This window comes from Rhamphochromis longiceps, linkage group LG7 (assembly GCF_057381845.1).
Source record: "Rhamphochromis longiceps isolate RC_006_pf linkage group LG7, R_longiceps_female_GT1.1, whole genome shotgun sequence".
Taxonomy (NCBI): domain Eukaryota; kingdom Metazoa; phylum Chordata; class Actinopteri; order Cichliformes; family Cichlidae; genus Rhamphochromis; species Rhamphochromis longiceps.
Genome location: NC_140563.1, coordinates 69906813 through 70049965, shown reverse-complemented (window position 1 = coordinate 70049965; position 143153 = coordinate 69906813). Strand labels below are relative to the sequence as shown.

At 45.2% G+C, this 143153-nt stretch overlaps 7 protein-coding genes across 10 annotated transcripts in view; 4 read left to right on the top strand and 3 right to left on the bottom strand.

Moving 5' to 3' along the window:
• Positions 1-2376: 2376 nt before the first annotated feature.
• On the bottom strand, positions 2377-34394 carry LOC146666929 (zinc finger protein 609-like). Of its 3 annotated transcripts, none has more exons than XM_085415059.1 (10): positions 33910-34393; positions 22257-22389; positions 18143-18973; positions 12909-13137; positions 8294-8381; positions 5719-7873; positions 5244-5616; positions 3853-4167; positions 3556-3625; positions 2377-2995 (listed from the first exon to the last, which is right to left on the bottom strand). In XM_085415059.1, the coding sequence occupies exons 3-10, from the start codon at positions 18851-18853 to the stop codon at positions 2986-2988; spliced, it is 3951 nt and encodes a 1316-aa protein (XP_085271185.1). In that variant the 5' UTR covers positions 18854-18973; positions 22257-22389; positions 33910-34393; the 3' UTR covers positions 2377-2985. The 3 variants fall into 3 exon arrangements, with proteins under 3 accessions (XP_085271185.1, XP_085271187.1, XP_085271186.1); XM_085415061.1 differs by having other exon boundaries at positions 3547-3625; positions 33910-34390; XM_085415060.1 differs by lacking the exon at positions 22257-22389 and having other exon boundaries at positions 2856-2995; positions 33910-34394.
• Positions 34395-43084: 8690 nt separating this feature from the next.
• On the top strand, positions 43085-46107 carry LOC146666928 (uncharacterized). The gene is made up of 5 exons (XM_085415058.1): positions 43085-44010; positions 45201-45281; positions 45366-45484; positions 45585-45768; positions 45941-46107. The coding sequence occupies exons 1-5, from the start codon at positions 43696-43698 to the stop codon at positions 46028-46030; spliced, it is 789 nt and encodes a 262-aa protein (XP_085271184.1). The 5' UTR covers positions 43085-43695; the 3' UTR covers positions 46031-46107.
• A 5163-nt stretch (positions 46108-51270) lies between these two features.
• LOC146666927 (integrin alpha-11-like) lies at positions 51271-97940 on the top strand. Of its 2 annotated transcripts, XM_085415056.1 has the most exons (32): positions 51271-51779; positions 52093-55471; positions 55614-55670; positions 64000-64111; positions 70381-70490; positions 70838-70929; positions 71453-71567; positions 71643-71770; positions 72134-72282; positions 72873-73017; positions 73131-73296; positions 73481-73551; positions 76453-76597; positions 77017-77165; positions 77285-77428; positions 78857-79060; positions 79158-79288; positions 79906-80078; positions 83076-83215; positions 83302-83412; positions 86210-86295; positions 86388-86592; positions 86670-86768; positions 87424-87500; positions 94886-94969; positions 95073-95169; positions 95249-95362; positions 95761-95847; positions 95940-96050; positions 96199-96294; positions 97035-97148; positions 97279-97940. In XM_085415056.1, exons 3-32 carry the CDS (start codon positions 55622-55624, stop codon positions 97357-97359), a joined length of 3585 nt encoding a protein of 1194 aa, XP_085271182.1. In that variant the 5' UTR covers positions 51271-51779; positions 52093-55471; positions 55614-55621; the 3' UTR covers positions 97360-97940. The 2 variants fall into 2 exon arrangements, with proteins under 2 accessions (XP_085271182.1, XP_085271183.1); XM_085415057.1 differs by lacking the exons at positions 51271-51779; positions 52093-55471 and having other exon boundaries at positions 55533-55670; positions 95764-95847.
• A 1860-nt stretch (positions 97941-99800) lies between these two features.
• fem1b (fem-1 homolog b) lies at positions 99801-106130 on the bottom strand. The gene is made up of 2 exons (XM_085415053.1): positions 105443-106130; positions 99801-103121 (listed from the first exon to the last, which is right to left on the bottom strand). Exons 1-2 carry the CDS (start codon positions 105688-105690, stop codon positions 101486-101488), a joined length of 1884 nt encoding a protein of 627 aa, XP_085271179.1. The 5' UTR covers positions 105691-106130; the 3' UTR covers positions 99801-101485.
• LOC146666925 (ceroid-lipofuscinosis neuronal protein 6 homolog) lies at positions 106061-113576 on the top strand. Its single transcript, XM_085415054.1, has 9 exons — positions 106061-106192; positions 107178-107343; positions 108435-108555; positions 108804-108902; positions 108991-109179; positions 109753-109808; positions 110027-110149; positions 112654-112782; positions 113145-113576. Exons 2-9 carry the CDS (start codon positions 107264-107266, stop codon positions 113290-113292), a joined length of 945 nt encoding a protein of 314 aa, XP_085271180.1. The 5' UTR covers positions 106061-106192; positions 107178-107263; the 3' UTR covers positions 113293-113576.
• Positions 113577-115024: 1448 nt separating this feature from the next.
• Positions 115025-123435, top strand: LOC146666924 (calmodulin-like protein 4). The gene is made up of 4 exons (XM_085411459.1): positions 115025-115079; positions 117781-117921; positions 118946-119134; positions 123198-123435. Exons 1-4 carry the CDS (start codon positions 115025-115027, stop codon positions 123293-123295), a joined length of 483 nt encoding a protein of 160 aa, XP_085267585.1. The 3' UTR covers positions 123296-123435.
• Positions 123436-140786: 17351 nt separating this feature from the next.
• Positions 140787-143153, bottom strand: part of rxfp3.3b (relaxin family peptide receptor 3.3b) — a 5350-nt gene continuing 2983 nt past the window's right edge. Inside the window, exon 1 of the mRNA XM_085411457.1 lies at positions 140787-143153. This exon is cut by the window's right edge and continues 2983 nt beyond it. The gene's annotated coding sequence lies outside the window, so the exon portion shown is untranslated.

Genomic DNA, 143153 nt, shown 5'->3' with positions numbered 1-143153 from the left:
ATTAATTACTTAGTTACTTAGTTACTTTTTAAAAACCCGATTTACAACCTGAAGAGGTGATAAAGAAATAGATCTTTCAGCCCAATTCTACTTTTTCTGCATAATCCATCATACAAAATGTAATCAGATGGAAACGTCTCTTTTTAAATTTGTTTTATTAGTTTTAATCTTTTAACTTTATGCATCAAGCAAAACATTTAATTATCTGCAACATTCTCTGACTGGAAGAAATTAGTTTAACATTGAAACCTATTTTCTGCACATTCCAGCACATAAAATAAAATATTTTGTGTGTTTACACTCAGTCTTTCAAATAGATGCAAGTAAAACACAGCAGAACATAAATAAAGTCACAGACTCAGCGGTCCTGTTGCTCTATTTTCACCTGTAAAGCAGGAGTTGGGTAGGCGGAGGTTTACCCTGGTGCAGGTGTGCCGCGGTCAGTTGAAGAATCCGCGAGTTTCTCTGTGAGTTTCCCATTACGTCGTAGCTACTCGGTGCTTGTTTGGAAGTTTAGGGGTTTTTTTCGCTGTAAAAAGAAGTTTTCTTCCCACGCACAGCGGACACTAATGTTTTTGTCACTTTTTATGGAATCAAACTCAAAGTAAGGTCAGTACTTCCACGCTTTAAACGCTGCACGCTCATACTCTCTCTGCACTCGATATATGATCCATTGTTGATCTGCACACAGCTGTTGTCACTAACGGCGCACTCGCTTACGTCACTGTCGTGAGACATTCTCGCAAAAAATCACGGTTTTAGTAACGCAGTAACGCAGCGTTCCTACGGGAAAGTAACGGTAATCTAATTACCGTTTTTGCAATAGTAATCCCTTACTTTACTCGTTACTTGAAAAAAAGTAATCAGATTACAGTAACGCGTTACTGCCCATCTCTGGTCAGCAGTGCTGTATCTAACGGCTGTCAGAGGTTTGTTGTTACATATTCCAAAGGTCATTAATATTTGATGATGTTAAAGTTAATCATCTTTTATTATCCTTTAAAATAACACCTGCCTCGTCAATAACCTGTATTTATTCATCAGATCACTCTAAGTTTGAAAATGTTTTTGTATAAACTCGATGAACAGGAAATCAAACTCACGAGTTGCACTAGTGAGCACAAAGTCTTCAGTGAGGAGAAAACCTCCACAGACATGTCGACCCTCGTTATCCTGCACTGACGCCATCGAGCTCTGCGCCGCTTGTTCTCCATGAAAGATTCCTGTTGCAAACTCTGATAAAAGAAGAAGTTAAAGTCAGTGTGGCGTTTACAGCATTAAGATAAATCAGGTATATTTGATGTCTCACTGATGTCTCGCAGACATGGTGGAAGACAAAGAAGAAGCTTGTGCAGACAGCGCATGGTGCCAGCAGGAACCTCAAACCGTCCTTTACTCTGTAGAAAGACTTTTATACAACACGCGTCTTAGTTTGAAGGCTGGACTATCTTCATCATCTCGACTTCCTGTCATGCTAACCGCAGGCTTGTTCTTAGCATTAATAATGTTGGAATCTTGTTGGTTATGATACGCACAGCTGTCACATCTAGTTTTGCGTTTTCCTGTTGGTACATTTGGACGTCGTTGGCTCTCATTCTGCAGTTTACAGACACCTGAAGTCTCCGGCACCGTCACAACCATTAGTGACCTCACGGTGTCTGCTGTGAGGACGGCTCTGGAGACCAGAGACAGCACAACACTTATACTGCAAAATGATTTTTACAAGTTGTTGAATGAAGTTAGTTTGACAGAAAGTTCTGAGTAAAGAAGAGATGTGTCTGAAATTCTCCAAGCCCCTCCCCTTTTCTTACAAGAGTGGTTAGCATCATGGAGAAAACAAAAACACGCTAACAGCAGAGATTTCATCAGCTGAGATTACAGCTGCAACTCTCAGGTGAAACTGTATCAACATCATCATACAGGTAAAATGATCCAACAGAAGACAAACTGAAGCCTTGCTGGGAAACAGCAGTGAAACATCAGACCGTGTCAGCAATGCAGCAAGGCCACGTCAGCGTGAGCAAAATACAGGATGAGATGGGTCGGGGTCATCAATGAACCGCTGCTCAGGGTGAAACTGTGCTGCTGCTGGCAGAAGGAGAAGGGGGGGTGGTGCGTTAGAAGGCATCGATGGATCCACATCCAAAAGCACATTTCTCCATTTGTTTTACGTTTTTAAACCAGGAAATATTTTATTCTACACAATGAAACCAGAGTCTGCAAGCTTTTTGTTTTGAAAGAAGAAGAACCCTTTGATCTGAGCGGATCCCTCCTGCCTCCCATCATCCCAGGACCCGAAGACGTTTCACAACATCAGCTTCTCTGTGGTGTTTTCAGGGAATAAATGAGGACACTGAGCTCGAGCGCTGCTCCACCAGCTACAGGTTTAATATCAGATCAACAACAGTAGAAAAACAGAGGCAGAGACTACCAGACAAAAAGAAGAGTAGGAAATCCAACATCATCCAACAGCTCTTTAAAATAATTCCTCTGTACAGTATTTACACACACACACACACACACACACACAGAGCATGTTTACAGCTACACACTGAGGAGGAGGAGCCTGTCACTCAGTCAGTACAAGGAAGCAGTCTGAATACTGCCCTCTGATTGGCCGGCCCTCCTTCATCCAGTGTTCTCTTTATTTCACGTGAAGCTGAGACGCATCCAGGTAACGGTGTGATGTCACCCGGAGCTGAGCCCGTCCTTCTGAAAGAGGTCAGAGGTCACCCAGTCGTCCCTGCAGGTACGTCACTGTGAGCTCTGCATCCCAGCAGCACCTGCTGGCCAACGGGACCGCCCAGAACCAGCAGAACCCAACGGGACCAGGATCCGGTCCGGCGAGGGTCGGAGCAGTTGGCTGGACGTCCAGGCAGAGATATCAAACACACACAGAACACCACTGAACTGATGTCACGGAAACAGAAACACTTCTTCACGTGATCCAGTCACATGACTCGGAGAGGCGTAGAGGCTGGCCAATCAGGTGTGCCTGTAGAAAGTGAGAGGAGATCACGGGTCAGAAGATTTTACCAGGGAATGGTTTGAAATTAAAACGAAGAAGAAGGTGATGATGATGAGGAGGCTGATGTCCTGTTCAGTAACTGTTTTTTTACACTGAGATTCACTGATCTGACCAGTAGGTGGAGCTGCTGCACCGAGACGCCTGAAGCAGGGCAGGTACAGGTGGAGAGGAGCGGCACAGAAGTCCCAGCATGTTCATGGATGTGATGAGCACCTGCGCAGCACTCACACATAACTGCTGTGTGTGTGTGTGTGTGTGTGTGTGTGTGTGTGTGTCTGTGTGTCTGTGTGTGTGTGTCTGTGTGTGTGTGTGTGTGTCTGTGTGTGTGTGTGTCTGTGTGTGTGTGTGTCTGTGTGTGTGTGTGTGTCTGTGTCTGTGTGTGTGTGTGTGTGTGTGTCTGTGTGTGTGTGTGTGTCTGTGTGTGTGTGTGTGTCTGTGTCTGTGTGTGTGTGTGTCTGTGTGTGTGTGTGTCTGTGTGTGTCTGTGTGTGTGTGTCTGTGTGTGTGTGTGTTTCTTACCGTTCTCACCTCCGTGCGGGCGGGTACATGGACTGGGCGGACGCTTGCTGACTGGCGACGATGGCGGAGGACGAGAGGCCTGAAACAAAGACAGGATGTCAGAACTGAAACAGACTCGCACACGCCTCTCATTAAAAGCAGCTGCAGGCTCAGAGGGGTGAGGTGGGCGGGCTCAGAGGATCCTTTTCCAGCTATGAATCATGGGAGGTCAGCTTCACCATGGCTCTGTGGCTGGTCACTAAACTGAGCAGGTTGTCCTCCAACACCTGAGCTAAAGAGGATCTAAAGGCAGCAGGCGAGGCTCACCTGAGGGGTAAGACAGGTCGTACAGAGGGTATCCCAGGTGGTGATGGGACTGCATGATGCGCTGCGAGGGCGAGGAGCGTGGCCGGTCGCCCTCCCTTTCTCTCTCCCGCTCTCGGTCATGTGGCGTCTTGCTGTCCTGGATGGACGGCGACTTGCTTTTGTACTGGCTGGCGTGCAGCTGCAGCAGGTCCAGAGCTTTGGCCTCGCTGGACGGCTTCACAGACGGACTTGACCTGGAGGGCTTCTCGCCGTCCTCGCCCGCCCCCACCTTCCCGCCGTATGAGGCGGCGTAGTAACTGGCTGGCAGGTACGAGCCTGGAAGGACAAACATGAACAAACAACATGATGTTTATGTTTGAACATAAAGGTTCAAACATAGGTTCGGCATGATGACGTGGCGGCAGCAGCTCTAAAGGTCAGTACGCCATTTTTCAGTGGTGATTAGTGTGTAACTGTGTTCTCCAACAAACTCAGGATGAATCCACTAAAAATACTGGAGCGCCGTGTTACCCCCACCAGCTTTGAACACAATGGCTGAGATGGATCCAAACATCACATTTTATGTATGTGGCTAGAGACCGCCCACAAATGCATGACGCCAAAGGCAGAGGAGAAGAGAAATCGCAGGCGTTTAAATCCATGCCTGCATCTTCAGACTGCAGATATGAAACACGTGTTTTATCCTTCACCAAACACATGACAGGAAGGAACGAGACAACGCCACCTTAACAAAATCTCATCCTATTCCTTCTCACCTCAGTCTAAAGCGCCACAACCGTTTCCACAAGGCCACTTACAGTGTGAGGCAAGCAACAGTAACAGTGACTTTGATGCGTCTTTGTTGACCAGCATGTTTGTCCCACAGTGGCCACCGTAGCCAGGATTACACGTGCAGTGGCGAGATAGCTTAAAGATCTTTAAACCTGTCAGAGTTCGGTCGAGCTCTCAGCATCGACTCCTCTACAGCGCTTTCTTTCGGGGGCCAGTGAAAGTCTGATCATCCGGGGCCGTGCGTCGCATTCGTCTAATTTTATATTAATAACGTGAATGAAAATGAGCAGAAGTAGATTTGAAGCGTCGGCTGGTCTAAAACAGCCTGATCTCATTTGTTTACACAGAAATGTGGAAAAAAGTGAAAATTGGTGGATTTTAGAGGAAGTTGCATGTTGAAGTTCAGCTTCCTGAAGCCGTATCACCGTGAACAGTCGGCAGGTTTACCGGCGAGCCTAAACAGAAACCAAAACCAACAGCTGGCACTCGCTCGTCCCTCGGACGCCACAAAGAAACGTGGCTTTTAATTTAACTCCTCGCTGGTTTTCACTCTCCAGCCCTCGCCGCCCTCGCGCTCTCTTTGTGCTGCGCCTGCTTTATGTCGTGTTTGAGTTTCTCACCTGGGTAATTCTGCATCATGACCGAGGGCATGCCTCTGTACCCGGGGTGGCTCGGCTCGTAGCCCTGGCTGTAGGCGTACGGTCCGTGCATGTAGGGCACGTAGCCCTGATGCTGGGCCAGCGGCGAGGGGAATTGCATGTGAGGCGGGCGCGCCTCCTTCCCGCCCCCGCGGAGCTCCTCGGGGGGCAGCTGCGTCCTACCCTCCGCCACCTCCTTCGCCGCCTCGTCTTTCTGGAGGCTCTCCTTGGGCCGCGGCCTCTCTTCCTTCACCTTCCTGTCCCGCTCCTCCTTCCACCTGTCGTCCTCCTGAAGTTTGGGAGCCTCCGAGTATTTGCTGGGGTAGACGTAGGACCACAGACGTGAGTCGGGCTCCTGCAGAGAGGGAGAAACCTTCATCAGCATCAAACTAACCTCAATCAATCTTAAAACACAAGCGAGGTGGAACGTGCCGTGACAGAGGGAGGACACCTGTACCTGTCTGTACCACATGGCAGCTTCGACGCTCGCTGCTCGGCCCGGCTCTGCCCCTGACTTTGGCTCTTCTTTCCCGTGATGCCCTCCTTCACTCAGCTTGATCTTCAAACCCTCGGGCTGGGCGGCGGGCGCCTTGGAGTCCTCTCCCTTCGCCATGATGACCGACTTGGCCTGTTCCGAAGCCGTGGCGGGCTCTTTGGGCTTCGCTGGGTTCACGCCTCCCCTGGCGCCCAGATCCGTGAGGCTGGGCGCCCTTGACAGAGTGGGCGGTACCGATGCCTTCTGCTTCCACTCTTCTTTCACGGAAGCCTCGCGCTCTTTGCTCTCCGCCTTCTTGTCAGCGTGGCGCTGTCGCTGCTCCTCGAAGTGTTGACGGTAGGCAGGGTTGGAGGCCAAGAGGTGGGCGTGGTAGGCCTGCTCGTGGGAGTAGGAGTAGGGAGGGACGTAGTACTGGTTGTAATAGAGCGGCTGGGCGTACATGTTGGAGCGCTGCTGGATGACTGATGGCTGCGGAGGCCCTGGCTCCACCTTTCTCTCCTCCTGAGGCTCCTCCTTCAGTTTTCCCTCCTCTCCCACCTCAAGCTCCTCCTCTTTCTTCACTTTCACTTGTGCTATCTCACCATGAGGTGGTGCTGCAGGCGCTGGTCCCGGGCTGGGGTTGGCATAGGTGGGGGAGTAGTAGGCGTCGTAGCTGGGGTAGTACGGCGAATCTTTACTGGACGCCTGAGGGGGAAACAGCGCCTTCTTGGCGCTCTCACGAGGTCCCTGGTCAGGCTCTGGCTTGACCTTTACCCCCTCTGCCTTACCCTCGCCGTCCTCCCCAGCATCAGAGATGTCAGAGTAGGCGGGGCTACCGGTCTTGACCGATGCGTTGTCGGCTCCGTTCTGGGTCATGTGAAGCGTGGGCGCCAGGCCGGCCTCCATCCTGCTGGCCACGCCGATGGACGGGCTGGGTGCGTTGTCGGAGAAACTGTACACCTTGTCGGCTTCGGCTTTGATGCTGGCGAGCCGGCTCTGCTGAGCTTCCGAGGAGCCGTTGAGCAAAGCGTCTGACGCCTCAGAGTAGGGGCTCTTGCCCTCCTCTGGCCTCCCCGCCTTACCCATCGCCTTCGGGCTGTCCTCTTCCTTTCCGCCATCCCTCTTCTTTTTGTCTTTCTTTTTCTTGTCCTTGGAATGGGCGGGGCTGGAGGCGGGGTCAGTGAGGGGCGCGGGTTTAGGCTGGACGTTTTTCAGCTGGGGGCTTTTGGGTACGGACTGTACCACTGAGCCCAGAGCGGGGGAGGATGCTTGGAGGGAGTATGGCGAGGGAACTCCGGGCGCGCCGGCGGGGCGAGTCAGCTTCAAGCCTTTCTGTCCCAGTTTCTCAGCTTTCCCCCCGGCCGTCATTTTCTTGACCTTCCTGTCGTCCATGCCGTCATTACTGGCCTCGTCAGTCAAACACGCCCCCTCCTCGCCACCGTCCGTCACCTCAGGCTCAGCCTCGCTCGTCTTCTTTTTAACCTTTGATGTCAGCTTGCCTGGTGAGGGCGAGGGGGCATCGAAGCCCCGACCCTTCGGTGTAGTGGAGCGAGCAGGCGAGATGGCGGCGCCGTTGCAGGAGGCGGGTTCGGGATGGAGGGCGGGGTCGTCCCCGTACTCGCTGTCACCGTCCTGGTCCAGTCGGACGTCCTGGTCGTTGTGGGCGCGGGCCTGGTGGTACTTCAGTCCGTTGATATGCTTGTACTTCTTGTTGCAGTTGGGGTGGGGGCAGTCGATGAGGACGGGGGAGGGGCAGGTCCGGTCCAGCTGTGGCGGCGGCAGTGAATCGGCTTTGCTTCCAGGCAGAGGCGTCCCGGCGCCGGTCGAGTTCGTTCTCATGCGCTTTGACGCTTTGGTGTCCTCTGAGCTGGAGGTGGGGTCCATATCTGAGGCGGGCTTTGTCTTCCTCTTAGCGGAGGACGGGCTGGCTTTGGCGTCTTCGCCGCAGCCAGCCGTCTGACTCCCACGCCGCCCTTTGCTGTTGGCCGTGGCGCCGCGCGTCTTACTGCTGCCGCTGCCTTTATTGTCCGACGAGTTGCTGTTGTCGTTCAACGGCGTGTTGCTGCTGGGACGCATCCTCTTACCTCGACCGCGGCCGCTCCGCATTTCCACGTCACTGGTGGGAGACTCGCAGAACCTAAAAACACAGAGGTGGACATCAGCGAGCCGAAAGACACACCTGACCTCACCTGTACCAAAGGTAACCAAAGGTGTCACGCAGCCGACTCAAACAAACCATCGTACAGCACACAGAGCCGCAGCTGTCCATTATCAGTAATCGAGTATTGATTACTCCATCGAGTAATTGGATGAGACTTACGTTTGTCTTATTAATGAGCAATAATAAGTTGTTTTGTTTACCTGCATGAAACCTACAGCCTTTCCCTGTGTTTACGTCTGCAGGTATCGACCACGTGTCTCACTACAGGCTCATCTGTATGTTTGTCCCTGACACGTGTCTACGTGTTTACATGGTGGTGACTGAGCGTAGCAAGAACGAGCTTGTTTTATACTCGAGATCTCGGCCGAACGGCGTGAGCCTGAGTCGTTTCTGTACCTCGGCGGCGCCCAGTCGTGCCGCGTGCAGTCCAGCAGAGTTCCAACGTACGTCTTGTTCCTCCAGGTGACGTTCACAACCAGCATACCTGCAGAAAAACACACAGGCAAACCATGAACACGAGACATTTTTAGCTACTCGGCACGGAGGTTCTTTCAGCACTGTGTTTCGGCTCAGTTAAACTCAACTTGAGTTTTGAATTTCTTACAGCTTTACAAAATTAAAGAGAGCGCTGGGCCTTATATCAGCTTACATTAAAAGAAGCAAAGCGGAAACACTTTGCAAACATTATTATGGTGAATTATCAGAAACCACATATATTGTTTAAGCCCTCTTTCTGATCTCAGTTTTGAGCCGTCACATGAAATGTGTGAAAATTTCTGCACTTCTTTATAAAGAAGGTAGCCTCGGCTAGGGCGCGGATTACTTTGCCCACATCTGACGCCTCTGATCCTCCAGTTTGCTCGGCTGTCTTTCAACAGAGTCGGTTACTCTTGCTCAGCTACAGGAGGTGGTGGATCATCTAAAGCCTGTAGGCTCGCCCTACGATGCCATCCCTCCCCGTTTTCTGAAAGAAGTTTCTTCTACCACAGGTTCAACTATTTTAACCATTTTAAAAAGCAGCCTTACTTCAGGTGTGGTTCCAAAGAATTTCAAAGATGCAATTGTGCAACCACTTCTTAAGAAACCTGGGCTAGATACAAACGCTGTTGATATCTAATATCTAAGCTGCGCTTGGAAAAAGTAGCATGTAATTGATCCCGTTTTTGAATGCACAAAATGTTCAGATGATTTTCCAGTCTGGTTTTAAAGCAATGCATAGCACTGAATCAGCACTTTTAAGAATTTTAATGACATATTTTATCATGCGATTCTGGTGAAAGTGTCCTTCTTATCTTACTCGATTTAACTGCTGCATTTGACACTGTAGACCATGAAATTTCAATCTCGTGTTTGGAGCAGTGTGTCGGTGTAACAGGTTCTGAAATGGTTCAGGTCTTACTTAACAAACGGAGTCCTCCCGTGCTCCGCTGTCTCATGGAGTACCACAGGGTTCCATTCTGGGCCCTATCCTGCTTTCGCTTTATTTACCTCCCTTGGGCTCAATTTTTAGGAGACACGGACTCTCGTTTCACTGTTCTGCAGATGACTGCCAGATTCATATTCCTCTTAAAAAGAAAGATGGGTCGTCTGTAAATCGCTTACGAACATGTCTGGAGGACGTCAAGTCGTGGTTGGCGCTAAACTTTCTTTGTTTTAATGATTCTAACACTGAAGTAATGGTGTTCAGACCTCCTCCGCTGCTGTTCCGTGTGTTGCTTTGCAAACCCCGAAATCCTGAACTTAAGCTTGAAAGCCAGATCGGGTCGGTTGTAAGGTCTAGTTTCTTTCATCTGAGGCAGCTGGCACTTTGAAACAGTAATCCGTGTCTTTGCAACCGCTCGGCTGGGTTACTGTGATTCTCTTCATTTTGGGGTGAGTCGATCTTCTGTTCTTCGACTGCAGCTAGCTCAGAATGCTGCTGCACGTCTTTTGACTGGCACTCGTAGATGTGAGCACATCACCCAGTTTTATATTCACTTCATTGGCTGCCCGTGCATTTTAGGATCATTTTAAGCTGCTTTTATTTGTTTTTAAATGTCTGTCCAATACTGCCCCTCTGTACCTCTCTGAGCTCTTCATCCACACATACCCTCCCGGCCCCTCAGGTGGGCAGACCAGCTCCTCCTGAGCGAGCCCAGGACTAATCGTGAGCTCAGAGGGGATCGGGCGTTTGCTGTGCAACACTGTGGCAGCACCAAAACTGTGGAATGAGTTGCCTTTACATGTTAGACAGGCACCTTCCTTATCTGTTTTTAAATCACGTCTTAAAACATATTTATTTACCTTGGCTTTCAGCCAAACTTACAGGGGGATTTCCTGCACATTGCTTTCACTTTTTCACTCGGCGCCTGTCGCCGTCTTCTCTCGGCTGCTCTGGACTTTCCGTTTTACCATCCAAGCAGCTGATTGGCTCATTAGAAGCTGGGGCTGCGGACTTACTCTGGAGGCCTCTCTGCGGATGAATGCTGGTGATGTGTAACACCCTCAGGTGCTTTTATGAGCCAGTTCCTCGTCAGCTGATGCAGATTACGTTTTTAGCTAGCACTATCATAAATTTATATCATAAATTTGGATATCGGCCGACACTGATATGAATCTGATACAGTTTTCTTTAATCAATAAAACTGTTTTTTTTTTATATATCTTGCTGCATTTTGTATAAGTTCATACTCAAGTTTAAATAAACAACACTAAAGCTATTCTGTTATACTGTATGTAAAAAATGCACTGCGCCCAAAATATTTCATAGTTCAGCAAAACTGATCAATCTAGTAAACTTAAACCTGCTCCATCCTCCCTATTCTGGTATTTTAAAGAGTACTTAGCAGAAATATTAGGCAACCAAACTAATAAGGTTGCAAACTCCCAGCAAAAAAAAAAAAAAAATAGGGAACCACCCCTCACGCTCCACCTCATGATGCTTAATCGACGTAATCAACCTTAATTTGATGCAGTGCGAAAAAAATGCACAGAAATCAATTATTTTTCAAGAAATATTAAATAGATTCAACATCTTTCTTCAACAAAACTGCAGACTGCACAGATGGTTCCCAAAGGAAAAAGTACTATACCTTACTAGGGTATATTAGACTTAACAGTTACTATATACAGTGATGGACTTCTATACATTTTACATCAGATTAAAACTTTAGGTGTAAGATTCAGATAATTATTTATTAAAAGCTCGACATTTTAAATGAGAATAAGAAAGAAAAGTATGTCTTTGTGCCCCCTTTTCCCAGTTAATGCCCTATCGGCCCCCCTGGCTAAACTTTGCTAGATCCGCCCCTGCACAGTTACCAGCGTCAGCTGTAGAAAAAGATCCTCAAGTAGAAAGTAATATTAAATACATTCTAACAACAGCTGATCAAGCTTAAACGTGCTGCTGCTGTTCAGCCGCTGGTTTCCTCTTTCTGGTGCAAAGTGGGCCAAAAACAAAGAAGAGAGCCGATCAGCTGATCATTGATCAGTTTCATGATTGAAGCAGCAGCAAGAAGAGGCAGTCGCTCCATATATTGGTTGATGAAATGCTGGTTTGGTAGCGAGGCTACAAATACTCAACCAGACCACAGGGCACGCCACAGCCTCTCGATCACGTGACCACACTGTTGCGACGTGCTACGGTTATGAGCCGAGTTACGGCGTGTTGCAAGTTTTGTGAGGTGCTTTTTTGATATTTAATGGATCGGATTACATTTTTTATTTCTCTCCGATCCAGTAATTTACGTCAGTATCGGGCCGATACCGATACGTAATATCGGATCGGTCCATCTCTAGTGCAGTTATTAAAAAAACAAACAAACAAACAAAAAAACAAAACAAAAGACTTCACATTGAAGTACAAACATCATTTTTTGTTGGTTTGAAAAAGCCAAAAGTTTTCTGACCCCACAATTAGGATGAAGGGATAGGAGTTAAGCTCCTCCCCTCTGGGGTCTCCACTTTAACAAATGAGTCCTCAGAGTAACTCCCCACACTTACAGCTCCTTTCTTCGATGTGCTGACGTGACTATATCAAAGCACGGAAGCTGCGAGTGCAGCAGGAAGCAGACGTCTAGATGCGACTTTCCTCCCCGGCTGGGACGCAGATATCGAACGCTTTCATACCAGCGTCACGCTCGGCGGGTTTCTGAGGTCGAACCGCATCAGTGATTGGCTGACAGTGGAGCTAATTAAAGAGTGAGATCGAGTACTTCAGCAGAGCTTTCCACTAACAGGAGCACTTCTAATGAACAGCTTCCTGCCCGAGCCTATCACCTCCACACAGGTTTTCCTCCAGCTACATGCCACTCTGCATTCGGCGTCCACAGGACGTGCAGACACGCTCACAGGACGTCACTGAATAAAAACTGAGATGCACGACTGTTCAGCAGGGCCGTAATCCAGACAATAAACTGGACCTGATCTTTTCACAGAGCTCCACACTGGCTCAGCATCAGCAGCTCTGCACGCACATCACACCTGCTCAGAGGGGTGGAGTCATGAACGTTCAACCCAAGCTGATAAAACTGATGCATGTGTTTGTTACAGTATATCAGAAGGTGGTTTTTTTCTCTGCAACAGCCAAAGGCAAAGAAAAAGTACTGACGGACCAATCATTTCATTTTTGTGGCTGAGTTATTGGTACCACTGCAGCTGCATGAGGCTCAGCAGCAGTGAGAGGTCAGTGAAACATCAGAGCATTAATGAAGCACCTTTTCTCTAATCTAACGGGAGTTTTGTGGAGTGAAGGTGCAGAAAAGCTTTCTTTTTGGAATAATTTGGATTGACAGGAAGACAGCGCGGTGTCCGCTCGCCGTCGCAGCTCGTAAAGGTTTGCTGCAGAAACCGAGAGTCTCTCGCTTCTTGTTTGGTTCGTTGTTCGTGTGCACGGCTCTTCTTCAGCAGAATGGGAAACGATGTTCAGGCCGGGGTAGTGCGAGTGCCTCTGATGAGCGCTCATTTTGTTCTTCAAATAAACACACGTAAAATAAAACTACGCAGCCATCTACTGCGATAACGCTTTTCTCACCGTCCTCCGTCTCCTGCCACACGATGCCCTCCAGGTTCACGCTGGTTCCCGGCTCACAGGGTCCCAGGCACTCCGGCTCGGTCGCCAGCGCCGCGTCAACGGTGTTCACGGCGATCGAGCGTGTGCGGACCATGATCTGCTCGCAGGGAGACGAGATGTCGCCGCTGCTGGGGACGGAGCCGAGGAGGTGGAGAAGGGGAGGAGCTGGGGTGGAGACTGGAGACTCCATCTGGACGGAGGACAGAGAAGACGAGAGAGAAATCAAACACGTGAGTGCAACCACAGGAGAGCTGGAAGGAAATCCAACCTAATGTTTAGTTGGTGCCAAAACAAAGAGAACCACTTATCACGTTAAAGAAATAAAGATCATTTATTCCCCGTGACGGGAACAGCACCTTTGACCTTCTTCAATCCTTGGCTGCCCATCAAGGCGGCACTCAAACATCTACCGTCTCTCTCTGAGGTAAAACTGCAGCTTCTGTGAATGAAGTCTGGTGCAGAACATCTCCACTTCCTGTCTGACAGCAGGTTAAATGTCTATTTAAACTTCACGCCTTACTTCGTCTCTCTGCCAAAACACAGAGCCATCCCCATCTGAGAGGAAGCAGTTTTTAATTATGGTTTTAAAGTCCCACCTTGACCCACCTGGAACATACACGTTGGTTTTCAGGTAAATTTGACAGTGCTGAGAGCCGACGATGAGGGCGGTCCACACCGTCCTCTTCTTTAAGAATGAGAGCTGCTGCCTGGATGCAGGGAAAACCGCTGAGGAGCAGGAAAACCTCAGACTAGCTCTCAAAGACAGAATGACAGGGGGCGGGGTTACACCTCCACTATTGGCCACAGACCATCCTTGCTCCTCCTCATTCAGCCGGAGCAGTATTTATTACAAGCCACATTCCTTTCAAGGCCACAGGCAGATCAGCCTCTCTCTGGATCTCAGACGGAGGCAGAGGGCTGACGAGGGACCCGACAGAACCTCGGGCCACTCCGCTGGCCGGTGGGTTGACAAAGCGCTAGCCTGAGGAGTGAAGACGAGGAGCGTTTGCTCAAAGGTTTCTCTGTTTTATTGTCACCTGACAGCATAAACCGCCTTGAGACGTCTGCTGTTGTGATCTGGAGCCATACAAATAAAACTGAGTTTAACAGGAATCAGGCTTTAGGGTCTGGACTAGTGCTGCGCCATATCATACCGCTCACGGTAACACCGGTGTAACGTTGGGCAACGATAAGAAAATGAAACATGGCGATAGAATATGGGTAAAAACGCGCATGTGCAGTGCTTTTGTTTTCATACGCACATGGCGGAAAAAGCACGGCGGCGACGCAGAACGAGAAGAGTGAAAGTGGATCGTTGAGTGAAACAGATGAACCAGAACTGGTTTGTAAAAATGCTGCAGCTTCACTGGAACTGGTTCAGCTTTCGTCCGTCAGATACACAACAAAGCACTATTTTTGGTAGCGCATGCTAGCGGGCCGTCGTTATTCATTCTACATGGTTGTGCTGAGGATGTCGGCCAGTTTCCACTGGAAATGCCTTTTGGTTAAACTGCCAGCAAGGAATTGCATTTGCACTGTTACATGTTTATATAATTTTAATGCACATAAAAAACAGCTGCTTGTTTAAGTGAAAATACACTGATGGAGTTTTTTTTGGGAGAAGGGAGCTGAAGGTTGACAGACGGATTGGTGCAGCGGCTGCAGTGATGCGGACGCTGCACCGGTCCGTCGTGGTGAAGAGGGAGCTGAGTGTAAAAGCGAAGCTCTCAGTTTATCGGTCGATCTACGTCCCTACCCTCACCTATGGCCACGAGCTGTGGGTAGTGACCGAAAGCTGGAGAGATTACAGGGAGTGCATAATTATTAGGCAACGTCCTTTCCTTTGGCAAAATGGGTCAAAAGAAGGACTTGACAGGCTCAGAAAAGTCAAAAATAGTGAGATATCTTGCAGAGGGATGCAGCAGTCTCAAAATTGCAAAGCTTCTGAAGCGTGATCATCGAACAATCAAGCGTTTCATTCAAAATAGTCAACAGGGTCGCAAGAAGCGTGTGGAAAAACCAAGGCGCAAAATAACTGCCCATGAACTGAGAAAAGTCAAGCGTGCAGCTGCCAAGATGCCACTTGCCACCAGTTTGGCCATATTTCAGAGCTGCAACATCACTGGAGTGCCCAAAAGCACAAGGTGTGCAATACTCAGAGACATGGCCAAGGTAAGAAAGGCTGAAAGACGCCCACCACTGAACAAGACACACAAGCTGAAACGTCAAGACTGGGCCAAGAAATATCTCAAGACTGGTTTTTCTAAGGTTTTATGGACTGATGAAATGAGAGTGAGTCTTGATGGGCCAGATGGATGGGCCCGTGGCTGGATTGGTAAAGGGCAGAGAGCTCCAGTCCGACTCAGACGCCAGCAAGGTGGAGGTGGAGTACTGGTTTGGGCTGGTATCATCAAAGATGAGCTTGTGGGGCCTTTTCGGGTTGAGGATGGAGTCAAGCTCAACTCCCAGTCCTACTGCCAGTTTCTGGAAGACACCTTCTTCAAGCAGTGGTACAGGAAGAAGTCTGCATCCTTCAAGAAAAACATGATTTTCATGCAGGACAATGCTCCATCACACGCGTCCAAGTACTCCACAGCGTGGCTGGCAAGAAAGGGTATAAAAGAAGAAAAACTAATGACATGGCCTCCTTGTTCACCTGATCTGAACCCCATTGAGAGCCTGTGGTCCATCATCAAATGTGAGATTTACAAGGAGGGAAAACAGTACACCTCTCTGAACAGTGTCTGGGAGGCTGTGGTTGCTGCTGCACGCAATGTTGATGGTGAACAGATCAAAACACTGACAGAATCCATGGATGGCAGGCTTTTGAGTGTCCTTGCAAAGAAAGGTGGCTATATTGGTCGCTGATTTGTTTTTGTTTTGTTTTTGAATGTCAGAAATGTATATTTGTGAATGTGGAGATGTTATATTGGTTTCACTGGTAAAAAGAAATAATTGAAATGGGTATATATTTGTTTTTGATAAGTTGCCTAATAATTATGCACAGTAATAGTCACCTGCACACACAGATATCCCCCTAAAATAACTAAAACTAAAAACAAACTAAAAACTACTTCCAAAAACATTCAGCTTTGATATTAATGAGTTTTTTGGGTTCATTGAGAACATGGTTGTTGTTCAATAATAAAATTATTCCTCAAAAATACAACTTGCCTAATAATTCTGCACTCCCTGTATATCTCGCCTTGGTGTTCCTGCGGATAAGCTGGAGGAGGTGGCTGGGGAGAGGGAGGTGTGGGCTTCTCTGCTTAGGCTGCTGCCCCCGCGACCCGGCCCGGATAAAGTGGAAGAAGATGGATGAATGTTTGTGTTTTTTTGCACTAATAAAGTTGTGGAGTTGTAAAGTATTTTGTCTTGTGTCAATTATATCGTCAGTTATATCGTTATCACAAATTTTCAAATGTATATGGTAGAGCTGGGCGATAGAACGATAACGATATGTATCGCGATATAACTTTTACTCGATAGAGAAATTAAGCTATCGCGATAAACCTCGCCGCTCTTGTCCTCAAAAAAAAAAAAAAAAAAAAAAAAAAAGGTCAGCCAATCCAAATTAAGTAGCGCAGAGCCGAACCAATCACAGCCGCAGCGTCACGTCGCGTGACTTGTTACGTGCAGCACAAGTGCCAAGCTGCACGTGTGTTTGTTTGGGAAACAGCCAGCGCGTAATGGAGGAAATGAGTGTGCCGACTAGAAAAATCAACCGAGCGTGACCGAAGAGAAAACAGATGATGGTTCCAACGCCGGAGAGATTGTCGAACGGAAGAGCCATAGAAGTTCCGTAGTGTGAAGGTATTTCGGCTATTTCAAGTCTGACAAAAACAGAGTAGCGTGCACTGTAAATGTGCCGAAAGCAAGTCTGGAAATACAATAAACTGGTGCATGCGTCACACTGTGCGCCACGTTATTGTTTCGGTGAAATGAATTTCTACAATACTGTTAATTCTACTCTCTGCAGTGTTTAAATGCTTACATATACACACAGTTACTGTCCCTCCACACATACGACTCGGTTCTGCTTCTATGCCCCAGCTTTGTTTACTTTTTCCCACCGAGGCTTCTAGACTTCTGATTGGCCAACATTTCTGCACGGTTAGGAATCTAGCGCCACCTGCTGCTTTGGCATGTTCATAGCAGCGTTTTCCTTCATTTCTGCCTTTATGTGTGGACGGGATTATTTTTAAAACGAAAACGGAAAATCTCCGTTTTCAAAAATACCCGTGTACGTGTGGACGTAGCCTCAGTCTCTGACTGGAAGCGCTAATTCGTCATTCGGCTTTTGTCAGACTAAAGTAACTGTTAAAACTGTTTGAAAAGCTCAGCTATACAACAAGGAGAGATTGAGAATTTCCTTTTAGTTCTCAGTTTATTTGATATTGACAAAAGTTAGTCAGTTTTGTCTGTTCTTCTGTAAAACAAACTAAGATTTATTTTTAGAATTAATATTTTGTTTCTAAGTGGAATTGACAATTTAGTCTGTTTCGTTTGTTCTATTTTGAAACTTAAACAATCTAATCTTGAATTAACAGCTCACTCAGGACTTCAATCCACTGCAACTTTAACCTTTAATCGCAGTTTAATCTTGAATTAGCAGGCTCAGTTTACTCCCCACACTAACTCCAATAAATGGATGAATTTAAGGCTTTTTAAGGAACCACACAAACCCCAAAGCTGAAGCTTTCTGAAGTTATTCTTAAAAGAGCGGGTTTAACCTCTGACGAACAGTCCAGCTAGCTGTGAAGGAGAAGTGTGTTTACCTGAAATCAGCCCTGAAAAACACACCTGCCAGTGCAGTGAAATGATCAGCGGTAGAACAGAGGTCCAAAGACTCCTTTGTTAATGACGACACGGGTCTTAGTGCAGAAGCTTTAACAGTGGGATTATCTAAACACAGAAACTGGGTTAGATTAGACCAAGTTTAACTTAGCTCAGGTTCACACGGAGCCACTTTTAGCTTGTCCACGGCCGACCGGGTCGGCAGTGACGAGCGCTTGGTTTGCTTTGGTTCTTTGTTCAGAGCTAAAAGCGAGCACATTTAGATCCTTTGACCACGAGGAGCACGCCGAAAACGACGCTCACATACATCATGTTCAGTGTGCAGCATGCGGGCTCCATCAACAACAAGGAGACACGATTATTTTCATTTGTTCAGGCATCAGCTTTATTCCTCTTACCTTTTCCCCACCCATCGCTTTCTTCAGATTTCGGCAGTCGCCCCCATCCACCTCTTCCTGCTCCGTCGTCACGACCTGGCCTATCCTGGCTGAGTCCAGCGGCGTGTTCCCGAGCTGCTCGGCCGTAGCGAGCTCGGGGGCCTGTTGGCCCTCAAAGGGTCCGCCTCGAGGTGCTCCTAACGGCAGCACCGAGGACTCTTTCTCAGCGTTCGCCGCTCCCGCCTCCATTTTCTCCTTCTTGCTTTTCCCAGACACCCCGTCCTTGTCCTTTTTCACCACAGGGAGGATGCGGGAGGGCTTACTCGACTTGTCCGTCCCCTTGCTCGGGGCAGAGTTGGCGTTCTGGGGCGGCAGGTCCCCGGGGACCCGGCCCTGAACCTCTTTTTTAGCTCCGTCTGAGTGCGGCGTCTTCACGCTCTCCTTAGAGTTTTTACTGCGCTTGGATTTGGATTTGCTCTCTTTGCCCGCCGTGGCGGACGCAGGGCTAACAAACTTTATATTGTCAGGTAAAGCTGCCACGGCGCTGGGAGGGGCCGCCATGCCCCCTCCCTCCTTGCTGCTCGACATCTCTAGCTTGTCCTTCTCTAAGTCGGCGTCCAGGTCAATGATCAGATTGCCAACACCGATATCCCACTCATCACCGCTGTCGTACGTGTCCACCGCGTTGGAGTCCACACCTTTCCCGCCTGCAGGGCCGCTGCTGAGGGACATCTTAGTAGGAGCGTCCCGGAGCGCCACAGGAGGGCTGCAGGAGGGCCACGCTCCTCCCAGCCGCAGGACGCCTCCTCAGGGCCGGACCCCACGCCTCCACCCGGCTCCCCGCATCGCCTCCTGCAGGAAGGACAGGTGAGACAAACCAGAAAAGAGCAGGTTAGATTAGCTTAGCCCCGCCTCCTGAGACAGAGTTCAGAAGTTATTTTTAACTTGATGACTATGATCGAAGGCCAGGAAGAGAACAACTTTACATTTTGAGTTGCTCATCCCAGTTTTACTGTTCACGCGGGGGAACAAAGGCACATGTTAGGAAGAAATTCAGTCGTAAACCAAACCGTCAGATGTCAAGTCTGTCTGCGGTTTCACAGCGATTTACACCAGCACAAAAAGCCTGAACCCGTCTGCACGCTCGCTGGTTGGTGGGAATCACGAGGTTGTGAAACAAAGGCCCTGAGTGACAGCGAGGACAACGCCCCGGCTTAGCAAGATCACACAATAAGGAGGTGCACCCGATTCACAACGAGGGAAAAAAGGTGCAAGAATTAAGCTTAATGGTTTGATCACTTTCAGAATATCCATGGAAGAGATGTAGCTGAAAACATGAACTAAAACGAAATGTTTTATTCAGGATCGGAGTCTCAGGTTCATCTTTGGTCCACAGAGCATCTCAGCACCACTGCAGGCTGCGACTTCCTGCTTGCTGTCAGTTCTGTTACTTCACAAAGACGACTACTCGTCAGGATAACGGTGCGCTGAGGGAGAACATGCACACCTCCTGCTCTAAAGCCTCCTTCAGGCCACTGATCACAGGACAGGAGCTCGTTGACCCCTGACCTTCTGACAATGCAAAGCAGCAGGAGCAGATGTGGGGAGGAGGCGGTGCAATGTTAACATCCTAAAGGCCCACCAACTCCACCCTGAGGCTAATTAAGGCGTATGTCTGATCAGTCCATATGTGGAGAGGAGGCGGGCTGAAGCGCTCACTGAAATGTCTGTGACGTGAACGCCCACGATACCGTACCGCTGCCGCAGCTGATTTATTCAAGTCCCAGCGCCGTTTACGAAAACAGGAAGTCGTTCCCGCAGGAGGAAGGAGGGCGGCACACTGCAGACGACCCAGGAAAATAAGTCCAGCAGAGCGGACTGTTTCCCTGGTACTCCTGAAGCCTGTTGATTAATACTCATCCTGTCCAATTACACCATTGTTCAAGAAACAAACTGTACAAACAGCTTCACAGCTGTGGGTCTGCTCCGCCTTGTTTTTGCACCGCAGCCTGCGCACCGTCGCCCTGCGTGCAGCCTCTAAAGGTTAAAGATCGTTAAACAGCTTCTGCAGTGATCCTACAGGATGCTGCAGGGCGAGCAGTCTTTACAAAGGTTAATCTTATTATACAGTTATTGAGGAAAAATTAACAGCTGCAGGCAAAAAACTGTTAATGGGAACTCTTCTGTTTTTAAATCAGTGTGTTCCAAACTTACAGATCATTTAAATTAATAATTTAAAGAAAACCACATTTGAACATTCAAAACGTGCAGATGATTCTTGAGATGAAGCGTCCAATTATTAAAGCCCCTCCTCACCACCAGCCTCCACACAGACGCAAAGAGGTGAACTCCAGAGTGTTTAAGCAGCTTCTGCTTAAATCGTGCAGCATCATGAAGAGGAACGAGACGAGCTCCACCTTGCTTCTCTCAGGTGAGCTTCACCTGAGGATGCTCTGAGTTTAACTGCATGTCTCACCTGTTGCTCACAGGTGTTTTTACCTGCACACTAAATTGTCCAAATGCAGTTCGTTTCAGAGCCGCATGAGATTCAGTCCTGACTCTGTGACGCGTGTTTCATTATTCTTAATAATTATTTGTAAAAAGGCCCAACAGTAGATTTTCCATGAAGGCATTAAAATGTTATTTATTCTAATAATAATAATAATAATAATAATACCACCACCACATACTATGAACATCACAGTATCTCCTGATAAACACTGTGATAAAACCTTCCTTTTGCAGGCACAGTGACTGCTACCTGCATTCAGGAAATCTCGTCTTATTATCGCCACACCTGCCCCCACCTGCAAGAGCACAACAGAGAAACATCCACCCTTCAAAGCAGTGTTTCCACCCACCAAACACCAAAACAAACACGTCGTTGTGAAATTCATCCAGATTAAGGCCTGACTGGGATTTCCACAAGTTCACAAAGATCTGATTCAAAACTCATCCACGAGGATAAGAACCCAACAAAAACCAGAGTGATGGATGTGTCTGAGGTTTTTGTGGACGGCCGTACAGAACGGAGCTCACGTTTAGTTCAAAATCTAACCGCAGCATTTAGAGAAACTCCTGGGATTCATACTTCTGTGACTCTACTGTACACACTGGTTAACCTTTAACCCGTCTGGCAGCAGTGCTACGAAGCACACTAACCGAGGAGACGAGGAGGCAGATGGACAGACAGGAGCTGTAGACATAATCCTGCTGCTAATGATTCAACTGCTCTGAGAAAACACACCAGCAACACCGAGCCGAACACACCATGACTGAGGCCGGTGCCAAACTCTCCAAAAGCTGAGCCATCAGACGCTCCTCCATCCATGACTCAGTTCAAACCTTTACCAAGTGATTATTTTGCAAATGTCACATATTACTATAAAACAGAAACAGAGTGTCAGTTGGACAAACATTCAGCCATCGATTACCCCGTCACTTAACTGGAAGAGAAATGCTTTTGTCTTATTAATAAACAATAATAAACACCCAAAACCACGTTTTATCTGTCAGAACAACTACTAAACCTTTGGATGTATTTATGCACCATATTAAAAACATTTTCTTAAATGCAAAAATATATAAATAATGTCAAGTAGAGTCAAAGGTCAAATAAAATAAAACAAATATGCAGTCAAAACTACGGCATAAAAACGGACCTGTACCGTCTTCTTGGCAGGCTTTCTGACGTTAGCGAAGTTTTCATGCTGCTGTTACAGCAGCCGGGCACCCCACGCCCCCCTTTAGACTCACCCCTGTTTGCCTCTCTGTAAAATAGCAGCCTGCCGTCAGCCTTCATCAAGCTTAAACTTACAAGCTTTCACGTTTCCACAGTAAAGGTTTTAATGGTGATCACAGCCACCGCGCTGCTGTTTTCTTTCACTCAGCCTCAACGCAGCGTGACAGTACGTGGTGTGTAAACAGTCTCCGCCCCCACGTTAAACTGTGCCAGCGCCATCGTCCCTGCTGCTGTTGTGTTCTCAGTGTTTCATAAAAACGTTTCTACTGCAGGTCTGCTTTTAGCAGATGTGGGAGAAACGCTCGTTTTAATAAAACGGCTTAAACGCAAAGAGAATTTTTTATAATCAAATAATTGGAATTACTCGATGAATCGTTGATGAATCACACTCACTTGGATTGCACAGGTCGCCTGATAGACGGGAACCATCTGCAGACAGACGGTCAGCGTGCGGACACGAGGCTCTGTCACCGAGCACAACTCAAGGCGACTCGGCTCGGCAGCTGGTTGTATCCCGGTTGTATTCCTGGAGAACAGGAAGAGTTAAATGTGACTTCCTGTGCATGTAGACAACAAGAGACATGTGATGTTCACTGATTCAGCAGTTAACTGCTGTAGTATCACAAACGTGGCCTCTTCCAATCGCTGACTGACGACAAAAAACCAAAACCACCGAGATAAACTTCTGTTATGGAATAAAACAGATGCTAACCATGTTTAGCTTTGAGGACGTAACTTGATGTTGGAAAAAAGTGATCAATCTCAACATATGTTAATGCAACATTCACCATTCTAACATTTTACATTATGTTAACAATGTCACATCGTGACTGAAGTACTGCGATAACATCGTGGGGATGTGGGATGACTCCCACCTCGACAAGTGGTTCAGCGAGTTTGTGTAAGGAGAGCAAATGAAAACACACTGCAGCAAACAGAAGCATGGCTCAAAAGCAGAATATAATGAAATATATTTTACACGTGATGACCTGTGGATAAATAAATATCTGACCTCTGGGGTTTGTCCTTGATGCTCACTGGGCTGTCATTCTCAGCTCATTGTTACTTAACTACCCTCTCATTTCTGACGTGTTCTCTCGTTTGTTTGAGTGTAAAACTGATTAATAAAGCTAGGAAAGCCCTGCTTTGGAGGCCTATCGGGGGTCCTGGCTGGGCGTGGGGCTCTCTGGAGGCCTGGGAATGGCGAGGAATCACCCAGGAGTAACTGAAAGACGTTTCTGGAGACAGAAAGGTTCCTGTCAGATCTACAGAGACCCTGAAAAGGCTAAACCATCTGTTCTCCTGCTACGGCTGATAGTTTTTTTTGTTTTCATCAGTAAAAACAATCAAACTACACATTAAAAAGCTGTGACGTTACCCACGCTGCACCTCCAAAGGCAGCAAACACCATTTTTCGCACAGACTCCTAATCTGCCTGTGCAAAAATGACTGAGTGGATTAGCTGCTGGCATTCATACCGCGGGGCTCCTCTCAGATCAGACTTTCTGCTCAACTGCCTCCAATGCCACACTTAATTAAAGGCGGCCAGGTGGCGAGACCTCCAGCAGCTGGAGAGAAAGAGGAGCCTGTTTCTGTGAAAATCCACCCTGAGAAGCTCTGGCTCCGGCACAGAGCTCCGCCAGCCGGGCTTTTCCCCAGCAGCAGGACAGAATCAAACCCGCCGTTCTGACGGAAACTTGGCCCGGGCGTCGCTCTCTACGCTACACGTCCCACACAGGCTGAATCCACGCCGCGGTGATTAACAGGCTGCCGGGCATCCTCTGTGAAGCACTGCGGGAGGAGGAAGACGAGGCTGGGAAAGCTAGCGTTGCCCCCACATCGGCCGGCATACTTTGCATCTATCTGTGATTTAAAGGTAAAACTAGGGCTGGGCGATATGGCCTAAAATCCATATCGTGATATAATTTGAAGCATAAGTGGTAACGATATATATCACGATATATTCTTTTCTTCTGTATAACGTATTTTCCACACTATAAGGCTTAAAATCCTCTAATTTTCTCAAAAATTGAAACTCTAACCGATTTGGGCAGAAATCTGTTAAAATGTTTTAGTACAGCTTTGGTAAGCTGCACTGCTTGATGGATTGTCAGAGCATTACGGCTGCCGTAGTGAGGAGCTTCGCGGAGTAATCTGGGTCCAAAACGCCGTCCTATTCAGGTCCCAAAGTCAAACGAACACTGAGAGTTAAAAACGGTCTAAATTCTTCCATCTTTAATAAAATGATCAGCGTTGCTGCTTTATCAGGTGTAACTATGAAGTTTAACATCCAGGCATCCATGAAAACAGAATTTATTACACTTAACGAGTTAGAAGTTAGCAGGAAGTTAGCAGAAGTTAGGTAACTAGCAAAACTAGCGAGCTAAGCATGATGTAGCATGTTCTGACTGAGAGATTTCTGAAAACATTCAAACGTACAGCTCTGCTATCACTTCCAACATGAATGAAGACAGAAAACTAAACAGCAGATATATCCGACTGCTTTGTTTTGCTTAATGTGTCTTATATTCCCGTGCACCTTATGGTCCAAAAAATACGTATTTGACTTTTTTATTTGGCACACTGCAGTTTAATGTTGCAAAGCACCTCTTTTTAACTTCAGTGGATATTATACATGGTTATGCTCAGGATATGTCAGCCCATTTCTACTGGAAATGTTTTTTGGTTAAACTTTCAGCAAGGAATTTGCATTTGCACTGTTACATTTTTATAAAGCTTTAATGTACATAAAAACAGCTTCTTGTTTAAGTGAAAATAAATGGAAGGTTTTTTCTTTTGCGCTAGTAATGTTGTGGAGTTGTATTTTGTCTCGCATCAATTATATCGTCGGTTATATCGTTATCAAAAATGTTCAAATATATATCGTGACAAATATTTTTGGCCATATCGCCCTGCTCTAGTCTCCACTGAAGACATACTGAACAGAGGTGAGCATGGACATTCACACTCCAGGTGTAGGGATGGGTAGGTTCTGACATAAACGGTAGTAACCAGACCGAAAAGCAGTGCACATTTCGGTGCTTTATTTTGGTGCTTTTTTTCCCCGAGATGTCACACACTTTGGATTCTAGCCAATCATTTTACGTTTCCAAGCGTAGTAGGCGGGCCCAGGTACGTACGTTCTTTTAGAGCAGAGCTACAGATTAAAAATGCCCAAGGCGAAGCGGTCAAAGTCTGGCTGTACTTCACAGCAAAAGATGCAAACTCAGCAGCAACAAGTGCTTTAAGCTGATACTGTGCAAAGGCCGAGAAATGCGCCGTATGATAGCTTGCTGCGAGACCTCACAGCGAGCACATCTACTGCGGGTGTGGTGCCTGTTATCGGACCCGGAGTTAGCAACATCCCCCAAGAACCCGAAGAGGAGAGTCCTGGCCCCTAGCCCTGCCAGTGTAGCAGAAATGATGAGGATGATGATGCAGCAGCAGCCGTTCTTCTCTGCGTGAGTAGCTTCATGTTGTTCATGTGTAATTTACGTTGAGTAGGCTAACCACGTTATTACATTAATGCAGGTAAGGTGAACTAGCAAACACCATCATAGCTACATGCGGCTGTCTTCTTGTTTGATAGAGTGATACCATATATGCCCTATCCGATTGTTCAGTCTGATGTCACTAGCCGTGTCTGGACCTAAACTCCGCTGCAGGTCCATATATCAAACGATCACTATGGCATTACTGAGAGTTGAAAACTGTCTAAAGTCTTTCATCTTTAATAAAATGATCAGCGTTCTGCTCTACCAGGTGTAACAACTGAGTTTAACATCCAGGCATCCATGAAAACGGAATTTATGACATTTAACGGAGTTAGAAGTTAGCAGGGAGTTAGCTCGCTAGCTTCTATCTAAATACAATATAGCATGTCCTGACTGCGGGGTTTTGGAAACAAATTCAAACGTACAGCTCTGTTATCACTTCCAACATAAATGAAGACAGAAAACTAAACAGCAGTGACGTTTGTAGGGTTACTGAAGTTGGGCTAGCTGGTATATAATGATGTGCTACGTGACCGCTAGCGACACAGCTATGTTAGCATAATATAAACAAGCTAACTTTTTTCCACTCGATAAAAGTTAACGTGAGTGTTCTCGGTGGTCAGGAACAAATGTAATCACATGGCAGGATGCTGTAAAAGGACCAAACTTCAGCCAGGAGAACAACTGAGATAATCCATCCACAATACGAGGTTAGTCATTCATATACTGCTGCATGGGCTGGGCTGTAGTTACATCCTAAGGTTTTAAAAACTGAGCTTAAATAAATGATTAGTGGTAATAAAAGCCGAGGGAGGTCAACAGTGATCACTGACTGTTTTAGGAGCTTTTTGAGATTAAATAGAAGAAAATACAAAACATTAAACATGTTAACAACACAAAAGCCATATTAAACGCAGACTACTTTAGACCCGGAAGTAGGATTCGTCGTGTCATCCCTGAACAACCGGATAGCTGCAGAAAAGGCCATCATTGTTATCTTTTTACAAACAGCTAAACATGAGAGGTTTTAGGACAAAGTTTGTGTTTTCCATTGTTTAAGCATCGGTTCCAACCAAAGGAGGTATGTTGTATCAACAGAAAAGGCTAACTAGGTTACCATTTTTGCAGAAAAAAAAAAAAGAGACTGCTAAAAATAAAAACATAAGAGATTTTTGGACACAGTTGGTGTTCTCCATTCTTTAAGCACCGGTTCGAGCACCGTTTAAGCACCGGCACCGTTTCAAAAGTACCGGTTTGGCACCGGTACCGGATAAAACCTAAACGATACCCATCCCTATCCAAGTGTCCTAACAAGACACTTTCACAAGCACACAAAAAGCTGAACAGTGTGCTTTATTGTGTGAACTCATTATTGTGCAAAGTAAAACTGACTTAGTGATCATTCATATGTGTTCAGACTGACGGGGATTCAGCTCATAAATCATGACCCGGTGCTCTGCCAACAGCTGCCTTTATAAGATAGTTACTGGTATCAGTAACTCTGCCTCTGCATTCACATGCTGTCGCATCAATGCTGCACCACACAGCACCAAGTTTGACCGTCCAGTAAGAGAAAACGACAAAATCTGTCACTGACGTAAAACATTTTTTAATTAAGGTTTCATTTATTCAAGCCAAGTTACATTTGGCTTATAAAAATAAAATAAATGCACGTTTTGACCCCAAAAACAAAGACAAGCCAACTCTGATCGGTACTGATATCAGCACCCATGAGGACATCGGTCACAACATATTCAACATTAATCCCGATACTCAGTTTAGTCCAGATATTTTCCACTTTACGAGCTTTAAATGTTCTTATAGAACCCTCCTTGCACAATTATTAATGATTACACGGCCATTAAAGCAGGATTCAGGCGTCATTTATCTACAAGTGCTTCAGCTGTTTATTATCCTCTCCTCTGCATTTAAGAAACAAAAATGTCTGGCAGCAGTGTTGCCAACTCCTCAGTAAGGAAAATCGCTATTGGCGGTCCTAAAAGTCGCCAAATGACGTCATCGCCTAATTTGCATAATTGGTCATGCTAATGTAATTGTAACCTACACTGTTGGAGAGAGAAATAACATCGTGGAAGAGACAAAGTGAGTAAAAAACGTCCTAAATGCATTCAGAGTTTATTTAGAACTACAAATTAAATTTCTTTTAGTAATTATTGTTTTTTTTTAATGTCACAATTCCAACCCTGCTTGTTTACCCGGGCTTGGACCGGCAAAAGTGACCCGAAATTGGCGCTCTGGTGGAGTTACTGTGTGTGTGTGTTTATAAGTAGTTTTAAACCTTGTGATCCACAAAACAGCATAACAGTAAAGGAAGAACTGACTGCGTTACAGTCAGTGCAGGAGCAGCGGCTTCGCTCATGCGCGATTCATTTGCAGTTTGGGCGCACAGGTGTGAACGTCTCCTGCAGCTGGGGGAGGACTGTCCTCCGCCTGTGAGCGCTTTGGCACGGGCGAGGTGCCCACGGCAGCACCGCTGCCTGTTGAGAGTATGAGCGATCCGCGTTTTCACGTCAAAAAGTCGTCATAAATAAGTCTCCAATAACACCAGAAAAAGTCGCCAGATTTGTCGCTAGTCGCTTTTTTAGAAAAAAAGTCGGTAAGGGGGTCTGAAAACTCACTAAATATAGCAACAAAGTCGCTAAGTTGGCAACACTGTCTGGCAGTCTGAAGACGCTATAAACAGAAGAAAAACTCCCATGCAGCTAACAGCCGGTTCATGTGAAGACACGGTGCAAACACCCAACCGTGGCTGCAGTGGAGCAAAGGGATTTACAGCCAGTGAAAACAGGTCAGACACTGAGGTGCTTACAGCAGACACACAGTGCTGAGGACACTGATGATGACGATAACACAAAGTGCTCCTGTGAGGGACAGCTGGCAAAAACAATCCACCTTATACTGACAGATGAAGCCAGACAGAGTTCACTCAAAATCCTGAAATTCAAACTGAGGAACAGAAGCTCTTAAACATCTTTGAGCAGCGTGACGACACCATGTGGTTAAAAACACCTCGAGGCCAAAGGTTCAACCTCAAGCTAAACAAAACATCCCCAACACGAGACCGTGAGGGTGAGCGCACCGGTACAGGTCAGAGGTCAGCCCACGCGGTTCCAGCCCTGTTGCTGTCCACGCCTCATTTCTACCGATTGACATTATGGGTCCTAATACAGCGGCGCCGTGGCGAGCCGCAGCAGCTCCTGCTGTTTTTACATTTTTCTTGTTCTTTCTAATAATTTCACGTGTCGTCGTTTCCATGCTTTACAGCAGTTTGTTCCAACTCTGTCCATTAATCATTTTTCACATTTCCCTTTCTGATGTTAATGAGTCATTTGCTGTGTTTCTCTCATAATTTCCTCTCATTTTGAACAGTTTCCAGTCCTTTTAGATTAGTCATTGATTATTGTTTCTTTCATAATTTTCCTTGTAGTTTCCAACAATTTTCCACCTGCTTTCCAGTTATTTACTCAGTGTCTGTGTTGTTTTCTGTGGACAGTTTGGAAGGCTGACTCTGTTTGGCTGTTTGTTGACATGCTGCACACGGACGACCACGTTTCATGCACCCAAACTGTCTCTAAGATTAGACTCAGGACGGGTTTGTGACTCCTCCTTACTTACTTTGAAGAATCAAACATCTCTGAACCACACGTGCAAACCTTCATCGGTTTAGTCACAGTTCAGGTGATGAGGGTGAAGTGAGCAGCAGCGCCTCCTGGGCCTGATGCGACAACCGCCAGAAAACAAACTAAACACAGAACGGTTCACCTGCAGAGCTCTGTCATGCAACTGTCAGAGCCAGAAGTGGAAACACCCGCATCCTGTTTAACCGTTAACGTGTTCAAACATTACAGCGAAAAGTGGCTTCAGTGAGAAAATACACTTCATACTCGACATGCTTCCTCCCTGAGAGACAGACCTTTACTGCAGGCGCCTCAGCTGCTGCCCGTTTCTGGGTCTTTCTGTCCACGGTGGCGTCTTCTGTTTGGATGCCGAGCCGGCCTGAAGTCCGCTGATCGACTCAGACATTTAACACTACTGCCCTTCTTTCTCTTGGGCTGCTCTTTGGTTGCTTTCTCAGCATGTTTTGGGTCCTTGTTTACTGTGAAGCATCAGCTTATCAGGTCTGAGAGTAGCAACAGAGCAGTAACTGCCCTGCTCGAGATAACCAATGAGGACAGGGGTTACTAGAATAGGTCTGCATGTTAAATACACACTGAAAAAACAATAAAACTCCCACTTTCATGCTGTGGTCTAAGGGTTTTTCTCCCTAGATAACTTTAGCCACACACGGCTTACAAATTTCTACCTGACGGCTTTGACTTACGTCAACGGTGATTTTGTATAAATCAGGACTTTGGCTGTGAACAAACACAGTGGGAAAAGCCACTCGCTGTGGGCCAGCTGTGCATCATCGCACACTGAAATCTCACTTTTAACCAGGAAAAACTTGCAAAACAACCGTTATTGTAGTACATATATACAATTTAATGCTTTAAATAAGATATTATTTAATTTGCCTCGACAATGAATTCAATGGGGGTTTCCAATAGGGCATAGGCATAGACATTTTTGCAGGATATTTATATGCATAGGGTGCTAGGGCTGGGTATCGTCACTCATTTCTAGAATCGATTCGATCCACGATTTGATTCAATTCGATTCGATTTAAATCTGGGAAATTTTTCCTCAGACAGTCAGAAATATTATAATTCAGATCAGTACATTTATATATTTTTGTATCTATAAAAAGGAAGCTGACACTTTCCAGACTTTATCAAAGATGTGAGCGTCACAGTGAGGCCTTTGTGTCAAAGCAGCTGAAGATAAAACACAGAAAAACATGAAGGAGATTTTCCTGTTCTGGGATTTTATAAAAGTATTCTGCAGTACATGAAAAACGAAAGAAAACCATTAATCAACACATGAACATTACCTCTGAAGTTACAGCGGTTTTATTAGAGACACAGCGTTTTGCATTTTGCTTAATTTTAAAAAGTTTACATTTGTTCAGAAGCCTGTTGAACGGCAGAAATTAGGTTTTCTTTTCAGAAGTGAGTAAAAGGGATAAAAACAGCCGCCGACAGCCTGTAAACAACGAGCGAATAATGAAGAAAACAGATTTTTAGACGGGAACTGTTCTTGAAGTACAGAGAGAGAGAGAGAGAGGGCATCTTTTTTAGACTTTGCATCGAGAAAAAGTTGGTTTGATTTTGAACTAATCAAATGTGTGGGACTAGTTTGCTAGTTGTCACTATTATCACTAGTCAGCACTGGCCATGCTAGTCATTTCAAAAAGCAAAACGAGACCTCGGATGCAAGCAGTGGAAATCAGCTTCCTCCAACGTGTTAGCATAGGGTGAGGAGTTTGGTTATTCTCAAGCAGCTGCTACTCCTCCATATTGATGGGAGCCAGTTGAGGCTCTCAACTCCGGGGTAAGGCATTCCAGCTGGGCATGAGGAAGCCCCAGGGTAAACCTAGTAATGGAAGATGCCTGCCTAACCACCTAACACCTAACCACCATGGACTTCCACTGTGTGTGTTTTGTCCAGGTGTGCTTTCGCTGCACTGGCAGTGTGTCTGGGATCATTATCGTGCTGAAAATGAAGCAGCTGCTGATCAGATGTTCCCAGATGTTACTGCGGGGTGGATCAAACTCTGACGGTACTTTTCTACGGTCACAAACGGCACCGGCTGAACAGCAGGCCGAACCACGACAGAGCCTCCACCGTGTTTCACACACGGCTGCAGGCTCACTGTCGGACCTCTCTCCTGACCACCTCCGTACATACGGACCATGATTTGTATCTTTCGCTCCATCAGACCCATTTTCAGTCCAGTTCTTGTGTAACTTTCGTACCTCAGCCTTGCCTCCTGCTTTACTTCTTTAAGAATGGCTTCCTGAGAGCCGTCCTGCTACTGAGACCATTTCTGATGAAGCTTCAGTGAGCAGTAGATGATCAGCTGAAGGTCCAGATGCACCTCTCAGGGCCTGCACCAGGTCTTTGCTGGATCTGCCCCTCTTTCTTAAGAACAAGAGTTTTTAAAAAACGTTTTTTTGCTTCCACTTATCCAGTTTTCTCACATTCATTCACAGCGGTGGCTGTAGCTCAACCTTCTGATCACCTACTGATCGGAAGGTTGGTGGTTCAATCCTCGGCTCCTCCAGTCTGCATGTCAAGTATCCTTGGGCAAGATACTGACCCCAAGTTGTGTCTGATGCATCCATCGGAGTATGAGTGTGTGTGTGTGTGTGTGTGTGTGTGTGTGTGTGTGTGTGTGTGTGTGTGTGTGTGTGTGTGTGTGTAGTTAGACAGCACTAAGTATAGAGAAAGTTCTTGTGAGAATGGGTGTGACTGGGAGAATGTGACATGTTGTATCGAGCGCTTTGAATAACTCCAGGAGAGTAGAAAAGTGCTCTACAAGAATCAGTCTATTTACGATTCCTAAGGAAACACCGCACACCACGCTGAGATGTGCAAAGTTTTCATAAATGCCATTATATGACAAACTGGTATCTTCGTCCTAACAAAGAGCTTTAATTTGTAACTTAAAACATCTGAGTTATCTTTGCTCAGGCGTCTTATTTACACACACACACACACACACACACACACACACACACACACACACACACACACACACACACACACACACACACACACAAAAAAAACACTGATTCACCCTTCCAGCCCTTTTATGCTTGAATGATTCAGAGTAGAAACGCTCAAAAAAACAAAAAAACAATAACACAATAACAACAAAAAAGCACGACTCTGAAAATGGTCAGGTACAAGGACTGGATTTAAAAAGAGTGAAGTGAAAAAGCAGCTAATGTCCAAAGAAGAACTTTGCAAGACCTTCAGAAATCCCAGAGAACAATTTCTCAGTACGGACTGTGTTTTAAATTTTAAACCAAAGTCACCACGAGTTGAATAAATTCCAGATTCACACTTTTGGAAGTTGCTCCTTTCATGGACACGGACAGGAATCAGCACATGTTAAACTCGTGTTAAGGACACAAAAACAAAGGTGGCGAATTCACGCCTGTGAACACACATCAATAGATTAGAAGCCACGACCTCCTAATCTATTGATTTCCCCATCAGATTAACACACCTCCCATTAGTGTCAGTGTACTTACTACAAAGATAACGATGCAATGCCTGCTGTGCCCTTTTGTGTGTCTCCACACATGCAGGTGTTGCTTCAGAGCGAGATTAGAGCACTACAGTGAGTTCAGTCCAGCAGGTTAGCCCACATACAGTACATTTATAGGCCTGCAGTCACCGTCTAATGTTACACAGCCACAATAATGTGACATTTATCGTGCTGCAGCTGGAGGTTTAATTCACTCATGCCAACTACAACTTTTCTAGGAACTGTGCATCACAGTGACAAACAAAGCAGATCCAGGAAATCCATCTGAGGGGGTATTTACATCATGTGGCTAGCTTTCAAACATCGCCTTCGCTAGGACCTCCTGCACATTTGCATGTGTGTGTCTTTGGGGCAGCAAGTCGTACGGTTCTGGGTGTGTGAAGCTGGGTAAAAGAAGGATATGCGTGCTAGAACTAAACCCGGAGCCACCTGAGCTAACTGGTGCTAGCTCATGTTAGCTGGGTTTATCGGGAGCTCAGTTCGCTGCATGCTAGCACAAAGCTAACACCGCCCCACAGCGGCTTTAGAGCCCTGAAACTGTCACCAGCCACACTCTGGGGCATCAGGGCTTCACCTCCAGCACCGATTAACACGCAGGTACCGAGCACAGCTTAACTAGCTAATCCGAGGCCCACCGTGGCCCGCTGCAATGCTAGCGAGATCCATTATCGGACGCAGGCTACTTTCAGCCCAGCCAGGTAGAATTTAGCCTTCTCTGCTGAACTTTAAAACAATCATGACGGTCCGCAGCCCTCACAGCAGCCACTGAAGCTGGACCCAGCCACACCGACAGCACGCAGGACACACTCAGTGCGTGTAACGGGTAACCTGACGTCCTATTGGTCGCCTGGTGGACACAATTACCGATGCGGCGCTTTCAGCCTCCCCGCGATCCATTATCGGACAACCGTTGAACACCACCTCTCGGCGGGTGGTGTTTTCTCATTGACGGGGCAGCTTTTATTAAGCAGCAGGCTACAGTGTCTGACAGGACACCAGAGCTCTGATCTAAATCACTCATCAGGAGATAATGAAATACTGCAGAAGCTCAAAAACATCACAGCGATGCTTCAAAAGCTCTGTGCATCACAGGCAGCTCACTGCGAACAGTTTACCCCGTGACCGCGACGCAAACCGTTAAATATATCCGCAAATATGTCTGGCTTAATACGGAGGTTTTAATTTTTTCTGCTGGGTAAAGGCGAGGGTCAGGCGAGGACGTGTCCGATGATGGACGCATGCTTCCCGGTCTCTCCAGACAAAGACGGCAGTTAGCCTCCTGAGCTAACCCCCAGGATAGCTAGCAGGCTATCCCGCGTTTTAAAGAAGTGGATCCAAAACCCAGACAGGGTGCCCCTCCGAGGCCCCCACTTACCCCGATTGGAATCCCTGTCCGACCAATATTCATGTACACTCCATAGGTTGCGATAAATCCCAGTGAAACGATGAGGACAAGCTCCGAAAGCTGCTGGGCAAACAGGCGGACCAGTCAACGTGCTCCCAGCTCACTGGACCGCAGCCATCACACGGTCACATCCCGGAGAAAAGCGGAGAGCGGCTGCGAACGGCGACGTTTAACGGGCGCTTCTCCGCGCTGGCCGGGGGGACAGCTAGTTCCAGGCATTCCGTGAAGCACTGTGATATTCCCAGAGTTCCCACGTCGGCGATATTCCCACTAACAGAAGCACAGACAGCGGCAGACAGACAAACAGCACCGCGGGGCTAAATGGCTGTTGAGTACAATGCAGCCAAAGCCCGGACAGCTGGATCTGGACCTGGAGTCAGCGCATGCGCACACAACAGCCGTTTTAAGCTTTCATTCTTACACCTCAGGTTACAGTAAGCCATATTTTACTTCTTACACATTAATAATACTGTTATTAATATATTATCACACAGTAATTTTCTGAATCTGGGTTAAGTATCTTTTATAATTAAAACACACCTACACTAGCTCAGAGAGCAACTCCCACTGAAGGGCAGGGGCTACACTGAAACTTCATGAAACTTCATGAAACGTGTTTTATGATGTTCTTAACATGCTGCCATCAGCCTGCTTTGTGGAATTCTGCATGTTTTCATTGGTTATTTGTGCTGATGTCAACACCGGTAATATGTAAATCTGGTGTAGTATATGAATGTTTGTGTTATTGTGAAGCCACATAATGTTCTGAAATAATAATGTTGTAAAGCATTAAAACAAAAAGTTATTTTGTGTTTGGAGTTGATCCAGTGGAAACAAAAGTTTTTTCCCAATTCTTGTGAACCTGACCTTTGACCTATGACCATGACCATGACATAATAAAACAGTGTAGTGTGTTTTATTATCTTTACCTACATGATTGAAGGGAATTGGCTGAAATCTTTGGTAAAAATCTGAGTTCAAGATTTATTCATGCAGTGTGTGATTCTGAAAAACGTTATGGTGTTATTGTGATGACGTGGGGCATCTACCATTACACAAAACTTGAAAATGACCTCTAACTGTGGGTGCTAGAGTGCTAACCCACCCTGCAGTAACATCTGGAAACATCTGATGTGCAGCAGCTTCATTTTCAGTATGACAGTGATCCCAAACACACTGCCAGTGCAGTGAAAGCATACTTAGATAAATACCCAGTGGAACACCATGAGAGCCCAGACCTCAGCATCACTGAAGCAGTGTGGGATCATCCTGACAGAGAACAGAACACAAGGCAGAAGCATCCAAAGAAGAACTTTGAATGTCCTTGAAGAAGCCTGGAGAACTGTTCCTGAAGATCCTCACAGAAAAGGTGTTCATGCCAAATATTGACTTTTAAGCTCGTTAGAATTGTACAAAGATATTGCAGTTTCATGTTTGCACAGGTGTCATTAAACCACTCCACCCATTTCTCATTTTCCTACAAAATAAAAGGAAATGAAGAATGATTCAAGACTTTAAACACCGAAGGACCTTCTCATCCCATGATGCATCACAAATCCCAGTATCCACAGTGAACGACTTCCAACCTTCTTGAGTTGAATTCTTTACAGAGCATATTAAAGGTTTTAGTTATTCAATTCAATTTTATTTATATAGCGCCAAATCACAACAGCAGTCGCCTCAAGGTGCTTTATATTGTACAGTAGATTGTACAACAATAGATTCAGAGAAAACCCAACAATCATATGATCCCCTATATGAGCAGCACTTTGGCGACAGTGGGAAGGAAAAACTCCCTTTTAACAGGAAGAAACCTCCGGCAGAACCAGGCTCAGGGAGGGGCGGGGCCATCTGCTGCGATTGGTTGGGGTGAGAGAAGGAAGACAGGATAAAGACATGCTGTGGAAGAGAGACAGAGGTTAATAACAGATATGATTCAATGCAGAGAGGTCTGTTAACACATAGTGAGTGAGAAAGGTGACTGGAAAGGAAAAACTCAATGCATCATGGGAATCCCCCGGCAGCCTACGTCTATTGCAGCATAACTAAGGGAGGATTCAGGGTCACCTGGTCCAGCCCTAACTATATGCTTTAGCAAAAAGGAAAGTTTGAAGCCTAATCTTGAAAGTAGAGATAGTGTCTGTCTCCTGAATCCAAACTGGAAGCTGGTTCCACAGAAGAGGGGCCTGAAAACTGAAGGCTCTGCCTCCCATTCTACTTTTAAATACTCTAGGAACAACAAGTAGGCCTGCAGAGCGAGAGCGAAGTGCTCTAATAGGGTGATATGGTACTACAAGGTCATTAAGATAAGATGGGGCCTGATTATTTAAGACCTTGTATGTGAGGAGCAGGATTTTGAATTCTGGATTTAACAGGAAGCCAAAACAGGAGAAATCTGCTCTCTTTCTAGTCCCTGTCAAGACTCTTGCTGCAGCATTTTGGATCAGCTGAAGGCTTTTCAGAGAGTTTTTAGGACTTCCTGATAATAATGAATCACAGTCGTCCAGCCTGGAAGTAATAAATGCATGAACTAGTTTTTCAGCGTCACTCTGAGACAGGATATTTCTAACTTTAGAGATGTTGCGCAAATGGAAGTAAGCAGTCTTACATATTTGTTTAAAGACATAAAGACCTGGATGGCCGCTAACTTTCTGCTTCTTAATTCAGATCAAACTGAGGTTATTGTACTCGGCCCTGAAAAGCTTAGAAATATGGTATCTAAGCATATTCTTACTCTGGATGGCATTACCTTGGCCTCCAGTAACGCTGTGAGGAACCTTGGAGTCATTTTTGACCAGGACATGTCCTTCAACGCACATATTAAGACATTCCTGCAGTTTAACTCATTGGTGTGTGTTATCTGGCTTCATGCACAGATAGAGCTGGGTGTCATCAGCATAGCAGTGTAAATGTATGCTATGTCTTCTAATGATGCTGCCTAAGGGAAGCATGTATAATGTAAACAGAATTGGTCCTAGCACTGAACCCTGTGGAACTCCATAATTAACCTCAGTGTGTGAAGAGGACTCTCCATTTACATGCACAAACTGGAGTCTATTAGATAGATATGATACAAACCACTGCAGCACAGTACCTGTAATACCTACAGCATGTTCTAATCGCTCTAATAGGATATTATGGTCGACAGTATCGAACGCTGCACTGAGGTCTAGCAGGACAAGCACAGAGATGAGTCCACTGTCAGAGGCCATAAGAAGATCATTTGTAACCTTCACTAAAGCTGTTTCTGTGCTGTGATGAGCTCTGAAACCTGACTGAAACTCTTCAAATAAACCATTCCTCTGCAGATGTGCAGTTATGAACACTGCTATTCACCAGATCAACAGTAAAGCGGCTGCTTAGGTGGATTCTTCAGTTCAGCTGCACATTCTTTGTTTCATACTTCCAGAAGCTCCCTGTTGATCTGTGCTGGTTGATGGTTCAAACAACTACAGACATGTTTGAAATGACAGTGGACACCTTTTAGGAGAGCTGTTAGAAACCTGGCAGACCTGGAAGTGGCCATAACAAGGGAAAAAAAGGAAAACTGGAAAAACACACAAATACTTCAAACAAATACTTCAGTTGCTCCTGAACCACAAGGTAAACTTATTGGCGCTCAACAGTTATTTAGCATCAATTATTTAGTTGTTTTGATTATTCGTTTGCAGTTTTGTCGTTGATAACAGCGGCAAATTGTTCATATTTGAGTCCACAGATTCACCTCACCTGGCACGCATCAGACTAAATAAAGGGCGAGAAAAAAAAACTGCTTCCGCATCCTTCTGCCCCTCGGCGGGGTGTTTGGAGTGTGTGGGAAGACGTGATTGATGAGTTAATCACGTGCCACCTGAAATTAGACTGTGAATCAATCAGGATTATGTTTGCGTGGTGATTCGGAGTGACAGTCTGCCAGCGTGGCGAATTAGAAGTAGAGTGAACAGATAAAGCCCGTGGAGCTGATACGGAGCTCTGCGGGGGCTTCGTGAGGGAAACTCCAAACCAAATCCATCCATCGTGAAGGCTGAGTGAAAACAGGTGGCCGTAAGCTCCACTGTAAGAGGCACTTTCATAAAGTCGTCGATTTTCTTGTCAGACTTGTTGATAATAAACCTGCTGCTCCTCCTTACAAAGCTTCAGCTCCTTAAAAAGGCCTTTTCCTACACAAGTGACGCTGCAGCAGAGTTAACTGCACCGTTATGTTCTCACAGATTTGAGAAGAGCATCAGCTACGGCGGCTGTGAAATAGATGACTGAGGTTCTGGTTTCATAGCAGCTGCACCAGCCAAGAAACACAATCCTCTTCAGAGGCAGAGCGCTGGCCGGTGCACACTTTCCCCCTTCAGCTTAACTGGAGCTGATGGCTCAATAAAAGGAGAGAGCTGTTTGTCTGCCGTCATTATTTCCGTGCTGTCTCTGGGCTGCAGTCCGCGGAGGGATCCACATTATCTCCTCAGAGTTTAAACTCCAGCTCTGCTCATGCTTTACATCCCGATCTGCTCGCGGCTGTGCAGCAGGTTTCTAAAGCTGACCGCTGAGAGAAACAGGTGAATGGAAGGGAAACTTATTAAAGCCCGGAGCTAAGAGGCTAGGAGGCATTTCTCTGACCAGCAGGGGTCGCTCCAAACACTCAGATGGGCTGCAGAAGTTAAAGGTGAACCAAACCGTGCACTGTGGAGAGTCCCAGGAAGTCTGGATCCAGTGAAGCCACAATTGCGCGCTTCCTGTTGTAAAGCAGCCAAAAGGACCTCCAGTCCTCTGTGTTTGCATCATCAAAGATGCAGAACTACCTGTGACTGAGCCCCTGGCCTGGATGTTCTTTACGGCTCTAAACGTCGGGAACAGTGCCGCTGGATTATCTAACCGGGGTGGTGGTTCCCCTCTTTAAGAAGAAGAACACAGGTCAGCCAGGCTGTCAGAGCTGTGGTCACTTGTGGTCAGCTCAGTATCAGAGAGACTTGAGTCTGTGTGGGAGCCAAAGGCGCTGCTATTCAGGGCTGCTGTTCGTCATCATGTCCTAATTTCTGAGGACAGAATTTCTCGGTGCAGGGTGAAAGGTGTCGGGCTTGGTGATCTCAGGGTCTGCTTTTTACAGATGATCTGGTCTTTCTGGCTTCATCAAGTGATGACCGCAAGCTTGGGTGGGTTGAAGACGTGTGTGCAGGGGTGAGGACAGTAACCACCATTTCTGAGGTCATGCTTGGTTCTGAGAGAGAAGGATGGGCAGCTCGTGTTGGGGATGAGCGGATGCCTGGAGTTTAAGTATCTCAGGTCCTATTCATGACTGAGGGGAAAGACGAGCAGGAGCTTGACAGAGGCATCGATGTGAGTCTGGAGGATGGAAGCAGCATAGACGGGTTTCTTCCAGAGGATTCAGCAGTCGTGGAGTCAGTGAGGACCCCAGTCATTCAGAGCACAGCTGCTGCTCTTTGTTACTGATTGGAGCTGACCAGGATGCCTGCTAGGTGAGGGGCTCTGGGCATGTCCTACCCGGACGACACTCCAGGGTGATTTCAGGACATGATGGAGAGGTTATGTATCTCAGCGCATCCCTGCTGCCCACACGACCCAGATCAGTGACTTAAAATGGACAGATGTTACATGATGTAGTTCCATATCCTCTAACCCAGGGGTCAGAAACCTTTAACACCCAGAGAGCCATTTGGACGCGATTTCCACGCAAAAAAAAAAAACACTGGGAGCCGCAAATACTTTTTTACACCTAAAATGAAGATAACACTGTATATATTGTTTTTTACCTTTGTGCTTTGTGTGAACAACTAAGGTGTGCTGCTTATGAAATCCATGAAGTGCTACAGAGAAAATTACATTTTATTTTTGTAATTAACACATTTTGAACTCTTAAAGAAATATAACCAAAGCAAAGACACCCAGCTGAACTAAAATGATCCAGAAACAAAAACTGTTATATCGCCTTTGGGCTTTTGGAGCCTTGACCTGACTTTTAAAAAAAATAATTGAAAATGAAAAATAGATATTTGCAAAATTCTGCCTAAATATGTATTTTACCTGGTTAATGTGTGTGGCGGGGCGTAACTGAGCGGCACCCGCAACTAGTGATGGTAGATTTGATTCTTTTTACTGAATCGAGTGTTAATGAGTCACTCACCAAAGTGAATCGGTTTTTGAGTCATTTGATTCACTGAGTCAGTTGACCAGAGAGTGCAAAAAATGTACATTTTCACTCAAACTTAATTTGTTTCTCTTTTCATGTAAATCCTACTGCTAAGATGAGTGATTCTAAAAGAAAACAACTATTTTACAGAGCAAAAAAGAGCAAAAACATTTCTAAAATTAAGCAATTTCCTATCAAAATTGCTTAATAAACATTTTGTTTATTTTTATTTTATTAGTATTTTCCTTAAATGTGTCAAATATATATTTTCTCATCTAAATGTCCACTGAGCTGTGAGCCAGGGGGCGGTAATGCGCCTTAACATTGGTTGCCAACCAAGAAGAAGAAGAAGCTGTGAGCCAGGAGGGAGGGGGTGAGTAGCTCAAATGTGCTGTTAGCATGTTAGCAGAGCGATGCTACTGTGAACGAGGAGCTATTGTCTTGATGTGAGCTTCTACTCAGGGTTTTTTCTTCCAGTTCAGAGCAGAAATCTTTTTGTTACGATACTGGATGTTGTGTTTTTCTCCACAATTTTAATTATAAGCTAGATACATTGCTGCTAACAGCAACAGGGATGAGTCAGTGAGTCAGTTGGGCTTGTGAATCATGATTCATGAGTCAGTAAAGTGATTCTCGAGTATTGAACGATTCGTTCATGATTCGCGCATCACTACCCGCAATCACGCCTCGCCGCCTTAACGTCTGTGCTGTTGTGTTGGTGTGTGTCGGGCTGTGAGCTGCAAAGCTACAGCCGGCTGTGTGCGTCAGCAACTGTGTGTGAAAAGCGTGTTCATGCAAACATCGTGGGGTCTGCCGTGATATGTTTACAACGGGACTTCTGCTCCTGAACCTCTGCGCACAGCGTCTGCAGGTCGGGGCTGTACGAAGTCACTTTCATCTTTACAGGACTGTAAGCTGTCGTCTGTGAGGCGTGAGCGTGTTTGTTTTTAACACAGTTCACGGTGGAGCTGCTGACATAATGTGGATCCAAAGATCCATAATTGGCCTACCTGGGGTTGAAAGTCTCGATAAATGCAGGCGTTTCGGCGGCTACACCGGCTTCCACGAGTGTGACCAGGGCCGTGCAGAGAGGTTTAAAGGGGCGGTGCTCAAAGTTAAAAAGGGGCACATTGAACCAGGCTGAATAACAACAACACACATTCACCAAGAGTCTAATATGGGAGGGGCAGGGCTGTGTTGATCTGAGACTGTAAACATTAAAAAGTCCATAGGAGAGATGGTAGCTGTGTCATGAGATAATAACAAAATGCAAAGATTGGTGACAGCGCTTGGAACCATAAGGACACAAAAAACTGTGAGAAATAATTTAGGCTCTGCCTGTGAATCACTCTTTGCTTCTCTTCTTCCTTCCATCATTTCATATATCACTCTCCACTTGCTGTCTATCTGAGAACAAGGCACAACTTGCTATTGCAATAAACTATAATCTAATTATCCACACCTAGCAACTCCTGCACTTAATCTAAAATAAAATGATGACAGAAAAATGTTATAGCCCTGCCTTTAGTAGCCTCACACAGCTCCTGCTGTTTCCTCCTCATGTCCTTACCAGCCATGTCTGCACAATGTTATATCATGAGTAATATATTTTTTTAAATCCATATACATAAAACACACACATGCACACACACACAGTGACATTTTAGACCTTCTTCAGAATACTGTATATACTATGAGCATCATGGTGCTGATCCAGAATCCTTACATTATTATTCATTACTAGAGCTACAATAATAAAGCAAAGAAGAGGGGGAAGTAATAAATATGAAATAATGTATTTATGATGATTCCATTTGTTTCACTATCCTCTCTGTGCAGGGCAAAGCTTATTACATTTTTAAACTGTAGAGATACAATCATTTTACTGCTGTAACATCCAACTTTTGTCTTATTTAAAATATAAATCTAATATAATCTGCTTCTTAATGTATGTTCTTTAAAATACAGCGTGTGTTTTAATATATTATAATTATAATAATTATTATGTGGACATGCATATTAGATCGTTTTTTAGTGAAATATAATCCCTCCAGAAAGGCAGGAAAAGCCCGGAAACTTACTTTAAAACGAAATATGTTCCCTAAAACGGTGACAGAGCTACAGACCCATGACAGCCTTACACAGGTAGCCAGCAGCTACGACCAGCACTACTTGTGCAGTTAATAAAAGGACAGGTAATGTTTGTCGCGCTGTTGCACACACAGCACGCTCGTTTGTTTCAGTTCGTCAGTTGCAACAAGACAGCTTACCAACGTGTACGTAATAAGCTGATACTCCTGTGTGCTACACACTACAGTGTACGCTGTACACCTACTTACTGGTTGTGTCGCATCAGTCTGTGTCTCTGAGTTAACTTGTGTTTCTCCTACAGCTCCGGACCGCAACAAATGCGCGTGCTCTTTGTGAGCTCGTTCCCGGCTCGTAACCAGCGCGTTCTGCCGTCAAGGGCGATCATTGGTTAAATGTGATCATGTGACTGATGCAAGCCAGATCCTTTTATTTAGCAAAACTGTGATTAATAGTTAAATATTATTGTTGATGGGCACAGACAGGACTCCGCACGCACACACACATTAAAAATAATAATAATAATTTTTTTTAAAAAGTTGCCTCAACAAAAGGGCTCTTTGGGCACCCATCAGGAAAGGGGCGGGTGCTCAAGCCCCTCTAGCCCCCCCCCCCCCCCCCTGCACGTGCCGGCGTGTGACGCTTATTTTGAGCGATGAAAAAATAATAAAATATAATTTTATTTTTATATGTCAATATCACAATAATTTTCCAATTTAGAACTACAAGTTAAAAAAGAACTAATATAAATAAAATACACTTCAGCTAAATACTTAAAAAAATAATTTATTTTCCTAAACCACTAAAAGGACTAAAGTACGGAGCCCCGCAGGGGACATGAGAGAAAAAAAAATTAAGACGGACTTTTGCGAGATCTCGCAAAAGTCCGTCTTAATTTTTTTTTTCTCCCTAATTTTTTTTCTCCCATGTCCCCTGCGGGGCTCCGTACTAAAGAGCCGCAGGTTGCCGACCCCTGCTCTAACCTTTTGTGCAGATTTTAGATGAACATGAACAACAATCCATGTTTAGCCATTCAAGCCGACTCCCCTGTAAGATGCCTCACAGTGGTTTGAGCCACTTCTTCTCCCAGCTGCTCTCTTTAGAGGTCGCTACAGGAGATCATCTGCCTCCATCTCCTCCTATCCCAGCAGCCAACCTGCTGCCAGTCCTCCTTCACTACATCTACAAACCTCCTTGAGATCTTCTTCTTTTCCTCTTGCCTGGCAGCCCCATCTTCATCCTCCTTTCTCCTTCCTCTGCATATGAAGCTCTGTCTGCATTAAAAACTCAATGAATTTTAAGGTAGTCCATGACTGACTTTGTTTGGTTCTTATTTATGATAGGCTCATTTTCTTGTGATACCCCATTAACAATCTTACTGCAACCACTTGGAGAAAAAGGAAGGAAACCAGACAAAGTCAGGACCAGAGCCGAGTGAGCAGAAATCACAAAATGAAGCATAAACAAAATGCAAAAGCGTGACGTGTGTTCAGACACAAAGTTAAAAGACAACTCAGCTGGTGTAAGTAAGCATGGTCATCCCAGGTGTGTGTGTGCTCAGCATAGTTTCGAGGATAAGCTCAGCAATAATTAATAGGAAACTTACCTGGCTGCAATGGCACAAAGGGGTACATCTCCATGGTGACAACCTGCAAGGCCTGCACACACACACACACACACACACACACACACACACACCTCCTGCTGAGGTGGATGGATGTGATAGAGCTGCAGGTTATCACCAGTTGAGAAACATGCACAAGTCATACCAGCCTCTGAAACCCGTCACCAACCGTTACCTGCAGCAGCGATGGGACCAGATAAACTACGAAAACCACCGCAGGAAGGTAAGGGTGGAGGATGAACGGTGGTGAGGCTGAAGGGTGGAGGATGAACGGTGGAAGGTGCCACTGGTACACACAGGGCTCTGTGCTGGTTTTCCATCAGAGCTGGATTCAGGTGAGGTGGGACTGAAGGAGCTACAGTTGGAGGTGATAATGAAGGACGGGTGGAAACTGGTTTAGATTAGAGGCCAAACTAGGGCTCGGTATCAGGATATAAACACGGTTATTCCTGCTGTAAAGTTTCAACATGAAAGTCTATGGGGACTGACTCAGTGTGGAGCCCTCGGGATCTCGCAAAAGTTTCTCGTACTCTAAGAACCGGGTCTACGTACCCTTGCCCCTGGAGGGGGGAACTGCACCCAGACCCAGGTGGTGTTACCCTTTTCCCTGCGGTGGGGAGAAGCAGGCCGCCCCGACTCGCAGCAGCAGGGAGGCCCCACACTCCAGCCAAATGCTCGCTCGTTAACAGAGTTGGTTTTGGTGCAAAGTGAACATTGACTGGTTTAATTTTTGTAATTGACATTAAATGTCTGCACATGTTCCTATCATAATATTAGCTCGTATCAACTGACCTTCACATTTTCAACCAAAAACAGCTAAAATGTAGATGGCACATTAATCAGAAACTTGGGTGGAGGAGGTGGGGCCACAGGCCACAGCTTTTATTTTACAGAGCTTCAATCTGAGAGATGATGCAGAAGCTTCTGACAAACGTTAACACTAATGTGTTAGATTATAGAAATGATAGAAGACATCTCTGAACAGAAGCAGACAAAACTCCAGTAACACAGAGAAACAGGACAGCAACAGACACACGCGTGAGGTAACCAGGGAAACACAGCTGGACACAATCAAGACAACGAGACGAGCGGGAAGTAAAACTAAACACAGAGTACAAGATAAAGGTGACAGAGACTTAACGAGTCACAGGAGGCAGGAATTAAATATGAATGACTATGAAGAGAAACCAGGTCGTCAGCAAGAAGAGAGGACTCTGATAACAAGTCTGGACAAGGACGACCAGAACGATGAAGAATTAAAGACTCTAAAGAAAAAAGGAAAAACTCGGGGATGCTAAAACACCTACACCTCCCCCAGGATGATGTGCCAATAAAAACTGGTTTTATTGTCCTTCACAATAAAAACAAAACTATAAACCGGTGAGTCACAGTGACCTGGGTTTACCTTTTCAGGTGAACTCCGCCCTGCCTGCAGTGGACACCAAGGGCAACAGGACACCAGCTCACATCCAGCTCAAGCTGAAAAAACTGCAGGTCTCACACTCACACACACACACACACACACACACACACACACACCTTGTGTTTGAGGGACTGGGATCTGCTTCTGTGCTTCAGCTGCAGGATGAGCGTCTGTCAGTCGTCGACAGAGACAATCACCTCCTGGCCTCCAAACTAGCCGACATCTTCTCCTCCAAAGGCCTCGTGGACCACAGGAACCAGTACCACCTGAGGAGGTAAGGTGTGTTCATGATGAAGCCGTTCACGGGTATCTGGGTTTCCGTACAGCAGCGTGTCTGTGTCATGTTTTCTCTTTTGATTTCTCATCTTTTCCAGTCTGAATGCGAACAAGAGGAAGCACGAGCTTCTGTTGGTCACCCATCAGAATCAGGCCATCTACCAACGAATCACATCTCGCCAGTCAGAGTATCGCCGCCAGCTGTGGTTGGATGACTGGGAGAGGACGGAGCGTCGTCTGGACAACATTTCTCGTTACCCGAGAAAGCCAGCAGACAAACAGGTGAGTTGACGGAGGGAGCTCAGGTGTCCTGATACATCCTGGTGTTCAAAGATGCTGAATGTAAGAACTCTTCACAAAATGCTCTTCAGTGCACACTCAGCACTCCCAGGTTCCCTGGATACTGGAACCCTGTAGATGATGATGATGATCACTGGTGTCTCTGTGTCCACAGAGGCCGAGCAGAAAGGTGAAGTTTGCCGCCGTGGAGAGCAGCGAGCCGTCTGCGAGCTGCAGAGACTCCAACACTGACAGCACCGACTGAGAAACCTCCTGAAACACAAACACAACCGTCTGTCTCCAACCAGACCATCTGTCCTGTCCCATAATAAAAGGGTCCGAGCATGATCACGTTTCTGCCTCTCTTCACAAACTGTGCATGGTCACGTTGTTCCACACAAAGGCTGATTCATTTCAGAGGTTTTACAAAAGTCCATTTCTGTACCTGCACATCCTTCCTACCACTCTACCCCAAAGGGTTAGTGACGGTACCTGCAGGTGGCGCTGTGCACCAAACAGGTTCATCAATGTTCTCTGAGCTTCACTAAAAAGTAAATGTGGAGATGGTACAAAGTATGAAAAACCCTGTTCCTGGTGTTCCTCATATGTGCGAGCGCAACAAGTGGACATCTGGGTCTCACTAGTCTCACTAATTAACATAGCTGCCTTCACGGTTAGCTGATCTGCATTTTGACAAGTTAGGGAACAAAGTCACAATTTGTCTCAAAGTTGTACTAAAGATACTAGTTAACTGTAGGTTAAGTAGTATGTAATCTAAAAGATCAAACTAAAAGAGTAACAAGTTAATCAGCTTAGGGATCTTCACTAATTAACTAGTGGCCTTTCCAGTGAACTACACACTTTGAGCCTTACTTTTCTTGCTACTTTACTGGTAAGTGAAAAAAGAGCTCAACTAGTTCGTTGCTCATCATTTTTACCTTTACTAGTTACCTACTTGGATTTATTTGCTGTAATGAAGTAAAATCTCACCTTTAAAGTCAAAACTCGTAACTAGTGGATACTTTGGTTCTGCCTAATTAATGAGTTAGTTAACCACTTTGAGCCTAACTAGCAGAATTAAAAGGAGCTTCAGTTATTAAGTCAGCTTTTGAGGCTTCACTCACTCATGAGTAGATCATTTAGTATTAAACTAATTTAGCAATGATATTGAACTTAAAGGGGTGAAGGTTAGTTTAGTCAGCCTGCTGACCTTCACTGTTAACTAGCTGCTAGTTTCTGCCCATGATGGACTTGAATGAAATATTTTCATATTTGACTGAAGGAGTCGCTGACTGTAAATGAAAGATGCTGAACTTCGGGTATCCTTCTGTTATTAACCCCGTCACTCTCCTGGAGTGAAGGGGTTCCACTTTTGCACACCTGTGTATGAGCTCATGAACATATGGCGTTATTTTTGTGCCTCTGAGCGCACGTAAAAAAAAAATTGCAGGTGCAAGTGTTGCATTTTGAGGAGAAATTTGAGTGAACAAAAGTCATTGCTGCGTGCAAAAACTGTATTTCAGTGTTTGCTGTTATCCCCGCACACACACACATACACACGCACACACACATGTGCGCACGCACACACACATGCATGCACACGCACACACGCACACACACACACGCACGCACACACACATGCATGCACACGCACACACACACACGCACACACACACACACAACAGCAGCTCCTCTCGCTCAGCTTTTGAATTTGCGCTCGCTCGCAGTGTGTCGCTCGCGCTCTCAACATTTCTGCCCGTGCGCGCTCAACTCTTTCTCTACACCGTTATATTTGTGCCACAAAACACATAGCAAACACTGAAATACGCAGCAATGAATTTTGTTCACTCAGATTCAGCTTTTCTTCGCTCAAAATAAATTTCTCCTCAAAATGCAACACTTGCACCTGCAAACGTTTTTTTACGTGCGCTCAGAGGCACAAAAATAACGCCATATGAACACAGCCCTGGAGTAATTCATTATAAATTAGGGCACATTTCTGCTGAGGTCATGTATGGACCGGACAACGTCTCAGCTTGTCCCCTGATTTCTCCACTAGGAGGCAGCAGACACTCGTCTCTGCTCAGCGATGAGCAGCGATGGAAATTTCAGAAAGCGCGTCTCTGGAAAAGATTACAGACTCACGCTGGAGCCGCACTGAGCTCACACAGTGATATAATGCAAACCAGGGCGCCTAAGCCTCGTATTTGTTGACTTATTATAAAACATTAATTTGCTCTGTATTTGCTGTCAGACACGTCAGCTGGGTAAAATGGTCTTGCACACACGTCTACACTTTACTGTAAAGGAATGCACGATGATGAGCTGGACCTCTGTGCCCTGACAGATTTGTGTTTTCAGGCTTTAAATAGACGTTATCCATGTAGCAGTTTTCAACTAAAAAGACTTCATCTTATCACACACACACACACACACACACACACACACACACACACACACACACACACACACACACACACACACACACACACACACACACACACACACACAGAGAGTGGGAAACCTGGGGTTAATTTATCGAGCTGATAAGCACCTCCATGAGACGTCTCAGCCTCACCGATGATTTTAGGGTGAGCGAAGCCAGATAAGAAACAGATATCCAGGTTAAGCTGAAGCTCTGCGCCGCTGTGAGAGCTTCACCTGTTTGTGGAAAAGCCCTTTAACGCTGTGCGCCTGTCCCGATCCCTGGCTGGACCTGAACCTCTGCGGGCCATCTGGGAACAGTTAACGGCGTCTGTAACCGTAAAGCAGGTCCGGGCAACTCTCCCGGCAACAAAAGCAACATTAAATGATCAGAAATGATTGAGTGACTCTCTCCTTTAAATGTTGAGCTGAAATATTCCTGCCTAAAGATGTGCATGTGCAGGATGATTTCTTGAAAATCCAGCATGGCACTTATTGGAGAGCGGCTGTAGCTTCAGTGTTTTACAGCACTCCACTTTATTAAGATCAGAAGCAGCAGCACTCAGACCTGCTTCATCACATCTCGGGCCTGATGTTCCCCAGAGGAGCAGCAGAGTCGCTGTTCTCACGGTTACACCGAGGCAGTAAAAGGAGCCGCTGGGTAAAGGTCAGAGAGATGTTTGCACGCCCGAGACCACGATTCATATTCCACAATCTGATCTGCGGTTAGGAAATGAAAGCACTTTAAGTAAAGTTATGGAAAGAAGGCGGTTTTGTCTAAATGCTGATAAAGTCCCATTCTTCTGGATTAAATCGGACCACAGTCTTTCCCTGACGTTAACCTCGGCTGACAGTGTAAAACCACGACCATGAAAACGTTAAAAATGGGCCTTTCGCGTGGGAAGCTGCTCTCTGTCCACGTCCTGGCCTTTGCAGGGCCGTTAATAGGATTTTTAGAGTGGTGGGGCGTGCAGGAGGGAACCTAGAACTGGTCGTGGGTGGAGGAAGGGATAAGGGGGTCCGTGTGAAATCAGAAACATCTCTCAGACATGTTTCTGATTCTGTTTCAGCAGTTTTAATTGCAGTGTTATTTTAATTTATAATCTACATAGTAACATAATAATAACAACAACATAATGACAGTTTAATGTCTAACCTGTATCGCTTTTATTTTATTTATCTTTTTAGCTTCAAATAGTTGTACAGCACTTTGTTTGAAAGCGCTTTAAAAATAAAGTTGTTGCTATTATTATTATCATTATTATTATCATTGTTGTTATTATTATTATTATTATTATTATTATTATTATTATTATTGTTAACTGCATTCCTTGAATTCAGCGTCTTTCCTTCTTGAGCTACAAAAAGGGTGAAAATTTCCCAAATTTCCCTACTTTTCACTTTCATCTCTGACAAAAACCAAAAACAGTCAGATCGTCAGCATGCCGGATTCATCCCCTCTGGAAGAGAGGGTAGACTTCAGCCGTCCTGGATTTGGAGAAAATGTTGAGCCGTTTATCAAAATTGGCAGATTGTCGGGAACGCTGCCTTGAATTTTAATGCAGAGCAGCCGGGCCTCCAACCAGCAGCCAGCACTGTTTAAGGAGCCCACAGAAGGAGTATCAGGAGGACCCTGGGTTGCAAAAGTACACGAGACACTGGACCGCTCCTCTTCTGTTACAGCAGTCGACGTGATAATGATGAGATATTACTAACAGGGTCGTTCCATCACAGGTCAACACGGGACGATTTACATGCAGATTTTATGGTACAAAGTTTGAACATATATGATGATTTTTTATATTTATTTATTTTAAAAGAAGAAGGACTGTCCAACTGACTTTCAGGCCACATTAAAATGTCTCAGAAAGATAAAATCCTGATGTTTTCACTGGTCTTTGTTACCATCCAAACGAATCAGTACAGTTTGGGACAGATACATTACAAAATGTCTGAGTCTTGGCTAATTTCTCTGTTATAATTAGTGTGCCATATGGAAACTCCAGATGTCAGTTCTGTTCAGATCAGACTATCTACTGATATTTTAGTTTGTCAGATAAAACGTCATATTTGCTCAATCCAGCATGAAAGCTGAATGAAAACAGCATTTTCTTTATTTTGAGACTAAGAATTTCATGTTATATATAAAATTGTAATTGAATATTGTCACTGGTTGATTTTTGCAGTGAGATTTGTGTTTGTATTAGTGTGTGCTCACATATCGGGCTTTACAGGACTGCATTCATTTTGTTCATATTTTAGTTCAATTCAGTGTTATTCACACAGCGCCAAATCACAACAACAGTCGCCTCAAGGTGCTTTATACTGTAAGGTCGACCCTAAAAATATACATACAGAGAAAACCCAGCAATCATATGACCCCCTATGAGCAACACTGGTGACAGTGAAGGAAAAACTCCCTTTTAACAGGAAGAAACCTCCAGCAGGACCAGGCTCAGGGAGGGGCGGGGCCATCTGCTGTGATTGGTTGGGGTGAGAGAAGGACAATGGGATTTACAATACTATCTATCTGTTAATAGGAAAATTGTACTTAGTAGTCAGTATAATCTTTTAGTGATATAAGTTTGCATATGGTAGAATGCTGCATGTAATCATTTGTGTGTAGAAGTATACAGTTGGTGGCATATTGAAAGAATGTCTCATCCTAGGGGGCCTGTAACACTTCAAGGTGTTTTAGCGTCCACCCCCACATCCTGGGAGCATGGGGAGAGGTCGTACCTTGTTTTATTGTTTTAACGTAGCTATGTCTGTTATAGTCTAAGTGCCTTTTGTTTAGATGAACTGCTGGACTTCTTCACTGTGTTATCTAGGATGAACCATCTAGGGTGAGGGGGAGACTACCCTCTTTATGACCAAGGATGTACCTTTTGTGCTTTCATGTTATACGACCCTTTGATCAGCAGGACCCCACACACACACACACACACACACACACACACACACACACACACACACACACACACACACACACTGAAGTATAAATAAAGACCGGGGCAGTCCTCAGCGCGAGCCTCAGTTTGGAGGCCGCCCTTGCTAGCAAGAAGTTCTATGTGTTTCTCTTCTCTGAGTCTTTACTGAAGAAGTGTTTTAGAGTATATTTCTTAACATTATCTATCTATCTATCTATCTATCTATCTATCTATCTATCTATCTATCTATCTATCTATCTATCTATCTATAAATATACATTCATCCTTTCAATCTTTCTACCATAAAACTTTTATCCAATCAGAGATGTTTGAGGAAAGTGTTCTGGAAATGCCGCCGACTGCTCTGCACCGCCGTGTCCACCTCCATGTTTTGTTGGATCAGCCATCTTCACACATACACGGTGTTTTATTTGTTTATTACAGTTTTCTCACATCACTATTAACATTTGCACAGCAGTTTGTGTATTTCTCAAAACTGGTGCAAACTGGAAAACGGCCTGGGACATCAGTGGTTGCTCTCTGTCAGTGCGATTTCTTCCACGCCTTCTGCCTTTGGCCAGACTGAAACCACCTCAACAATGTATATGAATGTGTGCAGTGGTGCTCTGGCTTCCAGCTCCACACTTTACAGAGAGAAATGTAAGAACGTTTCCTGTGTAACATAATGCATTTTGTATGTTCTGTGAGTATATACACTGAATTGCCATTGTACTGCATGAAACTACACAGAGTAAAGCAGATTACAGCAGAGAATTGTTTGAAAGCAACTGATATACGTCCAAGAGCATTTGCAGTTTGTTCAGAGGAAGGCGACACTATGATGCTCACAAATGACTAAATGTTGTGGAGGTTGCACTAATGGTTTTGAGAGTTTTCATTCTGATCTGAGAACAGCACCAAAGCGACTGAGAAAAACTGTCACTTACATATAAATCATGCGTGGTCTCCATAGAGTGCCGGTTCCACGGAGGCCGAGGTTCCACGGAGGCCGAGGTTCCACGCAGGCCAAGGTTCCACAGAGGCCGAAGTTCCACGGAGGCCGAGGGTCCACGGAGGCCGAGGTTCCACGCAGGCCGAGGTTCCACAGAGGCCGAGGTTCCACGGAAGCCGAGGTTCCACAGAGGCCGAAGTTCCACAGAGGCCGAGGGTCCACGGAGGCCGAGGGTCCACGGAGGCCGAGGTTCCACGGAAGCCGAGGGTCCACGGAGGCCGAGGGTCCACGGAGGCCGAGGTTCCACAGAGGCCGAGGTTCCACGGAGGCCGAGGGTCCACGGAGGCCAAGGTTCCACAGAGGCCGAAGTTCCACAGAGGCCGAGGTTCCACGGAGGCCGAGGGTCCACGGAGGCCGAGGGTCCACGGAGGCCGAGGGTCCACATCAGCATTTCCTCGGTGTTTCCTGTTCCATCCTTCTGTGTCAGCTCCCTCAGGTTAAGTTCATCCATGTGTCTGTTCACCAGTTTAGTTATGGTTCTCACTTCCTGTTTTATTTTGATAGTTACTTGTCACTGTTGTTTTGCATTTATTGTGACTTCCCTTGTGTGATCACCTGTGTCCCCCCTCATTCGTCCTGTGCCGTCTTGCTTCTGTTCTTTGTCTCCATGTGTTTACAATCAGTTCTCTTGCTGGACGTCTGTCTTTTAATTTCCTCCTTGTGGACTTTGTGTGTTCTGGACTTTTCTTTGCCTTTAATGAAGTTAGTTTCCTGTTTTACACCCACCTACATCTACACTAAATCTGAATGTCATGACATTGTGTTAAATGCACCTGAGCAATGAGAGGAGGCGAGTGTGCAGCTGTTACAGCACCATCCACTCCCGAGGACCAAGAGATGGTCTCACCTGTGACCTGAGGAGGGCCCAACACTCCCAGCACCTTCATCACATGTGAGAACAGCTGATTAACAATGGTCATGTCTGCTCCATGGAGTCAGATCAGTGTTAACCTTCTTCCATTCCCCCCCGATGTCAGGTATGACTTATTTTGCTAAAGCTGCAGTCTGACCTGATTGGATGGCTGTCAGTAAATTTCAGTGAGAGGAGCCAATCATGACCAAGTTGGTCTGGAATTAGACTGTTAGAATACAGACTACTTTATTCTACTGGAGCAAAATCTATCATTTTATTCTAATTAATAAACAAAAAACAACATACTTACTGGATGCACTGTTTTCCATTTAATGTAAGATGCTTAAGAGCTTTGAGTGAAGTTGAACTGTGATGGTTAGCATTCAGTAAACTACACTGATCTCCGTTTCAACGTGTTCTCTGTAAGTACACATTCCTGTCTGATTACTGAAGAGAGAAAAACCTGATGATCAAAAACAGGTTGAAGGTGCATCAAACATTCAAGCAGGTGTTTGATTCATGATGCGGGTGCGCTCGAAAGCAGAAAACCACAGACGGGGACGTAAGTGTAACCAGAGAGGTCGAAACAGACCAGAATAACATGAAGCTCTGACACGAGAACCACCAACAGGGTGACAAATACAGACTGAAAACACCACAGCGCTCTGAGATCATTTCATCCACAGAAATAACCACAGAGCAGACTCATAACTCTGCCACCGAGCCTTTAAACCGAGCTCTTTAATTTCCTCACTCCCAGTAACCTCAGCTAAGTACTGGAAAAATACAACTTTGTACAACACGTCCATGACAGAGGACACAAACACAACATGACAACTGTCCAGCAGACTGTTTTACCCAGAAACGAGTCTTTCTGACAGACACGTGACAGGCTGCAGGTCTCTGTCACTGAGACTCAGAACCCTGAAAACAGTATGTTGGTGTCTGATGCAACGACCGTGAGCCCTCTTCCTCACTCTTGGTCTCTGCAGCTTTGATGAGCAGCTCAGGGTGTAACTGCAGCCCACGGGCTCACGGGGGCTCCGACATGAGCCGTCTGAATGCCCCAGGAAAGAATCGCTCTCAGGCCGGCTCGGTTTCAGTGCGGATGTTCAGGTGATTTCAGGAAATGCGTTTGGACCGGGACACGGTTAAAGAGACACTCGGTCCTTTTTGTATCAGACATCCACCTCTACCTGAGCTGAAAGCTTAAAATCTTCCTCTCTGCCGCCTCATGTCACATAAATTATGATGGGTTATAAAATAACACTGACGCAAAAAGAACTGAAAATTCTCCATCTTTCACTTCAGATTTGATTCCTGCTGTGTGATAGAAATAATTGTACGATCCTCAGGGAAATATAAATATAAGCTTTGTTTGCTTTTCCTGCAGCGAGAGCTGAAGCTAACAGAGGCTGAGTGAAAGTGAACCAGGACATAATCGGTGTCACGCAGGGAGCCGCGCTCGCTGACCGACCCTCGGCTGCTCGTCCATCTGTTTCGCTTTAATTCTGCTGCTTTCACTCCCAGTTTCCACTTGTTTTTCCAGACAGAGTGACAGCAGCATGCCGCCGTCCAGCTCGCTGCACGCCAGCATCTTTTTATTGATGGGGAGGGAGCGTCTGTGAGTGTGAGCGTGTATGATTAACAGAGTGGAAAGTGTGCTGACACAGTCACACTGTGGAGTTTCGTCCCATCCAAGGACAATAAGCTCAGCTTCAGGTTCAACATGTGGAAGTAAACTTCCTGTCACGGGCCAGATGAATAATTCCTCAAACTTAAACTTTATTTATACAGCGTCAAATCACAACAACATCACCTCGAGGCGCTTTGTGTTGTACGGTAGACCCTACAATAACACATACAGAGGAAACTCAACAATCACATGGCCCCTGTGAGCAAGTAGGAACAAACACGTTTACATCCTGATACACAAACCTCTTAATTTCTCCCTGAACGAGGGAGGATGTTTGTATTACTCACGTGTTTAATCGTATTAACGTGTAAAGTTTGCAGTATTAGCTGATACCGTATCACTTCTATCCCACTCGTGGTCACTTCTCGCTCCAAACAAATACGTAACGCGGTCACGCTCACAATCCTAAAATTATGTTACGTCCAAAACCAACAGGCGGCGTCATGGTGACTATGTCCATCTTTTATATACAGTTTTTGGAGCCTGGAGTGGGCGTGAGAGGAACTGCAGGCTTTGTGTAGCTTTTTTTGTTAGCAGGTTTGAAACAAAACAATTCAAAATGATCAAGTGCGCTTATGGACACGTGTACTTACAGATGTATTTAAAACTGCACCGCTCTGTGGTTGGATGCACTTCCTGACTGTTTATCCATTATCCCGGTGCTCCCGGGGAGTTTTGGGCAGATGTTCACATCTGGGCTTCAGCACCGTGTGGAATCACAGACTCACATGGAGGCATTTCCTGTTTGTGCAGCGACTGAGACATTAAAGCTCCTGCTGTGAAAAGAAAAGGTGACCTTTAAGAGGCTCTTTAAAAAATCAGACACATGAGGCAGGAGGAGGTGCATTTACTCCTCCTCCTCCTCCCTTCTTCACACATCAGAGCAGCAGAGCCGGGACTCACTCACTCACACTCTGTTTATTTCTCTCTCAGACGCACTCATGGATTATCACCACCTTCTGCTGCTGTGGACCTACAGCTTCCTGCCAGGTGAGCGATGCAACAGGTAACACAGAGCAGGTCAGAGAGGTCACATCAGACAGGTGCTGCTGATGGTCCACCAGCAAGATGAGGACTTTGAGTCCAGGTCCAAAATCTGGATAGAAAGCTTTTGGATGTGGACTGTTTCCTCTCTGAAACTGCAGACAGGCTGCAGCTCCTTCAACATTTGGACTTTTCTTTCTCTTCCCAAAATTCATTTCGCTCTGGTTTGTTAAAAGTTCTTAGATCCTGACATTTATCAGCCTCTGTCAGACTTTCTAACATTTTCGAGAGACGGTGAGCCTTCGTGAGCATGAGTGCACACAGATCCTTTTTGTTTAGTGCAGGTGTTCAGATTAGTTTAACATGAAGCCTTCTGCGGTCCCGAAGAGACCCGCATGCGCAGATGAGGCAAAACAAGGACGTCACATGCAGCTCTCCGACGGCAGGCTTGTGTTTTGCTGCTGAGGCGCAGCAGAGAGTTCCCAGATGAGAAGGAAGATTTTAAATTGGAGTAATGGCTGCTTCAGACACTCAGGTGTGTGGAGAGCAGTGTGCAAAAGTGGATGTAGCCGGCCGACTGCGGTTTCTGGCTCAAGCTCCTTAATGCGAAATTCAAACTTCAATAGAGTTGGTGTGAAGTTTGTGTGTCAGGCTGCAAACATGTTTATTTCTGCTGTAACGTTTTAACCCTCTCCATGCAGACGTTGCAGATTTGCAACAGTTAAAAACTAACAACCTGATCACCCCACATACATATTTTATGAGTTTTTTTACTCAGAAGTACCACTGCAGGACTTGGTTGTGCATTAGCAACAAAAAACTTAATTTGAGCCTGAGAGGGTTAACACAGAAGTCTATGGGGACTGACTCACTGCTGCCTCTGCTGGACGTCAGAGGAACTGCAGAGTCTTTAAAGATCGAGGTCTCAGAGAGGATGTTCAAGAGGTTTATGTTGGTTTTGCATTTAACTTGGTGAAGACAGGGAGCACTGAAGCTTCACCAACAACTTTCAGACTAAACTGGAATATTCCAAAATCCATTAAAAAGGTGCCATGCTTATTTATCATGGTAAAAAATGACCTGATGGTACTACAAGGCAAGAATTCCCAGGTAGAAAGACCCAAATGAAACCCTGGTGTTTCAGTCCAGGCTGGGCAGTCCATCAGGGAAAGCGGGAGTGTGAGGAAACAAACGTACAAAGTAGGAAAAGAAAACTGAGCGAGCAGGAAGCAGCATCCCTGCTGTGCAGAGCGATCAGCTGACCACCTGTGTGGGAAAACAACAAAGGCAGGAAGCTGAGCGCAGTAAGATGTAAACGGAGTAACTTCAAAATAAAACAGGAAATAACAGGAACATCATTTGATTTTGTGACATCTGTTGGAAAGCATGCGAGGCCGTGTTGGCGCTGCTGATGTCTCCATCCTCTGCAGCACTGCGGTGTAGGATTACAGACTGGCCCTCCTCAGTCCCAGCGGACGGTCGCAGGAACCATTTTTCCTGATTTCTTCTGTTTAAACTGTTTCCTCACACTGAAGCCGTCCCTCTCCTCTTTATTGCATCAGTGCAGTTTGGTGTGATGGCTGGAGGATCAGGCTGTTGTCCCCGGAGGTTCGGCGGTCTGCAGGGCGATGAGGTTTTCTGCAGGATGTCAGAGGATAAAACGATTTAACAGCACGCCGTGGCTTTTAGGCAGATCGTTACGCTCTCGCTGTTGTTGCTGCTCCTCAGTTTGTGGTTGGTTGCACCAAACAGGAAGTCATTAGTTACCACACCCTCCTCGACAGGTGCTCTGAGAACTCGTTCCTGTGCTGTTTGAATCTGATTTCACCTCATCTGCAAACCGATTAACCTGCCGCTCAGAGCTGTCTCTACACCAGCGTTCTAATGTTCCACGTGTCTGAGCGAACACACAAACTCCCTGAGCGTCCCGTGGACCACTGTGAGCGCCAGCAGACGTGTGCACTGTGGTCACGCCAGCATCCAAGTTACATGTTTACTAAAGTAATCAAATTACAGCATTTATGTTAGACGACTTTTAATTAACTGCTTCAGCCCACTTACAATGAGAATGTAAACAATCTTGTTCATGTGCAGCATGTTAACACTATTGGAAGCAAAAATAACTTGAACTCCAATAAAGCTCTGACTGTATTGTGAGTCTGTGGTCTGGGAGAGAGTCTGTAACTCTGTCTGCAACATACAGTAAATAATGACCAATGTTGGGTAATTAATTATTTAGTTACTTCTTCAAAAAGTAACTGAGTTTTGCAAACAACAAAGTTTTGCAGCTGTTTACCTAAAAATGCAGCCAAGGTGTTTTTTAAACAAACATTTCAAACTATTTACAGAACAATCAGCTGTTCTGCATCAAATCTGATGCCACAAAAATTATTTGTGTCACAAAAAATAATTCCTGTCCACTATGAGATGAAGGAGAACAACAGCTGATACCTGCAGGCCTGACAGCAGCAGATGTGTCACTGCTGTAACACCTGTAACACTCAGCAGGCGCCTCATTGTTCTGACACACAACAAAACTACTGACTACACTACACACTGACTACACACTAACTACACACTAACTACACACTAACTACACTCTAACTACACACTAACTACACACTAACTACACTCTAACTACACTCTAACTACACACTAACTACACTCTAACTACACACTAACTACACACTAACTACACACTAACTACACTCTAACTACACACTAACTACACACTAACTACACTCTAACTACACTCTAACTACACACTAACTACACACTAACTACACTCTAACTACACTCTAACTACACTCTAACTACACACTAACTACAGACTCACTACACACTAACTACACACTAACTACACTCTAACTACACTCTAACTACACACTAACTACACACTAACTACACTCTAACTACACACTAACTACACTCTAACTACACACTAACTACACACTAACTACACACTGACTACACTCTAACTACACACTAACTACACACTAACTACACTCTAACTACACACTAACTACACACTAACTACACACTGACTAAACACTAACTACACACTAACTACACTCTAACTACACACTAACTACACACTAACTACACTCTAACTACACACTAACTACACACTAACTACACACTAACTACACTCTAACTACACACTAACTACACACTAACTACACACTAACTACACTCTAACTACACACTAACTACACACTAACTACACTCTAACTACACACTAACTACACTCTAACTACACACTAACTACACACTAACTACACACTAACTACACTCTAACTACACACTAACTACACACTAACTACACTCTAACTACACACTAACTACACACTAACTACACTCTAACTACACTCTAACTACACACTAACTACACACTAACTACACACTAACTACACTCTAACTACACACTAACTACACACTAACTACACACTAACTACACACTAACTACACTCTAACTACACACTAACTACACACTAACTACACTCTAACTACACACTAACTACACTCTAACTACACACTAACTACACTCTAACTACACACTAACTACACTCTAACTACACACTGACTACACACTGACTACACACTGACTACACACTAACTACACACTAACTACACTCTAACTACACACTAACTACACACTGACTACACACTGACTACACACTGACTACACACTAACTACACACTAACTACACACTGACTACACACTAACTACACACTAACTACACACTGACTACACACTAACTACACTCTCACTACACACTGACTACACACTAACTACACACTGACTACACACTGACTACACACTAACTACACACTAACTACACACTGACTACACACTAACTACACACTAACTACACACTGACTACACACTAACTACACTCTAACTACACACTGACTACACACTGACTACACACTAACTACACACTAACTACACTCTAACTACACACTAACTACACACTAACTACACTCTAACTACACACTAACTACACACTAACTACACACTAACTACACTCTAACTACACTCTAACTACACACTAACTACACACTAACTACACTCTAACTACACTCTAACTACACACTAACTACACACTCACTACACACTAACTACACACTAACTACACTCTAACTACACTCTAACTACACACTAACTACACACTAACTACACTCTAACTACACACTAACTACACTCTAACTACACACTAACTACACACTAACTACACACTCACTAAACACTAACTAAACACTAACTACACACTAACTACACACTAACTACACACTAACTACACTCTAACTACACACTAACTACACACTCACTAAACACTAACTAAACACTAACTACACACTAACTACACTCTAACTACACACTCACTAAACACTAACTACACACTAACTACACTCTAACTACACACTAACTACACTCTAACTACACACTCACTAAACACTAACTAAACACTAACTACACACTAACTACACACTCACTAAACACTCACTAAACACTAACTACACACTAACTACACACTAACTACACACTAACTACACTCTAACTACACACTAACTACACACTAACTACACTCTAACTACACACTAACTACACACTAACTACACTCTAACTACACACTAACTACACTCTAACTACACACTAACTACACTCTAACTACACTCTAACTACACACTAACTACACACTAACTACACACTAACTACACTCTAACTACACACTAACTACACACTAACTACACTCTAACTACACACTAACTACACTCTAACTACACTCTAACTACACACTAACTACACTCTAACTACACTCACTACACACTAACTACACTCTAACTACACACTCACTACACACTAACTACACACTAACTACACACTAACTACACACTAACTACACTCTAACTACACACTAACTACACACTAACTACACTCTAACTACACACTAACTACACACTAACTACACAAGATTTGTGCTAAACGTCTCAAATCTCTCACATCTCAAACACGCCGTCACTCCTAAAACTTCCTCCTCCCTAAACAACTAAAGGTCATGTTGCCATATCATTTTTTGATTGGTCAACATGGTACATTTTTCCACCAATAGGAAAGGGCAGGGGGAGGGGTTTGGTGTTGTTTTTGCTCACAGGCTTTCGAGCGTTTTCCTTATAAAACGCCGTTTTTACCGTTTCTTCCTGCAGTAAATATAAACAACGACAGTATTCAGGAAGGAAACAAACATTGCAGATATTTTATCATAACTCTGGTTTTACGCGGCCGATCAACACAATTTAAAAACTGGTATAAAGTCCACACTTTGTCCGTCAGTTGTTCCGTCTGTCCTGCTCACATCTCCAATGGTTGTACACGTTGGCATTAACGTGGCTTCACTCCACATCAGCTGCTTTGCTAAAACACCGGTGTCGCACATAAGGACGCTGTCAGAGCCTGTAAACCACGCTGATTGGATACGAATGCGAATCGCATCATTGGCTGGACTGTGGGATAAGGCGGCATCGTTCTGATCCCACACGGGAGCAGCCAGTCACTGACTAACACTGCAGAACAGAATTGTTAAAGTTTAATTTTAATTTCAGTGCAGGTCAGATTTTTTTTGTGCGCATCGCAGATTTTCTGTGCCAGCAGTGGGCAGCTTAGAGGGAGCACTGCTCTACACCCACCTCCAGCCACAGTAACCAAACAAACTGAAAGTTGAAAAGCTTCTCGTGTTTCTGCTGGTTTTGGCGTTTTACAGAAACCACAGACATGCAGCGTGCTGCTGTGATTTTGTCTGCTTCAGGCACAGAACAGCCTGAAACTCTTCTGATACATAGAAAACTTTTATATAACTAAAGAAAGCAGAGATATTAACGGCGCAGCCAGCTCTGGGAGCAGCTCGGCCTGCTCTGGATGATGATCAGCATGATCTTTGATACGTGTCGTCTTATGTAAGCAGAAACTTTGAAGCAAACTGGAAAAAGTGATGTTTTTGAAGATATTTAAAAACAGACAAAGGTCTGATAGAACGTCTCGGACGAAGATAGTGAAGTGTTTGTGGAGCTCGTGGTGCTGTTTGTGTATTTTGGAGATATCTGTAGAGTAAACTCAGTGCACTTTTTAAATGACGATTTCATTCATTAAGTGATCAAATCTACCTGCCCTGTGTGCAAAAGTAACTGCCCCCTACACCTGGTAACTCATTGTTCCAGCCTCAGCAGTGAGAACTGCAGTCCAGTGTTGCGATGCCTTCAGTGGGTCTTTCACGTCACTGTGGAGGATTGTTTGAATTCGGACCAATGGAGGGTTTTCCAGCATGAACGCTCATTTAATACTGGCTGCTCCAAAACGTCATTTTGTTGTTTGAGCCAATCAGAGGTGGACATGCATTTCTGCTCATTGTCCTGCTGCCTTCAGGGCTTTCTGGTAGAGAGCAGAACTCACGGTTTCCTCACTTACAGCGAGTCGTCCTGAAGCTGGAGAGCAGCCCAGACCATCACACCTCCACCGTGTGACGTTCTCTTTATGAAATGCTGTTAGTTTGATGCAGGAAGCGGCACAGACGGGCTTTGGCAGCTCATCGAGCAGTGATCATGAAACGCTCCCGTCTTTGAACTGTTCTAAAAAAAGTGGAGATTTCTGTGGAAACAGGAACAAAACTAATCTCACAGCTGATACTCAATCTGGATTCTAATCTGCCTTCAATTATGAGACGCACATAGAAAAACCTGTCACTGACCACAGGTCGGGAGGATCGTCCACATCAGCGACCGTCAGACCCGGATCGATCCCTGCCCGGATTCCTGGCCCAGCTCAAACAGGGGCAGATTCCTCTGAGCCACGAGCAAACAAACACGACTCTTCTGGCTTCCAGCGTCTTTCACTTTTGTCCTCAGCAGCCAAACTCATCACCACTGCTGGCCAACGATCCCGGCAGCGTGCCCAGTTTTCCAATCGCGCCACAGCTGGGAGAAGCAAACCGGAGTGCTCAGGAAATACTTCAGCAGCATACGGACAAAAAGCAAATGGTCAAAAGGTCACACTGAGATCAAAAGGTTGTGAATGAATGCCATATGCATTTTAAACCTGGTGAATGACATATCAGCCAATCAGATGATCCCGTAACCAGAAACGCTCTCAGTGAGAAAGCTGAGAGCTGATTACGTCATCGGAGCAGGAGGAAAGACACAAAACCAACCAGTGATGACATCAGATCCACCACGGCATGGATGAGTTATGGGATTAGATCAAAATAACAGGACAGGACCAACTGTATGTACACGCTGGGGTCTGAGCAGGCAACAGGGACAATCAGGAAGTAAAAGGCACACAAAGAGATGAGACTACCAAATGGTCTGTATTTGTATAGCTTTATTAGTCCCTAAGGACCCCAAAGCGCTTTGCATATCCAGTCATCCACACATTCACACACAGGTGATGGCAGCTACAGTAGCCACAGCTACTCTGGGGCACCGACAGAGGCGAGGCTGCCGGACACTGGCGCCACCGGGCCCTCTGACCACCACCAGTAGGCAACGGGTGAAGTGTCTCGCCCAAGGACACAACGACCGAGACTGTCCAAGCCGGGGCTCGAACCGGCAACCTTCAGATTACAAGGCGAACTCCCAACTCTTGAGCCACGATCACCCCGGCGGTCGTGGCGACAGAGGGAGACAGAGGGAGACAGAGGGAGACGAAACTAAAATAACGAAAACTAAAATAACAATAAAACGCTCCGTAACACTTTAAGATACGGCCCACGACTAAAGGCAGAATTCCCCTGTGATTAAAAGGAATGTCAGTGTATTATAATTATGATAATATATATATATGTGTAAGTATTATATGTTTACCTGCAAACACTTAAAGGCAGGAACACGCGTCAGGTTTTTACAGGAAAGGAAACACAAATGATAAATTAAGTAAATTTAAGTACAGCACAAGTCATTTTTAGCAGTGTGAAAATAGTATTTCCCATTTTCTGCTGGAGGTTTCTTCCTATTAAGAGGGAGTTTTTCCTTCCCACTGTCTCCAGAGTACTGCTCATAGGGGTCATATGATTGTTGGGTTTTTCCTTGCAACATGAAGCACCTTGAAGTGATTGTTGCTGTGATTTGGTGATACGTGAATAAAGTCTGGACTGCAGAGATACCGTCTACGTCAGCAGCTTGATGATGTTAGGTTGATAGCACAGCTTCTGAGAGCAATAGCAGCCTGCGTTACAGCTGCTTTCACTTTGTTGGGCCGTTCCCAGCTCACGTGGCTGCAGGACTCACTGTGGACTGGTTTTAATGGGTGGTGAATAAAAACAAACCTTTTTCTGTCTTTCAGATCTTCAGCTCTGTTTCAACTTTGACACGAAGAACTTCAAGATCTTCGCTGGGTCTAAAGAAGCTCAGTTCGGGTACACGGTGCAGCAGCACGAGGCGGGAGGACAGCAGTGGTGAGAATCCCGGCGTCGCGTCCCGAACCCGTTCTTATAGATTCCTTGGTTTACTTTAACCCACCTGTTCATGAACTGTTTCAGGGTCCAAGTAGCTCCGAGACTCCACTGAGAGTCCAATGGTTACAGCAAAGTTTAACCCGCTGGCGTTAGCAGGATGGCACACGGCTGACAGGTGCAGTCAGGTGTAGGCTGAAGTGAAAAGATGGCAGCAGCTTACAAAACCAAGCCTTAAACCTGCATTACTGTAACAGCCAGCAGGGGGCGACACCTGTAAAGTCTGACTGAAGGAGGTTTATGTGAAGATGAGCCTGCAGGGCTCAGTGAAGTCTTCCCTCGTGAGTTTCAGGCCTGAATTAAACGTGATGTCCGTTTTGACGCAGGCGAGGACTCAGGGCGGGGCCACATCTCTCGGTTTCTTGCTCGTCGTGTCCGGCCGGCGATGTCGAAGCGCTCCATCTCGAGGCTTCCAACACGTTCAAAACTGGAGAGAGTTCTAGGAAAATGTTCTCGTCTCCTCGGGGAGGCTCAGCTCAAGCTGAACATCTCCTCCAGGTGAGGACAGAATAGATGGTGTCTGCGTGTCTGCGTGTCTGGTTGAGGATGAAAGATAATGGCGGGGTGCTGGGATTTACTGGAGGCCGCGGCCCGTCTGAAGCCAGCAGGTTTGTATGTTCTGGGCCATGGAGCTGAAATACCTTCGACTTGGAACGCCGCTCGTCTGTTTCCGTCCTCCCTCTGCAGCGTGGCCGTGAATTATGTCGAGATGTCAAGATCATGTTAGGATGACACATTTTCCACCAACGAGACTGAAACGTGGAACATTTCTCTGCAGAGCATGTGGACATTATTTATAGTTCTTACTGCTGAAAATCCAGATTTCATAACGCAGGTCGTCACTCTCGCGCTCTCGTGCAAACACTTGTTCCTGTACAGTTTGTCCTTGGCTCCCCGCTCAGTCTGCTCTCCCATCCTTCATCTTTATATTTTCAGCCTTCGTGGACTCTCAGCGGGCCTTCAGAGGAGATGAGGTGTGTTAAAGTGGGATGAAAGAAGACGACTTTAGAAAGAAATATGAAAATACGAAGAAGCTTCAGAATAAAAACGAGATATTAGGAACACTGAGAAACTGATCAAGTCTTGGTGACAAAAACTCTGCACAGAGCTGTGGGAAAGTATCTGATATCAGACAAAGGAAACCACAAAACCAATGATTTCATTCATTAAGGGAACAAAGTGATCAAACCTACCTGCCCTGTGTGCAAAAGTAACTGCCCCTACACCTGGTAACTGGTTGTTCCACCAGCAGAAACAGCAGTGCTGTGTTTGTGATGCCTTCAGTGAGTCTTTCACGTCACTGTGGAGAAACTTTGGTCGACTCATCTTTGGAGGATTGTTTGAATTCAGACATGTTGGAGGTTTTTCCAGGATGAACAGCTGTTTAAGGTCCACTCCGAGACCTTCATTTGGATCATTGTCCTGCTGCCTGAGTGCTCTTGAGCTTCATGGCATGAACTGATGGGAGGACATCCTCCTGGAGCAGCAGAGCAGCCCAGACCACCACCATGTCTGCTGCTGCCGTGATGGCGTCTCATCAGATGTGACGGGGCTCAAACCCTCTCTGGGATCATCCAGATGTTTTCTGGCAGATGTGAGATGAGCCTTGAACTCTCACGGAGGTCATTTTTGCCCCGTGTTTTTCTCATTGTTGAATCATGACCTCTGACCTTAACCGAGCAGAGTCGATGTTGTTCTGCGGCCTCTGGATGAGCCGTTGAAGCCGCTCCTGTGAAGGTTCAGCTCTGCTCCAGTTTTCCTCCACGTGTGGATAACGGCTCTCGCTGTGGTTCGCTGCACTCCCAAAGCCTGTAACCTTTCAGACTGATGACGTCGCTGACTTTGGTTCTTTAGATCTTGGCATGATGCGCTGCTGTTTGAAATCTTTTAAATAACGTTCAGAATCAGTGGAAAGAATGAAACGTTTGGCAGCGTCAGCGAGTGTTTGTTCGTCACCTGGGAATCAGAAGGGCAGAAAATGAAACAGCAGAAACCTGTGAGCACTTAGTTAATTATCAGGAGGTTACGCTGTTGTTTTCCTCTCAGCCTCTGTCTGCGGTTGCAGGTGAGATTGTCCAACAGTTTTTTTGTTATCTGGAAACTCTTTCAGCCGTGACGCATACCTCGCGATCCTCCAGGATTACAGAATCGCTCTTCCTTTTGAAGTCTCAGGTAAACAAGTGGAAAGTATTTGCATTTGTCTTGCGAGCAGTCTCTCCTGCATCTGGAGGCGGAGCGCCGGATCTGGAAACTATGTGTTGTGGTTTGTTATTCCCCAGCCTCCCTCTGTGAAGCCCATCACGCCGCTCGCCACCGTGTGTGCGTGTGTGTGTGTGTGCGTGTTGTAAAGGGGATCTGACACGGTAATTCAGCAGGATTGTTTTTCTGCACGGTGATATCTGCATTTCAGGTGTTTGACTTCTAAGCAGACACTCGGCACAGAGGCATAATCCTCGCCTTCTGTCTTCCCAGTTATCCTCAATATTCCTGAGTTCATGGGAGAATTCTTTGTACCAATAAACCGTCAGGCTCTGCGACTGCCGCCTGCTTCCTGTTTCAGCCGCGATCAGTCGTCTTTCTCATTCCTGCTCTGTACATTGATGAGGTTTAAAGTCCTGTTTGTTCAGGCTAATAAAAAGATTGCGGTACTCCTTTTCATAGAAATGACAATTATTATTTTGGTTTCATGAAGCTCCAGATGTTTTCAGTGGGTGGCTGTCTGCAGCTGGACGCGGTCCACTGAAATAGTGAATGGACGCTTTATACTACATGTCTCATTCACACAAGCACTTCCTCTACACCTGCGTACTTTCTATCTAACACTCACACTCCAATGGACTCATCGGGAGTACCTGAGCTTCACAAACACATTAGCGTGCAGACTGGAGCAGCCAGGGATCGAACCGTCAACCTTCAGGCTAACAGATGATCATCTGGTCTGCTTCCTGATCTACAGGCAGCCCAATATAAAGGAAATGGGAAAGACTTTCTGTCAAACAGATGTTGTATGGATAGATCTCAGGGATGCTGCTCTGACCTGAATGCTGACCATTTCACCTTCTCTGCTGGAGGTCGGTCACACAAGAGCGAGGCTTTGGTCAGAGGTTGTCCTTTGAACGTATTCGTGTAGCAGCATAAACACGTCAGATTATTTTGGGAGAAAAGGCTGTAGGAACCCCGGAGCGTTCCTCTCCTCTGTGGACGGCTCAGCTGGAGCGCTCTCGAAGCTCAGCGTGGGTCGGTCGCAATTGTGTTAGGTCGCATTTTAATGCAGCGGGTACCCACAGGAGTGAACTGTCCACATGCAGGGTTGAGACAATAATGGATTGGATTTATATAGCGCTTTTCAAGGCACCCAAAGCGCTTTACAATGCCACTATTCATTCACTCTCACATTCACACACTGGTGGAGGCAGCTACGGTTGAGCCACAGCTGCCCTGGGGCAGACTGACAGAGGCGAGGCCGCCATATCGCGCCATCGGCCCCTCTGGCCAATGACCATGAAGAGAAGCTGTGGTCTCCTCACTAGCAGCTCCATGTTCCTCAGTGCCTCGCTCACTGCGCAGAGAGCTGCCATGAGAGTGAGGACGAGCCCGCTTTGATCATGAAGCTGTTTTCATCGTTTTAAAGTGGCTTCATTAGTTTGACTCTTCCTTTAAACGTCTCTAAGACGAATGATCCCCGATATCGATTTCGGTGGATTGTGTGAAACCTTTCAAATATGTTGAAGCAGAAACTGTTTGCTGATAAAGGTCAGCTGAGTCTGTAACATTAGAGGAAATGTCCTCATGCATCTCTTATCGACTCTATTTGTCCTGCGTGTCCTGGTTTGGATATTTATCTGGTTTTGTTTAACCGTGTGCAACACGAGTTTCACTTTTTCCTCATCATAGTCCCAAAGCGCATAAATCGCAGTGTAATCAGAGATTGGTCATCCCTGTTTCCCCTTCTTTGTTCTGCATTAATCTGATCTGCAGTCTGTGATTCCCTCGAAGTACGAGTGAGGACTGATTACTCACTCACGATTGGTTCAGGTGCTGCGTCTGCAAAACTGCAACACAATCGAGTGTCGCTCCACTTAGACAGCAGATGTGTTGCTCATCAGGTTGTTGAAAGTAACAGAGAGCAAACATCTGCCTCGGTTACATCTGTGAGAGCGACGGCTCAGAGTCGCCGCCGAAGGACCTGTGGTGACCTCAGTTACATCTGAGGTCAAACCTCCCGCTGTGCGTTTCCTCAGCCAGGATTCAAGCTGCTGTCCGTGTGTGTGTGTGTGTGTGTGTGTGTGTGTGTGTGCACCATCAGGCCGAGCTGCTACCAGAGGCTCTGACTTGCGTTCCTTCAGTAACAGCCAGCTGTAAGACATCTACTCTAATGAAGCTAAATGTGAAAGAGCAACAAAAGGTGCTGCAGGAGACGAGCAGATGCAGGCAAAAATAAAAACAAGTTCATCACAAATCCAAAATAAAATCGCAGGAACTGATTATTATTTAATTTTTTTTGTATTTAAATAATTAATTATTAAGGAAAATGAGCTTAGTATGAATCTCTACCATGCCACGTACACTTTATTTGACCACACTCGATTAAATTCAATGTTTTAAGCAGTGAAAGTTTGTTACTTTTAACAAAATTTACATGTAATTAAATTATCTATGTTGGGCAGGACAGGATGTACACAGGCTGTTACCAAAATAAAACAGGAAGTGACGAATGGAGAACTCGAGGAGAAAGACAACGCTAAGAAACACAAGCGATGGCCTAAAAGTGGCATCACCAAGTAAAGATATTGGAATAAATGAACACTTGTTTTCATATAAACTGATCATAAAAGCTGTGACGTGAGGTCATCGTCATCGGGGAACGAGTGGCATCGAAAGAAGAAGAGATGCTGGAGGCATGGCTGACGCTGTCTTCCACACAGGCTGGTTTGGGCTCTTCGGCGGTGGTCAGCTGGGATGTTTGTGCAGGAACAAGGCTGAGGTCATAAAAGCAATCAAACCTGTGAGAGGAAAGCTTTGGTTGACTTGTAATCGGATTACTCCAGAAAGTCTGCAACACTGTAATTGTCTGATAGAAGATCACCACTTTTAACTCCAGCAGCGTCTACGCCGGTAGATTTATCAGGCTTCACCTTCGAGCTGTTGGTTTCGGGGAAAACATCCCGGAGATCATCAATTAAATGACAAAGAGTCCCGTAAAGCAGCAGCAGAAGAGCCCGTGCAGTTTGAAGTTTCACCGAAAGCTAAACAACATCACCTGCTCAGGAAGTGATCAGCATGGCGGGATGATGTCAGAGGCTCGGAGGCGTGCTTCTGTCTGCAGGATGTGAACCCGGGCCGCCTGCGTTCTGGGATGTGGTTTGTCAGCCCTGCTTTTCCGCCGTTTGATGTGGACAGGAGACACTTTAGCAGATTGAGGGTTAGCGCTCTGCCGCAGCAGCTCCTCTGGTATGTGAGTCAGCCCTCTTCCCAGAACCGCCACTGAGGCCACATGTGGTGGCGTTTACGCCGGTTAACACTAATGACCCGCCTGCTGAGTGTAACTGTGGCAGCAGGATCTGTGTCTAACATGACCGCTGCCACGAGGACTGACCTCTGAGGAGGGGAAGTGAAAAAGTTTCTGTACGTGCAGAAAAATACCAAGAAGGTCTGTGATTTAAACGCAGCTCATACTGGGCCAGAACCCAACCAAGAGCACTCCAATGAAAGGATTAACAGACCACAAAACATAACGTTTTCATATCAGACACACACTGTAGGCTGTTGTAGCTCTGAGTGGAGGCTGTGAGTGATGGTGCAGAAACCTCCTGTTCTGTCTTTCACAGCTCCTGAACGCTCGGGCTAATCCTAGCAAACCCTCCTCTTTGCTTTGAGCCTGGACAAAGACAATGACATAATGCTTCAGGTTACACACACTTAAGTTCAGTTGGTGACATAATACAGCTCGCAACTAAGGGTGTAATAATATATTTTATTTAGAATTATAAGGTCATTATATTTACCCACAAATACTTAAAAGTCATGAGCTTTGTGAGCTGTATTATAAAGTGTACGTGCAGCAGTCCAACAGCTCGGCTTTGGACATCTAACCATATAAAACCAGTCCGATACGGCGTTCGAGCCTCAAAGACGAGTCCCTCTTTTTCTAGAATTCGTGACTTTTGCATTATAAATAAAGTTTGTGATTCAAACTGTGTGCGTGGTTGCAGGTTGCTGGTTGGAGCTCCCTTTGAGTCCACGGGGAAGAAGCAGACTGGCGATGTGTACCGATGCCCGCTGGACAGCAAGAACTCTGCAAACTGCAGCCGACTCAACCTGGGTGAGCAGCAGTGCATGAATATTGATGATCAGGTGCTTTCAGGTGTGTAAACTGTCACAGAGGTCAGAGTAAAACCTGCAGGGGGAAGGTCGTGGACCTCATGGTGAAGACATTTTCACCATGGTGTCATCGCCTTGGCCTCAGGTTTCATGTCGGTTTGTTGCCACCTCAGGCTCACTGCTTTGTCGGCCCTTTAAAGTGGAAATGCTGCTGCATGTAGGAATGCTTCCGTTAGATGTTTCAGACAGCAGGAACTGCTACAGGAAGGAAGATTCAGGACTTTCACAGGAAAACACACTAAAACATTCAACTTAAAATCACAAAGCATCTGCTCTGGCTGTGATCAGGGAGACTCACTCTGAACAACGTGTCTGAGAGGAAGGACAAGATGAGGCTGGGAATGACGCTGACCTCCAACCCCAAAGACAGCAGCTTTGTGGTGAGTCCCACCGAAAGAGTTCATCACGATAAAGTCACCGCCAGAATCAAAGCTAAGGTAGAGGCCTCTAAGAACAGAGCAGAGGGAAGTGAAAACAAACAGTCACCATTGTTTTAACTGCTCAGCACTTATAGATTTTACAACATACTTGTAGTAAAAATGGTCAAAAAATGGTAAACGACTCATATTTACATAGAACTTTGAGTACTTAGTACTCTCTTACTCCAAAGCTTAGTCAACCTTTCCCTAAAGTGCTTTTCACCTAACATTTACAGTCAAGGAAACTTTAACATGCAGGCTAGAGGAGCTGAGGATCGAACCCATAACCTTCTGATTAGTAGACAACCCGCTCTACCTCCTGAGCCACTAAAAAGCACCAACAGCACAAACACCGTGCAGAGCTTCTGCTGTTGTCACTGGTTTTGTTTTATTTCATGTGTTTCTGCACGTCACACCAAGTCATTAAGCTTTGATTTTCTTCCTTCCTCTTGTGTTTGTCCACTCGGTGTGTGTGCTGCCTCAGACCTGCGGTCCGCTCTGGTCTCACGAATGTGGAAGTTCCCTGTACAGCACTGGGATCTGCTCCAGAGTCGGCCGAAACTTCAAGCTGTCCAACACCATCGCACCTGCCCTGCAGAGTAATCAGCACACTTCCATCCACCTATCCGTCCATCTGTCCATCCAGTTTCTAACGTTCCTTTACAATCTTGTAGGGTGTGAGACGTTCATGGACATTGTGATTGTTCTGGATGGTTCCAACTCCATCTACCCCTGGTATGAAGTTCAAGACTTCCTCATAAACATCCTGCACAAGTTCTACATCGGACCAGGTCAGACACAGGTTAGTTTATCTCTTGATCAGAACCAGATAAAGTGAGCATCCTGCCCTATCTGCACACAAAGACTGTAGTGCTTTTAACCCTCTGAGGTCTGAGTCATCATCAGTGCCCGGCTCTAAACCCCACACAGTCAGAATATGCAATTCTTGTTTTAATTATATTGTCATGCCAAGTTTTTCCAGTCCGGGAACAAGGAACACCAAAACTATTCACATTTTCCCCAAAAAGTCAATTTTGACCTTCTCCGAAATGTTGGGTTACCACTGATCTTAGATCTGAGAGTTCATCTGTTCATAGTTTGAAGGTGACAGGTGCTGCATGAGTGGTTTATTGTTCATGTGGACAGAGCTGTATTTTGGCTGCAGGTGGGAGTCATTCAGTACGGCTCTTCGGTTGTCCACGAGTTCACACTGGATGAGTATCAGACGGTGGAGGACGTAGTGGACGCTGCCAGGCGCATCGACCAAAGAGGTGGTGAGGAAACGAGGACGGCATTGGGAATCAACGTGGCCCGGTACGACACCAAATTATGACCCCAAACAAAAATGTGCTGGGCCCACACAAACTTACCCTTAAATAGTTATTGGTCTGATACCATTACCCACCTACTCTGAGCAACCCTGAGAGTTCCAGTCATTTACTCATGTTGGGAAAATGGATTGAACCAAAGTTTCCTAGTGTATAATTTACTAAACCTACCAAAATTAAACCAGTCAGAACATTAATTACTTCCATATGGCAAAGTATAAAAGTTCTCAAACATGAACCCACAGATGAAGCATCTCCAGCATTTTTCAGCCAAAGCAAGTTTTTCTTTCCCCATCAGCTCCTGGAGGCCGTAGCTCCTGTTTCTTTTTCTTGGCCTCGTAGCTAAAGGCCAAGGATTTCCAAAAGATGTTTGAGTCTCTCTGAGACGACTACCAAGAAAAGTCCAAAGCAAGCTCTGGATGAAAACTAACAAAGTGCCTTCACAGAGGACTTAGATAGAGATAATGTTAGCAACCAAGCTACACCAGCAGGTACATGAAGCAGCTAGCTAAGATTAGCCAGAACAAGCGTTCAGAGCTTTGAATCTTCTGAACTTCATCCGATGTTCCTGTGCAGATCCGAGGCGTTCCAGCGCGGCAGCCGGCCGGGAGCTCAGAAGGTGATGATTGTGATTACAGACGGTGAATCACATGACAGTCCTCACCTGGTGCAGGCCGTCACAGACAGCGAGAGAGACAACATCACCATGTATGCCATCGCTGTGAGTCTTAGCCCCAGACCCCCCACCCCCACCCATCGAACTCTGTTTCTATTGGTTGTTTCTGGACTTACGAAGCGCTGACTAACATCCTGTTTCCTCTGCATCTCCTGCAGGTTCTGGGTTATTACAACCGCCGGGGAATCAACCCCGAAGCCTTTCTAAAGGAAATCAAGTTTATTGCCAGTGACCCTGATGAGATGCACTTCTTCAACGTGACAGATGAATCTGCGCTGAAGGACATTGTGGACGCCCTGGGAGAGAGGATTTTCTCTCTGGAAGGTCAGCTAACATTTATCCTGTTAAACTGTAGTATTTACAGAAAAGCGGAATCCATCGTACTAACGAGCATTTCACAATTAACTCTGAAAAGTATTATCTAATGATATTCATTAAAGTGTAACAGGAGGACTGGAGGGTCTGGAGGGAAAAGTTAAGTCGTCTTTGTTGTTTGTCCGGTTTGCAGGAACCAGCAGTCAGGGTCGAGGGTTCGGTCTGCAGATGGCTCAGGCCGGTTTCTCCTCACATTTAGTCAAAGTGAGTGACTCACAGCTGCATTCTTACACAGTGGTAGTGATGTGTGATAAATGAAGCGCTTTCAAAAGCTTCCACAAATCTGTCTATGATAGGAAAATGGTTTTCCTGTTGACCCACTCTGTTACATTCAACACGCAGAGCACTGAGTGCAGAAACAGGTGCAGGTACATATTTGTCACACTGATGTGTTTCAGATCATCAAACAAATGCTAACAGTAGAAATACGAAGTAACACACGACTTAGTGATGGGATATTTGGACGGCACATGGTTTTTATTGACTGAGAAAATCAAAGGACAAGTATTACTTTTTAAGTGATAGAAGTTTAACTTGGATAAAGCGATACAAGAATTTGTGAAGTAAAATGGAAAAGAAGATCTGTGGATTTTCCATTTTAGGATTAGATTTCAAAGATCTGTCCACTCTGGACAGAAAAAATAATAACTTCCATTAAATTACTGCTGAAAAACATCTTCATCTACTTTTTCTGCATAAAAAGGGACTTGGCAAAGTATCAATTATTCAATTTCCTCAAGTTTTCTTCACTAAAGCTGAACCCAGAAAGAAGACAGGAGCAGAGCGGCGGTTTTGCCAACAGAAACTTAAATGCTGGTATCGGTATCGTCCTCGAACATCCATCACCAGCCTGGTTCTGGTCCTGACAAATATCTAAAGCTGCAGGATGAGAAGCTTCGAGAAATATTTCTGTTGTTTCTCATCCAGGGAAAATCGTATCCCAGCGTCAGGGAGTGAAAATGTGAGGTGGAAACTGTGTGTGTGTAACAGAGAACAGATGGTTTTCCTGAACGTAAAGCTGCAGGCACGAACTCATTGGAGAATAGATGCAAATCTGCACACACACACACACACACACACACACACACACACACACACACACACACACACACACACACACACACACACACACACACACTGACTGCACACAGACAAATATGCAAAGTGTTTCTGCTCTTAAGTTTTGGGATTAAAAAGGTAAAATGAGGTAGACTGATGAGGAAAACAGGCATCATAGCATCATCTCTGCCTGCAGGAAAACCATCCTCAGCTCCTTCCTGCAGGTTTACTCATGCAGGGCTCAGCAGCTCAGGTCCTGCAGGCGGGACACTTTGTGGCGCTGGCACCGCCAAAAATTTGGTCACTCACTGCCGTCCTCGACTTTCTGTCCCGGAGAGACGATGACTCAAAGATTTAAAAACGTTCATATCTGGACTTTACGACGGCCTGGCTGCTCACACGTGTGTTGAGACAGTTCAACTGAGTTTAAGGACAATTCAGAAACCATTTCAGTTCCAACATTGCCAGCAGGTTTTTTCATCGTGGGGTCTTCAGGTTTGCAGCTCAGAGCTCAATAAGTTTCCCTGTGTAACATCTTGTCACTTGTGAACTGTTTAGGGCCTACGTCCTCATACACGCCCTTATATGGTCTTTCTATCCAGTTCTTCTCAAGATGGAAATCATATAAAACTGCAAGGTTTCATTTAGAAACCGACATTTCCCAGAGTTTTCTTTTCAAATAACAGTTGTTTAACGTGTCTAAAATACAACCTAACTAACCCAGGCGTTTCACCAGCCACCTGATGATGTTACTGTCCTATCAAAAGTACTCAAGTACAGTACAGGAGTCACGAGCAGTGTTGGTCAAGTTACTTGAAAAAAGTAATCAGTAACTAATTACTGATTACTTCCCCAAAAAGGTAATCCTGTTACTTTACTGATTACTTATTTTCAAAAGTAATTAATTACTTAGTTACTTAGTTACTTTTTAAAAACACGATTTACAACCTGAAGAGGTGATAGAGCGATAGATCTTTCAGCCCAATTCTACTTTTTCTGCATAATCCATCATACAAAATGTAATCAAATGGAAAAGTCTCTTTTTAAATTTGTTTTATTAGTTTTAATCTTTTAACTTTATGCATCAAGCAAAAATTTAATTATCTGCAACATTCTCTGACTGGAAGAAATTAGTTTAACAGTTAAACCTATTTTCTGCACATTCCAGCACATAAAATAAAATATTTTTTGTGTTTACACTCAGTCTTTCAAATAGATGCAAGTAAAACACAGCAGAAAATAAATAAAGTCAAAGACTCAGCGGTCCTGTTGCTCTATTTTCACCTGTAAAGCAGGAGTTGGGTAGGCGGAGGTTTACCCTGGTGCAGGTGTGCCGCGGTCAGTGGAAGAATCCAGTTTCTCTGTGAGTTTCCCATTACGTCGTAGCTACTCGGTGCTTGTTGGAAGTTTAGGGGTTTTTTTTGCTGTAAAAAGAAGTTTTCTTCCCACGCACAGCGGACACTAATGTTTTTGTCACTTTTTATGGAATCAAACTCAAAGTAAGGTCAGTACTTCCACGCTTTAAACGCTGCACGCTCATACTCTCTCTGCACTCGATATATGATCCATTGTTGATCTGCACACAGCTGTTGTCACGAACGTCGCACTCGCTTACGTCACTGTCGTGAGACATTCTCGCAAAAAATCACGGTTTTAGTAACGCAGTAATGCAGCGTTCCTACGGGAAAGTAACGGTAATCTAATTACCGTTTTTGCAATAGTAATCCCTTACTTTACTCGTTACTTGAAAAAAGTAATCGGATTACGCGTTACTGCCCATCTCTGGTCACGAGTGACTAAAGGGCCTTTAATGGGGAAGTGCAGTGCCAAAATCAGTCAGGGCCAACTCAGACCTCCCAGATGGGACTCTGTGCTTTTCCCAAAGGTTTGGTCATTCAATGCTGTCCGATGACTCAGTAACAACTTTAATATCTGGACATACAGTCAGGGTTAGAGTGGGTACCTAGAGTTTCTAGGGTCGCCTCTGGGAGTCCTCAAACATAGTGGGTGGTAGTGCCTTCCCTTTAAATCCATGTTTTCCTTTAGGATGGTGTTCTTCTCGGAGCGGTGGGCGCCTATGACTGGAATGGTGCCGTGCTGAAAGAAAGCAAACACGGGAAAGTTGTTCCACCGAAATCATCCTACCAGGATGAGTTTCCAGAGGAGCTGAAGAACCATGCAGCCTATCTGGGTAATATTGATATAAAGTGTACAACATGATATGTGATATACCAGCCTGTAGTCTGTGGGTCTTCAGAAGGAATGGTGAGCACAGGGGTTGTATAGCTGCGATACATGAGATCACTCTAAGGCTATGCCCTCTATGATGTCATACAGATTCAGTAGTAGAAATAAAACATGATAAACTGACTGTTTAGAGCAGTCTAAAGTGTGTGTTTGGCCCATTCTGGTCACATTACTAGAAACTTTAGTCAGGTTTAATGGGAACATCCCCCTTTGGAACAGGAAACATATGACAGGAAATAAGAAAATGCAGAGTCGGTCTACTTTAAGCTTTCTTACCTTGGAAGAATCCGAGGAAATAGTTCTAACAAAATGGAACGGTCAATGTGTGCAAGTCAAACGAATCAGTTTTTCATCTTCTTTCAGGCTACTCGGTGGGTTCACTCATTTCATCCCGCGGCTCTCAGCTTTATGTAGCTGGAGCTCCAAGATTCAACCACACTGGAAAGGTGATCATATTCACCCTGAAGAACAGTGGAGACCTGACCATCTGGCATGCACTGCTGGGAGAGCAGGTGTGTTTTAATCCACTGTGACCATATTTGAATGAATCAAACCTGGTGGACATTCAGGTATCTCTTCCTTGGTGTAATATCTTGTTTAGTTTCTATGGTTTATTTGTGTTTTTGTCTAGATTGGGTCATACTTTGGCAGTGAGTTGCTATCGATGGACATTGACAGTGACGGACAGACTGATGTCCTCCTGGTGGCAGCACCCATGTACTACAGCCATGGCTGGGAGAGAGGCAAGGTTTACATCTACTCTGTTACACCGCAGGTATAAAAACCACGTACTGCTACAAAGGAGCAACCAATTTCTCTGTAACTGTCATTATAGCAGAAGAAGTTGTCACAAGATGATAACCCCACACAAGAGTCATGGACAAATTATGAGACAAAAGGTCCTGTGCACAGATTGGTAAAAGTACCTCAACCCCCACTGACAGCTTTATCTAGTTTTATCTCTTCAGGCTCTCAAAAAAGAAGGCAGGCAGACTTCTTTAGGCTCAAACCTAAAGGTGTCCAGCTGTCTTCTTTTTCAAGCTCTTAAAACTAGCATGACCTGGATGACTGAGAGCCACAGAGGTTCAACTAGTGGTCAGTTTGCTGGTTTTCGTGATTATTTTGAGTTTCTCTCTCCTGATTGGTTTCTGTGTCGTTTTGAATGTTTTTCACTTGTTTTAAAACGGTGAAAAAGAGTTGCAGAATTATCTGTCGCTTTGTGATTGTTTGTGTGACTGACCTTCCATCACCTAATGTGAACTATGTCTGTGAAGGTTCTCAGTCATCCAGGTCATCGTAGTCAAAGGAGCTTGCAAAGAAAAGCGTCTGGACTTCTTTAAGTTACTTGTAGACGTTTCACCTCTCATCCGAGAAGCTTCTTCAGTTCTAAGGTCAAATGGTGGAGAGTCCCAGATATAAACCTAGTGGGAGTGGGACCTCTACATTGGAGAGACCAAACAGCCACTTCACAAGCGCATGGCACAACACAGAAGAGCCACCTCCACAGGACAAGACTCAGCAGTCCATCTGCATCTTAAGGATAAAGGTCACTCTTTCGAGGATGCCAATGTTCACATGTTGGACAGAGAGGACAGATGGTTTGAAAGAGGAGTGAAAGAAGCATCTATGTCCACTGTGAGCGACCATCTTTGAAAAGAGGCGGGGTTTACGACACCAACTCTCTGCCATCTATAATCCAGTTTTGAGATCCCTTCCCAGACGCCTTAACGCCCACTCACATCCTGGGCCATCTGACCTCAGGAATTCGCATGATAAGGTGGGGCCAGGTTTCATAATGAGCTCACCCGAAACTCTGGCTGATTGGGACCCACACCCAGTTTCACACCTTGGCTCAGGCGATTAGAGGATCATCAGGGGGTCCTTTTGTCCCTCTGTGGGGGGAAACTCCCACTAGGTTTATATCTGGGACTCTCCACCATTTGACCTTAGAACTGAAGAAGCTTCTCGGATGAGAGGTGAAACGTCTTCAAGCAACTTAAAGAAGTCCAGACGCTTTTCTTTGCAAGCTCCTTTGGCCAAATGTGAACTATGACTTCAAACAAAGCCTTGTTCATGCCCCATCTGTGTGCTGTTAGGCCTGTTCAGTAATCTGTCCACGACTGGATTGAAATTACTTTTTTAAATGAAACCTTGATTAAAAAAGAACAAAACCTGAACCAAAGAATGTTTTGTTTCTGTCCAGACGTCGTTTGTCCTGCAGGGGGTGCTGGAAGTGTCTGACCACTCCCAAAACTCCCGTCTGGGCTCAGCGTTGGCTCAGGTACCTGACATGAATGGAGACGGGTTCAAAGAGCTTGTTGTGGGAGCACCACTGGAGGATGACCACCAGGGGGCAGTCTACGTCTTCCATGGCAAAGACAAAACCATCCAGCTTCAGTACAGACAGGTAACCAGTCCAGATGCTAAGGGACCTTAGCTGGAAGAGATAATGCAGCATCAGAGAACCCAGAGAGTTTTAATCTTCTCTCGCTTTGCTTCTCCAGCGTCTGTCTGCGGCTGGTTTTTCTGCAGGTCTTCAGTATTTTGGCCAAAGCCTTCATGGCGTCTTGGACATCAATGCAGACGGACTTGTCGACCTCGCAGTGGGAGCGCTGGGAGCTGCTGTCATTGTCTGGTCAGAGCCTCATTCATAAACTGACAGATGATTTGACCCTGTAAGGCTGGAAAAACGAATCAAATCGGCGTTCTTTCTAAAGGCCAGCAGGGGGCGACTCCTCTGAAGTCTGGCTGTAGCAGTTTATGAGAAAATGAGCCTCCAGCTCACTTAAATACTGACCTAAACACTTGTGATGAGTTTAAGCTTTAATGACTGTGTTCAAAGCATCTTCAACACAACATGATGTCTGTTCAGTAAACAAGGGTCAGAAAGCAGGGGATAATTTAGGGCGTGGCTAACTTGTGTTTGACAAGTCACCTCCCAATAGGTGTTTTTTCCTTCTGAAAAACTCAGGCCCTCAGATTGAGCCTGTATGAGGTTGTTGCAGTTACAGCAACCAGACTCACGATGAGTCACCACCACCTATGAGGGATCAATGTGGTCCATAGGAAACTATAGACAGATAGACTCTTCCTATCAGATTGGAGCGCATTGCACTCACTGAGGAGTCTTTGTGAAACCAAACCCTAGTTTAAGTACATCCAGTAAAACCGAGTTATGCGGGACCTGACTCTCCACAGTTTGGAACTCCAATACACACAAACACTCATAATAAGAATGCTTCATCCCTGCAGGTCACGTGGTGTGGTGCAGATTCAGGCTAAACTAACCTTTGAACCCGAGAAGGTCAACATCTTTAACAAGGACTGCCAGCGAGGAGGGAAGGAGGTCACCTGCATGTCCGTGATCGTCTGTCTGAGTCTGGACTTCAGGACAAAGACCAGGACGAAGACCAGGAAAGATGTTGGTAGGAGTACACAAACATGTCTGCTTATTCACCTGCGTGGGATCTGATCACCACACTGAAAGGTCCTGCCTCAGGTTCAGGCACGTTTTCCTCAGAAATGACATTTAAATCAATCTCAAATGAGCTTTTGAATCAAATCAAAAAACTGGATCCACACATAGAGTTCAAAGATCCAGAAACATTATTATCACTTTGACACCTCTGATTGAAGGAGAGGTCAGAGGTCAAATGTGACATATTTCAAATGCAGTGGTACTTTCTATATGTTGACAACACACAGCACAGTTGTAATGATTATAGTTTCTAAGTTCTGAGGATTTTTGTTAACTTTCCACTGACAAATCATGAAGGCGACCTTGAAGATCTCGGTGGATGGAAGTCAAAGTTTAATGGATTGTTGACATGACCCCGCTCTACACCTCGACACCACTAGTTCCCTCACCGGAGGTAACTATGGTGCATCATCTTATCTCTGGAACCTGGCCCAGAGGAGATGCAGCACCCATCTGAGAGGAAAATGTACATCCTAGGACTTGTGCCTAGAGACCTGAGCCTAGCAGCAAAGCTGGACGAGGTCCAGGGGTGAAGGAGAAGATGACTTTGAACGGGAGGTTGGCGTGATTCTGTCTTTAGTGTTTGTTATGAGTTACAAATCGCTTCCTTCTGTTACATCTGGCAGCATTCACACTTTCCTGGAAATGAGGTCGGCCGCTAACAAAAGCCAAATTTGTGTCCGAAGGAAAAAGGTAGCAGCTAATCTGCTGTTGTGATGTCACAGTATGAGATCATCCTGGAATAGCTCATCCAGTCTCTCTCTGAACCGGCCGAGTTTACGTGTCATTCAAAAGAAGAGAAATATGAATTCTTCTTCTTCTGCTAACAGCTGTGCAGTGTTGCAGCTGAGTGGACGCAGCTGTTTTCTGTCTGTGTGGAGGGAAGCTTGTCGTGGTCGCAGAGGCCCGCGCTGTTGTCGTGTCTCTGTGTAACCAGCTCCAGATGTTTGGGCCGGCTGCATGGAAACCTCCCTAACATGCTAACGCCAGCCAGCTGTTTAACTGTGTCGCTGCTTCTCTCTCCGTCACCTCAGACCTTCTTCACGTCTCCCTCTCCTCGAGCTCCTTATTGCCCACCCGCCTCCCTAAGCGTCCAGCCTGGATTGGACGTTTACAGAAACACGAACACGAGCGTGGCTCAACAGATCGAAGATCTGAGCCACAGGCTGAACCTCTGTTTGATTGGACCAAATATCGACCCGTTTTTGTCAGTGTGGACGTGGCGTTTCTGACACCAGCTGAGCAGCAGCTTACCTCGGCTCTCCGTGCTCTCATAAATCAAACTCAGTTGTTAAACAGATGAACACGAGCTCTGCAGTTACACTGTAGGCTGCTGCATCCAGCAACTAATAAGGACGCAGGAAATGCGTCACTTCATTACTGTAGATCAAGCACTAAGAAGTAGTTGCTGTATTTTACGCGTGCGTTGCTATTATGAAAGTTTCTAAAGGCTCTCAGACTGAAGAACAGTTTGGCTGCATGCCGTTTCAGACATTAGCTGCACACGGAGATGAAGAACACACACCGGCAACGTGTTTGTGAAAGCTCACGAAGGTCCAGATAACGGACTGACACCAGCTGCATTGTCAACATATTTATTTATTAGGATCTGCTTTAGTTTAGCCTGAAAGCACGACGAGTCCCGGACATAAAAACAAACATCAGCACAGCACTGAAACTTCAGTAATACAACCACATCCGAGTTCAACCTTCACAGGTATTGTTTTGATGACTTAATGAAGAACCTGAATCAGACCCAGGATCAGGGAGAGGCAGCTACCTGCTAGTTTGCAGGATCCAGATTCTTACTCTGGATGGCATTACCTTGGCCTCCAGTAACACTGTGAGGAACCTTGGAGTCATTTTTGACCAGGACATGTCCTTCAACGCACATATTAAACAAATATGTAAGACTGCGTTCTTCCATTTGTGCAACATCTCTAAAGTTGGAAATATCCTGTCTCAGAGTGACGCTGAAAAACTAGTTCATGCATTTATTACTTCCAGGCTGGACGACTGTAATTCATTATTATCAGGAAGTCCAAAAAACTCGCTGAAAAGCCTTCAGCTAATCCAAAATGCTGCAGCAAGAGTCCTGACAGGGACTAGAAAGAGAGCAGATTTCTCCTGTTTTGGCTTCCTGTTAAATCCAGGATTCAAAATCCTGCTCCTCACATACAAGGTCTTAAATAATCAGGCCCCATCTTATCTTAATGACCTTGTAGTACCATATCACCCTATCAGAGCACTTCGCTCTCGCTCTGCAGGCCTACTTGTTGTTCCTAGAGTATTTAAAAGTAGAATGGGAGGCAGAGCCTTCAGTTTTCAGGCCCCTCTTCTGTGGAACCAGCTTCCAGTTTGGATTCAGGAGACAGACACTATCTCTACTTTCAAGATTAGGCTTCAAACTTTCCTTTTTGCTAAAGCATATAGTTAGGGCTGGACCAGGTGACCCCCTCTTGTCCCTCCCAATGTGTTTATATTACACAATTTCTTTTATTTTTCATGGTCACTATGTGTTCTCTTCTGCCCCTCCCTAATCTTGAGTTCTCCCTCCCCAGTGTTGCTAAGTGGTGACCATTGATAAGCATCTGACTGTTGTGGTTTTCTCCCTAACACTGTAGGTTCTTTACTTTCATATAAAGTACCTTTGAGGCGACTGCTGAATGAATATTACAGTGTACAGTTCCCTCTTTACAGGAAGCTGTAAAGCTGGTACTTGATTATGTTGTGAAACAATAGTCGGTGGACTTGTTTCTAATTTATTCCAAAACATTTTTGGAAGCATAAGTGGAGCAGTTCGGACTAACGACTACAAAAGATGACATCACTTCCTTTCATATCCTCTGAAGGACCTGTAAAAGTCTGCTTGTATTTACAGTCTCATTGTGCCACATTAAGCCTCTGTTTCAGCTCACATTTTCCTTCTCCTCCTCCTCTTCAGCGGTCTGGTACAGTCTGCTGTTGGATGAGAGGCGTTTCCCTCCCCGGGCAGTGCTGGACGAATCGGATCGACAGCAGCCCCGAAGTTTGTTTCTCCAGACAGGAAGTCAGATATGCAAACGCCTTGGCTTCTCCGTCCAGGTCAGAAACAGCCCGGGCACAATCACGGTCAAATGATTCCCATTATGTGTGAGTCCTTAAACACGAAAATGTAATACGACAAACAGGAGACGACAGATTACGGGCGTCCCATAGTTGTCGTCCTGGAGACAGGATTGCAGAACCCAGATGAGGGGCCGGTGTTGGACCCGGACTGGCAGAGCACCCAAAGAACCGAGGTGAGAGCTTCGAACACGGGTTTGAACTGCCTGATTAGCTTCAGAGCAGAGAAATTTTTTTTGCACAGGACACTTTTTATAAAGTGAAAAAAGGTAAGAAAGAAGTTGTTGTTCAGAGCAGACCAGAGTCAGCTTCTCTGAGATGTATTTTCTGATGGGAAGATGATAATCTGAAAGCTTTGGATTTACTGGTCAATCTTAAACCCGCCCTTGTGGTCACGATCTGGGTAACAGCCTGAAGTATGAGGTCAGCTCCTCTGAGTTTCCTCTGAAAGGTGAAGAGTTCAGACATCCTGACGGAGCTCGAAGTTGGCTCCAACTTTATGTCAAGAGGAGCCAGTTCAGGGACGTTGGGCAACTAATCAGGCTCTTCCCTGGAGGGCGGGGTACACTTAGAATTGCTATATATATATATATTAGGGGTGCAACGATACACAAAATTCACGGTTCGGTTCGGTTTGATACTTTGGTGTCACGGTTCGATATTTTTCCGATACAAAAAAAATGTTCATGCCTTTTTAATTTGTCATTTATTAAAATTATAAATATATATTTTAACTCAAAAGTACAGTTTTTAAATTTAACCCTAACCCTTGTGCGTGTTTTTTTTATTTTGACAGCGAATGCGCACCTGCGGACCACTTATGTGCAGCCCTGGTTATTTAGCTCGTCATATTGCAGCCACAGAAATTCTTTTGTCCATGAAACCATAAAGCTGCACTTTCTTTTTGCCTTATAGTCTGATTTGTCATAACTTCTCCGTTTTGTGGTAAGCTTTTCTTTGGCTGTCACTTCTTCACCCTGACCTGTCTTATTTGGCTCAGCAGAACTAAAATATATATCCTGCTGCTTTTACACTCACTCACATAAGCTCAGCGATTCTCTGCGCGATCAACCTCTCACATGTTTAAGCTGCGGGAGATTTCACTTGTCATGTTTGCATAGTAAGCTAACGATTAATAAGACGATGTCAGAGGAATTGGTGCACAAATTATCATCACTCACAGATCAGTGCTGTCGCTCTCTATACACAGTTCGCACGATTGCAAAGTGAAAGCAAAAAAACAAGCGCAAATTCAAACGCGATTTCAATATGTCACATATTGACAGTGGCTCATCGATGCCAATGACATAATTACCCAGCTACATTTCTGAAAGAATGCAAAAGCATTGACATATATTTTTCCTACAATAGCCCGACGGGCAGGGAAGAGATAGATTTTGGTAGCCCGACTGAAAAAATCGCTAGCTCCAGGACGTCGGGCTAGCGATTTTGCGAGCCCTGTATCTGATTGAGGAATCACTCATCTTTGGAAAAGAGAGTTTATTACAGAGAAATGTCTCTTTCCAAAATAAAAGCTATACTATCCGCTTCTTCTGGGCTATATTCTCAGCAGCATAAGGAGAATCCTGTGCTAACAGCTGTCTAAATGACTCGGCTAAAGTTAGTAGCATGCTTGTTGTTTTTGTCTTTGCACTAGGATGATGTCGGCGTAAATGTGCAGTCATATTCGTTGTGTTCCCACTAGTGCTTTCAGGTTAATCTCGTTGAAATGACCTTAACGCCACAACACGGCAAATCTCCGTTAACGAGCTACCGCCGATCGCCCCGTGCATGGGGCTAGACAGCCAACACGTTAACGAGCTAACTGCGCTAACACACTAGTTCCCACCCATGTAATTGAGCATTGCATGGCACATCCAACATACTGTTTTACTTTAGTCCATGACTCGCTTACCTTCAGGGTCATACGTCACATGAAAACCAAAATAATTCCAAACGCCAGATCTGAATGAGAGTGGGGGAGGTCCATGTTGCAAGGAGAGCTTAACTTCTGTCTTGCTAGCTTGCCCTGCGCTCTTCCTTCTGACGATGCTGTCTGTGTTGAGCACTCAGTGGATCTGCGCTCGACAGTGCAGCCTAGGCGGAGTAGTCGAACGCAGATCCACTGAGCGCTCAACACAGACAGCATCGTCAGAAGGAAAGTTGATAAAATAAATTAAAAATGTTGTATTGTTCGATACATATGCGTACCGAACCGAAAGCACTGTATCGAACGGTTCAATATCGATACGAATATCGTTGCACCCCTAATATATATATATATATATATATATATATATATATATATATATATATATATATATATATATATATATATATATATATATATATATATATATATATACACACACACACACATACATACGGTAGCTTGCAAAAGTATTCAGCCTTGCAAAAGTATGCGTAATTATTCAATAACTTTATCCCTGACCTGTCTGGTGTCTAAATCCAATCCAGAATCTGTGGCAAGATCTGAAAACTGCTGTTCACAAACGCTGTCCGTCTAATCTGACTGAGCTGGAGCTGTTTTGCAAAGAAGAATGGGCAAAGATTTCAGTCTGTAGATGTGCAAAGCTGGTAGAGACAGACCCTAAAAGACTGGCAGCTGGAACTGCAGCAAAAGCTGGTTCTACAAAGTATTGACTCAGGGGGCTGAATAATTACGCACACCCCACTTTGCAGTTATTTATTTGTAAAAAATGTTTGCAATCATGTATGATTTTCGTTCCACTTCTCACGTGTGCACCACTTTGTGTTGGTCTTTCACCTGGAATTCCAATAAAACTGATTCATGTTTGTGGCTGTAATGTGACAAAATGTGGGAAAGTTCAAGGGGGCCGAATACTTTTGTAAGCCTGTCGTCTGTACTGGAAGTATCTCAGAATTCTCCCTTCAGTGTTTATGTCCTGCAACAAATGGATAAATGCGTTAATCATCTTTTTTCCCCTGTAGATTCACTTCTGGAACGGATGTGAGCAGGAAGACACCTGCGTTCCTGACCTCATCCTCCATAGTCACACGGACCTGATGAGTGCTCAGTGAGTAACCCGGTCTCCACTAAACTAATCCCTCACGTCTATCCGTGTAAATTATTAAGAGACTGGTAATTATTTCTTTGCTTCACCTGTAGGCAGTTCTGCAGGTCAAACCGACGGGCTGCCAGCTCCATCTGCAGCCACCAGGGGGCGCCTGAGAGGCAGCCGTTTGTCGTGGAGTCCGAGCGAAGGAGGATGGTGGTGTTCGCCCGACTGGAGAACCAGGGAGAGAACGCATACGGAGCTGCCATCCACATCTCCACCTCCTCCAACCTGATCTTCTCCAGCCTCTTAGTGAAGGTACTCAAACTTTCTTTTCTCATCCTAAAAAGGTCAAAGTGCATGCTGGATTCATGTTATGCCGCCTCTTCCCTCAGGACCAATCAGATATCCAGATTGAGTGCTCCTCTGAGGACAGACTGGCAACCCAGAGGATCTGCAACATCAGCGCGCCATTCATGAAGTCGCTGTCTCAGGTAGGGCAGAGCTATTTTCATTCAAATTATGATTTTGGGATGAAAAAAGGATCGACCACCTGCAGTTTCCTCATTGGTTATTATTGTTGCCCTGATACAACAGCCCTTTGTTTAGGGTGATGGAGCTTCTTCTTCCTCCTAAATATGTGGACAGGTTTGAACATCACAGATAAACAGGTTATTAGCTCATCATACCGCTGTTATACAGCCAGACTAATAACAGTGATTAAACTGGGCAGAAATATGCTGCCAATGATAGCTGCTGACTAAAATCCTTCATTACCTTAACGAGTGTCCCTGTAAACATGACCGTGATCCCCACCCCTCACTGTGAGGCCCCTCAGGGCTGCTGTGTGAATAAGACTGTGCTGGAGATTATTTCCAGCTTCCTGTTAAAAAGGCTCCGGCTGCTGGTTGGGGGGAGAACACAGCCGGAGGGAAAACGGGTTCAGCCGCAGACGACGACAGGCTGCAGTGGAAAATAAAATAAATAAAAAACAGAAAACAAAGAAGCTTCACACGATGATGTGATGGAGCAGATATTTAACGTTCTGACTAAAATGTTCTAATTAAGGATGTTAGGCCAGGAGAAGGAGACGATTAAATGCTTTTGATCCTGAGAGGATGAATTTGCACCTGCTCCTTTCCTGTCCAGGTAACTTTCAATGTGGAGTTTGAGTTCAGCCGCTACATCTTCCTGGATTACGTACATGTGGTCATGGTAACTACCAGGTAAGACAACTGAACATGTGTAACGTGATGTCACAGAAGTAAATCACGATTATTATTTTCTGTCCTCTGACGAGATTTTATACAACAATATTAAGGAGAACAAAAACTCCATCCTGTGATTCACAGGGTAGGATTGGGGCGATCGGGGTAGGATCGGGGTGATCGGGGCGATCGGGGTAGGATCGGGGCGATCGGGGTGCGATCGGGGTAGGATCGGGGCGATCGGGGTAGGATTGGGGCGATCGGGGTGATCGGGGTAGGATTGGGGCGATCGGGGTAGGGTCAGGGCGATCGGGGTAGGATCGGGGCGATCGGGGTAGGATCAGGGTAGGATCAGGGTGATCGGGGTAGGATCAGGGCGATTGGGGCGATCGGGGCGATTGGGGCGATTGGGGTAGGATCGGGGCGATCGGGGTAGGATCGGGGCGATCGGGGTAGGATCAGGACGATCGGGGTAGGATCGGAGTAGGATCGGGGCGATCGGGGTAGGATCAGGGCGATCGGGGTAGGATCGGAGTAGGATCGGGGCGATCGGGGTAGGATCGGGGCGATCGGGGTAGGATCAGGGCGATCGGGGTAGGATCGGGGTAGGATCAGGACGATCGGGGTAGGATCGGGGTAGGATCAGGACGATCGGGGTAGGATCGGGGTAGGATCAGGACGATCGGGGTAGGATCAGGGTTATCGGGGTAGGATCAGGGCGATCGGGGCGACCGGGGTAGGATCGGGGCGACCGGGGTAGGATCGGGGCGATCGGGGTAGGATCGGGGTAGGATCGGGGCGATCGGGGTAGGATCTGAGTAGGATCGGGGCGATCGGGGTAGGATCAGGGCGATCGGGGTAGGATCAGGGCGATCGGGGTAGGATCGGGGTAGGATCAGGGCGATCGGGGTAGGATCAGGGCAATCAGGGTGATCGGGGCGACTGGGGTAGGATCGGGGTAGGATTGGGGCGATCGGGGTAGGGCCAGGGCGATCGGGGTAGGATCAGGGTTATCGGGGTAGGATCAGGGCGATCGGGGTGATTGGGGCGATCGGGGTAGGATGAGCTGTTTGACCTCAGAGAGGTAAACTTAGTGGTACCGCTGTGTTCTGGGACCTCCTTGTGTCATGAGTCGCTGTGCGGCAGGAAGGAGTTGGACCCAAAATGCAGGCACTCAGGCACGAGGTTTAAACACGAAGAACTCGGCTTTATTTGCTGGCAGGAAAAAGTCATACAAAAGTAAACTAAACCCACAGAGAGACACAGGGAGATCCACACAGCATGAGGGACGACGCGACACTGACTCAGAGAAACACAGGGTTTAAATACACTGGGAAGTAACGAGGGGAATGAGACACAGAAGGAGGGCACAGCTGGGAGAAATCAGGACTGACGAGACAAGCAAAGCAGGACACATTCACATAAGACACGGACCTTCAAAGTAAAACAGGAAGTATGACACAGAGACGCGAACTTGACACGGTGGAGACAGCAACTAAGAAACACAGAGACATAAACCATAATGCAGAGGACTCTAAGAACCGAAAGCCACAGAGGGAAACTCAAACATGCAGACAGAACAGAGGGGACACAGAGACACATGAAGGGCAGGGGATCGAAACTAGAAACCATAGAATAACTCACACAAGTACGATAATACAAACATCACAAAGAACTAAACATGCTGGGTCAGGAGACCCAGGACCCTGACACCTTGACGTCCGTTGGGGAGAACATCATGAAGAATAGATATGAAATGAGACAGCTGGAGTGGAGGTGGGTTGCAGAGAGGCTGACAGCAGCAGCAGGTGAAAGCAGCCTAAAATATGATTATCAGGGTCCTGAGTAGGAATGTGCGAACCACCACGAGGGACCCGCTTCCGGGTCCCTCGTGGTGGCCGCCTCGTGCTCTCGCTTCAGTATGCCACCCAAGAAAGGCCCAACACCAGAGGAGGTTGAGGACATTAAAACCTCCCTCGGAGCGCTGTGCGGAGACGTGGCCGCAGTCAGGGCACAGCAGGAGCTGCTTCTGGGGCTTCTGGAGGAGGTAAAACAGCTACGCCTCCAAAATGCCGAGAAGGACAGACGGATCATGGATCTCGAGCGGCGGGTGGATGAGCTGGAGCAGTACACCCGTACGAACGACGTGGTCATCAGCGGTATTAAAATCAAGCCGCGCTCGTACGCGCGCGCGGTGGCCGGGAACGTCGGGGAGCCCAGCGACGAGGAGACCCGCTCGGTAGAGCAACAGGTGGCGTCCTTCCTCCAAAGCAAGGGGATAGAGATGGACCTGGAGCACATAGAAGCATGTCACTCACTGCCCAGGAGGAGTGACAGACTGCCGGCCATCATTATGAGATTTGTCAATCGGAAGAACAAGGTCGCACTGCTGAAACAAGGACGCAAACTGAAAGGCACGGACGTTTTCATTAATGAGCATCTGACACGAAAAAACGCAGACATCGCGAGGAAGGCAAGGCAACTGAAGAAGAACGGTAAAATACAACATACATGGGTAACAAACTGTAAGATTTTCATTAAGCTAAACGGGACACCAGAAGAGGCAAAAGTACTGATAGTGAGGAACATGGAGGATCTGGACAAGTATAACTGACACCAATGTATCAATTACACCAGGAAATGACATGGACACGTTGAAATTAGTTCTTCAACAGAAAGTAATTGATCTAGATTGTGAATATAAGGAGCATAATATAATAGATCCAGAAATAGATTCTGAAAGTAACTTTCTCTCTTCTTTTGTTAAAAATTGTAATTATTTCACTCAGGAACAATATGAAAAAGAAATTAACCTAGACGGGAAGCTCTCATTAATTCACTTTAACAGCAGAAGTATGTACTCTAATTTTGATTTCATTAAGGACTATTTGCAACAATTTTCTCGCCCCTTTAGTGTTATAGCCATCACTGAAACTTGGTTCAATGTCGATAAAGGAATAGATTTTTGTTTGAATGGATATGATTTAAAATACATGAATAGATTAAATAAGGCGGGCGGCGGGGTTGCTATATATGTTCATAACTCTATAAAATATAATGTTGTAACAACTATGTCTATGGCTATTGATGGAATTTTGGAATGTTTGACTATTGAGATTATGAATGAAAAAAAGAGAAATGTTATAATAAGTTGTATATATCGGACACCCAGTTCAAGTATTGACACTTTTAATGAATGGATAGAAAAAATGTTGCTTCGGTGAACCAAAAATTACTATTTATCTGTGGTGATTTTAACATTGATTTGCTAAATCCAACAAGGTTAAAAGCCATTGATGACTTTACTGACACAATGTACAGCTTATCACTATATCCAACAATAACAAAGCCAAGCAGAATAACATCACATAGCGCCACTATTATTGACAACATTTTTACTAATGTCATGGATTTCCAAATTAATAGTGGTCTGCTTGTCTGTGATATAACTGACCACTTACCAGTTTTTACTTTGTGTGACTGTGATTTAAAAAAAATAGATACCAAGATCATGATAGCAAAGCGAACAATAAATGAAGAAGCAATTCATGCCTTCAATTTCGATTTAGCACAACAAGATTGGAGTTCGGTGTATGAAGAGTCAGATGTGGACAAGGCTTATGATAATTTTCTAGATATTTTTACTATGTGGTACAATAAACATTGTCCTGTAAACGAACACATGACAAAGAAAAAAAAGATAAAAAGTCCTTGGCTCACAAAAGGAATTATTAATGCTTGCAAAAAGAAAAACAATCTGTATAAACAGTTTATCAAAGTAAAAACAAAAGAAGTGGAACAAAGATATAAAGCATATAGAAATAAATTGACTGATATTATAAGAACGAGCAAACAACTTTATTATAGAAGAAGATTATATGAAAATAAAAACAATATAAAAGGAACTTGGGATGTGTTAAACAACTTAATTAAACAAGGATCTTCTGGAACATCATATCCTGAATATTTTACTGATGCAAATGGTGAAAATCACAACATGAGTAATATTGTCGATGGGTTCAATAAATTCTTCATAAATGTTGGCCCCGAACTAGCAGCAGACATCCCGTGTCATAAAAATGAAAATATCAGTAATATAAAATCAAATCCCTTTTCACGGTTCCTCTCAGCTACAAATGAGCAAGAAGTAATAAATATCACATTAAAATGTAAAAGTAAGTCTTCAATGGATTATCATGACATAAATATGTCTGTAGTTAAACAGGTTATTCTGAATATTGCTAGTCCCTTAACATATATCTGTAATTTATCATTTCAGTCCGGTTGTTTTCCAAAAAAAATGAAAATTGCGAAAGTAATACCACTATATAAAAGTAATGACAAACACAGTTTTACCAATTATAGGCCTATTTCTCTACTGCCTCAATTCTCAAAAATTCTAGAAAAACTTTTTAATTCAAGATTAGAAAAATTCCTTGAAAAACATCAAATAATAAATGTTGGTCAGTATGGTTTCAGAACACAAAGAACCACCTCAATGGCGATAATTGAGGCAGTAGAAGAAATTACTGATACACTGGATAAAAATAAATATGCAGTTGGTATTTTTGTTGACCTCAAAAAGGCCTTCGACACAATCAATCACTCAATTTTACTGGATAAATTGGAAAGATATGGTATTCGAGGGAAAGCTGGTAACTGGATAAAAAGTTACCTAACAGGTCGGGAACAATATGTTAGCATAGGGCATTACCATTCAGAGAAACTTGGTATTACATGTGGTGTTCCCCAAGGGTCAGTGTTGGGACCAAAACTTTTCAATGTATACATAAATGATATTTTTGATGTTTCTCAAGTACTTAAACTCATACTGTTCGCAGATGACACCAACATATTTTTCAGTAGCGATGATTATACTGATCTTGTAATGACCGTAAACAGGGAGCTACAATTAATAAAAAAATGGATGGACATAAATAAATTATCATTAAATATAAATAAAACTAAAGCAATGTTTTTTGGTAATTTAAAATATAATATAGAATTACCAATTATCATTGAAGGTGTACCAATTGATAATGTGAGTGAAAACAAATTTTTGGGAGTTATAATTGATAACAAAATTTCATGGAAACCCCACGTCAGACACATAAAAACCAAAATTTCCAGAAGCCTCGCAGTTTTGAACAAAGTGAAACAATTCCTTGATAAAGATGCACTTCGTACTCTGTACTGTACCCTGGTTCTTCCATATCTTACATATTGTGTGGAAGTGTGGGGAAATACATATAAAAATACAACTAATCCATTAGTCACAGTGCAGAAACGAGCACTGCGTATTATTCACAAGGCTGGTTATCTAGATCATACTCACAAACTCTTTCTTCAGGCAAAGTTACTTAAATTCCAGGATCTGGTTAATTACAATACATCCATAATTTTGTATAAAGCTTTTACTAAACTTTTACCGGCAAATTTACAAACTAGATTTGAAATTCGAGAAAAGGTTTATAATGTGAGAGGCTTTGGAGAATTCAAATTACCCAGAACTCGAACAACCCGTAAAGGCTTTTGTGTGTCTGTATGTGGTGTGAAAATCTGGAACAGTCTGAGTTTACAATTGAAACAATGCAAAAATATTCATAGATTTAAATTTCTCTACAAACAGTTGGTCTGGTCACAGTATACTCAATGATGCTTTTAGTGTGCTCTGTAATGTCTGTCCTCTTACCATTGCTGGTATGGATTCCAAAATAAAAAATAAAAAATAAAGTGTGCGTATGTATGTACATATATGTACTTGTGTGTGTAGATATATATGTATGTATATGTATGTGTGTCTGTTACTTGTAGTTATTACTGCCTGTTACCTGTGGTAATGCAATTTATAATTTATATATTCTGTATTCAGTTATGAAGGCTCTAATTGTTGGTTGCGAGCTGCCGCTTAGATGCTTGTATCTGCCCGGGGCTGTTGATGGGTCTGTATGCAATGATGGGCGTAGCTGCGGGAAGTTTATTGGTTTTTTTTGTTGATGAGTGAGTATAGGGGTGGGATTTAATAAGTTTTCTTCGTCCCACTCCTTTTTCAGGCAAGTTTTGTTTTTTGTTTTGTGTATTTTATGTTCAATATAGGTATTTGTTGTGCCTGAAAATGAATTAAAAAAAAAAAAAAAAAAAAAAAAAAAAAAAAAAAAGAGAAGCATGTGGAACACTGGGAATCACTGGAAAGCTGCAGGGAAGCAGTTGCTGACGGAATCAGCTCATCGGGAACAGGTGAGATGAAGAGTGTACATCTGAACCTGACGAGGACGGGCAGACACAGAAAACTGACAACCTAAATATAGCAGGAGAAATGTTTGAGCAGTATATTTTTAACTGACTTGTTATTGTAATGAGTCTTTATCGTATTTATTGTAACATTTATTATATGATATTTTATATAATATTTTATTATATTAATACTATTCTGATTAGGTCGTATTTTAACCGTAGCACAGAGATGTAAGTAACTAGCTAGTTCTTCGTGGTCAATGACAAATAATTATTTAATCCCTGATCCAGTTTCATAAAACATCAGCTGGGAATCTGTGCCGTGTTTATTAAAGAGGAAAGAATGAGGTTATGTGAGTTTTCTGTCCTGACTGCTGCAGGATTAGATTAAAAGTTATGGATGGATTTGCATGAAAGTGTTCCCAGAGGTAGCGAAGTGATTAACTTTTGGAGTCGATTAACATCTGGATCTGGATCCAGGAATTTCCAGAAGGATCATTTATGGCTGCGAGACAGGAGAACATTAGAAACTTCGACAGGAGACCAGGTGAATTCCTACCTGAGCGTGTGTGATGGTGTTTTGGTGATTACTCACAGATGAATCCAGATCCAGGGACTCAGGTATCGCTGTTCAGCTTCATGAAGCAGAAGAAACAACCAGAAAACAGATGATATGATTTAAAGACGGAAACAGTAAAAAAGACGATAAAAACTTGATTTTAAGAAACCCAGTCCATACAGGTTTGGTTTCTAAATGTTTTGTTTAAAGGAGGAAAGAGGAAGTTTGCTCCAAATAAAAGAATCGCTTCCTGTGGGAGGTTTGACTGTGATGGCGAAGGCTCGATGATTGGTGCGACCAAAGAAACACCTGGATGCATCTGATTGGTCAGATGGAGCCAGATGTATGTCATAATTTATGGACACGTGGTGGGACGAGCACGATTCTCTCCTGCTCATCTTGGACAAAGTTTAAACCTTTCATTTATTTTGGTGGTAACACAGCCTGGAGTGTTTGGTTGAGTATTTGTAAGTAAATATAAATAAAATACTTTGAATTATTTGTAATCACAGATTAATTATGCCCTTCGCCGTGGGCTGTATTGTAAAGTGTTACCGTTGAACTTTCAAGCTTTCGTCCTTTTAAGCGTGCTTATCTGTGTGTTACTCAGTGAGGGGGACGAGGGTTACCCGGACGACAACACCAATGACATCTTTCTCCCCCTGAAATACCAAACCGAGCTCCTCTTCACCAGGTGGCTGAAGCTTTTGAGCTTTTTGTGATTTGAAAGTTTAAAAAGTTGCATCTGCGCATTCAGAAGAGTTCACGTGTGTCTGCTTTCTTCCTTCTCTGGACAGAGACCCTCCTCGTTTTGTAATCAGAGCTGACTCCTCCTCCTCTTCGTCCTGGGACCAATCAGACAGCAGCTCTCACACCTTCAACCTCTCCTATTACGTGAGTGAAACAAACTGTGTGCATGTTTGCAGATGTTTGCTCATAAAGACGTTCTGATGCGGTTCTCCCGTGTGTGCAGATCCAGAACCTGGGCCTGTTCTCGGTGCAGGGCGTCCTGTTCGGGGCTGATGTCTGGGCTGTGACCATGAGAGGAAACCAGCTGCTGAACATTACGGACGTCAGCATCGAACAGGTGACGCTGGAAATCTTTGTGCTGTGGTTATCTCTGTTCACCGACGCTGCAGGAACAGATGGCTCGCTTGAATGAGCCTTCCCTGTACTTTCAGGTTTTACCCTTAATGAAGGATTAAATCGATTTAAAATGAAACTCCCGCCTTTGTTGCTGCAAAGCCCTCAGCTTTCACTGTACAGGCATCACTTATTCACTAAACTGTGAGGAGCGTGAGTGACAGCAGCGCCACCTGCCTGTCACATATCTACTGCAAACGGAGGGTTTCTCTTTTTCTGTCCTGTCGCCGTGTTTCTGACTTACTGTGCTCAGCTGCTTTTTTAATGTTTTGGCCCAGATTGGCGAAGCAGCAATTAAAGTTAGAGGTTACCATTATAACGGAGTCCTCCTCTTCCTCCCAGCAGGCAGCGGGATCCCGCTGCACGCTGCCTCACGTTAGAATGAGCAGTCCTGTCACACCTGAGGATCTGACTCACCTGTCACAGCTGGTAAGGCTGAAGGAGCCTGTTAGAGTCAGGATAACAGTGGAGTTAAACAACAGTGTTTCCCAGAATGTGTGTGTGTGTGTGTGTGTGCGCAGAACCACAGTAACAGCGCGAACATGGAGGTCCGGTGCCAACTGAACCTCCCGCCCTCCCGAGAGGTGAAGGTGACGCTCACAGGAAGCCTTCAGCTCGCTGCTCTGCTCGCCGTGAGTTCCTCCCATCTGTCGTTTTCATAAAGCGAGACAAAGCTCAGGAAACAGGAAGTCCATCAAATTCCCGACTAACCAGAAACAGGCTCAGTTTAGCCGCAGGAGAAAGCACAGGTGGCGCTCACTACCTGTTTAACTCTTTCAGGTGAAGTTCAGGTCTCTGGAGCTGCTGACCGCCGCCTCCATCCAGCTGGAAGCGTCTAGTCCCATTTTCCTCCAGGAGGACCGACCTGTCAGACAGGTGAGCCCATCAGCATCGCTCTCCCATTGGAGGACAGAGGTCACTCTGGGATAAACAGGTTTAACCTCCCAACTCTTTGTGACTGAACCCAGTGGCCTTCTATCAGCTGACCACAACGTTCACGCCAACGTTTTAAATCACCTGATCATCAGCGCTTCACACACACAGAGCGGTGCTGCCACCTGCTGTCAGGAACTATTACACCCTTTTGCTTTACATTAAAAACACATTGAACCACATGGAGTACGGAGGACCAAAGGTGCCAAAATGCAACGAATAAAATATAAAAAGAAACTAGTCCTTAATTATGTCGGAATCTAAATGAAGATAAAACCTTATTTCTGATATTATTTCCTTTTAATTGGTTCCTCTATTTACATCCTGTGTAATTTCTCCAATAATGTACGTCTCTTTAATTTTCTATTTCTGCATATTTTTTCAAATGTATTTTCTTTATTGTATCTTGTTTCATTTTTGCATTTCTTCAAACATTTCTTTGTTACACATGAAGCAACGATCGTGTCTCTGAGTTTACATTTTAAAATGGTGGAAAAGGGAAGAAAACCTCAGAAACACCTGAACTCATCATTTTCAGTCAACATTATTTAAGTTTGACTCCATATTTCTATGTTAAATTATACTCCGTGTTTGAGGACTTCATTAGACCGCCTGACATAAAAACAGAAATCTGTCAAACACTGGTTTCACACACACTCAGGTGGTTTGTGCTGTAACTGCAGATCATTCTGGACCTGAGGAAGGAGGAGGATCACTCCATCCCCATCTGGATCATAGTGGGAAGCTCACTGGGAGGTTTGCTGCTGCTGGCCTTACTGGTCCTCGCTCTGTGGAAGGTAAAAACACACACGGAGCCTCGAACATCATCAGAGTAGTCCTCTGTTCTGAGCTCTGCTCTACAGTGGACGTCTGGATCAAACGGCTCTACTGTCCGTCACAAACCGTAAATCCTTGTTTTCTCTTCAGCTCGGCTTCTTTAACAGACGGAGAAGAAAGGAGGAAGAGGAGCAGCCTGTGGCCAATGGGAAGACGGCACAGGAGCTATAACGTGGCTGACATCACCGCCGCATCATTCCTCGCCGGCCTGCAAAGTCTTAAATTAATGTTCCCGATGAAATTTAACCTTAAAGACACTGAGAAAATCTGACGACCTCACATGGGTCACCTGAACGCATCACGTGCCTCCACCCGTCACTCAGGGACTGCGACCCTCACCTTAAACCCGCCTCTTCGTCCACGCGATGTGCGATTGAAGCTACCCACAGACTGTATATAAAAGACGGAGTCAGCATTAGAAACATCGAAGGGTTAGGATTCTTCAGCGTCGCCGACGTCTGCCTTTCATGTGAGAACTTCACAGGTGTGACGGAGGCCTCGTGACAACGGAGAGCGATGGAGTAAATATTTAAACGGAGGCTGACGGGGCAGAAAGAAAACTACCTAACATTCGTCTGATTTCATCTTCTTAAATTGTAAATATATCCTATTAATTCTTATATATTGTAGCTGATGCACTTTTGTTTAAAAGTCAAACTTGAACTTGTGTAAATATTCACATGTATGACGAATGAGGGCCGAGGCGTCACCGTCGAAGCGGTTTCCGCTCTGCCTGTTAATGTCAGAATAAAGACGAGAAATATAAAAGTCGTGTCCGTCTGTTCGCTCACGTTTACCTTCTTTGTCTGAAATTTGGACTCTTTAATAACCTGAAATGTTGAGATAACCCAAAGATCTGAGATCATTCAAAATTTTCTTTAAATTTTCTGGATAAATCTCAAAAGTTTGAGTAAATATTTTAAAAGTTTGAATCAGAGATCCTGAAATTTCAAGTTCCTCCCGAGTCTGTTTGTTGTACCCATCCATCCGTGTTCTTGTCACTTTGAGATAAATTGAAATTCTAAATTCAGAATCTCAAATTTCGACTTATTTAGACGAAAATTGAAATTTTGAGACGCCCAACTCAAACTTTGAAAAGTAACAGCCTTTACAGGGACGTGTAACTTGACCAGACACATTTATGGCAGTTATTATTATTATTTTTTAATCAAGCTCAGTTTTTCAGATCTGACCAATCAGATCACTGCATTTTCTTACTCGTAGCTCAAACGCACACCGCTACTGAATATAAAACTAGTAAAACAGTCACGTGTGACGCCCGACACACCGCTGGCTGCCGCTCCAGGTCGGTCTGCATCCTCAGGTGTGGTCCCGCCTCTCAGTGCTCGACTGAGTCCTGAAACACGGACCAAAGCTTCGACTCCAGGATCAGTTTTTTATATGTTTTCACAAAACACACCCACACATCTGGAGGTTCTGATCCTTGAAATTTGGGATTGTGTCACGTTCTCCCGCACGTCGATGTGCAATGAAGTTCCGACTTAAACATTTGGAAATCTTATAAAGAAGCAGCTTGAAAGTTTGAAACACCCGACGTTTGAATGATTGCAGAATCGTTTCCAATAACTTTTTTCAGAAATTTACCTTACTCGTGGTTTGCATTTTCCCGCCCAGTGGCAGAAATAAGGCGGCCATCGCAGACACAAGGCTCCTCCTCAGACAGGCTGAAGAGCTCGGCGTTCAGCCGCTCTTCCTCCTCACGTTGAGGTGGTTGCTGGGAACCCCGCAGTCCTGAACCTGGACACTTTACTCATCTGAATTTTGGCAGTTTCAATTTCAAAGACGGAAAAGAAATCAACAACAGGACACAGCAGCTGAGCTCAGACAGAAGACTTTAATTTAACAGCATTCACCCCGCAGGAAGTACCCATCAGCTGACATCTCTTACGTTTTCCTGGCACACTGAGCATCTTTGGCTTCATCTCAGCCACAGAAACCTGCTTTTAATGAAAAAAAGGTCCCACCAGGACACAAACACTCCTGCAATGATAGTTGTAAGAAATTAAAAATGAATTAAACAGAACGAGCTCTGTGGATGGCACAGACTAATGCCCTGTGAGCACATGGGTAATAAAAGCTGGAGTTTTATTAGGAGAGCAAACGCTCTCCAACACCTGATTACAGGACGCCAAACGGTGGCCCAAGAAGAGCCTCGAGAAAGTTTCCACCATGATCGGCTTGTTAAACCTGATGTTTAACGGTCAATTGAGGTGCGAGCGCTCCCAAACAGAGTAAAACAACCCGAACGCTTGGCCGTCCTCCCAAGTGTTATAATAAAGTCTGATGTTAAACACAGGAGGAAACATCAGCAGGAAACTTTTCTAAATCTCACACCATTCCCACCTCAGGTCTACATTTGAACATCATATTATTGCAATAAACATGAGAGCAGGTGAGATTTGGCACCTGTGTGGAAAATAAGAGCGGGCCTCTGCTGGAGCATCCACAGCTTTGCTCTCAAACGTCTCATCCTCACTTTGGACCAAACAGGCCGGGCCTTAGCGAGCATCTAAAGCTCAACGACCTGAGCACAAATGTTCACGAACGTGACGTTTGGGTTAAAGGTGTTTATAAAGTGACAGGCAGCTTCAGTAGGGGAGGGATGTGAGAAGAGTCGGACCTGCTCCCAGATAAATAAAACGCCGCAGCGTCGATATTCAACATCCGGCAGGAATGCAAAAAACGCCCGCAGAGCATCGATCAAAACCTTCATCCTCTAACGTCCCTCCTGGAGGATCCTGCTCCAGATCTGGAAAATTAATCCACCGACTCCAGTCTCACACCGCTAAACGCTAGCACCGAGTAAGATTACCATTTATTTCTCAACCACTCACTTTAACGACGCTGATATTAAAACTTAAAGCCAGAAACGGCCCATCAGACTGGATGCGAGTCGGGATTATCCGGACGTTTTACTTAAAGGCACTGCTGATCCCGGTGAGGTGACGCCTACGATGCAGAAATCTGAAACCTGCACTCAAAACTGATTTCTTTTCCTTGTTTGGTTTCAGATCCAGTTTTAAAATCTTTGATTCTTGCAGCGGGGCGTTCACCAACACGAGAGGCTTTCAACAAACGCCAAAACATTACAGTAAATTCCACGGGCGGTTCTGCAGATCCCCAACGCCTCGGTCAATTTTCAAGTCTGCGAGTGCGCAAGGGTGACGCAGATATGGTCATTAACGCCCAGGCGACGCCGCACCAGCTCCCCACGTGTCAGTCGGAAGGCCGCCGGCAGTCGAGTCCCCCGCCCCCGAAACGCTCGCAGCTTCCCAAGAGTCAGCGTGGAGAAACATCCATCACGGCGAGCTTGAGATGTGCTCGTTATCTAAACCGTAAGAGACCGACTGACGAGCCTTTTGTTGGCTCACTTTTCACATCCTGGTGTCAAAAGTTAGAATAAAATAAAACTTTGTCACGTTATGGCATCAAAGTGTAACTCCTGCTGATTTCTACAACAGCAGGAGAGACGTCGGTTTGAACACTTCAACTGAATCTGGGCTTCAAGACTCAGTTCGACCCTCGGCGGAGGCTTTTTGGCACGTACTTATCCATTAACTAAAAAAAAAACTAACTTTATCGGGACATAAAATCTGCATTCAGACAAATCTGATGAAACTCCGTGTAAAGGTCGTCTGTTTTCTTTCTAACACTAAACTTTGACATTTTTTATGCTGTTTCTTTTTAGAATTTCTCAGACAGTGAGAGAAAGTCAAAGCAGCTCATTTGCAGTTATTTTATCAGAAATCTCATTAAAAAAACAACAAAAACAAAACCCGACACAGCTGATGAGAAAAAGGCTGAACGCTGCCCAAATAAATACCCACAACTATAAATAAAAGGGCGTGGAAGGATTCAGAGCAGGAGTGTCCGCACAGTTTCTTTAGAGCCAGAAGAAAAAGTTGAACTCAAACGTGATGAAGCAGACGTCTGAATTCAGCCTCGACCCGCCACAGTCAGGAACAACCCCAATAAAAACTTCTCTCCAATTAAAAAATAATCCTCTGCGCGACGGCTGATTGGTGGTTGAGCTCGGTCGTCCGGCGGCGTCTCTTCAGGCACTCGTTCCTTCGGTCCGATCATTTCTTCTTACACAATCGCGGCGACGTGGCGGCAGCTTCCTGGCAGAGAGGTAAGGCAAAACAGGAAGCTGCCTGGTGCTGCCGAAAAGAAAAAAAAGATTTTTTTTATATAAAAATGCTCAAAAAACGATCTGAGCTGCCAACCTCAGCACCGTGTGAACTGTTAGAAAAACGTTTTTAAAAATCGTCCGGCGTCAGTGGAACTCCACGAACTCTTCGAGCGTTTTGGGGATCTGGTTGCGATACGTGATCTGGTGCTGCCGGACGGCGCGCGCCGCCAGGCACTTGAGGCTCATCTTCATCTGCGTCTTCAGCAGGATCTCGGACACGCCCGTCGTGCTCTTGTCCAGCGGCGTCTTGTTCTGCTTGTTGGTCATATCCGTGTGCGCGCCGGCCTCCACTAGGTTGATGATGATGGCGTGCAGCGTGAGGAAGTCGCTGATGGGCCGGTTGTACTGGACGATGACGTGCAGCGGCGTGTTGCCCTCGTTGTCGATGGCATTGACCTGCGCGCCGCAGTCGATCAGCAGCTTGGTGACCTGCGCGTTGGGGAAGCTGCACACATCGTTGGTGTGGAAGTCATCCACCGGCGTGGTGGAGCTGATGGCGAGGTGGAGCAGCGAGGCGCCCTCGCGTGACCGCGGATCTAGCTGGATCAGGTCGTAGATGTGCTTGTTGATGGCGGCGCGCTGCGCGTCGCTGCAGGTGGTTTTAGTGGAGATGCACGCCAGGTACAGGAAGGTGAAGACGTTGGACTCGTAACTCTCCATGGCCTGTGGCAGCTCGGATTCAGCGGCGGCCTCCACGCGAACCATGCTGCGCTGAATCTCCAGAACGCTGCAACTCAGCACCTGCTCGACAGCGGCGGCTGACACGTGCTCCTTCAGGTGGACCATCTGCGAGAACACCTGGGCAAAGCGCAGCAGGTCCTTGTGCGTGTTGCGGTTTCCTTTCTGCCGCAGGCGGAGGGCGTGCAGCCACAGCTTGATGCACTGTTCAAACTCCATGTTGTCAGCGTAGACGGCGCCACGGTAGATTATCGGATGCGACACGTCGATATTGTCCGAGCCCAGGATCCGCTCTCGGATCATCAGTCCCTCCATGTGCAGGGCGTCGCGGTCCACCCTGATGGCCTCCAGGTCCTGCAGCGTTTGACACTCGCGGCGCCCTCCGTAAGCCTCGACGGCTGGGAACAGTTCCTTGGTGATGTTGTTGTCTGGATCGCGGTAGCGCTCCATCATGGCCGCGTGGAGGTAGTGGTACGTCCTCTGTATGTCGTAGTTCTCCCTGTCGTTGGCGAACGAGGCGCCCAGCAGCTCCAGGGCCTCGATGCGGCTGTGAGGGTCGCAGTCGGCGTGCGCCAGCAGCAGCTCCACCACGTCAGCCTTGCAGCTCTCCGCCGCCACTTTCAGCGGCGTCATGCCGTGCCCGTTCACCACCATGGATGCCTGGCATTGCATCAGCTCTTTGACAATGTCCAGATGTCCTGCCTCAGCTGCAAAGTGCAGCGCGGTGGCCCCGCAGTGGGCCTTGGCGTTGGGGTCCGCCCCCTTCTCCAACAGGAACCTCACCACCTCCGTGTGGCCTTTGTAGGCGGCAATCATCAGACAGGTGTTGTTGAACTTGTTGGTGATGCTGATGTCGGCGTTGTGCTCCACCAGGTAGCGAACGATGTCCAGACGCCCGTCGAAGCAGGCGGCTCGCAGGGGGGTGGAGTTTGTGATGGTGGTGTGGTTGACGTTGGCGTGGTGACTCACCAGAAGACGCACCACCTCGAAGTGTCCTGCGCCGGCTGCACACCACAGCGCCGTGGCACCGTCGATGACGTAGCTGCAGGCCAGAGACAACAAACGTTAACGTGTCATCATCCTCCGGTTAAATGGTCACGATTCAAACAACAACGACAGTAACGACTACAAGAACAATAAAAACAGATTCAACTGTTGGTTGAATTGTAATTTTCAGGAGTTCTGTCCTTCACCCATTCAGTATTTTCTAAATGAAAGCCGTTTACGTAGAGCAGGTGTCAGTGTCAGTTTACCAAAACTCATGAAAACAGAACAATCTCAGTAAAATTCAAGCTCTCTTTTGTCTGGTTATGAATCAAGCGCGCCCTCTTCCTTTACTGCAGAGAGCACACAGTGGGACTGACTGTGACGTTGATGACTGAGGACCAGAGGACACAGACATGCTTTGAATACATCTGTCGACCTCCACGAGATGTTTGAACCATCAGAGATAAAACGCCGCGGTCTTTGTGCCGTTCCACGGAGACTCTGAACCGTCACGTTTGGATAGCGGCAGCAGACCTGCAGCATGTCGACCCCTCAGGCTGCTCATCTGTTTCCTGACAAACTGCTCATTAAACGAGGAATAATTTAAAAAGCAAACACCTTCTGCTGAGGTAAAGAGCCGCTGAATGAAGCTTTTGGTTTCAATGCTTTTAAAATGAAACAGAAACCTGGTCTTTCCCCGTGATCCGGATTCTCTTATCACTTCAAAGGTGCTCTGATTATCTAACCGAGCCTTCAGCCTCATCACGTAAAGCACTGAAGAACATTTAACAGCACGTTTACAGGCAGACCTCGCTGCAGTGAAACAGATCGCTTATATAACGGTAAACATACAGTACCTCATTTTTTTAGAGTATTTGATAGAAACCAGATTATAGTATTCATATATATCCTCTTGATGTGTTCGCATCACCCCTCCCTGACCTGCACTCAATCTACAGCAGGCGGTGCTGGACCAAGGCCAGGAAGATGGTGAAGGACCTCAGCCATCCCAACAACAGACTGTTCTCTCTGCTGAGGTCAGGAAAGCGATTCCGCTCCCTGAAGACCAACACAGAGAGACTGAGGAGGAGCTTCTTCCCGCAGGCGATACGGTCTCTCAATCACACCACCACACAGTACTGACCCACACATATGGTTCTTACACACACACTGGACTTTCTGGACTTTGGTTTCACTTCATCACTTAAATCACTTTAAGCATATTTGCACTGCACAAGACATAATGTGGATTGCACAACACTGGTCACTATATTCTTCATTTCCAGTTAATACTTGTACAGCTGCTGTTATTGTGTATATATTTATTTATATTTCTTCATACATTCTTATATAGTTCTATTGTGTATTTTGTTGTACAGTTATTTTATTTTCAACTTTAATTTATATATTTTATCTTATTCTTCCCAGTTAAATTTACCCTTCATTCTAATTTGTGTTGTACAGTTATTTCATTTTTAACATTAATTTATATTTTATTCCTTCCTAGTTAAATTTACCCTTTTTAATTTTTCATATTTATTTCCTATCTTATTCATAGCCTTTTCCTTTTTTGTTCTCTTTAGGTCACGAGCAGTTGTCCAAGCATTTCACTACATATCGTACTGTGTATGACTGTGTACGTGACAAATAAAATTTGAATTTGAATCAACTTAGAATTAATCCATTAAAATATACAGTATATATGGTTCGCAGCGTGTGGAAGTGGAATACAGTGGCCGAGATGGAAATCGTCTTTTCACCTGGTCACATTTTATGTATGTGATCAGAGACGCCCGCACAGAGTACGACTTATCCCCAAACACCACAAACCGCTGTCAGACCATACTATGACTTTCACACATGTACGCCTTCATCATCCCGCTCTCCTCCTCCTCCAACAACGACAGATCCATTTCAAACAGTTTCACTAATGCAGACTAACAGCAGCTAACAGCTGTAAAATGTAATAATTGTCCTTTTTAAACATCCTCTAAAACTGTTTCCAACAAAAATGTCTTATTAGTTCTCCATCATCATGTCAGACTTTTTCCATTTTTAACCTCTGACCCTTTTTTCACAAATGCACCAGTTTTGTTTCTGTTAACTTCTGTTAAGTTTATTCATTTCCCAAGATTAGTTTGATTGACACTTATTTAGGGCACTATATGAAAGCTGCTGTGGACATAAGCTGGTGCAGCAGGTTAGCAGGTGAGGACCAGTCAAACTACATCAGACGAATTTCTGTAAACTCGGTTTTTCTTTTAACAAACACTTTGAGTTTTGCGTGACCTCTGTCCTGCCTGACTTCATGAAACTGGTGATATCTGAGTAATAAACCTGGCTGTGGAGCGCAGGTAGCCTCGGGTGAGCTCGTACCCGTCAAACCGAACCGTGCCGGTCTGCTCGGTGTCCACCTTGTAGTGGTCCAGGAGGAGCCGGACCACCTTGTCGTGGCCGTTCCGCGCCGCGATGATCAGCGGGGTGGACCTCTGGCCGCTCAGGTGGGTCACGTAGCTCAGCAGGAACTGCGTCTCCGCCTCGGAGTGGTTCAGCAGCAGCGCGGCCAGGGTCAGGACTCGGCCCTCGCTGGCAGCCTTGTACACATACCCGGCCAGAGACTCCATGAGAGCCCGAGAGGAAGCCAGGAGCTCCGCGTTCTTCCAAACTGACAGCGTCCACTCCCCCGGAGCGATCCGCCTCCCATTAAAGAGTCCACACCGGCCCCGGGGGTGACATGAAACGGCTCTGTCCTACTTACAGCCCCGGAGGAAACGTTCAGAGGTCCCGGCTGGTTTGACTATAAGCACTGGACTCTGGGTGTGCGTCTCCGGGCAGCAGCAGAGCGAGTGGACCGGTTAGCTCCGACGGCTAACTGCTAACGTCAGCGAGCGGCTTCCAAAGCGTGTCTGAGGTCAAAGGTCAGATAAATGACACCTCCTGTTGTTGCTGAAAATAAAAACGACGTCCCGCAGCGTCAAACACTCAGAAACAAACAGCTGATTTCAGCGTTCACGGAAGTTTCCGCTTTAAAACACCTCCGACAGGAACGTTCTCCAGCAACTTCTGTTCCCGCCTCTTCTTCTGCTGCTCACCGCGAGAGGGCCCGCACTGCAGCGCCACCCTCTGGTCCGGGTCAATTACTGCATCTGCTCATCAAAACAAAAACCGTCAGGATAATCACGAGATATCCATTTGAATTGGTTTAGTATAAAATAATGACTTTAACTTGAATTTTAAATTAAGATAAAAAAAAATTATATAGATATTTTTTGCCATTAATTTCCCAAGCTTCAGATTATTTTGAAATTTGTCTAAATATTTCATATATTTCGTAGTTTGTTTTTTTAAATTGCCTATAATTTATTATTATTATTATTGTTATTATTATTATTATTATTATTTTTCACATTTTTAAAAAGGAAATCTTCCAGTTTTTCTTTTGCTTATTTTAAATTTTTGTGTCAAGTTGTGGTAAATTTGCAATTTTTATATTATTAATTTTTGATATGTGTCATTAATCAATTTCTTTCTTATTAATTGCCATACAGTTTTTTTCTCTAACACTTATTAAAGTGTGAGTGTGGTGTTTTTCTTGAGAGGCCATTAATCCGTTATGTTCTGTACATTCCCTGATTTTATGCTGCATTTCAGGCAGATTCATTTTGAGACTGTTTGACTGCTTAAAAAATGTAGTTGTGATTATGTGGCTTCAAAGTTTGGGTTTTTTACTTTCACTCGGCAGGTGAAAAGATGAGCTATAGCTGTACTGTCCCAGTCAGCCTGATGTCACCTGAAAGCAGTTCAAACTACAAAGTGCTGACTTTCAGCAGAGCAAGCTCAGTCTGAGCTCTGCTCAGTCAGATGCTGCAGGTTCATTTTTTCCTTTTCAGTAAAATGAAAACATGTTTTTGAGGTTTTTATCTCTTTACACTGAACTCCAGGACCATAAGCTCTGAGATCAGCTCATCTAAACCAGATTAATCTAATAAAAACTGGGAGGGGGGTTTGTGCAGATTAATGCTAATCTGCTGACAGATTAACCTGATGGATGGACTTCCTGTAGAAGCTCTGTGTTTGTGCTGGTGAAATCATTTGCTTTGATTTATTTCAGATGAAGAGAAACCGTTTCTGGAGCACCGGTGCTCGCTGTGGGACTGACACCTCGGTGGGAATGAAAAGGACAATAACGCAGAGAATATGACTTTACGGACAGACACGAAGACGTCCACGAGGAAGAGAGAGAACCCAGCTCTGCGTGCAGCAGCTTTCATGTGCAGGTTTGTGCAGTTCAATTTCTCATAATTCCCACCCATAATCAGTTATTCACCTTTAATTAATGTCACAGCTTTGGACCAATGATTAAAAGACATCTGCAGACGCCTCTACAGAAACATCTAATTTATTTATTTACTAATTAATTCATGAGATTAGATGAAAATTTTAACCTCTAAACTGTGCCATCCATCCTTGCATCCATCTATTCGTCCATGTCCTTGAGTTCTCCTCAGGGCTCATAAAAGTATTCCAGATTCAGCTCAGGGCCTCCTGTTAGTCCGACTTTCCTGAAAACACCTCATGATAAAGAAACGCTGCTGTAGTAAATGAAAGAAATATCTATCAGCACAACTCTAAAACGTGTGAGAAATAAACTACATTTTTAACTGTGCCTCATGATGAAAATAATAAACTTCTTCGATTGTGAAAAAACAGGAACTTCTGTTAGTTGATTGTCTGTTTCTGTAAAACTTGTAAAAAATGTTTAAAACCAACACTTACGTCTGCTTTAACACATCCAGAGCTGTTCATTTGACCAGATTTGGGTCTTTGCTGGGCCACTTTTGGCCCCCGGACCTTTTGTTTGACACCCCTGGCCCAGAGAAAGGTGGCCCCTCCTCCCCAGTCCTGGCTCCAGGGTCAGGGCACTTGATTTCTTCTGTGTGGCCCTCTGGGCCCTCATCCAGTACCAGTTTACCTCAGGAGCCCGCTCCACATCCATAACTCAGCTCCTGAGATCAGTCCAGCGTGTGCGCCCAGACGAGGGCTCTGTGAGATTTCAGACAGGTCTGAATATCAATTTAACTTCAATGGAAGACAAGCTCTTTTTATTCATACGACCCATTCTCTTAAACTAGTCAGTATAAGCTCGTATAAGTCTGAGAGTCAGAGTCCACTGCAGCCTCCCTTCAAACAGGCTCTGTGCTGTTGTTTCAGACCTCCTGACGTCCGTAACCTGTGAAGGCTGGAGACATTTTTCACCTTTTGCAATCACCGAGCTCCCATTTTCCCGTCTTCCTGTTTCAGCTGCTTCTATGTTTTTTCTGTGTTAACGGTGCGTTTACGTTCCTCCGCTCGTCTCTGTGTCCTGCAGCCGCTCGGCCGGTTCCACGCAGGTGGAGGCGGTTCTGCCGAGGCCCCGCTTCCACCTAGACCTCTGGCTCAGCTTCACCTTCCAGAATTGGATCCTGGATGTTGGCCGTCCTGTCGTCATGGTAACAAAACGATGACTAGCGCTTAATTTCGGGACTTTCTATTTTCACCCAGAGGGAGCCTAACAGGACATTCAGCATCTGTTTTGTTCTGCTGCTGAAACGTGATCGCTTTCAGTCGTCGCTATATTTTCATTAAGACGCCACCTCGCTCATCTGCATTGGAATAATAATAATAATTATTATAATAATAAAGCATTAGTGGAATAATGTTGGGAAAACCTAACCATGAAGTGTCTTGTTTTTGGCAGCTCGTCCTCCCTGCCGATTGGCTCCCTCTGCAGCATCCTGGGGTTGCAGACCATCTCCACTTCCTGTACAACGTCACGGCTCCGCTCATACTTCTCAAAGTAACTGTGACGCGCCTCAGGCTATCCCACATGACGAACTCCTTTGGTGTCGATTTTCTGAGTTTTAATTGACTTTGCTCCGTCTCAGATGCTTGAACGCAGCCCCTGGATGCTCCCGGGCCTCGCCGTCCGCCTTGGCATCATCGCCGTTTCCATGGGAACCACCCTTCACTTGGTGGCAGACTCCATCACGAGACGCCTGCTGCTGATTGGTTACCAGCTGCACCTGCCTGTTAGAGAGAATCCAATAATGAGGAACCTCAAACCTTCGGCCCTGGTAGGTGCTGCACTCGAAAGACCGAATAACAAACAGTGAGAGGACCCCGGACCGTGAACGGTGGGAAAATATACATCTGAGCTCAGGAGGGGGTCCTTGAGCTGAGATCCTTCTGTAAGAACCGAACCGCTCCTCCTCCTCCTCATCCTCCCTCGGTGTGAGTCAGATTTAGTGAAACTGAAGCTGAACACTTGTTCTCCTGATACAGAGTTCAGCTCGTCCCCATTACAATCTGAACTGAATGCACAACAACACAGTGAGAATTTAAAGGACTCCAGGTCTGTTTCTGACACATTGATTCTGATCCTTCAGTCTAAGCTGGTGAGTGAAGTGTGGTTCAGAGAAAGTAGAATGTAAGAAACCTCCACTGATCTTCATACAGAAGGCAGCAGAAATCTGACAGCTGACACCAAAACCTTCCAGATGGACGAACAGCGCCGCAGACCCGAGGACACATGTGAATCTGAACTTGGGGAAACAGTTGAATGACTGATGCATCATCTGCTATTTGAGAAATAAAACAAATAAATGAATAAAATTGATTCGTGTTCATAAAGTTTTTGTGTTTTTCAGGTCGACGTCTTTGAGCTGCTGTTTCACTACGATGACACTGTTGGTCACATGATGTGGTAAGAAGAGAAAAAGCTGTTGTGTTGTGTTAAGCGATGACTCCACATGCGGACAAAAATGTATAATTATAATTAAGCACAAGTGCAGAAAAATGTTGCAAAACAGACAAAAACAAATGCAGCTTTAAATTCAAAGGAAAAGCGATTTTTCAACAAAAGAGCAGACGATGTCGATGTTTGACATTTATTCTTGTAACGAGGATCGTTTTCCTCCTTAGGTACGTCCCTTTCTTCCTCGTCCTCGTGCTCTTCTTCAATGGTTGTTTCAGTCGCAGGGAGCAGGAGGAGAGGATGCCACCGTCAGCGTGGATGCTACTCGCTCCAAACGCTGCCTACTACTGGTCAGTCTGCTTTACTACAACATCCTCTGCACATGCTCTGTCCGTGCTTAAAGTTCAGTCCCTGCAAATATCTGAGGGAAGAACAAAACTTACTTTTAGGTTTTACTGATACTAATTTAGCTCATAAACAGCATGTGAAGGGCTGGAGGTGGGTTGCAAAGCAGCTTACAGACGTGCAGCAACGTTAATCCAGAGTTTTAAAGAAAAAGAGCAACTTGGAATAATAATTGCCAGTTTTGATGAAATGCGTCCGTCTGCCCTGTGAGAGCCAAGACATCGAAAACACATCATCAACGCTTCGTCATCATCAGGTGACGTCTTCAGTCTCAGCTGACTGCAGCTTTCCAACCTTAGAAACAGGACATTTGCATAATGACTGAAACCAGCCCACTGAAGGAACAATGGGCTGTGAGGTCACTTCCTTGATCAATAATATGCAAACTGTCTTGACCACCAATCAATGGCCAGCATTGTAAGATGGTGACAGATGTACCCTTAGGCCCCCTCCTCCATTCAGAGATGGTCTCTACCCTTTTCACATAAATGGCCTCCTTGACTCCGCCTTCAAACCAGCGTTCCTCCCTGTCCAGGATGTTACATCCTCATCATTGAAGGCGTGGCCACTGGCCTGTAGGTACATGTTTCAACACCAAGAGGTCACCTGGATGAGTGACGGACCGTTTCTCCCACTGAAAACTGGACGTAGCGTCTTCAGTGGGCTTTCTGGGATTTCCTTACCTGGATGACTGAGCATCAAATAAGCTGTTATTTTCATCTCAGAGGAACATTAACCACAGAGTTTTCTATTTAAACCCAAAGTAGCTAACAGATGGAGGCACCAAGTGAAACCTGTGTTGGCTGAAAGTAGTAATTAAAGTCCAGCAGCAGGTACATAAATCTGCATTTAGTCTGCAGTGAGAGGTTTGTGTATTGTGTGAGAGTCAGACGTGCAGAGGCTCATTCTCGACTTTACTCCAGGACATTTCCATATTTTTGAGACACTCACTCACACAGCCAGCCAGGCAGAACAAAATTAAATTCATTCATAATTAAGAAGATCTAAAGAGCTCAGGGGTCAGGTGGCTCCCAGCAGCAGAAACAACGAACACAACGGAGAAGCTTTGAAGTTACAGAGAATGAAATATTCTCCCAGTATACAATCACAGCGGCACACACACAGTTTAGACGCGTGGACGTGAAAAATATACAGAATGAATTTTGACTAGTGCGTGAGTATAAAATAAAAGCATGTTTTTATTTTTAGTTTAAGACGCCATATTTGCTTCTTTATGGACAAAAATGACCTTTGTGGTGGCCGAGTTGGACTGAAGCTAAGTGATAAAATAATATTATCATTTTTTAAATATTTGTTTTAATCACAGGTCACAGCTGAAGTCACAGATAATCGTGGATATTTTGAGTTTTAATAAAGAAATATCAGTAATTAGAACTCTTATAAGTTAAATCTTCATTATGTTGAATTTCGGACATTTGAAAGTTTTGCTTTAATCTGCTGGCTGTCCTCCCACCAGGTAACAGCTGAACTCACCTGTAAATAGTTGAAGAACAATACCCGACCACCTGAGGCTGTGTGTGTGTGTGTGTGTGTGATCACCTCCAGCTGTTAGTAATAATTGATTAGCTGCTTCTCAGGTGTTGCTGACTTCCTGGTTTATGCAGTGAGGACAGAATTCAAGAAGCGAGTGAAGGTCGACTCAGACCTTTAAATACCAAACGAGTGTTTTACTTTGTGCTTCTGCTGGTTGCAGTTTTTAAACCTTTGCTCGTTCTCTGCTGTTAAATTAAAGCAACTTTTTCAGTTCACTGCTCCCTTCAACATAAACGCATCAAACAGGTGAATGGCTGTTTTCACACACAAACCTAAAATTCATCATTTTTCTGACACACAAATAGTGAAAGCCTCAGACCTCTGAGTGTGACGGAGACAAAGTGCGTTCTGCAGCTGGATAGCAAAAGGTTGCTGGCGGATGCAGGAAGTTTCAAACGATTGTGATTCACTGTAACTACGGTGACCAACCGTCCTCTTTTTTTGCACTCGTTGACTTGTAAAAGCCTATATGACCTTTTTTATGTCACCATTCATTAACCGTACAGAGAAAGCATAGTTTAAATATGAAACAGTGTTATTAAAGTTCTTCATGACTGGTCCAAGTGTCCTATTTATTGAAAATCAAAATACGGTCACCTTACTGAAACACACACGGTGGAAAACTGCCCGATGTGCACTTATGTTGCACTCTGGTCAGTTAGAATTACACTGAAACTGAGTGGAAAACACATTTTTAACATGGCAGGAAGCTTCCTCACACTCACCTATAGAAAAACAGCTTCAAAACGAACCGACTGGCTCCTCCCCTGAAATGATCCCTGAAGCGGCTTGGTCTGCTTACACCAGTGGACGTTTGCAGGGCGACTTCACCCACCGGCCACCTGATGGAGCCACTGAGCTGATTGGTTATGCTTCTCTTTGTCCCTGGCGACAGGTATTTAATCACAGAAGGACAGACCTTCATCCTCTTCACCTTCACCTTCTTCGCCATGACCACTACAGTGATGCATCAGAGGAGGCGGGGCTTGTTTCTCAACAGTGATGGGCTTTTCATGTTCTACAGGTAAAAAAAAAAAGAGAAAACGCAGCGAATGAGCAAACTGGGAAACATAAATAATTATGTTTTCAGGTTTTTAGTCGACCAACATTAAAGGTTCAAGGTTAAGTTGGTAATACACCGACTCATTCAGGCTCTCAGGATCAATAATAGTTAAAACAACATCTCACATCATTAACGCAGACGGCTCGTTTTCACTGTCCTCCACCCTTTTCTTCTCCATCTGTGGGCCCAAAGCTCCGCTCACACAGGCGACTGTTTGGTGACACGCTGGGGAAAATGAGCATTTCATAACTGCTTGTTGAGTGGTTGCTGCCTTCCTGCAAACTCCTACATAAGACGTCCTTTGTTTGACTCTGTGCTGATAGTTTCTCTGCAGCTCTGATCCTGGTGGCGATCTGGGTGGCCTGTCTGTGGAACGACAGCATCCTGAGGACGACAGTCCCCGGACTGATCTACATCCCACGGCCCTGCACCGTCTACACGCTCCACCTCCACCAGATGAGCCACATATGACGGAGTTAGAAGGAGAAGAATGAGGATCTGTCGCAGAATCACAGGAACGCCATGATGAAACTGTTTATGGTTTTCACTGGATATTAGAAATACAGCCTCACAGCATCCACACTTTTCCACCTGTTTATTACTGGGATACAAAAACTGAAAGCAGCTCACAAACCACCAAAAATATTCATTCTCCTCAGCTCACGCTCAAGGATTTTCCCTAAGAAACATGAAAAATGCAGCTGAAATATATAAAATCAAATATTAGTTTAAATATGCGTGGATATATATGTGAATAAAACTGAACCAAGTAAATGTATCTGAATACCCAAAGTCTCAGTTCTCAGATCTTTTAATTTAACCTTCTTTTTAATTTAATTTGGAGGAGTTATGCCTCAAAAACATCCTCAATGTATTAAATTCAGCAGCGTGCTCTAATACAACCTCAGTTCATGTAGAGAGAGGCTTCAGGCTCAGAGTATGGTTTATACGAGCACACCGCGATAAGAGCTCCGATAAAGACGAAGAACAACGTCACAGCGATGTGTTGTATCAGAGTTATTTCTTGTTAAATCATATTTCTCATTCAGTTCAGTTTTATTTATACAAATCACAACAACAGTCGCCTCAAGGAGCTTTATACTGTAAGGTCGACCCTACAATAATACATACAGAGGAAACCCAACAATCATATGAGCCCCTATGAGCAGCACTTTGGCGACAGTGGGAAGGAAAAACTCCCTTTTAACAGGAAGAAACCTCCAGCAGAACCAGGCTCAGGGAGGGGCGGGGCCATCTGCTGTGATTGGTTGGGGTGAGAGAAGGAAGACAGGATAAAGACATGCTGTGGAAGAGAGACAGAGGTTAATAACAGATATGATTCAATGCAGAGAGGTCTGTTAATACATAGTGGGTGAGAAAGGTGACTGGAAAGGAAAAACTCAATGCATCATGGGAATCCCCGGCAGCCTACGTCTATTGCAGCATAACTAAGGGAGGATTCAGGGTCACCTGGTCCAGCCCTAACTATATGCTTTAGCAAAAAGGAAAGTTTGAAGCCTGATCTTGAAAGTAGAGATAGTGTCTGTCTCCTGAATCCAAACTGGAAGCTGGTTCCACAGAAGAGGGGCCTGAAAACTGAAGGCTCTGCCTCCCATTCTACTTTTAAATAACCTACAGTGAGCGATTCACCGAGTCTGTCTTTAGACAGAAGAATTCACAGGTTTCCAACTAAACAGCATTTTACAGATTTAAGATAAAAAAAAATATGTGTAGCTCTAGAAATAATATTAACCTTTAATCCTTTTCTGCTCCTGTGCATCGACTCTCTGAGAGTATCTGCTCCATCTAATGAAAACTGAATTTTGTTTCAAATAATTGTTGATTTTGCAGCAGTTTTTAGGCGTTCAGGAGTCCTCCAGTGTTGACTGTTCACCTCTGACCCTGGTCACGTGGGTCAGAGGTGAACAGAGGTGTGTAGGAGGCTTTCAGCTGCTCGTATGTGCAGCATGTGTGATATTAAATATATATGCTTTCAAACATAAACGCGACACCTCAGCAGCAGAGGGATGAGCCTGGCTGTCCCAGCCAGCATCCGCCGTCCGCTCCCGTTACATTCCTCATCTTTCAGAGCGTGGATCAGTTTTCCTGAGCGCTGACAGCCGGCTGCTTCGTCACAACAGCAGACACAATGGTGAGATAACGTCCCCGCTGAAGCTTCACGCTGTCGTCCAGATTTCTGTTAATGCTGTTCCTGCTTTCATTCCAGGCAAAGTTCCTGACTCAGGATCAGATTAACGGTAAGATGCTGACACGTGTGCCCTTGCTGTCCTGACACAGCTGCTTACTGCTGGAACTTAAACTGATGCATTCAGATGACGAAGCGTTGACCGTGATGGTCTCTGTGCAGCAGGAAGGACAGGTTATTATTTCAGCCACAGGCAGCAGGACTTTAATCAGACAGAAGAGTCTTGTGTGGCCGCTGCGGCACAAAGCAGCGCTTGTTCCAGTTCAGCTGACCTCCCTGACCCGCTAACGCGATCAGACAGCGAGGGTCCGAGCGCAGTGTTTGCTAATGAGGAGGTATTGCATCCAAACACTGATTTTCAGTCTGCTTGTGTTTGGTGGTTTCTCATCTTCCAGTCTGTTAAACTGCCGTCAGGGCTTCCCACGGGACACAAGTTTATTCTGACACAGGCGAACATGCACAGATGCAGCTTTTATTCACTCATTTTACAATCAGTTTAGTGTTTTCAGCAAACTTAGTGTCTGCGTGGATGACAGTCGAATCAGCTGGGAAGAGTCATTAAAAGATGAAGATCGTGAGATTTCCCTGATGTTCCAAACACAACAATGGAAAGGGAAGAAGTGGCTTTTCTTGTTTGAGTTGTTAAAATCATTAAAATGTCTTTAAGTGTCAAACAGTTTGACAGGATGGAAGAGTGGACTGGAAATATCTCAGCTGAGGTCACAGGATGTGTTCTCGATGTGCATCCAGCCTGTGAAACACCAAAAGTCCCAAGAGCTCCATCTCAGACTCTGCAGACCTCAGTTAGCAGGTTAAAGGTTAAAATCTGTGACAGTGCAGCTAGAAACAGACTGAACAAACAAGACTCGTCTCTCTAAAAAGAACAAGGCAGCACGTTTTAGTTTTTCAAAGCCTAAAATCCTGCTCCTCACATACAAGGTCTTAAATAATCAGGCCCCATCTTATCTTAATGACCTTGTAGTACCATATCACCCTATTAGAGCACTTCGCTCTCGCTCTGCAGGCCTACTTGTTGTTCCTAGAGTATTTAAAAGTAGAATGGGAGGCAGAGCCTTCAGTTTTCAGGCCCCTCTTCTGTGGAACCAGCTTCCAGTTTGGATTCAGGAGACAGACACTATCTCTACTTTCAAGATCAGGCTTCAAACTTTCCTTTTTGCTAAAGCATATAGTTAGGGCTGGACCAGGTGACCCTGAATCCTCCCTTAGTTATGCTGCAATAGACGTAGGCTGCTGGGGGATTCCCATGATGCATTGAGTTTTTCCTTTCCAGTCACCTTTCTCACTCACTATGTATTAACAGACCTCTCTGCATTGAATCATATCTGTTATTAACCTCTGTCTCTCTTCCACAGCATGTCTTTATCCTGTCTTCCTTCTCTCACCCCAACCAATCACAGCAGATGGCCCCGCCCCTCCCTGAGCCTGGTTCTGCTGGAGGTTTCTTCCTGTTAAAAGGGAGTTTTTCCTTCCCACTGTCGCCAAAGTGCTGCTCATAGGGGCTCATATGATTGTTGGGTTTCCTCTGTATGTGTTATTGTAGGGTCGACCTTACAGTATAAAGCTCCTTGAGGCGACTGTTGTTGTGATTTGTATAAATAAAACTGAACTGAATGAGAAATATGATTTAACAAGAAATAACTCTGATACAACACATCGCTGTGACGTTGTTCTTCATCTTGATCTTCGCCTTGAGGTGACTGTTGTTGGCACTATATGAATAAAATTGAATTGAATCAAAGCTGCATGTAAACAAAGAACAAGACTTCAGCAGCTTGAAGAAACCAAAGACCTCATACAGCCGTCAGCACGGTGGAGGAGGGACGATGATCTGAGTGGACCATGAGCTCCTCTGTAGAGTCAGTTAGGCCGTGTGTCCCACAGCTGAAGCTTGGACCAAACCGGCTCATCAACAGGACAAAGATCCCAGCACAGCAGCAGGTCTGCAACAGAACGACTGAAGAAGGAAAGAATGGAGCTGCTGCAGAGCTCAGAGAGCTGTGCATGAGCGGATGTTGCAAACCTCAATGAGGCGACGCAACTAAAACTCCTCCACAGTGATGAGGCAGATAAAGACATCACTGCACGTTATTGGTGCTAAAACAGGTTCTTTGGCTGGAGTGAATGCAGAGTCCTGTGAAGCACGGCTGTGTATTACATAGTATGTACAGTGGCTTGCAAAAGTATTCGGCCCCCTTGAACTTTTCCACATTTTGTCACATTACAGCCACAAAAATGAATCAATGTTATTGGAATTCCAGGTGAAAGACCAACACAAAGTGGTGCACACGTGAGAAGTGGAACACAAATCACACATTTTGTACAAATAAATAACTGCAAAGTGGGGCTACCTCACAGCCACACTCTTTGTGGGCAAGTTCAAGGGGGCCGAATACTTTTGCATCCACTGTAGTATGTGAACAGATGTAACCTTGGTACAGAAAGATAAAGGCGCCTTTGAGGCTCATTTGCAGCAGATGGGACGGGCACGCGTGTCCGATCGGTCTCGCTGCCTCTGGAGGAGCTGTGAGTGAAGTTTAACACGTTTGTCTCAGGAGTGAAGGCTGAAGTTGCTCTTTAGTTTCCTTTGCACCTTGTTAGCATCATCCACCTTCTCCCAGCAGGTGACGCACTCAGGCTGAGACCTGCTGACATCACTGATCCTGCTCTGTCCACATGACAAAGCAACAATGTGGACTCCCGCACATGTGTATAACGTGTTCATGTGTCCGCAGAGTTTAAGGAGTGTTTCTCGCTGTACGACCGCCAGCGGAAAGGCAAGATCGAAGCCAAGGAGCTGATAACAGTGATGCGATGCCTTGGGTCGAGCCCCACCCCCTCCGAGGTCCAGCGCCACCTCCTGAGCCACAACATGGGTAGAGTATTCCCGAAATCATCCTTCCGACTCCTTATTTCTGATTTCTGAGGTGACGCAGTAATAACTCAAATCAGGGAAAGTGCTGAAATGAAACAGTTCAGCTCACCAGCCCACGAGCAGCGCAGCTATTTCAGTGAGCAAACCAAGCATTTATCACCTCATGTGATCTTAATGGCTCCATTTGTGTTTATCAAACCTGACCTGCTTGCTTTGTCCCCTGTGTTGCCTTCATCTTCCTCACCGCACCAACGGAGTCAAAAACATGTGAAAAGTTGTCGGAGACGCAGATGATTGATTCTCTCGGCCTCCACTTTCCCCCGTATGCTCACGAGAGGCTGTGGAGGTCCTGGAGGAGAGTGTTACTGTTTGGATAATGTTCACCTTATTTTCCAAAGACTGGAGACCCCGGGGCAGATCCCTGAGATCAGGTCTCTCAGCTGGGTCAGGTGGAGGACGTGGCAGAGGAATGAGACCCTGATATGCAAGATTGGGCTGGTATTTCCATCATGTTTGACAGAAGGGGCTGAGATAAATAATCCAATGTGGACAGATTAATGGATTTACCTGAAGATAAAGATTTTAATATCCTGAGATCAAGAAAAAGTTATTCAGTCATTGTTGTAAGAAGACAGCAAGCCTGAACGAAGCTCCTGTTTCCATGTCAGCGCCCCTGAACCTTAGATTTCCTGGAAAGCTGCGAAAGTTTGAGGAGTAATTTTAAATTTGCTGTAGTTTTGATATTTGTGTCTGTTTCCATAAAGGAGGTGATATTTGTTTTTCCTTGTTTCTCTCATACACACTGAGATCAGCCTGGAGGAAGCTGTGTGTGTTCTGGTTAATTAACTGCATATCGTCAGCAGCTACCTCACAGCCACACTCTTTACATTTGCTTTTATTGCTTTAGTGTTTGCTCATTTCATATACACTGTGTGGTACTTTCTCCCCCGCCCTTCCCTTCTCCTGCAGTGGCCTCATTTCTTTGTGCCAGTAAAAGCAGATCTCTGTTTTCTTTCTGCTCACAGGCCGGGAAGGAGAGCTGGACTTCTCCACCTTCCTGAGCATCATGCACCGGCAGCTCCAGCAGGAGGCGCCAGAGCAGGAGATTTTGGAGGCCATGAGGATGGCTGACAAGGAGCAGAAAGGCTTCATCCTGGCCTCTGAGCTGCGAGCCAAACTCACCGGGCTGGGAGAGAAACTGACAGACAAAGAGGGTGAGTGTCTCCTAAAACCACTCACATTTAACCCTCTCGAGGCAGGCGTTGCAGATTTGCAACAGTTAAAAACTAACAACCCGATTACCCCACATACATGTTTTATGAGTTTTTTTTACTCAGAAGTACCACTGCAGGTATTCTCTTGTGCATTAGCAACAAAAACTTAATTTGAGCCTGAGAGGGTTAATCCAGTCGCCTCAAGGTGCTTTATATTGTAAGGTAGACCCACAATAGTACATAGAGAGATATACCCAACAATGACCCCCTATGAGCAAGCACTTTGGCGACAGTGGGAAGGAAAAACTCCCTTTTAACAGGAAGAAACCTCCAACAGAACCAGGTTCAGGGAGGGGCGGGGCCATCTGCTGTGATATAAGGAAGACAGGACAAAGACATGCTTTTGACAAGTGGAAGTGAATCCTCGTGCACGGTGTTGTTACAGGCAGCAAAGTTACTGCTCATTGAGCTCTGCAGTTTTCAGCATTTCAGACTTTTAATCCATTTCTACACAGAAGTTGGTGACAGTGAAAACAGAGCTCTGCAGCATCACAAACCAACAACTCAGCATTTTGCTTCTTTGTTGCCCACAGATGGCTGAGCGAGATTGTTTCTGTAGACTTTAATACCTGAAGCCTCACATAGCAAGAAGAATGCGTGCTGTTATGCATGTGGAATGAACACGAGGAGTGTAGGAGCCATATGAGTTGTTCCTTTTTTGATTAAGTGGGTTGGTTTAAATGCAATCACTGTACTGGTGCACGGGCGTGGGGCGTGACTCATGGGTGTGTTAGGTGGTAAATGTGGTTGCACTCACCTGTTCACCGCACCTGATGTTGATGAGCAGAAAAGTAGGGTGAGCATGAGGGGAAACCTTCTGTCGACCGCAGCTTGAGTCAGCTTGACTGTAACTTGATGTATGGTTTATGCACTAATTTATGCCACAGGCCGATGTTGTAGTTTGGTGTAGTAATTGGGGGAATTTTTTGTGAGTTGCAGTTATTTTGTTTGTGCAGTCTGTGCATTTGTTTAATAGTTTGATCCCATGTGCTGATTCGTATAGTGGACAGTACCATGTGGAATAAAAGGAGCAAATAGTACAGAAGTGCATCTCATGTGTTTCCTGTTGCGCGTCATCTGTGTCCTCATGTTTAGCCTGCCGCGGCCGTTGGTTGGAGGAGCCGCAATAAGGAGGTTCATAATGTTTTGTGTTCTTCTCCACATCCTGCAGGGTTTTGGTTTGCACTTGTCTGACTGGTTCCCATTCTCCACTTTAACTGCTGATAAAAGGTTGTTTAAGGAGCTCCTATCAGAACACGTCATTTCCCCGAGGACGCGTCTAATCCATCTGAATGATTGTGTCGTTTCCAGAGAGAGGGAACACCTTACACTAATCCATCCTTCTTTCTTTCTGTTGCTTTCATCATTACTGAAACAAACTGGCTGCATCTCTGTTTAAATGATTGGCCTGTTAGTAGAACTGCCATGTTTGATCAACACATCCACCAAGTCACTGACGGGTCAAAAAAGTGCAACGCTAAAATGCAATTTAACTTAAAAAAATGCTAATAGTTATTGAAACGTTTAATATAAAAACTACAGAAATGGCTGGTTTAGTTTAAGTTCAGTCAAAAAGCTCATGAAACATGTCGGTCTTATTGGTAATTAAAGTATTTTATGTCATCATTTCTTGATCTAAGTAGCTCTCTGAGGCTCTCTAAAGAGAAGGTTGAGAAGCAGGAAAGAGATTTAAAAATGCTCCCAGTTATTAGAAATGGACGAGTCCACTGTAAGAAGAGTCATGAGTCGTCCAGGACCATTGACCCGACTGAGGAGAGCATGTTTTGTGATACTTCAAATAAAAGAGAAACAAATGAAGCCTGTCCTCATTTAGAAGAATATTACTGCAAAACTATTTTGCACTGAGCACACTGTGCTTTCAAAGAGCCGCCTCTTTGGAAGAAAGCGCTCTGCACGACTAATTAAAGATAGACTTGTTTGGCTGAAACAGACCATCGATGTTTTTAGCGCAGACTAAAGGCGCTGAAATCCAAAAACAACTGTGGAGCCCGATGGAAGAAATGCTCTTTCATATCAAAGAGTGCTTGAAGCTAGCGTGAGGCTATCTGTCCGAAAGTTAAAACAAAAGTCCAACTTTGAAAGTAATAATGATGCTCAGCACGCTAACAAATACACCAAGGAATGGCTCAGAAAGAAGAGATGGAGGTTATGAAACACCAAGAGCCCCAAAATCCCACCGAGGGAAGAAAAAGACATCATAGAAAACCTTCAAATACTTTTTGTAACTGATGAATTTGGAGAACTTCAGCATTTGGCCTGGCTGTGCTGTTACTTTTTTAACAGCATATTACATTAATATTTATTTTTGCTGAATAACGTAGCAGCTTCAGCTTCTCCTGTGGTGGTGTTCAAGCACTCGGCTGTTATCAGTTTCATCTGCGATGCCAAAAAACCCAACACAGGCTGTAAGGCAACATTTATGAACAGATATGACTTTCTATGAAAACTCAATGAAAGGATCTATTACTCAATGTCAAACATATGTTGTGTAGCGCTTTGCAAAAATCTCGAGCCACTCTTCATGTCTTTACATCCATGTAGGTTCACAGTCATTCAGGTCCTGGAGCTGGAAAAAAGAAGGAAACACGACGTCCTTTAGTTTGTGAAGACTTCTTCATAAATGCCACGGCTTTATCGAGAGGCTGTTTGGTGTCTCCAGTGTCTGAGCACTCCTCACTGCACTGCTACACTACGCTGTTTAGTTTGTGTCTGAGTGTGTAGCGTGGTCTGAAGTGCACTGGGATGTTGAGACTCTCCTGAGTTTCTCTGATAAACCTGCTACATCAGGGATGAAGCGTTGTTCTGTTTGTCCTTCTCATCCTCCATAGCTGGTGTCTGATCTTCTTTTTTCTGCATCTTTGCTGATTTGATGAGAGCCACATGTTACACATGCTTCCTTTACGTGTGCGTTCCTTCTTTCTCCCTTCAGGCTTAGAGGGAACATGTTCTGCCTGGTGTTGGGTCCTGTTACTCCAAGTCTGTGTTCCAGAGGGTGATGGGAGTCAGAGAGGAGGTACTGGTCCATGTGTGTGGGCTTCTGTAAACTTCAGTGTTGAGGTTTCCATTGTCCTCAGTGTTCATGGCACTGTTATCTTTGTGTCTTCCCTGGTGTATTTGATGTTTCTATCCAGATTTGATTCCACTTCTTGGGTTTTGATTTTGACCCAGGTGTCGTCCATGTATCGGTATCATCGGCTAGGTGCTGTCCCTTCCTGCATGTAAACGACGGGCGATCGTGGCTCAAGAGTTGGGAGTTCGCCTTGTAATCTGAAGGTTGCCGGTTCGAGTCCCGGCTTGTGAAGCGCTATGCAAATACAGACCATTTACCATTTCAAAGGTTGGACACACCAGGGAGCCCATGGCACATCCATGTTTGTGTCTGTAAAAACCCTCGTTGTGGAGGTGTATCAGGGTGAAGCTGGTTCTGTTTTCTGTCTGCAGTTGTTTCCTGACAGTCTCTGCTGCCTCGGTTGTAGGGATACAAGACTGAGACCACATCAGAGGACACAATGGTTTCATCTGGATCCAGTGCAAGTTTCTGGACCGTGTTGGTAGAGTTGGTGGGGAGCTAGCATGGTGGCGAGGTTCTTGGAAATGTTGTAGGAGGCTAAGTTTATACTGATACCCTGTCACCCGCCGTCATGTGGGACCTGTGAAATTCTCTGTAAAGGGTTTTAATGAGAACTTTATTTAAAGAAATTGGCATCTAATTTCCATCATTTTATTCAGGACAACCTGAATGATCAGAATAAATATGCTTCATTCATGTGACATGAATGCACACACTTATGGCCCTGAAACAGAATATAAAACTAAATATCAGAATTTCCTTCTAATCACAGACAAAAGCTGATGATTGGTTTGCTTTTCTAAAACTGGAGCTGCTGACAGGGAGAAGAATGGATACACACTTTCTACAGGTTTCTATTACATCTGGAACAAATGAGTTAACTGTGATTGACAGCTGTGTCTGTGTTTTCAGTGGACGAGCTGCTGCAGGAGGCGGGTGTTGGAGCAGATGGGCGGGTCCACTGCGAGCAGTTCGCTAAAGTAGCGACACGCTGCCACAGAAAGCACTGACGTCACAACTGACATCCTCTCTGCTGTCGAAACAACGACACTGTGCTCAAGCGTCTCCACGTAGTCAGAGTGTAGATAAAGTCAGACGTTTGGAGGCAGGTCCGTCTTTCACTGCAGCTGCAAACTTTGCATGTGACAAATAAAAGGCTTGACTGGTGAGAAGGAATATTTGCAGCTGGAAGAGCAGCCGCCTTATTTCTATTAGAAGAGAAAGAAAACAAAGGGACCATCTGACGCACAACACACAGTAAAAATAAAACCTTTTGTTCAGAACATGCTGCCTCCTTTGATTATTGTTGCTATACTTCAAGCTTTACTTTAACTTCACATGAACTGGCAGCCAAGTGTCTCATCGTAGAGACCATCACCATCATCATCTCAGGTCGCTGTGTTTGCACAAACTGACATCAGTCAGAGGAGAGTCTGTGTTCCCTCACTCCGGGTGTTCCTGCTCTTACACTGGAACGGAGCAGGAACTGGGATGGGATGGTAAAACTGACACCTTTGACTGGCCCCATTAACTCATTTCATTTCACTTTTATCAGTTTTCCCAATTTATTATAATTTTTTTGTAACTACAAGTTTAAACCCCCCCCCCCACAAAACTCAAAATAGTTTATAATTGGAACAAACAAAGAGTTGATTCGTTGGGGACAAAGAGAGTGAGTCCGCTGCCAGACTGATACCGTCAAACTTACAGATGGTGTGTTCCACATTTTCCACGAGGACCTGGGAGAAAAAACCAAGACGACTGGAAAATGAACGATGACACTTTGGTGATCCGATCTGTCGAGGCGTGGACGCTGAGGGTGTGCTGTGGTATCTGCACCGACAGATGCTTCACCTCCTGTAAGCTGCGAGGTTTTTGTCCAGCACGTCTCACACATGCACGATTGGACTGAGACCCGGGAATCTGGACGCCGCCTTCTAACATCAGCTTTGAGGTTCTTGCTCCCTGACACCTGCAAACAGGAGCCACGATGCAGAGATAACCAGTGCATTCACTTCACCTGTCACTGTATCCACTCTAACAATAAATATAAATGAAACAAAAAAACCCACTGATGTCAGCAGCCTACACCTGTCCGGAGAGGCTGGCCGACGCAGAGATGGTACCAAACCCCAAATTTCAGTCCGAGAATAACTCAGGAAGAGCTCCAGACCTGAACCAGAGCAGCACGGCTGCTGCTGGATTATGTAAAAGTGAGTGATCAGGTGACACTTGTGCAGAAAAGTCAAGAAGCTGCAAACCGGCTGTCAGGAGAAGTACTGATGAGCAGAGGGACTTTGATTAATATTTTGTAAAGATATCGAGACGTTTAATAGGCCTACATCAAAGAGAGAAGATAAACATCAGCTGTGATCATTTCTCATGTCAGTATCAAATGAAGAGGATGATGAGGCACGAAACAGAAAACCTTTTCATCTTTTCGTGTATTTATTTTTAAAAAGAAAAACTAAATGGAGTCAAGCTGGGAGATTATTCCGCTCAGAGGAAGTTATTCCATTCCATGTCTCTATCCTGGACTGCCCCTGATTTTGTTTTGTTGTAAAGACTTTATCAGTTAATCAGCATCGATTCAGCCAGAGTTTAATAGTCAGAGGAACATCTCTAACAGGGACGTGAAGTTGGCTCTGAATGTGAGAATGTGAGGTCCTGGAAACAGCTGACAGAGAGGACGCCTGTGCAGGGGTCACCGAGGTGTGTTTGTAGCGGCCGGTGTTACTCGGGCTGCCTGTTTGAGTATTTCTGTAACTCCAGCACACAAAGTGAACTTGCCTGATGTTATAACTGCTTATTGGTCTTGACTCATATTTTTGACACTATAAAGTTCTTTTACAGGCACAACGAGCCAAAAAAGACAAGAAACTCAGAGGGAGAAATCAGAGAATATCAGAGCCAGGCAGAAGAAACTGATTTGGATCAGAGAGCAGGGTGTAGCTGAGCTGAGTCGTCTGGCTGCCAGATGCCAGCAGGCTGATGCAGACGGATGAGCGAGGCAGATTACTGAGGATCGGTGTTAAGGAGGTCGAGGGCTGCAGGAAGTGGGTTACAATCAGACAAACAGATCCTTTAATTGGTTATTTGGTCAAAGTGGAGCAGAAGCCGGGGCAGGTACGACTGGCTGCAGGCTGATTGGACGTCAGGTGCTGAGTGAGGGACTGAGCGAGATGGTAATAAGAAGAACACGGCATAAAGATAAAGACGTGATAACAAAGTATTCGAACATAAACCCAACAGTATTTAAACTGTTTTGTCGTACGGTGACCTCAGACAGACGGCAGGTTTCGGCACATTGTTGCTTGTTTTTCCCACATCAGTGTGTTTGTGAACAGGAAGTCCTTCGGGATTTAAATCCTGACAAAGAAAGATTTCTGTGAAAAAAGCAGTGAAACTCAAACACTAGAGGAAGTGCAGCTTTTGCTGCTTTACTTCTGCACCCTGGAGGTTGGTGCTCGGTAATCAAAGGCTAATTCAGCTGTGACACAGTCCCAGACTCGGTGCTCTTTGCAAGGATCCTTCCTTTCTCCACGAGCACCACATCTGCACCACAAACACTGCTTCAATCATCTTCCTCAGGAGAATATTCCACACTAAACCGTCCTGTCATTTCCTGTTAGCAGAGTTTTATGTATGGAAAACCCATCAGGCAGGTTTGGCTGCAGTCGAGACAAACCTGCGTAACCGTCCTCTAGTAATTCACAGTGACATTTCTTGTATAATCGCTGGAGGAGGACACAGGTTTAAAAGCATTGCTCTGTCAGAGTCCTTTGGAGCCGGTTTGTGACGGATGTTTGGATGACGGCGCTCGACTTTCCTTTCCACTCTTCTGTCTCCAGAAGTGCTGGATCTGCATCGTACTGCACGCCTGCTGTTATTCACTCTGACCCACAAATTGTCTGCAGCGGGGCTGAATAACTTTCAGCACTAACGGTCACGTCGAGGCCTCACCGGCCTGCTGTCTCTGCCCTCATTAATACTGATTATCAGACAGTTCACCCACACAGGCGCTCGGCCGCTCTCTGCGCTGCATTCCTCCCTATCGTGTGACGAAGCTCGGCTCATGCTGCAGTCACCGGAGGGCGCAGGTTTGTAGAATCGAGTGGATTTTAAAATCACAGTTGAGTCGAGCTGAAAAGCCAACGCTGTGAGAACATGTTTCAATTGTGTGAATGGATTAAATTCAGTTTTATTTATGGAGGTGAGGGACAGTATGGCTTCTCTTGCTTGTGGTCCTTAAGTAAATTACTGTAGTTAATTAGACGGACTTTTCCCAGCAGATCTGCCCAGATGTCCGTCTTCCATCCACCTGCTCCAGGTGTTTATGCCCGAGTCTTCCCAGGAGCTTTGCTGTTGGGGCCGTTTGCCCCTGGTTGGATCTACAAAGCCAAATCAGTCCTGGGTGAGGGGCTAGCCTAAGCATAGCTCGCACGAAAGGTGATACTAGTCAGGCATCGAGTGATGCATGAACAAAACTGTGTTTCCCAGCACTTTCAGTTATTTTGGTCTCGGACTGAGTTCCATTTATTTTTGCTGATGTTCACCAGCTGCACAGCTGTCACACTGCAGCAGCACATGGTGCACACAGCTGTGGTCACTCATCGTGGGCATGAATGTCATTTTTTTTAATGATTTCTTTTTCAGGATTCATTTAGATGAGTTGGTTTCCTGGTACCGACCCGACTTTAAGTGTAGTCCATAAACTTTTGAAAAGACCTTCCAGAAGCTTAATGCTAAGCTGCTTTATCCAAAACCAGCTCTGATGTGTGTTTGGGGTCATTGTCCTGCTGGAACACCCGCCTGTGTCCAGCTGCTGATCTGAGGTGTAATTGCAGATTTTGGAGTCCGTCCTCCTTCATCACTCCAGAACCACGGCCCAGAGCGTGATGCTGCCACCGCCATGCGTCACAGCTGCAGTGTTCTCAGGGTTGAAAGCCTCACCTTTGCTCCTCCAATCAGCTCCATCTATGTCTCGTCTGACCATCAAACTTTTGGCTCGTCCACGTGAGCTCGTTGATTTTGGAGCAGGAGCTTCTTTCTTAGTCAGTCCATGGAGATGTGAGACTGGCTTCACTGTGGAAGCGCCACTGTGACGGTGTGACAGTTTGGGTCTTCTTCCTTTCATAAAGTGGCACATCTGAATAACTTGTTCAGAAATGATTCACAGACCTTCACAACTTGTGGAAATGCGCAGTTCATCTTCTTAGAACGACTCCAAGAACCTCAGAGAAGATCCGAGTCCTTCCGACGAGTGCTGTCAAACAAATGCTTTTAATTTAAAGTGTCAACCACGATCACCTACGAGAAGTTAACCGACACCGTAGAACCTTCAGCTCCATTTATTACAGATGAAAGTGAGTGTTTGTGAATATTTGAGCCTGTTTGTGTCACGGGTCTGGGTCCGTTGGACCCAGTATGTGGAGTTTCATGTTTTTGTTATTCCATGTTTGAGGTTATTATGTTTTGGTTTTAGTTTGCATCAGGGATTGTTTTCTTGTTCTCTTGTTGTGTTTATGATGATGATTATGATGTTTACTATTTGAGTTTCATGTTTAAGGATTTGTTCTCGGTTGTATCTCACGTTTAGTTTAGTTCAGGTTCCATGTGTCATTCTGTCTGTCTCTCAGTGTCAGGTCTGCGTCTTGGTGTGGTGTTCTCATTTCCTGTTTTATTGTGAAGGTCTGGGTCTCATGTGAGTGTGTTCAGTTTTACCTCTGTCTCGTCTTGTTGATCATTCCCAGCTGTGTCCACCACCTGTGTGTAATTCCCCTGTGTTTCTCTGGGTGTATTTAAGTCATGTCCTCCGTTATTGTAGTTGCTGGGCCGTCTGTGTATTCCACCCTGCCTCATCTGCGTTTCTACCATGGCTCACCCGTGTGTTCTCCCTGCTGTCCGCCGTTAGTCTCTTCTGGTCGTTCTCGTTAAGGTTTGTGCTCTGTAGTTTAGTTGATCCCAGTATAGTTTAGTTCTAGCTCCATTTGCCGTTTGTATTTACTTTCATGTTCAATAAACCACCTTTACACCTTCACGACTGCCTGCATTTGGATCCTCCTTCATTTCCTCCACACGGCTCACCTCACTCGCCATGACAGCAGTTTGACAGCAGAGAAATAAATTCAATTTCTTATACACACTTCTTGTTTTTCATTAAAGATGTATACTGTACAATCATTCCACCCTGGAAAGAGAAAACGTCAAAGAAATCATTCAAAGTAAGAATGTGAAATAAATCCACACAACCTTTAACTCTGCAGCGAGGTCACACAGCAGCAGTCTGCAGGCTTTCACCAGCTTGTCTTCATGAATATTCTCAGCTCTGTATCTGCCGTGGTCACAGAACAGTCCGAACATGGTGTAACAACAGACAACTCGCACATTACATTCATCTGCAAGATTACATGCAAAGAAGAACGCAATACGGAGCCTTCCATCCAGTGACGTCAGCGTGACGCAGCTATTTCCAAATATGACCCAAATATCTGCACAAAAACCTCACTGTGTGTGTTACTGTCAGCATGTTTGCACGAGGCACAGGCGGCGTCAGTGCGCTGAAAAGTGTCTGTCAGGTAAGTCGGGGGATCGCATCTTCTGCTCTGTGGCTCCAGAAGCAGCAAATCCTCCTGATAAAGCGCCCCTCCCTCACCTCCCTCACCTCTTCACCTCCCAATTCAATTTAATTTAATTCAATTCAAATTCTTTATTGTCCAACAAGGGGAAATTAGTTTAGCAGCAGGATAAAAGTAAACAGAACAATAATATTAAATAATAATGACAATAATAGTGATAGAAAGTCACAGGACACTTGTTTGCCATTAAGGTGACAGGATGCAGTGGGGATAAAAGAAACCTGGAGTCTTTTAGTCTTCCTTGGAGGTACTCTACAACGGCGGCCGGAAGGCAACAACCAGGGTTTTAATAGTTTTGCAATTTTCATTAGTTTTTATTTTTATTTCGTTTTGACTTCAGATTTTCAATTTTATATCAGTTTTAATTAGTTTTTACCAGTTGTTTGCTAGTTTAGTTTTTATTTTTTTTTTGAATCCTTAGTTTCAGTTTAGTTTTGATTAGTTTCAGTTATAGTTTTAGTTGTTTGCAAAAATTAAGTCCAACAAAATCCCAGTTTCATCACATCAGTCATGCTCTTCTGCTCATCCTCGGGTATGTTGCTATTCCAGCTACCATACCCTGCACAGGTCGCCTGTCTGTCGCAGGGCTAACACGCAGAGACAGACAACTCACATTCCCACCTATGGGTTCTTTAAATAAATAAATAAATAAATAAAGGCAGATGAACAACCATTGATACCAGGCAACTATAAAATGTATATCTTGGCCCCAATGAGACTATTAGCTCCTGCAGCACCGGGTGTTCGTAATTTTGGTTCAAGTGAATTGATAAACTTTTTGAAGGTGATTGACTCACACAGTTGTGTAGATGTCCCCGTCCTGTTGTCTCGGGATGCATCACGCTGCCTTGCCTGGGTTAGCTTCTGTTTCTGGGATGAGGGTTGAGTGTGCTCCCTTACCTTCTCAAGGTAAGCTAGGTTAGCCTTCTTGTGTGAGCTTTTCAAGTGCACTTTAAGGTTTGTGGGATTTTTTCCCTTTAGAAATGTCCCTCATAATTTGTCTCTTTCCACTACAAGACACTTGCTTTATCCAAAACACAGTCATATTCAAAGTAATCCCAAATTGGACTCAGGCGCTTTCTCCCGACTTTTCCTGACATGATTCTGCGCGTGGGCGGAGCAGCAACACAGACGACTCGACTAACGTACTGCCACCTGCTGGCATAATGAGACACAGGAAGAAAAAATCTGGGAACTAAACTTCATTTTCACCCTCGACTATTGTAGGACACGCACACATCAATGAAAACTAAACACATTTTTGCTATAAATTCAGTTCATTTTAGTTTTGTGAACACTCATTACAGTTTTAGTTAGTTTTCCTTTTTTTGTTTTTATTTTTATTTCCGTTAACGAAAATGTTTTTTCACTTCTACACAGCAAATCCAGCATGTCCAAATTAACACTGTCGGATTTGATTTCAACACTATTAAAGTGTCTATATGGGTCCACACCAGAGAGTGTTAATTTAACTCTTTTTGGAGAGTTGGTACGTTAACTCTGATTTAGTGTTAAACACCAAATCTGTCTGGAGTTGATAATTTAACACTTGGTGTTAAGAGTTTATATATTAACTCTCAAAGAGTATTTTAGTTTAACTACGTAAGAGTTAACTTCTAATTCATTCTAAAAAGCGGGAATTTTACTGTTCTGAACTTCTAGAAATTTCTTTTGGAAATAAACATTTACTAAAAAGATGCAATGGTTCTTGAAAAACATTTATTCTGAACTGTGCACCACAATTTCAAAACATTTTCTGAAAGATGTAACAGTATACATGTTCTCACTTTCATTAGAATTTTGTTTGTCAAAAGGTCTGACATGGTAAATGCAAATAACAGCGCCCATGTGGTTTATGAGAACGACACACAGAGTGTTTCACTACAGACGCAGGAGGCTGATGACGCGGCTGAAGGAAGACTCTCCGGCTCGGTGATTCTGATTGGTCTCAGAGTGCCGGCGCCGTGATGCGTTCCTGACCTCAGACTGTTCATCCATCATCGGCCTGCAGCAGCTTTGGCGGCCTCAGCAGCAGGATTCAACGCTGCTGACGTGCTGATGAAGCTGAGGGGCGTTAATGCGCTCTGAGGGCATTAAAACGCCGGTGCTGAAGCAGGAACATTAGGCGTGCGGCGTCTGCGCCGGGCTTTACATCAGCGCTGGACTCTCACAGTGTCGTGCACAGTTTGCTCTCCGGCCTGAAAGCAGTACGATGCATAATAATAAATCTTCTCCCACTGATTTATGGATCAGCCGCTGAGCTGATGTTTTCATCGTTTGCATGTGAAATCAGGCGTCTTTCGGCTGTTTTTGACCAGAATGATCAATCTGAGGAAAATTCAGACCTTCGTGTTTTTGCATTAGTCATATGTGAGACTGCATGTTTCCAATATTCGGTTGCGTGTTTGACCTTTTCTGCTCTCAGAGCTTCAGCTCCTGTGGGACTGGCCACCTGCCCGGGCTGAAGACGATCGATGGATGGAAACTGTCCTTCTGTGAAATGCTCCTCTCTGCTCCACCTCTCCTCCCTCCTGTCTTGTAAACATAATATAATCTGCATGTGTCAATCAAATTACCTCCAGATCTCTCATTTTTCATGTGATTATTAAGTTATTCATCCATTTATTTTATAATACTTTATCAATACATATCAGCGATCAGAAAAACAAAATATTAATGCGCTGTCTCGTGATGTGAGAGGTGATGTCACGGGTCTGGATTATGATGAATTATTCTCTGTTGATCAAAGTAGGAAAAGGAGAATAAAATGAGAAGATGTCAGTGAGAAGTAAGACAAATAAAAGTCGTACAAACTCATTTTGTTTTAAACCCAAGGAGTAAAAGCAGGTTTTCAGACGGGTTTTGAAAGTGTCTGATGTGAAGGAGCAGTTTGTTCCACAGTTTAGGATCAGTCCCAGCAAAGACCTGGTCTCTGTGCTTTAATCTGGACCTCAGGAGAGTGCCCGCCCTATTTGACCTGCAGACCTGAGCGATCTTGCAGGAGTGTACCAATTCAAAACATCAGAAAGGTATGAGGGTGCTAACCCGTGCAACGCCTTAAAAACAAATAATTAAATCTTAAAATCAAATGGAAAACTAACTGGCAGCCAGTGTAATGATGCCAGTGTGGGAGATATGTGTTCTTGCTTGCGTGTACCAGTTAGTAACTGTGCTGCAGCATTTTGGACCAGCTGCAGATGGCTAACTGATGGCAGGCTGACACCAGCTGTCCTCAACATGAAGAAGAAGGCTTTCAGGAGCAAAGTGAAGGAGGAGATGAAAGCAGCACAGCGGGAGGTGAAACGCTGCCTGAGGGAAGCAAAGGACACCTACAGGAGGAAGGTGGAGCAGAAGTTGGAGAGGAACAATATGAGGGAGGTCTGGAATGGTGTGAAAACCATCACAGGCCACAACACCAAGAAAAGCACAGTGGGGGGGCGCTGTGGAGAAGACAAACGAACTCAACAACTCCTTCAACAGGTTTGACCAGCCCACAACCCCCCCACCCTCACCTTCACTACAGAGTCCTCTCCCCACTCTCCTGCCTCCCTCGCTTCCCCCCCTTCCTGACACCATGACACCCCCCTCCTCCAATCCCTCTCTCAGCAGCAAGACATCTCCCCCCCTCCCCTCCTCCCAAACATCTCCCAGTGTCACAGTGGATCAGGTCAGGAGGCAACTGAGGAAGCTTCGCCCCAGAAAGGCAGCAGGCCCAGACAAGGTGTGTCCTAGGATGCTAAAGGCGTGTGCTGCTGAACTTGGGGAGCCGCTACAACGAGTCTTCAACCTCAGTCTGCGACTGGGGAGAGTGCCCGCCCTATGGAAGACATCCTGCATCGTCCCGGTCCCTAAAAGGAACCGGCCCAATGAGCTGAATGACTTCCGACCGGTGGCACTGACGTCACATCTTATGAAGACTCTAGAGCGGCTCTTCCTCAACCTCCTCCGACCACAGGTACAACATGCCCAGGACCCACTACAGTTTGCATACAAGGCGGGTGTCGGAGTGGAGGATGCCATCCTGTACCTCCTACACAGAGCCCACTCACACCTGGATGGGGGAAAAGGCACGGTCAGGATCCTGTTTCTTGACTTTTCCAGTGCCTTTAATACCATCCGGCCCTGTATGCTTCAGGAAAAACTGAACAGGATGGAGGTGGACCCCTGCCTGGTGGCTTGGATCTCCGACTACCTCACCGACAGACCACAGTACGTCAGGCTGAAGAACATCACGTCTGACACAGTGGTCAGCAGCACAGGAGCACCACAGGGAACTGTGCTGTCCCCTCTTCTCTTCACCCTGTACACCTCTGACTTCTGCTACAACTCTGAATTATGCCACATTCAGAAGTTTGCAGACGACACAGCCATCATGGGGTGTATCTGGGATGATCAGGAAGAGGAGTACAGAAGTCTGGTGAGGAACTTTGTCGCATGGAGTCACACAAACCACCTGCAACTCAACACCTCAAAGACTAAGGAACTGGTTGTGGACTTCGGGAGGTCTAGAGCAGGTCCACTGCCGGTTCAGATAGAGGGGGAGGAGGTGGAGGTGGTCAACAAGTACAAGTACCTCGGGCTGTGGGTGGACAATAAACTGGACTGGTCATGCAACACAGAGCACCTGTATAAAAAAGCCCAAAGCCGACTGTACTTCCTCAGGAGGCTGAGGTCTTTTAACATCTGCAGGAAGCTCCTGAGGATGTTTTACCAGTCGGTGGTTGCTGGAGTACTTTTCTATGCTGTGGTGTGCTGGGGGAGCAGCACAGCAAAGAAGGACTCATCCAGGCTGGAGAAACTGATCAGGAGGGCTAGCTCTGTGGTCGGCATGAAGCTGGACACTCTGGTGACAGTGGCAGAGAAAAGGACATTAAAGAAACTGATGGACATTATGGACAATGCTGGGCATCCTCTGCACACGGCCATTAACAACCAGAAGAGTCTGTTCAGTGACAGGTTGCTTCTCCCAAAGACAAGAACTAACAGACTTAAAAACTCCTTTGTCCCACACGCCATCAGACTGTTTAACTCCTCTCTGGAGGGGAGAGGGAGGGGAAACAGGAGGACAAAGGAGGGGGGAACAACTAAGCTGTAGTGCCTCTTCACCTCACTGTACAATACCTTGTGCAATACTTTTTGTAAATAGTCAACAGTGCAATAGACTCAATACTTGAAATGTGCAATTCACTTGTATTTTTATTTTTATTCCTATTTATTCTATTTATCCCCTTCGTATATTTTATTTATATTGTCTCTGTATTTATATATATGTGTGTGTGTATAACTCTGTAACTTCTGTCGGTGCTGTGCTTTTTTGGAAATCGAATTTCCCAGAGGAACCCACCCGAGGGATTAATAAAGTTCTATCTTATCTTATCTTATCTTATCTTATCTTATCTTACCAGAGTAAAGACAGCAGTCGAGGCATGAACAGCTCTCTCAGAGTCTCTGAAACATGGTTTCACTTTGCAAGTAGCCAAAGATGAAAGAAACTGGACTTGATTACAGCGTTAATCTGTTTATCAAACGTTAGATTAGAGCCAGAGATCACTCCTATGTTCCTCACAAAGGCTTTTTAAAGAAAATACATTTCTAAAGGGCCAAAGTTGCAGTGGTCACAGGGACCAAACACAATCACCTCAGTTTTCTGTTCATTTAAGCTAATAAAGTTTAAATGAACAGCACGGTGGCGCGGTGGTTAGCACTGTTGCCGCACAGCAAGAAGGTCCTGAGTTCAATTCCACCATCAGGCCGGGGTCTTTCTGTGTGGAGTTTGCATGTTCTCCCCGTGTTTGCGTGGGTTCTCTCCGGGTACTCCGGCTTCCTCCCACCGTCCAAAGACATGCAGCTTGTGGGGATAGGTTAATTGGATAATCCAAATTGTCACTAGGTGTGAATGTGCGAGTGAATGGTTGTCTGTCCCTGTGTGTTGGCCCTGCGACAGACTGGCGACCTGTCCAGGACATACCCCGCCTCTCGCCCTGTGACAGCTGGGATAGGCTCCAGCGCCCCCCGTGACCCTGAAAAGGAGAAGCGGAAGCGAATGGATGGAAGTTTAAATGTTCTCTTCTTCCATGTTTTCCAGTATTTGCTTTTCCCGTTCCTGTTTGTAATTTCGTTTCCGTGTTGAGTTACTTGTGTTTGCATCTACATCCTGTCGCCACACAGACGCCCGTCACACAGTCATCGTGGGTCACTGTTGGCTGTTAGCTGCAGGCTAACACCTGCAGACAGGTGTCGTGCTGCGTCGCTGCTGGATACAGAGCTGCTCCCACCTGCCTTCGCAGCATCACCTCCTTCATCATTCGCTTGTTATTTTCTTTGAGTCTTTTAATAATCCTCCTCTGCTCACACAAACCCGTCTGTGCAGTAAAATATGAACATAACAAAGTGCACGAGCCTCTAAACATCTTCTTTATGGCCGACTGACAGACGTGTCTCTGGGAAGCACAACAAAATGTAAGTGAGGATATTACTCAACATACACATCAATGAGAGGGAGAGCCAATCGGCGTGCTGCTGTTTAAGCCTGGTTTTCTGCCGCAGCGCGACAGATTTGTGGATATTTCCCCCTGTTTTTATAACATCGTTAAAACAATGAGTTTATTTTTCAGTTTGACGAGAAAGTGGCGAGCGGGAGTGAATCTGTCACGATGAACATGCTAGAAGCTCTCACAGTCTCTGATTCAGCATCCTGACTTTGTGAAGTCCTTTTCCGCCTCCTCTTCACCCACGCCTTCATCATTTTCCTTCAAAAAACTTCTTATGTCTGTCTTGAAGTGCTTTAGCTGGAAAGCCACCACATCAACCTGACGTGCAGCATCAATGACTGGTGAAGGCTGAGACGTTGCTCTGGGCTACAAAGAAATGAAACATGGTGTTGTAATAATCATTTGGTGCTTTAGAAGTGATTAGGCTCCAGCAGCTGAAAGCACTTTGCAGTGAGGGATGAGCTGAAGCTCAGCAGATGGAGATGGATGAGAGCGCGAGCTTCATGCATCAGCGCGGTGTTAACGAAGCGCTGGTGTTTGTGAATCACTCTGATGAAAGAGCTTCTCCTCGCGCCGTGTTGTGAATATAAAAAGGCATTGAGACGCCCCGTGGAGGGTTTGGATCGCCGAGGTCACCGAGAGGGGGCGGGGTTCAGTTTGCCCAACGGCTCGAGGGAAATGTGACATGTGTTGGGGTGAAGGTAGCGAACCACTTTGGCCGGGGTGGGCGGAGCTCACGTAGAAACATAGAAACAGTAACGTCCTGGAGCTCGCTGCACAAACGTCATCACCATCATTATGTAACAGCACAGTAAGCCAATCAGCTGACATCCTAGCGCTGCACGTCTCAACCATAAAACAAACATTCAAATATCTGTTTCATCATCTGCACTTTATTACCGACACCGAGATTTTACGACATTTTTATACTTTATTTAGAAATACCAATCCATCATTTATGAGGATTTACATCAAGAACAAACAAGTTGTTTAGAAAGTCTGTAGGATTATGACAGAGACGAGCGAGCAGCAGCAGTCACAGGGTAACGTGGAAAGTACTGAAGCTTACTCATTTAAGGCTGAAGAGTTTAGTTGAGCTTTAGTCTAGTTTCTGTTTCTTCTTTGTCTCCTGATTTACGAGTCTTTCCCTGTGCAGTCTGTCATGTGTCGTCATGTAAATGGTAAATGGTCTGTATCTGTACAGAGCTTTACACACCCAGTCATCCACACATTCACACACATGGCAGCTACGTTGTAGCCACAGCCACCCTGGGGCGCACTGACAGAGGCGAGGCTGCCGGACACTGGCGCCACCGGGCCCTCTGACCACCACCAGTAGGCAACGGGTGAAGTGTCTTGCCCAAGGACACAACGACCGAGACTGTCCAAGCCGGGGCTCGAACCGGCAACCTTCCGATTACAAGACGAACTGCCAACTCTTGAGCCACGATCGCCCGGAAGGGACAGCATGTCTACGTTCCACTATATTTCCTGTTTTATTTTGAAAGTCTTGTGTGTCCATGTTCAGTGTGTTTAGTTGTACTTCCCCTGCGGCGTTCAGGTGCATTTGTGTCAGCTGTGTTTCCAGGTGTTTCCACTTCCCTCATCACCCTCGGGTCCTTACCACAAACACACCTGCTACTCAGCCATGACAGTTATCACGCTACTTTAGGCTGCTCGCCTGTGCAAATGCGTCACCTGATAATGCAGGAAATTGTCTCCAGAGTATTTAAGAGTTTATTTAGTTTACTCAGATAAAGTCAGGTGAACGGTGAAAGCACATCTCTGCAGATTACTGTGTTCATCTTTCCTTTGACCCTGACGAGTCTCTTCGTTCTTGCTGCAGAAAAACACCCCCGCAGCATGATGCTGCCACCACCGTGCTTCCCTGTTGGTGCCGTGATGAGCTCTGCCTGGTTTCCTTCAGACACGATGCTCGGCATTCAATCTCAGTCTCGTCACACCAGAATTTTGTTTCTCGCGCTCCGAGAGTCCTTCAGGTGGCTCTTGGTAAGCTCCAGGTGGGCTGTCATGTGTTTTTTTTACTGAGGAGTGACTTCCATCTGACCACCCTACCAGACAGGCCTGGTGGAGTACTGCAGAAATGATTGTTCTTCAAGAAGGTTCCCCTCTTTCTAAGGAGCGATGCTGGAGCTCGGTCAGAGTGGCCATCACCTCCCTGACTAAAGCCCTTATCTCTTATCCCCATTCTGGATGACGGAGGCCGCTGTGCTCACTGGGACCTTTTCTGTGCTCGATACAATCCTAAGTCGGAGGTCTACAGAAGTTATGTGCTGTCCTCGCCCTGAGTCTCTTGGTTTCACCAGCTAGACAGCGAGATAACAATGCTCCAATAACCAGACTTATTTTCCTTTTTGCGCTGATTTATTGAAGAATGGCCTCTGACCATTGCCTTCTCTTTGACCATCGTAAAACTGAAAGTACAAAATACTGTATTAGCTAACTAACATTGTAAACTAGCTTGTTACACTCTTACTGCAAGCTAACAAGATAAAACGTTCAAATGTACAAATTATCGTACCATTTTTACACAAAACAAAAGATAATAGTTATTTTATCGACACTCATACTTACAGACATATCTTGTCCAAGGCAACAACATTTTAAGGTCCGTATCAGCTTAGAACGATAACATTACGGTATCACTTTCCGCCATCTTTTATTTCTTCTTCACGTTCTCATTTTTTCCTTTCCCAAAGTAACCGAACCCAAAGCAGCCACTAGAGGGAGCTCTAGGGCAGCTTACAACTATAATATCCGATTTAAGTTATAAAAGGCAGAACAAGTTACCTTCTTCAGCTCTGAGACTTATTTCTTCGAGCTGTCACTAAAGCTCATGATCATCTTTGAGACAGTCGTTCACAGTTCAAAGCTCCTTCTGGCTGGAATCAGAGAACTGTCCACAGGTGAAGCCTGAGACCACCGAGACCAGACCCAGAATGAGAAAGCATCCAGATTCTTTATCTCACTGGTTAGTTTATGTAATCACTAACCTAATGGAGCTCTGCCAATTGTCATCAGGACACTTGCAAAAGAACATTTTGTTCTTGAGATTCAAATGTTCCTGGCAAAATAAATTGTCCGTGTCAGAGGAGGAGTTCAAGTAAAGGCAAAATTTAACACCTTCAGTCACGACTTCTTTAATGATCTCAGCTCCCAAACTACTCACTGTTTAACCACCACTGTTAATCTGTGCTCGATACAATCCTGTGTCGGAGAACTACAGACAGCTCCTTGGACTTCATGGCTTGGTTTGTGCTCCAACATGCAGCTATGGGACCTTATACAGACAAGCCTGTGGCTTCCTAAATCTGTCCAATCAGCCAGATTTAGAAACATCCGACAGATGATCAGTGGAAACAGGATGCACCAAAGCTCATTTCTGAGCATCACGGTCTGTGAAATCTGTCTGGATTCCCTGCATTTCGCACAAACAACAGATGAAGAGCCTTTTGTTTGAGGTAATAGGTGGAGACGAATGTTCAGTCATCTGGAAAAAGTGAGATCGTGAATCACGATTAAAGTGCTTTTCTCATGTCTCTCTGTTCTTGTCCTCTAATCTTCTCAGCTCTTTAGTCACGGACACCTCAGAGTGACTCCACCTGTTCCTCCACCTTTCTGCTTTGATGGCATCCTGTTTACGTTTTCCGTGTTAGCATCCATCCTGTGAAGCGAGCGCTTGGCTGCGTTATCATCAGCTGTCAGCTCACGGCGTCAGCGGGTGTTTGATGTCTGCACCTCGTCAATGCTGATGATGGGACAAACCCACCTTTGTCTGAGGGTTACAGTCAAATCAGTGACTGGATGGAGAGCAGTTTATCTGAATTGACTCAGTGAGGGGCAGATTGCCGGAGAAATGCTGATTAATGTGCCGTTTCCATAACTGCTGCTGAAATTTAAGGCCTCACAGGGCGGTGCGTGACCTCTGATGACCTCTTTGCGAGAGAGAGATCAGTGTTTGTCTGCTGTTTGCTATTATGGGATGAAGTATGCGTAGGAAGGTCACAGGTGAGGCGAGGCTGTTACGTAACATCACCAGTAATGTAATGACCTAAAACAACTCGCTGTGCTTTCCTTCAAACGTTTCATGACACCAGGCGGAAAAACGAATGTAGTAAACTGAGCGTAACTCGCGCTGACACGTCCTGCTCGCCTCTGCGTTCAATCCAAACACAGAAAGCTCCACAGGCCGACCTCATTAAACTCACAGCGCTGCACTCTGTGTTTTCATCGCCTCTGATGATGTGCAGCTGTGCTTTCACACACCACTCGCTCCCTTGCTTTTGGCCTTTTGCAGCTTCATGTGATGAAACATTGATGAAGTCGCCTTCGCAGCTCAAACCGACGAGCAAAGTCCAGCTCGATGGCTCAACCGCTGCTGTGCTGATCTTCGCCCACACCTAAACAGCTTTTTCCCCGTCTGTTAATTTTTTTAATTGCTTGTTTGTTTGTTTATGTGGTTTATTTGTTTATAATCATCAGCATTAATGAGGTGCACAAATCAAACACCCGCTGACGCAGTTCTTCGTTAACCACGTTAATGAAGAACTGCAGAAGTTTCCATCAATTTAATGACATTGTAGCCGTCGCATTGAAATGTAATTATTATGTGATTGCAATGTTCAAAATTTGGTGTTTAATCTGGATTCATGTTGTGTTGTCGCCACCTACTGGTGGGCCTGAGTGTGGCGCTTTGTGGTGCGCATGCTTTGGGGTGAGGCTCAATTAAGCGCACGTGTCACCAGAGACTGAAGGCTCGAGCCAGAAAGAGAATGCTAGCCTGTGCAAAGGGTGGAAATATAGACGATATGGACTACAATTGCTCATGAATGTTCAGTAGAAAGGCGCACACGGTATGTTGGTGCATTTACTTTGTGTGTATGTTTTATTTGAGTTGTAATTTTTGTTCTGCTGATGTAATATCCGTGTTTTTCATTGATCATTTCACCATAGTTTTTCACGGTGTTTGCTGGTGAAAAGAAGATTAAAATACTGGCTGAACATCAGTTGGAGCATGGCCCTTTATTCTACTTCGAACATGAAAAACCTTCAGGAGCAGTTACAGACATTTTAACTCATTTCCACTCAGGATTCAGGGAGAAACAGAAGGACCGCAGCAGTCTGCGAGTTTTTATAGATGTCAGAGACAACAACAAAAGTTGTGCAGCCCTTTTATTGATCAGTCCAAGGCTTTCAACACAGTACATCATACAATATTAAAGCAAACAGTTGTTTACAGGGTTTTCAGAATGAAAATGATTTATCAGGCAGAAGAAAGAACGTTCAGCTGGGCGTACCCCAGGGGTCCGTCCTAGGACCGCTAAGAATTCTAGACACAGGTGGTCATTTTAAATCCATTCAAAGATGGGTGTAGCCACCAGCTCCTTGTGATTGACAAGTCATTAGCCAATGAGGATACCTGGGTCGTCCTGATCTTTAATAATCACCAAAACTTACACAATGAACTAAATATTGCATTCAGCAAGACTTCAAACGACTCAGAGACGTGTTTACTGGCGTCAAAGATAAAGTGAGCTGACAGCCGTTTTAAATGGTAGATTTTGCAAACCAAAGGAGTCGCCCCCTGCTGGCCGTTAGAACGAATGCAGGTTTAAGGCACTTCCACACTGTTTCACTCTTTGCTTTATATCAGCTGGACTGTGCAAAAGTGCTACAGAAGCGCTGTGTTAGTACACATGAAAGGGTCTGATTCATAGCAAGGACGACGACGACTGACAATCGTGAGACTCAAATTACTCGTTAAAATACAATCAGCTAAAGTTGCACCAAACACGGCTTCGTCTGATGAGATGATCAGAATTTACAACTGTTCAGAGGACAAAAGTCAGTTTTCTGCAGATATAATTAAACTTTTGACCTTGGATACAAAATATTTGAAAACTACTAACCTATGACATCTCAGCACACCTACATCAATGAGCCCGTCGATCTTACATCTCACATTCAGAAAGTAATGAACGAACCGAAGCTGAGACTGGTTTTTACTGTAGAATCAGGTCCTGCCTTTCTTCTGAGGCAGTGTTATTTGTGTGCATGTGTGTCTTCATTATGTTGGATCGTCGTAAACCTTAACACCCTGAAGGCTGCAAAGACTGCCGTGTTCTTATCTACAAAGCTACTCTCACTCCACGCTGATCTCCATCCGTCAGAAAACTGTGGGAAGTTACCTTCTTCAGCTCTGAGACTTATTTCTTCGAGCTGTCACTAAAGCTCATGATCATCTTTGACACGGTCGTTCACAGTTCAAAGCTCCTTCTGGCTGGAATCAGAAAACTGTCCACAGGTGAAGCCTGAGACCACCGAGACCAGACCCAGAATGAGAAAGCATCCAGATTCTTTATCTCACTGGTTAGTTTATGTAATCACTAACCTAATGGAGCTCTGCCAATTGTCATCAGGACACTTGCAAAAGAACATTTTGTTCTTGAGATTCAAATGTTCCTGGCAAAATAAATTGTCCGTGTCAGAGGAGGAGTTCAAGTAAAGGCAAAATTTAACACCTTCAGTCACGACTTCTTTAATGATCTCAGCTCCCAAACTACTCACTGTTTAACCACCACTGTTAATGATTAGCAGAGCCCGCTCAGTAAGGCCAACAGTTTGGATAAAAATCCACATTTTCGGATGTTAAAATGAAGAATATTTAACAGATCAGCGCGACACTACGTGCCGGCCTCCTGGGAGACGGGCCTGAAATCAGAGCAGGTGGAGGCGGCTCAGACGTCAGTGTTTCAATATGCTGAGAAGTTTAAGCACGAGTTTTTCTTCTTTAAATTATGACACCACCCCAGCTTCTATCTGTAGGAATACATTTACTGCATGTGTTCCTTTTTTAAAACCTCCTCCATGCTTTGGATCTTTGTGGTGGACCGCTTGCTTCATCGGGTCTTCTTTGTTCGTCCCAGTGAATGAATTTCATCCCACTACTGAGTCTCTCTGAGTGTTCTGATCTCAGTTTATAGCTGAGGACGTATAAAACCACAGACATACTCGTCACGGTTCCTGTTTGAGAAGAGCTTCAGTTACTGTGTCAGCAGAATGTGAAGAACTAACGTCTGTGACTTTACCTCCAAACAGCTGTCAGCTGTACTTTGAACAAGAACAAAAGAGAAAGAAAGAAAAAAACAGAAGGTTTGCTGGACTAAAAGAGAAAGTATGAGAGTAGCTTTCTCTCAGAGCACAAAACAATGAACGATCAGAAACTTACATCGTTAGAAATCCTGTCAGTGTCCCAATTTTCACATCGCCCATCCACATTTCACACATTTCCTCTGTTGGAACCTGCAGGCTGTGTGATACTGCAAATTCTGGCTTTGATGCGACACACAGTATGACAGATCCCAGTAGCTCAGTGCTCTCCCTACAGCTGCCTTTATAAGGCAGAGTCATGATTTATGAGCTGGATCGTCATGAATCTGAAAATTCGTAACACAGTGTGAGTTCACACAGTAAAACAGGCCTTTAGGAAGCTTCAGATGTGTTTCATACCGCAGGCTTGGTGATCACTTTTCATTTAAAATCAAATGAACATCAAGTGGCAGTGTTAAAATAAAAAATACTGATCTGATACCAGCGTTGGTATTAGTGCTATAGATACTTGGATCAATCCGCTCACCTCGCTGCTCTGAAGAGAAACTCTGTTCAAATCTGAGATATGAGCTCAAAAGTCACAGCAGTCGTTTCTTCGGGTTCTGTTC

Coding starts and splice junctions, on each gene's coding strand:
- LOC146666929 (XM_085415060.1), bottom strand. CDS start 18,853: ATGTCCCTCAGCAGCGGCCCTGCAGGCGGGAAAGGTGTGGACTCCAAC. Junction 13,138..18,142: donor AAGCGATGGGTGGGGAAAAG/GTAAGAGGAATA, acceptor TCCTCCGTCCAG/ATGGAGTCTCCAGTCTCCAC. Junction 7,874..8,293: donor CACGACTGGGCGCCGCCGAG/GTACAGAAACGA, acceptor CTGTGTTTTTAG/GTTCTGCGAGTCTCCCACCA.
- LOC146666928 (XM_085415058.1), top strand. CDS start 43,696: ATGGTCATCCCAGGTGTGTGTGTGCTCAGCATAGTTTCGAGGATAAGC. Junction 45,282..45,365: donor TCAAGCTGAAAAAACTGCAG/GTCTCACACTCA, acceptor TCTGTGCTTCAG/CTGCAGGATGAGCGTCTGTC. Junction 45,485..45,584: donor AACCAGTACCACCTGAGGAG/GTAAGGTGTGTT, acceptor CATCTTTTCCAG/TCTGAATGCGAACAAGAGGA.
- LOC146666927 (XM_085415056.1), top strand. CDS start 55,622: ATGGATTATCACCACCTTCTGCTGCTGTGGACCTACAGCTTCCTGCCA. Junction 86,296..86,387: donor ACGGACCTGATGAGTGCTCA/GTGAGTAACCCG, acceptor CTTCACCTGTAG/GCAGTTCTGCAGGTCAAACC. Junction 86,593..86,669: donor TCTCCAGCCTCTTAGTGAAG/GTACTCAAACTT, acceptor CTCTTCCCTCAG/GACCAATCAGATATCCAGAT.
- fem1b (XM_085415053.1), bottom strand. CDS start 105,690: ATGGAGTCTCTGGCCGGGTATGTGTACAAGGCTGCCAGCGAGGGCCGA. Junction 103,122..105,442: donor GGCACGGTTCGGTTTGACGG/GTACGAGCTCAC, acceptor TCTGGCCTGCAG/CTACGTCATCGACGGTGCCA.
- LOC146666925 (XM_085415054.1), top strand. CDS start 107,264: ATGACTTTACGGACAGACACGAAGACGTCCACGAGGAAGAGAGAGAAC. Junction 107,344..108,434: donor GCAGCAGCTTTCATGTGCAG/GTTTGTGCAGTT, acceptor TGTGTCCTGCAG/CCGCTCGGCCGGTTCCACGC. Junction 112,783..113,144: donor GGGCTTTTCATGTTCTACAG/GTAAAAAAAAAA, acceptor CTGTGCTGATAG/TTTCTCTGCAGCTCTGATCC.
- LOC146666924 (XM_085411459.1), top strand. CDS start 115,025: ATGCTGTTCCTGCTTTCATTCCAGGCAAAGTTCCTGACTCAGGATCAG. Junction 115,080..117,780: donor GACTCAGGATCAGATTAACG/GTAAGATGCTGA, acceptor ATGTGTCCGCAG/AGTTTAAGGAGTGTTTCTCG. Junction 119,135..123,197: donor GAAACTGACAGACAAAGAGG/GTGAGTGTCTCC, acceptor CTGTGTTTTCAG/TGGACGAGCTGCTGCAGGAG.